Genomic DNA, 143,671 nt, shown 5'->3' on the forward strand with positions numbered 1-143,671 from the left:
TGCCTGAAGAAGAGCAGTTGTGGGATGCCCAAAGCTCTGGGAGTTGGCCTCTGCTTGCCCCAGGAGTCTGAAAGGCTGCCAGTTCAGCCGGGGGCTTCGCAGGGCTCTCCGTGGTGGGGAGTCCACATCACAGGGCATTTTTCCACTGCCAGGGAAAGCACTTTAATGAGCTGACTGGCCTTTCTGAGGCACCAGCTGCAGCTTCTCCCACTGCCAAGAGTGCCCCCCCCCCACTTTCTCACTGCCCTCACCATGTAGACCTCCAATGCTCCAGTGGCAGCTGCCACAGGGCGGCTGGCCCCCTTCACTACCCTTTTTCAGAAGGCTACTGAATGGACGGATTTGGCTAAAATTGAGGGTGGGGGGGGAGTTAGGGAGTGGGGCCTGTGGATTTCATTCCGGCCCACGACCTTCCCCTCCTCCCCATAATTTGGGTTTCAGTTTAGAAAAACCCGTGCACAGAGATTCTTCTTCTTCTTCTTCTTCTTCTTCTTCTTCTTCTTCTTCTTCTTCTTCTTCTTCTTCTTCTTCTTCTTCTTCTTCTTCTTCTTCTTCTTCTTCTTAAGACAAAGCAGGAGGATTCTCTCCAACGGTTGCGAGACGTCTGCCTCAACAGCCTTGAGTGTTTATGCAAGAAGTAGCAAGCCAAGTTAAGATTGTTAGACTTCCTGTTGGTGTATGTAACTCTAGAAGCATGACTTAGTCTATGTTGTTAGTAGGGATGGGCCCGGACTGGTCTGGAGGCCATTGAAAGAGCCTCCGGACCGGTCCGGACCGGTCTGGACCTGGGCGGTCCGGTTCGGGTGGGGGGGCACCTTTAAGAGTGGCAGGAGGGTTTACTTACCCCTCCCGCTGCTTTCCTGCTCTTTTGCCGTAATTCCAAGAGTAATTGGGGCGGCAGGATACCTCCCTGCCGCCCCTTCCCCGACGTTGCTGGAAAACTTCCAGCAGTCCTTTGCGCGGCGTGCGCGTCATAGAAACATGCGCGCCTCTGTGACGTGCCCGTGCGCCGCGCAAAGGACTGCTGGGAGTTTTCCAGCAACGTCGGGGAAGGGGCGGCAGGGAGGTATCCTGCCGCCCCAATTACTCTTGGAATTACGGCGAAAGAGCGGGAAAGCGGCGGGAGGGGTAAGTAAACCCTCCCGCCGCTCTTAATGGTGCCCCCCCCCACCCCAGTGCCGGACCGCAGCTGGCGGTTCCGTGCACACCCCTAGTGGTTAGATGCCCAGCGTCATCCCACACTCAGCCTGTTTCTTTGTATAAACAGACCAAATCTTGCAAAGGCACCACAAGTCTGCGGTGATGCTTCTTCCCAGGGAGACCAGAATCCAGGCCCTGAAACGTCCCACTCCTTGGAGCAGCAGCAGGGGGCATGAGGCGGGGGTGGGGTGGGCGGTGCAAGGGTGATGGGGGCCCCTCCTCCGTCTCTGAGTCTGGGGGGGGGGCATGAGGCCCTGCTCTCCCTCCCCACTTCAGGCCAGGCCAAGCACGGGATCTGCCTTCTCGGGCATTGTGGTCTGGGCGTGCAGGGGGGGGGGGCGGGGTCTGGGAATAAAGCCAAAACTGGATGGGTTTTTGTTCTTTTTTGCTCTTTTGGTCGGTTTTCTGTTTGAGATTCTGTGGCAGTTTCCGTTCATTGTTTGGTTGATCTTATTTCTAGTGTTGGAATTTATACAGCAGCAACAACAACAACAACACCATAACAAATTGTTCTCTGGGTGGCTTACAACACAGCATTAAGATGAGTAAAAACACATAAAACACATGAAATCAGAAACATCCCCCTCCCAATGCAAAACACAGTGTGCAAAACAATTAAAAAACGTTTTAAAAGTCAGTTTTAAAAATCAAATTTAAAAGGTCTGAGTGAACCGAAATATCTTTACCTGGCATCTAAAAGGACAAAGAGCAAAGTGATGACACCAGGCGAACTTCACCGGGGAGGCCATTCCATAAATGGGGTGCCACCACCCAAAAGGCCCTCTCCCTAGTAGCCAGCGCTGCCTCGCCGCGTTTGGCAGAGGCACTTGGAGCTGGGCCTCCGAAAAAGATATTAAGGTCCAGGTAGGGCCACATGGGGCAAGGCACGCTCTCAAGTAACCCGGTCCCAAGCCGTTTACGACTGTAAAGGTTAAATCCAGAACCTGGAATTGGTTCTGGAAATGGACTGGGAGCCAAGTCCACTTAGCACATTTAGCAAAGTGCCAAGGAAGCTACGACTCCAGTTACAGAGCATGGAGTTTCGCTGAAGCTGTTTAAAGAACACGCATGGAGATCATGGTCGAGCCTAAACTAAATTGATTTAATGGTGAAGTGCGTTGCGATAGGAAAGACCTAACCCCATCTATCAGCTGCATAATGGAGAGAGGGAGAGAGGGAGAGAGAGGTGTTTCCTTCTCCTCCCTAGCAGGAAAGGAAGGAAGAGGGCTGACTCCCTACAGGAAGTACCTGAGAAGGAGTCAAGGCAGGGGTCCTGGCGCAGAGGCAGGCAGGGACAGGTCAGGAGACCCCCACTAGCTGCCTCTGCTCCCAGTGCCCCTAGTGGTTAGGTCGGTGCACTGGAACTCCATCTCCAACAGTTACCAGAGCACGAGTAACTGCGGCCAAGCGATCTCTGTCCAGGTGCAGCTGCAGTTGACCTCTCAGCTGGAGCTGACAAAGGGCGCTCTGCGACACAGAGGCCGCTTGAGCCTCCAGTGACAGTGCTGGATCAACGAGCACCCGCAGGCTGTGAACCTGGTCCTTTGGGGGGACTCGGGGGTGGCCAGAACCTCAGGGGTATACTCGTGAGTCAAATGGGCCGTAACCCAAAATTTGGCTTTAAAAAGCCAAATCTGGCAACAGAGGCCCCATCTGGAGCAGGCTGGACATCATTGGTTATAACCCATAAAGCCCTCAGCAGCTCGGGGGGCCCTGGGTCTTTGAGAGAAGGCCTTCTTTGCTAGGAACCCCACCGCCCACTGAGATCATCTGGAGAGGCTGGTCTGCAGTTGCCACTGGCTCGTCTGGGGGCTACTCGGGGACGGGCCTCCTCCACTGCTGTCCTGAGGCTTTGGAACAGACTTCCTGCTGAAAAAAGAGCCTCCCCATCTCTTTCAACTTTTAAACGGGCAGTCAAGACACATTTGTTCCACCCAGGCTTTTAATTAGATATTGTTTTAATTGTGTTTTAATAGTTTTAATTGTTTAATAGTTTTAATTGTTTAATTTTAATTGTTGAAATGTGTTAACCTTTTTATTGGTTGTTTTTATTGTCTTGTTAACTGCCCAGAGAACTTGCTTTTTGGGCGGTATAAAAATGTGTTAATTAATTAATTAATTAATTAATTAATTAAATGCACTTGGACAGAGGAAGCATTGACCAGCAGCACTTCTGTCTTGTCTGATTGAGTCTCAGCTTATTCACCCTCATCCAGTCCATTACTGCATCCGGACACTTTTATTTCACTTTTGTTATCTGCCTCGGATGTTTGGAAAAGAGAAAGGTGAGATAAAAATACATTACTTTTTCACATAATGCATCATCAACTTGTGGAATTCTCTGCCAGCCTGGGTGGCTTTAAGAGGGGCTCAGATGAATTCATGGAGGAGAGGTCTATCAGTCGCTACTTGTCTGTGGGTGTCTATGGACCACCTCCAGCCTCAGAAGCAAGATGCCTCTGAAGAAGACCAGTTGCAGGGGAGGAGCAGCAGGAGAGAGAAAGGGCATGCCCTCAGCTCTTGCCTGTGAGCTTGAGGATGCTGGACTGGATGGGCCCTGGGCCTGATCCAGTCGGGCTGTTCTTATATACAGACACAGATATCTTGTCTTTTCTTGGCTCGTCTTTTACTTGATCTTCTAGCTCCGATGTTCTGGTTGGGTCAGACACTTGATGCAAAACCATGTGGTGGGATGGGCTTTGTGTCAGACGTCTTCACTCAGGGAATTGTGGGTTCAAAGCCCTGCTCAGCTCTGGAGCTCGGCAGGTGGCTTTCTTGGGTGACTTCTATAGCTCAGTCAAACCTACCTCACAGGGGAGTAACAGGTGAACTCCCTTTCTACAAGCCTGAGCCCTTTGAAGGCCAGAAACACAGAGAAGCAATAGGACCAGAATGTGATGTGTGGCTTGACCAGACTAGTTTCTTGTGACACTGGGGTCTGAGGGGGGGGGGGGCTCTGCTCTTTGGGTGGCCCCTGCCCAATGGACCACTGTGGAGAATGGCCAATAACAGGAGCAGCCCAGACCAATCCTTCATTCCTGAGATGGCTTCTTAGGGAATCATTATTGTCTGACAAAACTTGCTGACATCTGAAAAGGCATCAGTGGTTTTTTTGGTTTTTTTTTTTAATGGATCCTGTGTCTCACTTTGGGCCCCAAACTGGGAGACCTCAGAGATCTCATCCAGCTCAAGTCACCACGCAGAGCACTTGGAGGAGAGGATGTCTGGCTCTCGCCGAATGCTGCCCCCTTTCCCGACAGGAGACGGAGAGACAGGCATTGTTGGCCCTTTCCTAGATGCCTTCTTTGTCCAAAGGCAGTGTTCAGTCTGGTAAGTGACTGTCAGGCCTGGATGAAAGCCAGCCAGCCAGTCAGAGCGTTCTCCATTTCCTCTCCTGTCTGCAGATGTTCCGGACTGGGAGGTACTCCATTCTAACGGGACTTGTCTCTCTTTGGGTGGGGAAGCATCTCCTTGTTTCTTAGTCTCTAGTACTGATCCACCGCTTGGAAGGTGAGGGGGGAATAATAAGCAGACGTGCAGCAGCAGCAGCAGCAGCCGCCGATTTGGAAAACAACACAAAGAAAATAGCCTGCAAGGCAAACTGAGGCTTCCCCTTTTCAGAGGGCTTGAGCTGAGTGGGGCAGCCGGCATCTCCCTCTTTCGAGACCTCGCGTTCCACAGGCCTCTACTCCCTGGCGATCTTGAAACGTCCTCCTGGGTTTGTGGCAACCTTCCTGGTGAGCCGGGCAGGACTGCGGGCGTTCCAGTGAGCCCTCCCATGTCTGGAAGGCTGCCACAGTTTCTTGAAGGCATGCCTGGACCCAAACACCCCCCAGCGGGCTCTGTGGCTGGGTGCAGAGGCAGCGGACTACCCAGTGCTCTGATCTGTCCTGGGGCCACTCACCGCACCACTTCCTGGCCCATCCCAGAAGCCACGGTCTCCCAAGCCCCTGCCTCCCACCCAAAGGCCTCTGCGCTGAAGTGGCGGGCTGGGCCCTCCTTATCTGCTGCTCTGAGCCAGCAGCGGCTGTTCCCAGGCTGAGTTCCTGGGCAGATGCCAGCTTGGCCCAGCTCTCCAGGCTCGATTTGCAGCTCGCAGTGCCGAATTATTGCTTTTAACACTGTCGGGGTAATGGGGAGAAATGGCAGGCGCAGGGCAGAGATCCGAGATTAGAGCTGCCAGTCCCTGAGGTGGGGTGGGATGAAGGAGTGGTGTCTGGAAGGCACGTGTCCCCGAGGAATGCTGGACACTTCCAGATGTGCAAATCTGACACCTCAAGAGTGAGGAGCTTTGGGTTGGAAAGAGAAAAAAAGTTGCATTGTGACTGAGTTTAACTCAAGCTCTTTGGGGTGTAGACTGCATTGGTCGGCCTGACGGATGATCTCCAACTGGGAATTGGCAGAGGAAGTGTGACTCTGTTGGTGCTTTTGGACCTCTCGGTGGTTTTCGATACGACCAACCATAGTATCCTTCTGGAGTGTCTGAGGGGTTTGGGAGTGGGAGGCACTGCTTTGCGGTGGTTCCACTCCTACCTCTTGGGCAGGTTCCAGATGGTGTCAAATGGAGACTGTTGTCCTTCAGAATTTGAACTTTTGTATGGTGGCCCTCAGGTGTTTTGTATGGTATCGCTCAGTATGCTGATGACACCCAAATCTTTTCCTCCATGTCAACATCATCAGGAGAAGGCATAACCTCCCTAAATGCCTGCCTGGAGACAATAATGGGCTAGATGAGGGATAACAAACTGAGGCTGAATCTAGATAAGAGGGAAGTAATTATAGGGTGAGGTTGGAACTCAGGAGATGATTTTGATCTGCCTGTTCTGGATGGGGGTCACACGTCCCCAGAAGGAACAGGTATGCAGTCTGGGGGTGCTTCTGGACACAAACCTCTCCCTGATGTCCCAGGTTGAGGCAGAGGCGCCTTTTATCAGCTTCGGCTGATATGCCAGCCGCATCCATGTCTTGAGATAAATGACCTCAAAACAGTGGTGCATATGCTGGTAACCTCTAGACTTGACTACGCCAAAGCACTCTATGTGGGGCTGCCTTTGTACATAGTCCGGAAACCGCAGTTGGTCCAGAATTCAGCAGCCAGGTTGGTCTCTGATCATCTCGGATAGACCATATTAACTTTATATTGAAAAAGCTACACTGGCTGCCGATTGCTTTCTGGGCAAAATACAAGGTTTATGGAGGATATGGAGGTTGCAGAGAAGCTAAATGAGTTCTTTGTGTCTGCCTTCATGGCAGAGGATACTGAGAATATACCTGTTCCTGAAACAGGCTTTTCGGGGATGGAGGCTAAAGAACTGAGTCAGATAGAAGTGACAAGAGATGATGTTCTAAACTGTCTGGAAAAACTGAAAACTAGCAAATTGCCAGGGCCGGATGGCATCCATCCAAGAGTCCTCAAAGAACTCAAATGTGAAATTGCTGACCTCCTTGCTAAAATATATAACTTATCCCTGCAATCAGTTTCTGTACCGGAGGACTGGAAAGTACCAAATGTAACACCGATTTTCAAAAAGGGATCCAGGGACGATCTGGGAAATTACAGGCTGGTTAGCTTAACATCCATTCCAGGCAAATGGATGGAAACAAATTCATATGGAAATTGAACAAATCTTAGAAGTTAATATTCCCTTTCTTCCAGAAATTTTTCTTTAAAGTATGATAAAACCTTATATTCCTGCCAAATCAAACAAATTGTGTTTATATATGATTGCAGCAGCTAGGATTATATATGCTTCTAATTGGCGTATTTTGGAAATCCCTTCCTTAAACGATTGGTTTTTGAAAGTGTGGGACTATGCTTCAATTTCGAAAGTCTTGGCTTATGTACATGGTATGTCTACTGAATCATTCATGTCTGTTTGGGAACCCTTTATAAATTATAATATCTGTTATGGTCAAACTTTGTTCCCATTTTCTGGATTTGACTTATAGTGTTCTCGATATGTAACTTACAAGAAGCTGATCAGATCAGATTTTACAACTTTAATAGTCTGAATTTCTTTTGCTTTGTTTTGTTCTAGATATTTTTTCTTTACTGATGTAATTAATTAGAAAAATGAGGTTTTTCATTATGAAAAATGATTGGTTTTATATTGTCTTTATGGTGATTTGTTTCTGTCTCCTTTGGTTTACTTCTTAATAATAATTCTTATTAAAACAAAATTGATGGAAAGCATCCTCAAGGATAAAATTGTAAAGCACCTTGAAGAACAGGCCCTGCTGGGAGTGAGCCAGCATGGCTTCTGCAAAGGTAAATCTTGCCTCACCAACCTTTTGGACTTTTTTGAGAGTGTCAACAAGTGTATGGATCAAGGTGATCCAGTTGACATAGTCTACCTGGACTTCCAAAAAGCTTTTGACAAAGTTCCTCATCAAAGACTCCCGAGGAAACTTAGCAGTCATGGGATAAGGAGACAAGTACATGTGTGGATTGCTAACTGGTTGAAAGACAGGAAGGTATCAATGGAGACTTTTCACAATGGAGGGAAGTAAGAAGTGGGGTCCCCCAGGGATCTGTACTGCGGCCGGTGCTTTTTAATTTATTCATAAATGATCTAGAAGTAGGGGTAAGCAGTGAGGTGGCCAAATTTGCAACAATACTAGGGATGTGAGTTTCGTTTTGGATACGAGACATTTTGTGCACAAAACAGGCTGTTTCGGCTGTTTTGTAGCCACAACAAAACACCCAATGCTCAAAACAGAAAATTTTGTAGCCAAAACAAAACATCCCTGTTTCGGATACAAAATGTTTTGTTGTTTCGGCTGTTTTGGAACTCCATTTTGCAATCGCAAAAAGTCTTTCTCCTTCAGTCTCCATTTTGAGTTTTGACATCTGTTTGAATTTCCAGCCCTTCCAGCCTGCAGATTGGCCAGCGAAAGCATGGGCTGATCTGCTGGAAATTGCCTCCTTATTCCTTTTAAGCAAATGTAAGGGTAAATTTTACCCTTATTGTCTAGTGGGGCAGTGTACATTTCATTGTTGTTGTTTCACACTGTTGTGTATAGTGTACACTGTTGTGTATAGTGTACGTATAGATACACTGTTGTGTATCAATTGCATTTTGAGTGGGAGGGATGTGGATGTGCATGACCTTTGGAAATCTGCCTGATTTTATTCCAAAGCTCTGCTGTTGTTAATGTGTGATGTTGATGTTATTTGGGGTGGATTCGGGGCAGAAAGGGGGCTTTGGGGGCAGAAGAGTGGTTCAGGTGGTAGTGCCCCAATGGGTGCCTGCTGCCACCCAGATTCCAAAGGAATTGGGAAAAGGGCTGATTTTTAAAGAATTTCTGAAGTTGATATGTCTTTGGAGCAGAAAGGGGCAGAAAGGGGGCCTGAGGGGCAAAACAGTGGGTTGGGTGGCAGTGCCCCAAGGGGTGCCTGCCACTTGGCCTATTTCAAAGGAATAGGGCAAAGGGCTGATTTCTTAGGAATTGTTGAAGTTTATGCTTCTTTAAGGTCCCCCCCCCCAGGGAATAAAGGAGGTTTCAGAAGACGCATAACTCCACCTTGGGGGCACTGGGGTAGCCAGGAGCGAGTGGTTGTATAGTGCACACAGGGTGCCAACCACCCCCTTGGGTTGCTGACCCATGGGGTGCTGGGTTCTGTTGTTTCTGTTGTAGCACTGGAAACCCGACAGAGGCCAACTCCATCAGCCAACCATGAAATCTAGGCCCCAGAGACAGAGCGCCCTGATGACATAAGAACATAAGAACAGCCCTGCTGGACCAGGCCCAGGGAAGCCCATCTACAGGTGAAACTCAGAAATTGGAATATCGTGCAAAAGTCCATTAATTTCAGTAATGCAAATTAAAAGGTGAAACTGATATATGAGACAGACGCATTACATGCAAAGCGAGATAAGTCAAGCCTTAATTTGTTATAATTGTGATGATCATGGCGTACAGCTCATGAAAACCCCAAATCCACAATCTCAGAAAATTAGAATATTACATGGAACCAAGAAGACAAGGATTGTAGAATAGAACAATATCGGACCTCTGAAAAGTATAAGCATGCATATGTATTCAGTACTTGGTTTGGGCCCCTTTTGCAGCAATTACTGCCTCAATGCGGCATGGCATGGATGCTATCAGCCTGTGGCACTGCTGAGGTGTTATGGAAGACCAGGATGCTTCATTAGCGGCCTTCAGCTCTTCTGCATTGTTTGGTCTCATGTCTCTCATCCTTCTCTTGGCAATGCCCCATAGATTCTCTGTGGGGTCAGGTCAGGCGAGTTTGCTGGCCAATCAAGCACAGTACACTGTATACTTTTCAGAGGTCCGATATTGTTCTATTCTACAATCCTTGTCTTCTTGGTTCCATGTAATATTCTAATTTTCTGGGATTGTGGATTTGGGGTTTTCATGAGCTGTACGCCATGATCATCACAATTATAACAAATTAAGGCTTGACTTATCTTGCTTTAGCAATAGCACTTAGCAATAGCAATAGCACTTACATTTATATACCGCTCTATAGCTGAAGCTCTCTAAGCGGTTTACAATGATTTAGCATATTGCCCCCAACATTCTGGGTACTCATGTACCCAGAATGCTTTGCATGTAATGCGTCTGTCTCATATATCGGTTTCACCTTTTAATTTGCATTACTGAAATTAATGGACTTTTGCACGATATTCTAATTTTCCGAGTTTCACTTGTACAGGCAGGAGTGGAGGGTTTGTCTTACACAGAGACAACCCTTTGCTGTGGGCTTGTGCGAGAGAGAAGTCTCACCCAGACAGCACGGCCTCTTCCCTCCTCCTCCTCCTCCTCCTCCTCCATTCCCACCATTCTCTGAGGTCGATGGGCTTTTACATTCTTTGAAAAACAGACGCCAGACCTGGGAATGTCAGGATGACACAATGCAGCATTGTAGCTAAAAAACTAAACAGAAGAAAAGGTCCCCACACAAACGTTAAACAAGCCCAAACAACCAGGGGAGACAGTCTTATACCAAAGGTTCATCCCAGTAAGCCTTTCCAAAAGAACAGATGTGGTGCTGCTGGACAAGACATATTTTTGAGGCTGGGAACGAGGGATAGATTGGGGATTCTGTTGGTGTATCGTCCACCCAGCTGCCCAACGGACTCCCTAACTGAGCTGACGGAGCTGGTCGCGGAGGTGGTGTTGGCGTCTCCTAGACTTTTGGTGCTGGAGGACTTCAATGTCCACTTTGGGGCTGGCTTGTCTGGTGCGGCTCAGGAGTTCATGGCGGCCATGACAACTATGGGCCTATCCCAATTAGTTTCTGAACCAACTCATGTTGCTGGCCACTCACTCGATTTGGTCTTTTGTTCGGATCAGGGGGGTGTTCCGTGGGTGGGGGATCCTGTGGTTCCCCATTGTCATGGATGGACCAGTACCTGGTTAAGGTTGGTATCACGGTCACAACCCACCCTTGCAGGGGTGATGGACCTATTAGGATGGTCTGCCCAGAAAGGCTGCTGGACCCAGTAGGATTTCAAAAGGCCTTGGAGGATTTTGATGTTGGTGCAGCTGGTGATTCTGTCGATGCCCTGGTGGGAACCTAGAATAGGGAACTCAACAGGGCAGTAGACATGATTACTCCTAAGCGTCCCTTCCGACCTGCTGCAAAAAGGGCCCCTTGTCTTGGTATACTGAGGAGCTGCGGGGGCTGAAGCGGTTGGGTAGGGGACTAGAGTGCAAGTGGAGGAGAACTCGGTCCGAATCTGACAGGATTCAGCATGTGACCCATTTGAAGGCTTATGCAGTGGCAGTGCATGCAGCGAAAAAGAGATTGCGCATTGCAGCTGCAGGTTCACGATCGGTGGAGCTGTCCCGGGTTGTGAGGAGTTTGGTTTCTACTCCTTCTACTTCCAATCAGTCACTGGAGTTGCTCTGCTGTGATGCCTTTAATGGGTTCTTTGCAAATAAGATCTCCTGTATTTGGGCCGACTTGGACTCCACTGTTTCTGCAAGGTCTATGGAGGAGGTGTCCTCTTGCAGTATTAGACTGGATCAGTTTCAATCTGTGACTCCTGAGGATGTGGACAAGCTGCTTGGGGCAGTGCAGCCTATCACCTGTTCTCTGGATCCTTGCCTGCCTTGGCTGCTTCTATCTAGCAGGGAGATTGTTGGAGATGGCCTAATTAATATCGTAAATGCATCGCTGAGGGAGGGTAGGGTGCCCCCTTGTTTGAAGTAGACATTGGTTAGACCACTTCTAAAGAAGCCTTCCCTGGATCCCTTAGCGATGGACAGTTACAGGCCAATCTCCAATCTCCCATGCTTGGGCAAGGTGATTGAGAGGGTGGTGACTGACCAGCTCCAGGCAGTCTTGGAGGAAACTGATTATCTAGACTCATTCAAACTGGCTTTAGAGCTGGCTATGGGGTGCAGACTGCCTTGGTCGGCCTGATAGATGACTTTTACCGGGTAATCGACAGAGGGAGTGTGACTCTACTGTTTCTTCTGGATCTCTTGGTGGCGTTTGATGCCATCAACCATGGTATCCTTCTGGATCGCCTGGGGGAGTTGGGGATAGGGGGCACAGTGGTTCCGTTCCTATCTCTCAGGTAGATTCCAGATGGTGGAGCTTGGTTACAGTTGCTCCTCAAAACAGGAGCTGTTATATGGAGTCCCTCAGGGCTCCATTCTGTCACCAATGCTTTTTAACATCTACATGAAACCGCTGGGTGAGGTCATCAGGAGGTTTGGTGCTGGGTGTTATCAGTATGCTGATGACACCCAAATCTACTTCTCCTTTTCATCTTCAGGAAATGGCACTCATTCTCTAAATGCCTGCCTACAGGCAGTAATGGGCTGGATGAGGGAGAACAAATTGAAGTTGAATCCAAGCAAGACAGAGGTGCTCATTGTGGGGGATCTGAAAGGTGAGTTAGATCTTCCTGTGCTGGATGGGGTTACACTCCCCCAGAAGGAGCAGGTGCGCAGCTTGGGAGTACTCCTGGACCCAGGACTGACCCTGGTATCTCAGGTGGAGGCCATGGCCAGGAGTGCTTTCTATCAGCTTTGGCTGATTCCACAGCTACGCCCATTCCTTGAAGAGGATGACCTCAAAACAGTGGCGCATCAGCTGGTAACCTCCCGGCTTGACTATTGCAATGCGCTCTATGTGGGGCTGCCTTTGTACGTAGTCCAGAAACTTCAGTTAGTTCATAATGCAGCAGCCAGACTGGTCTCTGGGGCAACCCAGAGAGACCATATGATGCCTGTCTTGAAACAATTACACTGGCTGCCGATATGTTTCCGGGCAAAATACAAAGTGCTGGTTATTACCTTTAAAGCCCTGAATGGTTTGGGTCCGAGATATCTTAGAGAGCGCCTTTTTTTTACATGATCCCCACCGCACGTTAAGGTCATCTGAGGAGTTCCGTCTCCAGTTACCACCGGTCCTTTTGGTGGCGACTCAGAGGCGGGCCTTCTCTGTAGCTGCTCCCGGGGTGTGGAATGCACTCCCAGCAGAAATTCGTAATTTTAATTCCTTACTGACCTTCAAGAGAGCCCTTAAAACCCATCTGTTTGGCCTGGCCTTTCAGGGTTTTTAATTAGTTTTAATCGTTTTAATGCTAACCTAGTTTTCAGAGTTTTAATTGTTCTGATAGTTTAATTGTTTTTAAGATGTTTTTTAATTGGTGTTAATATTTATATCTCTGTTTTAATTGTTATTGGTTTTAATGGTTTCTGTTTTTAATTGTAAACTGCCCTGAGCCATTTCGGAAGGGGGGTATAAAAATCGAATAAATAAATAAATAAATAAATAAGAAGTTTTTGGGGTTGATGAAAGTACAGAGTGGATGCCATGTCGAAGAAGCATTTTCTGGCTTGGCTAATCCCGTGGAGAGATGAACCTGATGTGTCCGTTCTTCAGATAACACCATGCAGCAAACACTTGCAGCTCCTGAATTGGTAAAGCCAAGGTAGATTTGTAGCTTCACATGTTGGCAGTCCTTCAAGTCTTCCCATCCGCAGAGTGTGTGGGTCTCTTCCCTTCTGGCCTTGTAGGAGAGTCTCTGGGGTGGAACCCCTTTGTTGGGTCTTTGTGAGCGTCTCAATTCTGGCTCAACTTCTGCCTCCCCTTCTAGTTCTGGCTCACTGGTCAGCTCCAGGCTTATGTGCCTGGAACACTTTTGTTTTTGTTTGTTCAGCTTTCTGACGGCAAGCATTAGGCCTGTTCACATGACCATTTGGGGGAGGGCTGGAGAGGTCAGGTACAGCGTCGAGGGCCAGGAAGGCAGAGAGAAGCAGCAGCCACACTGCACCAGGACCAAAGAGACCTTGGGACTAAGGGGAGACCTGCTCCAGCTAGGAAGGTTCTTAGATACTTCCTGTTGTAAGGAGAGGCAACACCTGGAGAGGCGAGTCACAGCCTTGGACCTGGTGATTCAAAACCTGCCACACTGAACTGCAGACGTGAAGGAGGAACATTCTCTGGATATGTACTAGGAGGAAACGGATACAGAATCCTTGAGGTGGCCACTGGGACCGCGAGAAGACACAATGTCGTGCACTTTGATGAATGCCAAAAGCCAGCCACAGGCGAAGTGCCAGAAATTGGACCAGAGATCCAGATGGGGAAAGAACCAAGAGAAGGAGATATCCCTATAAGCCTGTTCTTCAGTCAACAAAACATGTTCCCTCACACGTTATGCTCATGTCCAGCTGGGTCTTTCAGTCACAATCCTCAACTTCTGTAAACATGGAGCAGCACACAAATGTGCTGCAACATGTCAGATGCATGTCACACCCACAAACACATGTGATCTGCAAAAACACATTGTGCACCATAAACAAACTCATGCAGCAACACACCATGCACCAAAGCAGATGTTGTGGGCAGACCACATATCAGCATCCAACACAGACAGAGGCAGCAACTCCGCTGACTCTGCCACTGCCAGCCATTTTTGTTTGCGGAAGCTGATTCCACCAGGAGTACTTCACTCTGCCAAACAGACAGGATTGGTGAGATTTTTTAATTCATTATTTATGAATAGCCAGCGTGGTGTAGTGGTTAGAGTGCTGGACTACGACAGGAGAGACCCAAGTTCAAATCCCCATTCAGCCATGAGACTTGCTGGGTGACTCTGGGCCAGTCACTTCTCTCTCAGCCTAACCTACTTTGCAGGGTTGTTGTGAGGAGAAATCTAAGTATGTAGTACACCGCTCTGGGCTCCTTGGAGGAAGAGCGGGATATAAAACGTAAAATAATAACGGAAAATGTATTTATTTATTTACTTGATTTATATACCGCCCCTGCAAAAATGGCTCAGGGTGGATTACAACAAATACAAACAATTAAAATCAATTAACACTTAAAATCAAAACTAAATCAACCAAACAATTAAAATCATTTAAACATTAAAAACTTTAACATTAAAATCATTTAAAACCAGCATTGCAAATTTAAACCATGAATCTAATTAAAAACCCAGAGATGGGGAGGCTCTTATTTCAACATTCCAAAGTCCAGGGGCAGCAATGGAGAAGGCCCGTTTCTGAGTAGCCGCCAGACAAGTTGGCTGCAGCCGCAGGAGAACCTCTCCAGATGATCTTAACAGGCGGTGGGGCTCATGATGAAGATGACGTTCTCTTAAATTCGCAGGGCCTAAGCTGTTTAGGGTTTTATAGGTAATAACCAGCACCTTTGTATTTTGCCCGGAAACGTATCGGCAACCAGTGTAGTTCTATCAACACAGGAGTAATATAGTCTCTCCTAGATGAGCCAGAGACCAACCTGGCCGCCGCATTCTGGACCAACTGCAGTTTCTGGACTACATATAGAGGCAGACCCACATAGAGTGCATTGCAGTAATCCAGCCTAGAGGTTACCAGCATATGTACCACCATTTTGAGGTCATTCATCAGCTGAAGCTGATAAAAAGCACCTCTGGCCACTGCCTCAACCTGGGACACCAGGGAGAGGTTTGGATCCAGAAGCACCCCCCGACTGCGTACCTGTTCCTTCTGTGGGATTGTGACTCCATCCAGAACTGGCAGATCAATATCGTCTCCTGGGATCCGACCCTGCACACTAAGTACCTCCGTCTTCCCTGGATTCAGCCTCAGTTTGTTATCTCTCATCCAGCCCATTACTGCCTCCAGACAGGCATTTAGGGAGGTTATGCCTTCTCCCAATGATGTTGACATGGAGAAATAGATTTGGGTGTCATCAGCATACTGATAACACCCTGCACCAAATCTCCTGATGATCTTTCCCAGCAGTTTCATGTAGATGTTAAACAACATATGGAGCCCAGATGGACACTATAAGAAAGTTCATATTTTGGGAACAACAGTCTCCAAGGGACACCATCTGGAATCTGCTTGTGAGGTAGGAGCGGAACCACTGCAAAGCGGTGCCTCCCACTCCAAACCCCCTCAGATGCCCCAGAAGGATACTATGGTTGGTCGTATTGAAAACCACTGAGAGGTCATAAAGGACCAACAGAGTCACACTTCCTCTCTGTCTGTTCCCAATTGGAGATCATCCATCAGGCCGACCAAGGCAGTCTGCACCCCATAGCCAGTCCGGAAGCTGGTCTGAAATGGGTCTAGACGATCAGTTTCATCCAAGACTGCCTGGAGCTGGGAGGCCACCACCCTCTCAACCACCTTGCCCAGCCATGGGAGGTTGTGCCCTTAGTTAAACAAGTGGCTGAGGATGAAACACCTGGGCTCTCCTAGTTTCAGGACTACTTAACATTATCCAGGAATACAACTGTTAACCACCCAGAGATTTGTATGTGGGGCGGTATATAAATCCAGAAAATCAAATCAAACAAACAAATATAACAGATTTTCACCAAATCTTCACTAAACTAGCTATCTAAGCCACATCCTTGTAATAGTCCTGAATTTTGGACATTTTTTGGATACTTAAAATCGGGGTTGGGGGTGGGGTAGGCAAAATATGGTTGCAAAGAGCATGAGGGTATCTGGTTCAAAGTGAACTTTTAAAACTGCTACCATCCAGCCATGCTTCATCAGAATTCTTCTGAAATTTGGTCAGATTGTACCAATTACAAGGTCCATTTGTCTTGTCAAAATTTCTGTGATTAGGATAAATTGTGATGATTTTATGATGAACAGAGTTTTCATGCTTTATGATGACAGTATCCTGAGAAAGTCACTCCCCTTAACCCTAACCCTACAGACTCTCCCTGGCTTGCATCAGATTTAAACTGAACACCAGCAGGGGCTGGCTGTAGGCGGGAGGAGGTTTGTGAGAATAGCAGGGGTGATCTGTCTCCAGCGAGATGCCAAAGGTTAGTGGGTCACGCTAAGGCACTTTCAGTCTCAGTCTTGAGGAAACTCCGCCAGGAGGCTTTATGAACAGGAGTTCTACTTGGATATCCTGGGATTTCCTGTACATCTGTAACTCCAGTTCATAGGAGTTCTGAGCATTAATCCTTCTGTAACCAGGAGGAGGAAAAATCCGATTAAGGGCTGTGAAGGAGTGCTGTTAACAGAAAGGTGGCAGAAGAAAGGAGATGATGAATTAAAGGCTTGTTCAAACTCCACTGAGCACGAACCTTAATTAACGGAGTCCAGAGACGCCTCTGCCACCGACTGGGGGAATGGCGTGTTTCTCCCTGCTTCCCTCGGGCATCACCATTTCTTTTTCGGCTGTTGAATCCAAGGCCATTCTCCATCCTCCCCAAATGGGTGAGCTTCTGGGGTCTTGATAATTTGTGAGTGGGTTTGTTTTGTTGGCTGGCTTGAGAGCAGAGGAAACTAGGAAGCTGCTATCTCATGAGAGAGAGGGGGAGAGAGAGAGAGGACCTTGGTCCATCTAGCTCAGTCTTGCTCTGACCGGCAGCAGCTTCAGGTAGGATCCCCCCCCCCGCACAATCCCTACCTAGAGACGCCACCAGGGATTCAACCCGAGCCCTTCTGCCTGCCAAGCAGATGCTCTGCCACTGCTTATGGCCGCCGTCCCGCCATGCCGTGAAGGAGGCTGGTTGTGAGGGCTCTCCCGGCCCAGCTGGGCTCGATGGTGGCAAGACCCAGCCTGGCTCTCCTGATACCCAAGAGAGCAGGCGACGGGCGGGTGGGTGGGAGCGAAGCCTAACACGGGAGGGGGCAGGGGGAGCTGAGCCAATCGGACGAGGCGGCCCCACCTCCGCAGGAGCGGCTTTTGGCCCCCTGCCCAGTGCCCCAGGAACCCCTTGTACGGCTTGGCCCTGCGTTCAGCTGGACTGCCTCGGCCTCCGCAGGGCCCCCAAGGGAATCACGGGAGGAGCGCGCACTTGCGCTGCAGCCAAGGCAGGACTTGCGCTTCTACTGCGGAGCAGCGGGAGTCCCTTCTTGGGCCTTTGCCGTGGACATTGTCTCACTTCTTGGCGTGGGGCTTGCTTGCATCTCTTTGACTATGTCTGTGTATTGGCCTGGGGGTGGAGTTGTTTCTCCCCTCCTCACTTGCAGTCCTGAATCCCCATGGAGAGGTTCTCCCTCCCTCTCTCTACAGGGCACTTTCCAGATGGCACAGGTGGCCACCGTGTCACAACGGATCCCTTCCGTGTGCTTCTGCGCTGCTGGTACTGTTCCTGAGCTGTAAGCAAGATGCTGCTCACATTTCGGATTTTGTTGCTGCGTTGTTGCTCTATAACGCTGCATAAGCTTCACAGAAAAGTAGCTGTATTCCCCGGTTGTAGCTGACAACGGATTTGGCACATAAAACCCGTTGCAGTTTACACCACATTTTGCACTGTAAGGCTCGCTATCTGGAAACCACCCATAAGAGCTTGTTAGTTAATTTATTCTTTTCTTAGTCCGTGTTTAATTGGCAATAAATAGCAAATGCCTCTTTCTTAGATAAAGCAAGCTTCCTGTACACTTACTTACAGGGGATCCGTAATTTCTCTGCACCATTGGGCCCAGCTGGGAAGCAGTCAGTTCGGAGAGAACCAAGAGGCTGTTCTCACATGCAGCCTGATCCTGGCGGGAGAGGGCCTCCTTGCCCTACTTCCTAGCCTAACTTTAGCTGAGGTTAAGGGAGCGAGGGCTCCCTTCTTCCGGGTCGTGTCTGACTGTGGGCTGCTTCCAGCCGGGCTGCACACAGAGACGGGTACCTATGATCGGAGGAGGCCAGACAAACTCCATGTTGTGTGCAAACAAGTTGCTCACCCCCCCCCCCCCGCTTGATTCCTTGCAGTTTAAAAGTTGACCGCTAAGGGCTCCGGTCAGAAAGGCGAACAGAAGGTTATACGCATAGCTGTGACGGGCATGCGGGGTGATGCAGTGTCCGGGAAAAAGAGGAAGCAGGCAGTGAGACCCTGCTACACGGCCCCATGCCAGTGAACTATGACTGCATTACCATGCTCTTTTGAACTTGCTGATATCAACACAAATATTTAGGGAGCATTAAGTAATGGTTGGGAGGGGGGAAAGGAGGCGGGGAAAGCTTGTCAAGCGTAAAATGCTGCCATCATTCAAGGAATGTATAAAAAACCCCTCTGAGGAAGGAGGGGGGCGCTTTGGCTTTGTGAAGTTATCCCCAAAGTGCCACCTTTGCTATTCTGCAGAATAAACTGGTTTTTGGTTTGGACCTCCACTCTCTTGGTGTGTTAATTGGACTTGCCCGTCAGGCAAGAGCCCGGCTTTCCGGCATAACACCTAGAGCAGCCGTCTCTTGGGGGAGTCCACCAATGCATCATGCATGTTGTATGTGGGGTCTCTGGAGAGGGATCTCCCCCATTGTGGGATCTCCAGAGGCGATTATCCTAGCTTCCTAGTTACACAGGGAGCTGCCATATACTGAGTCAGCCCCTTGGTCCACCTAGCTCAGTATTGTCTTCACAGACGGGCAGCAGCTTCTCCCAGGTTGCAGGCAGGAGTCTCTCTCAGCCCTAACTGGGAGATGTTGCCAGGGAGGGGACTTGAAAACTTCTGCTCTTCCCGGAGAGGCTCCATCCCCTGAGGGGAAGATCTTCCAGGGCTCACACTTCTGGTCTCCCTTTCATATGCAACCAGGGCAGACCCTGCTTAGCTAAGGGGACAAGTAACACTTGCGACCACAAGACCAGCTCTCCTCCCATAGGTTGTAGGCAGGAGTCTCAGCCCCATCTTGGAGATGCTGCCAGGGAGGGAACTTGGCCTTCTGCTCTTCCCAGAGTGGCTCCCTCCCCAAGAGGAATATCTTGCAGTGCTCACACATCAAGTCTCCCATTCAGATGCAACCAGGGCAGACCCTGCTTAGCTATGGGGACAAGTCAGCCTTGCTCCCACGAGACCAGCTCTCCTCTTCCAGAGCTCCACACTGTGCCCACACAGCGCAGATCATCCGGGAGCATGGTCCACACTCCCAGCAAGGTCTAGTCTGGTGGGGGGGGGGGGAAGAGAGTTAAACAAACCTTCTCCCCCGCCCACCACCCCATCCGCCTGGTTGTGTGAATGACTTCAATGAGTCTGTAGGCAAGAAAGCTAGACAAGAGGACAACTTTTGCATCTGTGGGAAGGCATCCCACTGTTAAACTGCTCAGTGAAACACACTTGCAGAAAATGGTCCCTCGGAGCAAAGATGCTGCTGAATACACTTGGACTATCTGATGTTCTGGAGGAACAAAGACCAACAGAGAATGAAAAGGAACAGTGAGAATGGGATTCTGCAAACGAGCAAGCCATGGGACACCGATCACTGACTGTAAGTGATCCGTTAATCTATCATATAAAAGACAAAAATATAGCAAAAGAGATATGGGAAAGATTAAAGGAAGTCTTTCAAAAAGGAACCATGAATACTCAAGTTTCTCTTATGCTGCAGTTGCATAACAAAATATTCAAAAAGGAGGAGAATCTACAGGAGCACATTTGCCCATTTTGGGGAACATTGAGAGAATTGAAACTGCAAGAGATAAATATGTCTAAACCAGCAAAAATTGGACTTTCACTTAATACCTTGCCTAAAAAATATGAAAATATTGTCAATTTTCTGCAAATTAAAGAAAATGTGACTTTGAGTTTTGTACAGAAATGTTTGCAAGAATTTAATTTGAAAAAGCAAACAGAAAGGGTTTGAAGGTGTTCACATATACCAGCATAGGCAATGAAGGTGTTCACATATACAAGCAAAATCGGGCTAAGGAAACCCCGCCCAGTTTTGCCTGTGTGTGTGTACCACCGGGATCAGGCCCAATCCTGGTGGCACCTTGGAGGCAAACCCATCTCTGGAGCCACGTTCTAAAACAAAGTTAGGAGAGTGAGTGCTTTCCTAGCCCTGTTTTGTACAGTGCATTATGGGCACTCCAGAGGGTGGGGCGATGCATCCCAGTGCCGGATCCCCCAAGCTACCGGCAGCAGCCGGTAATAGTCTGGGCAGGCACACCACCCACTGAAGAGGGTGCTGGAAGTGAAGGACTTTGCGCTGTCTCTTGTCTTAAAGACAGTGGAGGACAGACGAGTGAGTCAGAGGGCTAGAGGGTCAAGACATTGGTCATCCCTTCTCTACTGCTCTGACACTATCCTTTTGGAATGTAGATTGCTACTCTTAGGGACTAACTTCCTTCCTTCCTGCTTTGCACTTCCTCTTCCTCTCTTCCTGTTCCTTCTACCTTGCAACATGCAAGCTCCTCTCCCCTGCACCATGTGTGCAGAGAGGATGCAGAATCCATCTGCATCCAGCTAGCTAGCTAGATTAGAGATCCTAACTCCTTACCTTCCTATCCAGAATGGAGTTCTCTAACAAATACCACTTATATTGATTTAAAACTATGAACTGGCTCCAAGTTACTCTCAGCATCCACGCATGCCTAACTAAATGCCGGTGTTGTGCCTCTGTGCACTCTGCTATAATGAAAAGGGGTTTCACTTACCAGAGAGAATTCCCAACAGAGGGAGCCCTCAGTTGGAGGTATGCTTTTTAAGGCTTCCTCCCTGCTAACCCTCTTGCCCTTTCTCACTGCTCGTGAGAAAGGGCTCAATGTTTTATATGTGGAGGCACCTTGCATTTGAGGAATGCTTGTCCAACAAAGAGCAAGGGAATTATTCTCAACAGAAAAAAGGAAATAATTCCAGAAAAAAATGATTTACAAATCAACTTGTGATCTGGCCAATTGCTGTGTGTGAGTTTATCTCTTGATTGGGTTGTGCTTCCTTTGAGAGAGACGGTTCGTGATCCAAAGGCATGAGTTACTGTTGAGTTACAGGCCCAGCTGGTCGAGAAAAGGCTGTAACTGGCGAACCATCCGAAGCTGGCCAAAGGCACCCCTGGCCACGGCCTCCACCTGCTGTTCAAGCAGGAGTCGCGAGTCCAAAAGGACCCCTAGATTACTCCACCTAATGGCACAGCGGGGAAACAATTTGCCTAGGGAACAAGAGGTTGCTAGTTCGAATTCCCACTGGTATGTTTCCCAGACTATGGGAAACACCTATATTGGGTAGCAGCAATATAGGAAGATGCTGAAAGGCATCATCTCATATTGCACAGGAGATGGCAATGGCAACCCCCTCCTGTATTCTCCCAAAGACAACCATAGGGCTCTGTGGATGCCAGGAATCAACACCAACTCGACGGCACTTTACTTTACTTTGTTACAACAGCCCCTACATTTTTGCAAAAATTCCTCCAAACCAAAACTCAGAAGAATGGAAATGCTTATAGGCATGGGTTGGAGATAATTAAAGAAGCTTCTAAGGTGTATAGAATAAGGAAGTTTCCGTTGGGGAAAAAAGTTCAATTAAAACATTAACTTTTTAGTTCCTTTACACAGCAAAATTTGGAACACAAAACAAGTACCAAAAGAGTATACAGGAGGAAAGAAATGGTTGGAAAAATGCATAACCTAAACGACCTAATCTGGTCCTTACACAGAGTCCTCTGCAGTTACCTTCTTCTCCGCCACTGGCTTGCTGTGCCGTGTCTTGCCCTGGCCACAGTTCAGGCCTGGGGTTCAACCCAGCCTGGTTCTTCTTGGGACTATCGTTCACTAGGAAAGGAGGCCAGTGGTGAACCGTGTCCAGACGCCGTGGCCCCCCTCACCCCACCCCCTACGTCTGACGTCAGACATGGGCGGTAAGCCATGCCCCCCACATCTGACGTTAGACGCGGGGGCGTGCTCTAGCTCCCGAATGGAGCCTTTAAGGAAGAGCCGCTCCTGGTCGTGCTGGCCATTTAACTCCCGAACAGGGCCACACAGCCCCATTCGGAAGCTAAGCCATGGCCCCTCGTGGCTGACATCAGACATGGGGCGGGGGGTGTTGGGGCTGTGAGGCTTGGCCCCGAGGGGCGGTGGCGGCCCGGGTTCTTCGAACCCTATCACCCAATGATGGCAACGCCCCTGCCATCGCTCTTGCCCCACAGCCCTGGTTCTCTCGGCCTGGGCTGGTAATTCCTCAGTGCTGGTTCTCCAACTGCCTCTGCAGAGAGACTCTCCTCCTCCCTCTTTTCCCAACTGCACACTGGCTTCCTCCAGAGCGCGGACTTCTTCCAGGCCTCTCCTGTGGAACGAACTCTTCCAGAACGGAACTCTTGCTGCTGACTTCAGACTTTGACTAACTCTGTCTCCTGTCTATAGCCAATTTTGCTGAAACTGTTCTCCAAACTATCCAATCATCATAACACAGAGTTCCCCCCATTTTTCAAAATTTCTCTTCCCTCCAAAACCAAACTCTTAAACTGACATTCTAAATGTGAAACAAAACAAAACAGCGGGCATGAACTTTTGGCCCTGCTGGTCTTTTTTCATGCATAGGGAACTGCAAACACAGAAATCCTATTTGCAATAATTCAGAGGCTTTAGGAATATTAATGCAATTTATAATTATATTTCATTTATAATACAAGGGCTAATTACAAAAAGAAGAGGTTTGGGAATATCAATGCAAGTTACTCACAATACAGAGGCTTATTTATTTACAGAAAACCAAGAGGGCTAGGCCTCGTTCCGCCTCCACACGAGCCTTTTGGGGACAGGGAGCCATTTTGTTTGTTTGTTTATACCTATGTAAACTTCTTGGGGAACTTCTGTTGAGCTGTGGCATATACATATTCATTGTATTTGTCTTCGCATTAATGCTCTCTCAGCCAGGGACCTGCCTACTGCTAGACTAACTTAAAACTGAGTGCTAGTCAGTTAGTTAGTTACTCAGTGAATGTTTTGAATTCCCGTGTGCCTTGCTTTAGCTCCATATTATTTCCCCCAGTTCATCATTCTGCGTGCAACCCTTGTTTCTTAATCAATCTCTTATGCTTGAGAATGGCTTCAGTCTGGGTTTAGAAGGTGCTGGAGGGTTGCTTGCAAAACTCCCCCCCTTAGAGCTGGGCCGTGTGGGGGACCCGGGCGCTGCCCAGTGCCGGTGAGTCCCTGGCCAGACCATTCCCGGGTGCTGATGAAGCCACGTCTGAGCCCGGACAGTGGCTTGAGGTCAGCCTTCCCCGGGTGGCAGCCCACCTCGAAGGAGCGGCGCACGCCCAGACTGGGATCAGAGCAGCCGCCGTCTCACTCCGGAGGGTCGATCGCCAAGAAAGCAACGAGGCAGCCAGAACCCGCCTGGGTGCCCTGCCCACGAGCTCCAGCTCCCGGCGAATGGACGGGGCCTCTTGCTGCTGCAGCCAGAGCCTGCCTGTGGAGCGGCCCCGGGTCACGGCGCCATCCTGATGGGCTTCCCTGCCGCCAGCCCGCGCCCGCTGGGACCGCGCTCTCCGGCACCCACGGGCAGGCGCTTTCCAGGACCGGCTCCCTGGCACACGCAGGGGCGGAGCGAGGGGAGGTGGGGGGGCCCGGGGCCCCCTGTGTTTGCCCCTCTCCCCGGCAGAGTGAGGGAGGGAGGGGAGGAAGGGCGTAGGGAAGGGTGGCGCCGGGCGGCCCGGTGGGTTCTCGGGCGCCTCCCACTCGGCCAGAGCTCCAGCCCGCTCCCGAGCACCGGCTCCTTCGCGGCTGGGAGGCCGGAGCGGGCTGAAGCACAAGCGGCAGCTGAAGACAGGGGCGTTGGGGAGGGAGGGAGCCGCCCTGCAGCTGGCTGGCTGCAGCCGTGGCGGGGGCGACAGGCTGGCTGTGCCCGGCCCGCGGGGCATGCCTGGAAGGTCGCCTCTTCATCGTGGGGAAGCCCCATCGCCCGGGAAGCCCACGGCCAAGCCGCTGCTCCCCACCTCCCTGCCTTGCCTCGAAGGGCGCAGGCCTGCCTGCTCTTCCGTGGGGCGAGCCCCCCCTACCCCCCGTGCCCTGCAGCGGCCACGTGGCCTCCTGGGGCGTCTCATCGTGGAACGCGCCGTGGACTCCAGGGAAGCCGCCGCCGCTTCAGCCGCCACACGCTCCAGAGCAGGGTCTCCCGGCTGTGCGCTGCTCTCCGGCAACCCCGCGGTTGGACGGCGGCCAGGTGTGCTCTCTGCGGGGCTGCCTTTCGGATGGGGCGTCCCTCCGGGGCTGCGGCATGTGCTCCCTCTAGGCGGCTGAGGCTTATCGCCCTGCAGACACGGGTTACAGCCTGGCGTGTCGTGGCTGCCCAGTGGTGTTGAATGGCTTTAATTTCTAATGGGTTTTTTTTTAATGGCCGGCGTATCTTGCTTTTATTCACGTGAACCACCTAGAGACGGTCTTTATTTAATAAACAAACACAATCGTTATGGATTACATATTACTATATATTGCTTAAGTAAAAGATCAAAACAATGCGCATTGTAAAACACTACAAAATCCATGATGTGATGTCTTTGTACGCAAAAGAAATGCATGCACAAACCTTGAAGTCATGTGAGCAATCGATAAGCGATTGAAGGGGCAGCAAATACAACTGGAAGCCGTTTGCGAAACCGGCAACGGACTGAAGGCAGGACCAGGAAAATGGAGCTGGAGCGCTTTGCTTTTGCAGCTCTTGCGCAGGGCTGGCACTTCCCGCAGCAGGCCCCTCTCGCTCCACTCCCTGCCCTCCCCCAAATGGCTCCCAGGCATGGCCGCCACAGTCTGCTGTGGGTTCCCTTCCCAAAGGAAAGCCTGGCCGCCACGGCCTGAGCCCTTCGGGGCTTTTCCTCTGCAGCCCCCGCCGGCACGCAGAGCTCGCCCTGCTCCCGGTCCGCTGCGGAGAGGCCTGCTCGGTGTGGAAACGGCTGCTGCCGCCGCCACGGCCTGGCCCCCCAAGCCAGGCTCCTCTTCCCCCGTCCTGGGTGCAGAATCCCCTTCTCTTTCTCTCCTTGCCAGCCAACTGGTGTGAGCTTCCGCTGAAACTCCCGGGGAAGTGCCACGCACACTTGGCTGCGGCACACCAGGTTTGGGGAGGATCCGCTCCCTGCAGCTCGTTGCAAACTCGAGAGATGCTGGAACGGTTTTAGTGACCTAGTTGGTCTTCAAGCCTCTGCCGATTTGGAATCTCCTTCTGGCTACTCAGCATCTGGGTTGCTAAAGCGCAGAGGTGACAATGGAGATGCCTCACTCTGAGCGGGTTGCGTGGGAGACGCCGCCGAGCAGACATGTTGAGTCAGCTTCGTGCTCACACTCTTCTCGTCTTGCTCTGCTGACAGGCGAAAAGGAAAGGCAGCCTTTGTGTCCCCGCACGCTTCTCCTCGGGCAGAGCTTTCGGAGGGGCCTTTCCCCAGCAGGGAGCTCTACACACAGGGCTTGGGGTTCCAATCGACTCCGGAATGAGAGGGCCAGTCCACATATGGGCTGCATTAATTTACCCCCAAGTCGCTGCAGGCTATCAGGAACCAGGACAGAGAGGACTCTGCCCAGCCCCCCCGCCCGCCGAATCAAGGCTAGGCATTCTGACTTAGCCCGAATTATGTCCGGCTTTAAAAAAATCCTCTGTTTTCAGTGACTTTCAAAAAACCAACCCAGCCGAGGCTTCTGTTATGCCCCAGAGTTTCTCTGTGATGTGTGGAGGTGCTTCTGTCCCCTTCCTTCCTTCCTTTTTTGTTCCCTGGATGGATTTCCATAAATCCACCCAGGTGTCAGCAAAGGAGATTTGCAATTGCAAGCGCTGGGAGAGGGGTTGTGGCCAATTGATGCAATTCTGCGGAGGGGGTCTTTTCAGTTCATGCTTCTGTCAGGTTACATTGGAGCCAGACAGCTGACCCGATATAACCATGGCTGTCCCCTCGGGTGGACATCCTCACAATTCCTCCCAAACCCCTCTCAGCAGAGAAAGCCCTCTCCAGCCCCTGCAGGGGTGCTGTGCTGAGGTCACAAATGGGCAGCGAGTGAGACACTGGCCACGGTTGCGGGTCCCCACAGGAGAGGCTTCTAAGCACAGAAGGCACCCTCAGCTCTGCTGAATCCCAGAAACCCCGCTGTGGTGCATGTCGCGTCCCTGTCTGTAGAACTCTGCCAGGAAGGCTTGCTAGAAAGATGAGCAGCATTTCACACCATCCATGGGGGAAAGAAGCAGAATGGCTGGCTGAGGAAGGCAGAGGGCCTGCGGGGGGAATGAGAGAGTCCAGAAGGGGAGCGGGAGGGAGACATTCCTGAGTTAAATGCAAGATGTCACCTGAGCCCTTCGTGTCTGAGCTGATTCCATCGGCTGCATTTTTCTTCATGACAGAGAGAAAGCAATGATTTCTGCTTCAACTTCCCTGCCTCGCAAATGGTCTGGGTGAAGACAGTCACAAAGGCAAGTTCATTTTAAAAATCAGCCAAGATCTGGGTCAGATTCGGCAGGCTCGGGTTAAGCGTTCTGCTGTTTGATCCGGCTGCTGAGCAACTTTTCCTGCTCTTCTTCTGTAACCAGCTGTCAAACGAACAACAACAATGACAAAAAGCTTTCTTGCCGCCTCCTCTGAGATCTGATTGGCTGCAGGAAAAACCCAGAGCAAGCTGTGGGAACACACAGGAAAAAGATCTGCCAGGGATTGTGGAGAGGAGCCGACCCTATGTGAACTGTCCATTTAATCCCCCAAATTAAACACCTCCGAATCTGCTACAAAGCAGATTCGGTCTTCCGATGCCCCTCGGCATGAAGCCATGTGTGAATAACTCCCAGGCTAGACTTGACTTGCTCTCAGCCAGAGGCAGCCCCCTCCTAAGAGCTCAGAGTGTGCAACAACGCACCCCTCCCAAACACACATATCCTGGATAGGGTTGCCGTATTTGGGCTTTTGAAATCCAGGTGCCTAATTTGCGTATTATGTAAATTGACTTGAAAATAATGTTGCAGATGCAAATAGCTGCAATGCTGTACACACTTATTTGAGAGAAGATCTGATTGAAACAAAAGGTACTTGCTTCTAAGTAGGCATGCATTGAAAGTAAAGCCAAGGAAGTCCTTAAACATTACAATGCACTGCTTGGTAGGCAGGCAGTGAGTGATTCACATCAAAAGCAAACTGTCCTCTCAACTGCTTGATAGAGATCTCCTGCTGATAAAAACCTCAAGCAACATTCCTCAGGGGATTACTGTACCTGTGAAAGGGAAACCCTCCCAGCTGGGGCTTCCCTTTCAACCTAGCGTGCTCTTCCTGTCTTAATCCAAGTCCAACAGTTGAGCAGAATAGCCGGCTCCCCCAGGCCAGGGCAAAGACTGGAACTGCGCCCCCCCCCGCTCCAAGGTTCTCCCCTCCACCTCTTAACAGCAGCTCTGTGGGATGGCTTCAGCCCGGGGATCACCCCCCACCCACCCTGGGGGCGAAGTGCGAGGCCGCCCCTCCTCTCCGGAGGCGGCTCCAAGCCAGCAGGGACAGCTGTGGGCCTCTTTCCACCGGGCAGAGCCCCAGGAGGGCCAGGCGTGCAGCCCCCTCCCTCTGCTCACCTTGGATTGAGCGGCTGCTTGGAACAACCCTGCCCACAGCTAAGGCGATGCCCCACAACTGCTTGGAGGACTGGGAGCCCCCCACCCCCACCCCGGGGACTCGTCTTGATCAGCTGTCCACCAAAGGGCTCTGCTAGCCACGGGGGCCGGCTCCATCCTCAGCTGAAAGAGGGGAGGATTATTCCACACCTTCGGACTCCGCCGCGGGCTTCTTCTGCGCCCACCACTCTCCACCGCCGCCTCCCACAAGGAAGCGATGCGACGCTGGAGATGGACTATCCAGCCAAGAGCCAACCCAACCACCCGTCCCAACTCAGTCTCAGGGAAAGCAAAAGGGAGGGCTGGGCTGGCCCCACCCCTGGGACCAACTGCAGTGCCAGAGGAGACTGGCTGGATTTCATGGTGCGCGTTGCCTGCAGGCGCTTGGGGAACGAGCTGCGCCCCCATCTCAGCCTCTGGGCTCGAGCCTCTTTCCTCTGGTCCCCGCTGCGCTTTCTCGGTCCAGGTCCCTCCTCTGGAACTCCACCTGGAACTTCCAATATTCCGGATTCCGGGCAATCGCCTCTGTGCTCCCATCTGGCCCTCGGCCAGTGCCTGGGTCTCTGAGAGTCTGTGGAGGAAGCCCTTCCCCCTGCCCTCCGGAAGCGAGCATTTCGGCTTCCATGCCCTCCTCTGCAGGGCTGGCGCTCTTTACACCCCTAAGGATCATACCCGCCGCTGACCCTTATTCCTAGAGCTACCCTGCCTGCCCGTCGTTTCTTGAGAGCGAGATATAAAACAAACCTAGACTCGCTTTGATCTAGTTGTGTGTGTGTGCGGGGGGGGCACTTCTCTTTCTCCTCCCCCCCCCTATATATGAGGAAAGAGGATTTTCCTGGCTTCTGGGCTCCACAGGGATGCCAGCAGGGGGGCGCTTCTCCTTCTCACTTCCCAAAGATCCTCCCCCCCCCGTTTGTGTTGCCTCCAGACCGAAATAACCCAACGTCAAGCTAGCACCTATTAAATGAGATTTCAGTTCCGTGTGTCGTGGAAACTGTGCAGCGAAAGGACTCCTCTGGGCCCCTGAGCACAGCCTGGCGGAGGGCGGCACACAAGCACAAGGAGGCCTCAGGGGCGTAACTCCAGTAGGGCCAGGGGAGACAGTTGTCTGGGGCCCACTGCCTTGGGGGCCCCCCAGAGGCAAGTCACATGACTGACTCCCCCAGCCGCGCACCCGCCCGGGCTTCCTTCAGTCGTATCCATCCTCCGAAACTGATGGGAGTGTTAAGACCGGGAGCTACCAGAACAGCAGGTCTTTCTCTAGTCCCACAATTTACAAAACCTTTTAAAAAATAATTCAGGATGATGTTCTATTGTGGCACATAGGGGAGATCTCTCTATATATGCTTTGGTTACCACTCTTCAGCCTCCTTTAAGATTTCTTTACTTCATGAGCTGAGCTTCAGTGCGGGGAGGGGGCCCATTTCAAAGTCTTGTCTCTGGGCCCGCTCCAACCTCGCTACGCCCCTGGAGGCCTCCCTCCCTCCCTGCCCCCCCGCCCTCTCGCTGCCCCTGCAAGCTGCTCCCCTCCTTTGTGGGGAACGCGGGGGGGGGGGGGGGCTGCTGCTGCTGCTGCTGCTGCCTGATGCAGGTGTACCAGCGGGGATTCAAACCGGCCACCTTCTGCTTGTTAGTCAAGCCTTTCCCCACTGGGCCACACAACATGAAAACCACAAGCAGGGACCGGAGAGAGCGGGCAGCCCCTGTCGAGCAGAAGCCTGGACGAATACAAAGGTCTTTAGTGCTTTTTTAAAAGCAGCCACAGAGGTCACAGAGCAGGGATCCCCTGGAAGAGCACTCCACCAGAGCCCGGGGGCAACCCCAGAGAAGGCCCCTCCCTCAAGGTCGGCCCAGGTCTTCCTTCTCCAGGGGCAGGAAGGGAGGATAGGCAGAAATCGGGCGGTCTCCTGCTCCCTCCACACCGACTGCCCTTCCTCCCGCTGCCTCTTTGCTTGGAACGGCCTCCTCCGGAGCATCTGCAGGGCGGCCATGCCTCCTCTCCCCCTAACCCTTCCAGTCCCTCCTCCTCAAAATCCAACACCTTGTCTGGGGAGGCTTTGCCACAACAACGAGTTCCAAAAGTCTCTTAGCTAAAGGTGTGGAACTGAAATATTGGCCTCTTCTTTTACCGCCCCCGTCCCCCGCCTCCATTTCCTTCCCCTTTCTTTCTTGTGTCCATATCTAGATTTTAAGCTCTTTGGGGCAGGGACCTGTCGTCGTCATATGCTTTGTGCAGCACCGTGTACATCAGGCCTGCTCAAGTTTGGGCCCCTAGCTGTTTGTGGACTACAACTCCCATAATCCCCAGCCACAGTGGCCAATAGCCAGGGATTCTGGGAGTTGTAGGCCACCATCTGCAGGAGGGCCGAAGTTAAGCAGCTGTGAGGGACATGGACAGTGCTATACAGAGAGCATATCTCTTTCTGAAAGGGCTGGGCATGTCAGGATCCTTATGGATGAAAAACTCAAGCACCTGAGGGTGAGAGGGAGGCTCCGGGAAAGTCAGAGTCAGCTGCAGACAGGCCAGCCTCACAAGCATCTGCAGGAAAAGATCCCAAGGGGCCCCCAGATACCCCCCAACGGCGCCAACGTACCTCAGTGGGACGGAATGTTCATGGGCAAGCTGGTGGGCCGAGCTAAGGGACCTCGGTGGCAAAGAGGGAGGGCAGGAAGGCTTCAAGGACGACGGCAAGGACACAAAGCGCGGGGAATCCCTCGGCTCGGAGAACAGGCCCTCCAGAAGCTCTGCTTCGTTCTGGGCGGGGCGAGCTCTGCTCTCTGAAACGCGTTTGTTTTCTCTCCAGTCATTTCTGAGGGAGGCGGTAGGGGTGGACACATCTACGCCCCCGGCCTGCATTTCTTCTTCTTCTTCTTCCCATGGTGGTCACTGAGGGGGCAAATGTGTGGCAAGGCCTCCGGCCCCATTGCAAGTGGAACACCTGGGACGAAAGTTTGCGCCTGGCCCGGAATCTCATGTGTTTTATTGGGGGGGGGGCGGCGACACCAAAGCCGAGGAGTCTCCAGCAGCCGCCCCCCCCGTTAGACATGCGCATCATCCAGGGGTTAGCCACCCCTCGACCCCACACGTATAGCAAGAAAACCCTTCCGAGCCGACCCTCCCTCCCAGTTGAAGGCATGGGATTCCAGGTCTGGCCCAACCTTCTGTCCCTCCTGTTGGAAATTCTCTGTGGTGAGAGAATCCCTTTCTCATGATAGCAGAGTCCACAGAGGCACAACACAGCAGAATTTGGTTTGGCATGCATGTGTGCTGAGAGTAAAGTGACTTGGAGCCAGTTCATAGTTTCAGATCAATATATATGGGATTTATTAGAGAACTCCATTCTGGATAGGAAAGTGAGGAGTTAGGGTCTCTAATGTATCTATCTAGCTGGATGCAGATGGATTCTGCATCTTCTCTGCACACATGGTGCAGGGAGAGAGGCTTGCCATGTTGCAAGGCAGAAGGGCAGGTAGGGAAGAGAGAGAGGAAGGAAGTTAATCCCTGAGATTAGCAATCTACATATCCAAAGGGATAGTGTCAGAGCAGTGGAGAAGGGATGACAAATATCTTGACCCTCTAGCCCTCTGACTTACTAGTCTGGCCTCCACTGTCTGAGGCAAGAGACAGCGCAAAGTCCCTTAACTTCCAACACCCCCTCTAGATGTCTCGTGACTCAGTTCACAAGATTCATTTTCTCTCTTAGCTTTTCAAAGCAGGGTCTTGGTAGTGGCTTAGTGAGTATGTGAGTGAGTATGTCTGCAAGCATTTCATTTGTCGGGCAGTAGATCAGCTTGGTTAGTCCATCCTTCTGCAGACTTCTCACTACATGCTACGTTACATCTTCTTGTTTGGAGAGTTGAATGCAGCTTTGGTTGTCTTCATACACTGGTATGGGCTGTGGTACATCTATACCTAGGTCCTTCAGTAGTTGACACAGCCATTGTATCTCGTGACAGCCCTGTGCAGCTGATACATATTCCGCTTCAGTGGTTGATGATGCAACTATGTGTTGCTTTCTGCTTGACCAGCTTATCGCTCCATCTCCATATGTAACCACTGGTGGATTTCCTTTCTGTTAGATCTCCACCCCAGTCTGCATCTACATATGCTTCTAGTTTTGGTTGGCAGCTTGAGCTTAAAGTGCTTTTTAATTTATTCATAAATGATCTAGAAGTGGGGGTAAGCAGCGATGTGGCCAAATTTGCAGATGATACCAAACTCTTCCGGGTAGTGAAATCCAAAACAGATTGTGAGCAGCTCCAAAAGGATCTCTCCAAACTGGGGGAGTGGGCGACAAAATGGCAAATGCGGTTCAATGTTAGCAAGTGTAAAGTGATGCACATTGGGACGAAAACCCCCAACTTCAAGTATATGCTGATGGGATCTGAGCTGTCGGTGACGGACCAGGAAAGGGATCTTGGGGTTGTGGTGGACAGCTCGTTGAAAGTGTCTATTCAATGTGCAGCAGCTGTGAAAAAGGCAAATTCCATGCTAGGGATCATTAGGAAGGGGATTGAAAATAAAACGGCTAACATTATAATGCCCTTATACAAAACGATGGTGCGACCACACTTGGAGTACTGCATACAATTCTGGTCACCACATATTAAAAAGGACATTGTTGAACTGGAGAAGGTACAGAAGAGGACAACCAAGATGATCAGGGGCCTAGAGCACCTTTCTTATGAGGCAAGACTACAACACCTGGGGCTTTTTAGTTTAGAAAAAAAGACGACTGCGGGGAGACATGATAGAGGTCTATAAAATTATGCATGGAGTGGAGAAAGTGGAGAGAGAGATATTCTTTTCCCTCTCACACAACACTAGAACCAGGGGTCACTCCATGAAATTGATTGCCAGGAGGTCTAGGACCAACAAACGGAAGTACTTTTTCACACAACGCGTGATCTACTTGTGGAACTCTCTGCCACAGGATGTGGTGACGGCCAACAAACTGGATGGCTTTAAGAGGGGTTTGGATGACTTCATGGAGGAGAGGTCTATCAATGGCTACTAGTCAGAGGGCTGTGGGACACCTCCAGCCTCAAGGGCAGGGTGCCTCTGAGTACCAGTTGCAGGGGAGTAACAACAGGAGAGAGGGCATACCCTCAACACCTGCCTGTGGCTTCCAGCGGCATCTGGTGGGCCACTGTGCGAAACAGGATGCTGGACTAGATGGGCCTTGAGCCTGATCAAGCAGGGCTGTTCTTATGTTCTTAGTACCCTTTAGGTACCTGACAAGTCTTTTCATTGCATTCCAGTCCTTGACTGTTGGTGATGCAGTCTTTCTACAAAGTAAGCCAACTGCTGTACTAATATCTGGCCTAGTGAGTGTACTAATGTATAAAAGCTTACCCAATGCTTCACGATATCTATGGTTGTCAGATAGTGGCTCAGTTTGATCTTCTTGCTTTATGTAGTTCACTTCCATTGGAGTTGGTGTAGGATTTGCATTTTCCAGTCTGAGCAAGTTTATCAAGTCTTTAATTTTCTGTTCTTGGTTGATTAAGAAACTTCCATCTTTCTCTCTTTGTACTTGAATGCCCAAGTAGTGTGCAATGTTGCCAAGTTGCTTGACTTCCACTTCTTTGTTCAGATGATGCATTATTTCCTTGCTGTCATCTGGATTTTCATAGGCAAGAATCAAATGATCAACATATGCCAAAATATAAGTCCACTTGCCATGTATGCATCTTGTGTATAGACAGGGATCAGCGTTGCTTCTTTTGAAGTTTGCTTGAAGCAACATATCATTCAGTTTTATGTTCCATGCTCTGGCAGCATGCAAGAATGCAGTTTTCACGTCTAGGTGTTCAACATACATTTCTTTGCTAGCAGCAATACTTAACAGAGTCTTTACTGTGGTATGCTTAAACACTGGTGCAAAGGTTTCATCATAATCTTCTGGTTGTGGTAGCTGTGATATTTCCTCCCATGATGAAGGTTCTGGTTGTTCCGCTGTTCTTGCGAGGTAGGACAGCCTTGGAGCTGGAACACCTCTGTTTGAGCGCGTTGATCGCCTCACCTCACCCTCTGTGGTCTCTTCCATTACCTCGGGTGCGTCTGGTGGATCGCTGGGGGTCTCTGTGTCGAGTGTGGTTGGTTCTGGATCTGGATCTTTAAGAAAAAATGGCTTAACAGATCCATCCAGCTATTTGCAATACAAAATTCCTTCGCCTTTCTTCTTGGCTTTAATTGTAGTATTATTGCCCAAATAAACAGTCTCTTCAGGAATATCAAACAGTTCAGTATAGGAACTTAGATTTTTAGATATATGCACAGATGACCCAGAATCTAAATAAATGAACTTTTCATTACCTTCCATTAGATTAACATTATAGTTTCTGTTTCTGTTGGAATATCTTTCTGTATTAAACTTGAAATCATGATTTCCATTCTCCTTAGTAAAGTCCTTTGTCTGATTCACATCCTTTGTCTGATTCTTGGGACAGTTCGCCACCCTGTGGCCAAATTTGTTACACAGAAAACATCTAAATGCTTTATTCCCAGTTCCTCTGTTGACGGTCATGTGACCTCTCTCTCTGGGCTGAGCTTCTCTGGCGGCAACGTAATCAGATCTCTTTGTATGTAAATGTGGGGGCCCCATGCGGTTTCCTCTTGCAGCATTCCCTCCCCATCTCGGGTTACGTCTGGAATGACCAACTGTAGCTTTAAAAGCAAAGTTACTTGGCAATTCACTCTCATAGCGTCAGTTCAAAAGGTTTCTCCGGTTTTCTTCTGAGGATAATGTCTCCACAGCCTTTTCAAAGCTTAGATTGGTGTGGGTTTCCAATTGGCCGATTATACTGCTATAGCTGGGAGGCATGCTTAAGAACAGAGCTTCTAGCTTCTTACTCTCTGAAAACTCCTCTCCTGCCGCTTTCAATTGAAAAAAGAAATCTTCCAAAATTCCCACAAAAGTAGAAAAGCAGTCCCCTTCTTTATATTGGAGATCTTGCATTTTCTTACGTAAATTAAAGGTGTATGCCCATCCCCTTTTCATATGCAAGGAATCTAGCTTGTTTAGCATTTCCTTTTAGGTTCCAAGGTTACAAATAGCAGAGGTAATCTTTACTTACAGAAGCTGAGATCAAAGCTCCAGCTTTCGCATCTTGGTGCAACCATTTCTCTTTCAGGGCTTTCTCAGCATTTGTGGATCCATCTGCGTGTGTGTGTGTGTGTGTGTGTGTGTGTGTGTCTTCCTCAGTAACTTGGTGGAGTCCCTCTGCTTTCAGTGCAATCCTCAGTCGAGTCTTCCATTCCAAGTAGTTGTCCGCATCCAGGATAGTAAGCTTGAGTTTCCCTTCTAGGTATGCAGCCATCCTCACCTGCTCCAAAAGGCAGTTGCTGTAGATTAGCAGTTCAAAGTGTCCACGCTAGATCTCAATGGATCTCCTGGAACAAACCTAACTCTCTAGTTGCAGCACATGCAGCTCAAAATACTGGGCTCCCATAACCTGTTGGAAATTCTCTGTGGTGAGAGAATCCCTTTCTCATTATAGCAGAGTGCACAGAGGCATAACACAGCGGATTTAGTTAGGCATGTGTGTATGCTGGGAGTAAAGTAACTTGGAGCCAGTTCATAGTTTCAAATCAATATATAAGGCATTTATTAAGGAACTCCATTCTAGATAGGAAAGTGAGGAGTTAGGATCTCTAATCTATCTATCTATCTGGATGCAGATGGATTCTGCATCCTCTCTGCACATTTGGTGCAGGGAGAGGAACTTGCCATGTTGCAAGGTAGGTGGGCTGGTAGCGAGAGAGAGAAGGAGGAAGGAAGTTTGAATCCCTGAGATTAGCAACCTACATTTCAAAGGGATAGCATCAGAGCAGTGGAGAAGGGGTGACCAATGTCTTGACCCTCTAGCCCTCTGACTTACTAGTCTGTCCTCCACTGTCTGAGGCAAAGAGACAGCGTAAAGTCCTTTAAGTTTCCAACACCTCCCAGGGCAGGCCAGGGAGTGGGCAGCTGGGCAGAGGCTGCTCTCAACATCCGAGGCTCTGGGGAGAGTAGGGGCCTCCCCCCTCGGTGTCCTCCAGCTCCCTGCTCTGCCTGGCGAGGGTCCTGGCTGAGACCACCTCTGCCCGCCCTCAGGGATGCTGAGCTGCTGCTGCTGCTGCTACTGCTGCGGTGAGGGGCGTATTCGTGGTGCCAGCTTGAAGGCTGGTTTTTCCAGCTTCTCCTGAGTCGAGGATGACCTGCAAGACGCGTCTTCTGCTTTCCGTCCCCCTACCCTGCCCGCACCCAGGCTGACTATGTCATTCATTCATTCATTCCGTTTATATACCGCCCTTTCTAAACTGGTCCAGGGCGGTTTATACTAAAATCAAAAATACATAACAATTATAATCAAAAACCATTTAAAAACAGATTCACATTAAAATTAAAACTAGGTGTCATTAAAAGACAGGCTAAAAAGATGGGTCTTCATGGCTCTCCTGGAGGCCTCCAAGGAAGGAGACCACATCTTAAAAAGGACATTGTTGAACTGGAGAAGGTACAGAAGAGGGCAACCAAGATGATCAGGGGCCTAGAGCACCTTTCTGATGAGGCAAGACTACAACACCTGGGGCTTTTTAGTTTAGAAAAAAGACGACTGCGGGGAGACATGATAGAGGTCTATAAAATCATGCATGGAGTGGAGAAAGTGGAGAGAGAGATATTCTTTTCCTTCTCACACAACACTAGAACCAGGGGTCACTCCATGAAATTGATTGCCAGGAGGTCTAGGACCAACAAACGGAAGTACTTTTTCACACAACGCGTGATCCACTTGTGGAACTCTCTGCCACAGGATGTGGTGATGGCCAACAACCTGGATGGCTTTAAGAGGGGTTTGGATAACTTCATGGAAGAGAGGTCTATCAATGGCTACCAGTCAGAGGGCTGTGGGCCACCTCCAGCCTCAAAGGCAGGATGCCTCTGAGTACCAGTTGCAGGGGAGTAACGGCAGGAGAGAGGGCATGCCCTCAACTCCTGATGTAGGCTTCCAGTGGCATCTGGTGGGCCACTGTGAGAAACAGGATGCTGGACTAGATGGGCCTCCTTGGGCCTGATCCAGCAGGGCTGTTCTTATGTTCTTAAAATAATCCTCTAATCTCCACAGGGAGCGCATACCACAACCTAGGGGTGACGACCAAGAAGGCCCTATCCTAGGTCGCCACCAGATGAACCAGTGGCACATGAAGATGGACTCCGCCTGATGATCTCAAGGAACTGTGAGGATCTTATAGAGAAAGGTGTTCCCTCAGGCAACCCAGACTTAAGCAATTCAGGGCTTTAAAGGTAATGAAGGACTGTTTAAGGACAAGCCTAGTTTGGCCTTTCCAGGATACCTCAGAAACCAATCTGGCTGCCACATTTTGGACTAACAGATGTTTCCGAACTATGTACAAAGGTTACATAGCCCTACATAGAGCTCCTTGCAGTAGTCCAACCTGGAGGTTACCAGCTGGTGTACCACTATTTTCAGGTCATTCTCCTCAAAACACGGGCAGAGTTGTCAAATCATTCGCAATTGGTAAAAGATGTTCCTGGCCACAGCCTCAACCTGAGGCACCAGGGTGAGACCCGGGTCCAAGAGCATTCTCAAGCTATGAACCTGTTCTTTCTGGGGAAGTGTAACCTCGTCCAGAACAGGAAGTCATATCCTCTATTGCAGATTACAACCCACAACAATGAGCACCTCCATCTTGCTTGGATTCAGCTTCAGTTTATTATCCCTCATCCAGCCCATTACTGTCTGTAGGCAGGCATTTAGGGGACTAATGCCATTTTCAGATATTGATGACAAGGAGAAATAGATTTGAGTGTCATCAGCATATAGATAACAACCAGCACTAAATCCCCTGATGATCTCACCCAGCAGTTTCATGTAGATGTTAGAAAGCATCGGTGACAGAATAGAGCCCGGAGGGGCTCCATAGAGCAGCTTCCATTTAGAACAGCAACTGTCACCAAGCACCACCATCTGGAATCTGCCTGAGTGGTAGGAGCAGAACCACTGTAAGACAGTGCCTCCTATCCCCAAATTCCTCAGTTGATCCAGAAAGATTCCATGATTGATGATATTGAAAGCTGCTGAGAGATCCCAAAGAACCAGCAGTGTCACACTCCCTCTGTCAGTTCCCTGGAGAAAGTCATCTATCAAGTTGTCTCAGCCCCATAGCCCACCCTAAAGCCAGTTTGAAATGGACCTAGATAATCAGCCACCACCCTCTCAATCATCTTACTCAACCATGGGAGGTTGGAGACTGGCTATAATTATCCATCACCAGAGGATCCAGAGTGGGCTTCTTGAGAAGGGGTCTAACCACCACCCCCTTTAAACAAGATGGCATCTTGCTCTCCCTCAGAGAGGGATTAATGACATCTACTAGGCCATCTACTATTAATGACATCTACTACGCCCTGCAAGATGAAATCTGCCATGTTGGGCAAGGATCCAAAGAACAGGAGGTAGGCTGTACTGCTCCAAGCAGCTTGTCCACATCCTCAGGAGTCATGAACTGAAACTGTCAATCTAATCTCACAAAGGATTGCTGGACACCACCCTAAATGGTCCTGCAGAAATACTGGAGTCAAGATCAGCCCAAATGCGAGAGATTTTATCTGCAAAGAACTGATCGAATGTGTCGCAGTGAAACATTGTTTCCGGAAACAGATTTGAAACAGAAGAGGTTTGAGGTACGAGGGGGGTATCCAAAAGTTTTAATTATCACCATGAAATAAAAAACATACAATAGTCACTTGCAGTGGTCAAAGTTAGTTCTTCTCCACGTAGTCTCCCTGCAGAGTCACACATTTTTGCCAGCGTTTCTTCACCTGTTTCAAGCCCTCTTTGTAGAAGTCCCCTGCTTTGCTCGAAAACCACTGTTCCACTTCGAAAATGACATCCTCTCTGTCGTCAAATCGCCGACCACGAAGTGGTTTCTTCATCTCGAGAAAGAGGAAAAAGTTGCTTGGCGCAAGATCAGGCGAATAAGGTGGATGCTGCAAAAGTTCATAGCCTAACCGATGGGCGGCGACAACGGATGCTTGGGCCGTATGGACGGGTGCATTGTCGGACAGGAGACGGACGCCTTTGTTGATCATGCCACGACGTTTTTGTTTCAATGCATCACGCAGTTTCTTCAGAAGGTTGCAGTAGTAATCGCTGTTGAGGGTCTCGCCCTTCGGAAGGTAATCGGTTAAGATTACCCCGCGGCTATCCCAAAAAACGGACAGCATCACCTTCCTGGCAGATTTCTGGACCTTCGCCTTCTTGGGGGGGGGGAGGATGGATGTTTCCACTCCTTGCTCATTTCTTTGGTCTCCGGATCGTAGAGGTATACCCAGCACTCGTCCATAGTGACGAGACGAGCAAAAAAATTGTCTTCATTCCGCTCCAACAGAGTCAAATTCTGCTGGGAAAAGTCATGGCGAGTTTGCTTTTGAAGAGGTGTCAACAAGCGAGGTACCCAGCGTGCAGACATCTTATTCATGTGCAGTTCCTCATGAATAATCCTCCACGCAGTTCCGTAACTTAGTCCAGTCTCCGCCATCACTCTTTCTATGGTCGATCTTCTGTCGTCGAGGATAACGGCCTCCACTTTCTTCACCATGGCAAGATCATCCTTGATTTAGGGTCTACCCGCTTGTGGCTCGTCTGTCAGGGACATGTGACCACTTTGAAAGTTCCTCTTCCACTTCACAACCGTGTCATATGATGGGCTTTCATCCCCATAGACAGCTTTCATTTCGTCGTGGATTTGGCGTGCGTTGTTGCCCTTCAAATGGAGGAACTTTATGACACTTCGAGCTTCAATTTTGTTCATCATGCAGGTTGATGTCTTCTACAGCCTGTGGAAAGAAAACTACATTGGACAAAGATTTGATATTTGCACAAGTATGCATGGCAATGACACTGATTATGCACAAAAAGTTTCATGTAAATATCTCTATAACTTCTTTATTATAATTAAAACTTTTAGATACCCCCTTATTCTGCATGAAGAGGATGCCGACCAGGGAGTGGACAAAAGCGACACTCTGGGTGGGAACGATGAGGAGCCATTTCACATGACTGGATTCATTAGACTATTCAGACTCCAAGTGGGGTCAGGGCCAGTGGACATGCCAGCACCACCCCTGCCCCATCTCTGAGCTATGCCAGTCGCTTGTGTTGGGAGTGGAAGGTTGCCTCCTGCCCTTTGGGGCCACACGACACGGGTTCTGTCCTGCCAGAGTTCTGGAGGAGAGCATCTGGCTGGGTAGGGCCAGTTGCTCTCCCCTGCTCACTGAGCCAAGAGGCATCTCTTAAGAGTGGTCATTCTCTTGACTGAGCAGGGGGAGAGCAACTGGCCCTATCCATCCCCAGCACAGCGTCCCTCCAGTGGCTGTGGCTGGGGTCTGTCTTCTGTTTCTTTAAAATTATAGAGACTTTGTGGGAGGGGGGAGTTGGGGAGACTATCTATCTATCTATCTATCTATCTGAACTGCTTTGGGAACTTTTGTTAAAAGGTGGTATATAAATATTTGTCATTCATTCATCTGCTGCCAGTCATGGCCATGCCACTTCTGCCTGGATTCCCCCTGACCCCCCTGGGATGGCCGGAGGAAAACAGATCTCCTCCTCCTCCAGCCGGATGTCTTGTGGGAGGAAGATGGCTTTCCATGCGGACCTGGGCTTTCTGCCCAAGGTCAGAGCGCTGCCATTCAGGCCATAAAAGGCCCGGGGCTAGACTGGCAGCAGCAGCAGCTTCTGGGGTCTTCTTGGGTCGGCTTTCTCTTGCCGGGTTCCATGTGTCCAGCTCCAGCTACCACCTCCCCCCCCCCCGGCTGCTGGTGCTTCCTCCCCCCCCGCCCCCACCCCACAGGGAAAGGAGGACTCTGCTGTGGCCCAGGCCCTGTGGTGCTCAGCACCAGTTCTGTCTCCCTGGAGTGATTCAGAGGGTGGGACACTGTCGGCGGCAGCAGCAAACCGGCCAGCAGGAGTGGAGCAACGGCACCATCCAGAGCAGCTCCTCCCCCTCCTTTTCTTTTCACTCTTAATCTGTGTTCTTAATTACAGGCATTATTAATTGCATTTGCCTGCAGAACGATGACTCACCCCATGCAGGGGGATTGTTTGCAGCATTCAGCAAGAGTGCGGGCCGCTGATGACGGCTCTTGGCTTGCAGTCTGGATCCACCTGGTGGGCCTGGAGCAGGAGCCTGGGCAGGAGCAGAGACCTCCTCCCGAGGAGACGACCGGCCAGCCAGCCAGCCTCCCTTCTTCATGCAGCAGCAGCAGCAGCAGCGACACTCCAGTGAAGAGGGGTGGGGGTGGGTGGGTTCCAGAGGCTTAGCCCTTTCTGGCTGCAAGGAAAGTCACAAGAAGAAATCCAGGGAAGAACAATGAGCCCCTCTTCCTGAGCAACCATCATGTGGTTATAGCTGCGCAGTTCAGTTGCGTAATCTTTGCAAAGGGTAAAGGGTATTCAGCGTTTCAAATAAACGGAAATTGGTACAAGGGAGTATTTCTGTTTGTTCATTTCCCAAAGAAAAAACACACTTGTAATCCTCGGATGTAGCATTTATCTAGAAACCTTGTTGACATCAGCACAGCCAGGGTTATTTACCTGGTTTGTGTTGGAAGTGAAGGACTTTGCGCTGTCTCTTGTCTCAAAGACAGTGGGGGACAGACTAGTGAGTCAGAGGGCTAGAGGGTCAAGACATTGGCCATCCCTTCTCTACTGCTCTGACACTATCCCTTTGGAATGTAGATTGCTACTCTCAGGGACTAACTAACTTACTTACTTCCTGCTTTGCACTTCCTCTCTCCCTTCTCTTCCTGTTCCTTCTCCCTTGCAACATGGCAAGCCCCTCTCCCTGCACCATATGTGCAGAGAAGATGCAGAATCCATCTGCATCCTGCTAGCTAGCTAGATTAGAGATCCTAACTCCTCACTTTCCTATCCAGAATGGAGTTCCTTAATAAACGCCTTATATATTGATTTGAAACTATGAACTGGCTCTAAGTTACTTTACTCTCAGCATACACGCATGCCTAACTAAATCCGCTGTTTTGTGCCTCTGTGCACTCTGCTATAATGAGAAAGGGTTTCTCCTACCAGAGAGAATTCCCAACAGTTTGGTGGGTATCAGCTGGAAGGTAGCCCGTTGGCCACTTGGGAGAGAAGAGCACTGGGGGGTGGGGTGGGGCTCCTTGGCTGGCCTCCTACTCCCTATGATTGATTGATTTAGACCCATTTGGATTTGAGTGGGAGAAGTAATGGGAAGCAATGCTGAGAAAGGTTCTTCCCGTCTTATGTGTATCTCTCCTCCTGGAAGGACAAGAAAAGTGTCAAAGAAAGAGACCGTGCTGCTGCTGCTGCTGCTGAGCTTTGCCTTCTGGTCCGCCCTGCCACCTCCTGGCTGATGGGAAGAGCTTCTCCTCGCTGGGCCTGGCTGTAGGCAGGCAGGAGGGGCTGGCAGCCACGGAAGCGGCAGGAGCTGCTGGGGCTGGCCAGGCTGCCTTTGGGGGCTCAGCCTTCCGGGATGGGGCAGCATCTGTTGCCAGTGCCCTGGTCCCGAGCTGGACGGATGCACTTTCTACTAGGGCAGTAGATGCGATGAGCAGCCCTTCTGACTCACCTCTGAATAGGGACTGAAGTGGCAAGTTAGACGGCTAGAGTGCAACAAGTGTAGGAGGAGTTGACTTAAACCCAGTAGATTACAACAGAGAGCTACTGGAAGACCTCTGCTCTAGCAATACATGCGGCACAGAAGCCGTTCTTTTCTGCCTGCATTGCATCGGCAAGCTCGTGGTCAGTGGAGTTCCCTCCGGTTGTGAAAGGGCTAGTACATGACCCTACTCCCTTCCCTCTGGATTTGGAACCCTCAGTTACCCACTGCAGCACTTTTAACGCGTTTTTCCACGGATAAAACCTCTTGTATTCCAGCCGGTCTGGATACTACGGTGACTGTAGAGTCTATAGTGGATGTGTCCAGCAACTCTTCTTGGGTGGCTAGTAGATGGGATCACTTTCACTTTGGGACTCCCAACGATGTGGACAAGCTGCTTGGGAAGAAGGTTCACCCACACGCCTGTCCTCCTGGCCCTGGCCCAGTGTGGCCTATTCGGTCTAGCAGGGAGTAGGGGTGTGCACAGAATCAGCTGGCCTGGTTCAGTTTGAGTCCCAGTCATACCAGACCGGGTCAGTTCAGTCTGGCACCCCCTCAACCCGCCCCCCGGTTTGGTTTGGTCTGGGGGCAGTTCGCGGTTTATTACTTACTTATTTTTTAATCACTTACCCCCTCTGGGGGACTTCCTCTAGGTGGTGGTGGTGGTGGGTCCCTGGGGGTTCCCCTGCCCTCACTGGCCTCCTTGCCACCCTCACCGGCCCTTTGGCCATCTCTTCGGCCCATTCGGGCCTCCCCCCTCTGGTGCCATCTCAGGCCATGCCGAGGCCCATTGCACAGGCATGGCAGCCTCCAAAATGGCTGCCGCACCACCATCCCGCCACCTAGAGGAGGAAGTCTCTTGGAGGGGGTACGTGATGATGAGGATTGTTTAAAATTACGAACCCCCAGCGGGGTTCAGTCCAAAGTCAGACTGAACAAGGGGAGGTTCAGTTCTACCCCAAACAGTTTAACCGAACCAGTTCGACGTCGAACACATTCAATGTTGAACCTGTTTGCACACCACTAGCAGGGAGTTTGTTGTTCATTTTTATACCACCTTTCGTAAGGCATCCCAAGGCAATTTACAAAAATTAAAATACCATAAAACTCCATAAAAATCACATTTAAAACCAGTTGAACAGTAACAATAATAAAACATGCCTCTCCAGCTCCCCACCCACCCACCAACCTCCTCCCCCGTTAAAAAACCAGACAGAAGCAGGAGAGCTTAGAGATCTTGAAGACCCTAAGGGCTAAAAGCCTGAACAAAGAGAAAGGTCTTTAGTTGTTGTTTTTTAAAAAGCCCCCACTGATGTCAAAGAGCGGACATGATTCCCTGGGAGAGCATCCCAGACCCTGCCCTGTCCCATGTGCACAACAATTTAGCCTCTCCCAACATTGGCACCTGGAGCAAAGGCTCCCCTGATGACCTTGTTGGCTGGGCAGAAACTCTTGGGAGCAGGTCCTTCAGGTCTCTAGAACCCAAACCGTTGAGGGCTTTCAGGGTAATCACCAGCACTTTGAATTGGATCCGGACACAAATTGGCAGGCAGTGCAGCTCTTTCCCAATAGGTGTAAGATGCTCAGAGTGAGTGAGCAGTTCCAGAGAGAACCCTGGCAGCTGCATTCTGCACCAACGGGAGTTTCCAAATATTCTTCAAGGGTGGCCCCACATAAAGTGCATTGCAGTAATCTAGCCACAACATTTCTAAGGCATTGGGTAACTGTGGCCAGATCTGCCATCTTGAGAAAGGGCTGCAAGCAGCACACTAGCCGAAGCTGTGCAAAGGCGCCCCTGGCCTCCCCCTCCACCTGAGCATCCAAAAGCAGAGCTGGGTCCAGCAACACCCCTAAGTTGCACACTTGGTCTTTCAAGGGGAGTACAACCCTATCCAGAGCTGGTTGAATCACCCTCTCCCCATTGGCTTCTCTACTGACCAACAGCACCTCTGTTTTGTCTGGATTCGGCCTCAAGTTCCTAGCCCACATCCACATCCAGGCTTCCATCCCCCTGTTCAGTACATCCACGGCTTCCCTTGGATCCGATGTCCGAGAAAGGGAGAGCTGAGTGTCATTTGCATATTGATGACACTTCAGTCCGGTCACTGATGACCTTTCGCAGCAGTTTCATGTAGATGTTAAACAGCACTGGGGACAGTACTGAACCCTGCGGGACCTCATAGGCCAGAGGTCAAAGGGTTGAGGAGAAATCCCCCAGCACTACCTTCCAGAAACCGCCCCCCCCAAGAAAGGACCGGAACCACTCCAATGCACCATCCCTGATCCCTCTACCTGAGAGGCAGTCCAGAAGGATTCCATGGCCGATGGTATCGAATGCCGCTGAGAGGTCCAGCCGAACCAACAGGGACACACTCCCCCTGCCTAGTTCCCAGTGTAGGTCATCCACCAGACCTATATTTATTGGAGAGGGTCTTGTTAATCTCATTAGTGCCTTTCTGAGGGAGAGCAGGATGCCTCCTTGTCCTAGGGAGACAATTATTAGGCCGCTTTTGAAGAAACCAGCATTAGATCCCTCAGAGTTAGACAATTATGCCTAAAAGATCAAAGTGGCACCACTGTAAAACAAAAGGCTGTTGTTCTCACACGCAGCCTAACCAAGGCTAGGGACGACCAGCCTGATTTAGGCTGCGCATGAGAACTACCAGGATCGGGCCCCAACCCGGTGGGCCTGCACCACCTAGCCCAGCTTTTAGCCCAGCTGCTAGACAAAGTTAAGGGGGCTAGCGCTCCCTTAGACCGGATTACTTGCTTGCGTATGAGCCAGGCCATTTCCAGCCCGGCCGGACACAGAGATGGGTGCCTAGAGCGCACATCTCTTGGGGGAATCCTTCAACGCATCGCATGTTTTGCACGGTGCATTGTGGGATCTCTGGAGGGTGGGACAATGAGTCCTGCCAGGAGCAGTGCAGAGATTCATCTGCGCTGCTGCTCCCAGAAACACTGGACATGTGGGTGTGTGGCTTGCGTGCCTTCAGGGCTGCGAGTGGCCAACTGGGGGAAGGGTGGTCAAACCCTGCCTCACCCCATCCCGCCCACCCAACCAACCACACATGAATGGGGTGGGGGGGTGGATGTCATGTGAACAGCTCCAGTGCCTAACCCTTCCAGTCTCTTCAGGTGGTTCAGACAGATACTATGGTCAACGGTATCAAAAGTCTCCAAGAGATCCCAAAGGACCAACAGAGTATCACTCGCTCCATCTATTCCTAACCAAGCTCATCCATCAGGTCGACACCAGCAGTCACAAACCCATAGCCCACTCGAAAGCCAGTTTGAATAGGGCCCAGATAATCTGTTCCCCCCAGGTTTGCCTGGAGTCCTTAGGATTAGGATGAATTTTCATTGAACACCCACACACTGCTTCTAAGATTTTTCCTGCACATGAATACAAAATTCCTGGCTGAAGGTAGAGCACGCATCCCTCTCCCTCATCCGAGTTTTGGTATTTCTGCCCCTCCAAAGCCTCTGAGTGTGCATCGTCGGAATAAATTCCCCAAAGGGAGAGATGAATGGTCCCTCGCAAACACAACCAAGGATGGAGAGCAAGTGGAATTTATCGCAGGGATTTTACCACCAGAACGATTACACAGAGACATTGCAGAGCATTCCTGTTTATAAATATATATGGCAGTAGTTAAACGCTTCAATTCAATTATTCTATGCATATTAGCCATTCCAAGCAATAAAGAAAAGAAGAATCAGTCCAAACAAAGTGATTTACAATGCAGCGCTAGCTGAGGCCAAAATGCTCACCATATTCCCGGGCCAAAATGCAGCATAAATCTCCCTTTGCAAGACTTTGCTCCAAGCTTTTCATGAGTATTTATTATTTCATCTACATATAAAGTGCAGAGCTCACAACAATATCTGGGGCATAGTAGTTTCCATAAATAAAATGAACTAAAATGAAAACACAGAGCACCCAAAGGAACCGGGGGAGGGGGAGGGCTCAGGATCCTGGAGTAAGGCGGTCTGTGTCTCGCCACCACAATCTTCTTCTGGTAGTGCCCAGCTCTGTGGACAAGGGAGGGGGCAAGCCACCCAGCCTCTGGCTTCTCCCGCCCCTCTGACATTTCCGCTGCCTCCTCTGAGGGGAAGCTTCTCTTCCCTGGCTGTCTCCAACACAGAGGGCAGGGGAAAAAACTCAACACAAGAAATCTGAACAAAGGTATGTCTTCACGTAGAAAGAAAAACAAAACACTCTTAATATATATTCCTTTATTATTGCATAACACAATGTAGTCAACTCATCATGGGCACGTCTTGAGGCTTTGTGACCAGAGGAAGAGGGCCTAGAGGATCTGTGCCAAAGTCTCCATGGAAAAGTGAGTTTTAGGGAGGCTAGGGAGGGAGGTTGAGAGGCGGCATCGTGCCGTGTCCAGAAAGGAGGTGCCAAGCATACAGGGAAGGGAAGGAGCAATGGTGGAGACGTCTGAGGATGCTGGTGAGCTTCAGATTGCGGAGAGTGCTGGAACCTGACCAGTTGCGGGCAGGAGGAGCATCATGTGAGATGTGAACAGAGGAGGAAGGAGATGAGTGAATGCTGTATGGAGGGGAGAGGGCTGAGAGGAGAGACCACGGAAGACCAGAGGAGAGAAGATGGGAGTCACTAAGGCAAGAGAAACCCAGAGCATGAACTGGAGGCAGAGAGGAAGGGCCTTATCTTACAATATTGCAGAGGTCACCCAGGACAGAGTGAGGAGAGAAAGAATAACAGCGGCCTAGGAACAGATGCCCGGGAGACCCTAACAAAGAGAGAGAAATAGGAAGGAGAGCTTCCCCTGTGGAAACCTGAAAGAAGCACAAGACAGGTAGGAAGAGAACCACCTGAGGCCAGAATCACAGAGACCCAAGACTTGAATGTATGGAGAAGGTCAAACAGAGAGGTCACGGAATGAGGACCTATGCTGCTGCAACAGAATCACAACGGGTTTAGTATGCATGCAAGTAGCAAACCAGATCAATCTTGTTAGACTTACTGTTGGTGTATGTAACTCTAGAAGAATGACTTAGTCTATGTTATTAGATGAACCAGAAGCCATGCTGACCATGTAAGCAGAGAACAGCTAGTACAGCCTATTTACAATCAGTGTATTGGGAATCGCTTCATAGGGCCGCCCGAGAGCCTATAAAGCAGGTGATCCTCCTTTGCTTGGGCCTTTCACCTTTCCCTGCCAGCTCTACCAGCAGCAGGAAACAGCCCTCTCTGGGAAGGAGGGGAAGAGACCTTCGATCCTCACCTGCTCCCGGCTGAAGACCATCGATGGTCTTTTTGCCTGGGGGGTTGAATATCCAAGCATCCCCAGTCTGAAGGAACTCACCAACAAACGCTGAGGAAACAGCGTCTGTGATGTGTGAATTAACCTTTTGCCTGTTAGACAATAAAAGTCATTTCGTCTTCTTGGATTTTGGCCAAGCGAGCAAGGGTGAAACCCACTGCTGTTCAGAGCGGGGGCAGCAGTTCTCTTTCGCCCCAAGGCTAGAAGACACCCCCCCTCCTTAGCTCCTCCCACCCGGCTTGTTGGGGGCCTGAAAGAGTTTCTGGCAGGGGCCAGGCTGTGCTGGTGCATGCGGGTCCCAAGAACCGGTGCGCAGCTGCTGTCATGGCCGCTGCTGGGTGAGGAGGATGCTGGGACCTTGTAACTGAAGTGGAGTTCAGAACTTTATGGAAGTTGTGATGCTGGTGACCTACATTGGACTGAACCGAGCTGTGAGCATTGTCTTCTTCGACAAAAGGCTGTGTTTGTTTGTGCAAGATGCTTAACAGATCAACATTAATGGTTCCTTACAGTTAATTCCCTAATCCTAATTCAGGGGATGTAACAATAATTTCAGCTGATGGCACGTTAGGAGATAAAAGCCAGCCCCATTTTGCACAGATGGGCAGTTGCTGCTAAGTAGTTAAAAAAAATTAATTTGCTAATTACTTGATATTTTGCATTTGCAGATAACATCCCCGTTTCTCATGCCCACAAAAGGATTTTGGAAGATTAATTAGCCCCTTGTTAATAAATAATTAAAATTTTAGCTGCTTGTTGCCCAAAAGCAAATGTAAATGGGATATTACTAATTTGATGTCCTGCAAACAGTCTTGCTTGAAGGAGTCTTTGTGGAGAGCCTGATCTATTTGCAGCATTTGCTTTCTCTTGTTGCCTCTTAATTGTTGCTAACTATAAGCCTGTTTTATGAATGATTACATGCACTGTCAGGCAGAGCCGTGAGCTCTGCGTGGGCAGCCCAAGGCACCCGTCTGCCTGCGTAGGGAGTTCGGGGCTGCCCCCAACACAGAGCCGGGAAATGGGACCAGCCCTCCCAAGGACAGAGACGACGCTGTGACCCCCACAGGTGCTGTTCTTGCTCTGAGCTGCTGCGTCTGGAAGGAGCCCAGATCTAGGAGAGCCCTTCATCTTAAGGGAAAGCCAAGAAGCAGAGGCTGCAAGCTGCAGGCAGGCTCATGCCATTTCAAATGACTTTTGGTTTCTGAATTTCATAGTGCAAGCAGCGTTTTATGCAGAAACAGCTGGGGGGATTTCTATGGACTTGCAGCCCAGGCCAGGAGGTGGCGGGGATGGGTGGGATGTTGCTGAGCTCCCCCCTCAAATTCTGGAACTCCGGGCCAGACTCCGAGCAGGGTGCTCCCTGTCTATGAAGCCCATGAATATCTTTCTCCATTAAGAGCAGCATTTCCTTGCAATTTACTTATTTATTGTTAAATTTATATACCACCTTTAATTAACAAGAATCCCAAGGCGGTTTACAAAACTTTTTTAAAAAAACATGCAATAAAAATAACAGTTAAAAGTATTAAGCTAAAAATATGAAACAAACCTGATTTAAAATATATAAAATACAAAGATAAAAACTACACATGGGTAAAACACACAGAAGCAGCAATAGAAAAAATCATGTAAAGGCTTAGATAAAAAGCCAAGATTTAACAAACTTTCTAAAAGCTGTGATGGAGTCCGAGAAACGAATGACCACTGGGAGAGCATTCCAGCGTCTGGGGGCAGCCACAGAGAAGGCCCTGTCCCACGTGCACGACAACCAAGCCTCCTCATAATCGGAACTCGGAGCAGGGCCCCCTCAGATGATCTCGTCAAGCGGGCAGCAACCTTTGGGAGCAGGCGGCCCCTCAGATATCCTGGGCCCAAACCATGAAGGGCTTTAAAGGTCAAAACTGGCAACTTGAATTGGACCCGGAAACAAACTGGTAGCCAGTGCAGCACTTTCAAAATGGGTGTGATGTGCTCCCATTGGGCAGCTCCAGATAAAAACCTAGCTGCTGCATTTTGCACTAGCTGCAGTTTCTGGATATTCTTCAAGGGCAGCCCCATGTAGAGCGCATTACAGTAATCCAGCCGTGACGTGACTAAGGCATGGGTTACTGTGGCCAGATCTGCCTTCTCGAGAAAGGGGCGCAGCTGGCGCACCAGCCGAAGCCATGCAAAGGCACCCCTGGCCACCGCCTCCACCTGAGCCTCCAAAAGCAGAGCCGGGTCCAGTAGTACCCCCAAGCTGCGTACTTGCTCCTTCAAGGGGAGTACAACCCCATCCAGAACCAATAAAAACTCTTCATCCCGATTGGCTCTCCTACTGACCAACAGTACCTCCATCTTGTCCAGATTCAATTTCAGTTTATTCGCCCACATCCAACCCATCGTGGCCTCCAGCTCCCGATTCAGGACATCCACCGCCTCCCTAGGATCAGATGACAAGGAGAGATAGAGCTGAGTGTCATCCGCATATTGCTGACAACGCAGTCCAAGTCCCTGGATGACCTCTCCCAGCGGTTTCATGTAGATGTTAAACAGCATGGGGGACAAGACCGAACCCTGCGGGACCCCACAGGCCAGTGGCCACAGAGTCGAGCGGTAGTCCCCCAGCACCACCTTCTGGACCCTCTCCCCAAGAAAGGATCGGAGCCACTTCAACACAGTACCTCCAATTCCCATACGCAAGAGGCAGTCCAGAAGGATACCATGGACGATAGTACACTGGAAACTCCCCGAGGGCCGTTTTATGGATCCACACTGAGCCATAAGCCTCCGGGGGCAGACCATTCTAATCAGTCTACCAACCCTGCAGAGGGCAGACGAAGCAGTCAGACTAAACCCCACCAGATGATGATCTGTCCATGACAAGGGAGTTATCTCAAACTCCCCCACCTCCAGATCATTTATTCCCCGGTCAGCAAAAACCAGACCCAGAGTGTGTCCTGCCATGTAGGTAGGGCCCAATACCAGCCGAGACAGGCCCATGTTTGCCATGGAAGCCATGAAATCCTGAGCTGCACCCACTAGGGGGGCCTCAGCGTGGACATTGAAACCCCCCAAAACAATAAGCCTGGGGGAACCCAAAGCCACCTCCGAGACCACCCCCGCCAGCTCAGGTAGGGAGACTGAAGTGCAGCGGGGTGGTCGGTACACCAGAAGAATCCCCAGCCTATCTCGGAGGCCCACCCTCAAGGACAAACATTCGAAATTCTGAGATTGCCTGACTGGGCACCTGGAAACGGGAAGAGTCTCACGAAAGATGACTGCAACACCCCCTCCCCGACCCTCCAGGTTTCCATGATCAGGGAACCTGGAGGACAGAGCTGAGAGAGACCAACCCCGCCCAGCTCATCCAGCCATGTCTCTGTCTCACATAACAGGTCAGCATGCTCATCCACACTCAGATTGTGAATGAGAGATGTTTTGGTGTTGACTGACCTGGCATTCAACCGCAACACCCTAATCCTCGAGGGAGTGTTCTCAGAGCTCCCAGGGGTCTCCGGGTTGGGAGAAGAGCTGGGAAAAGGAACAGGCCTCAATTGCCTGGACCGTTTCCCCTGTAACGGCCAGCCCAACTCCCACCGCCATATCTGATTCTCCCATCTGTTGGAGGGATGATGACTGACCTCCTTCCTAGCAAATTCATGCTGATGAATGTACATTCCAAGCTGGGCTCAGGGCCCTAAGACTGAGATCTTAGGCCGGGAGGTCAGCTGAATCAGGCAGCCAGCTGGTCTCCCCTGCAAAGCTCCCTTTGCCGTAAGGTGAGAGCACAGAAGCCCTTTGGATGCTTGCCATGGTCGTCCCCTCCACGTTGGCTCCCCAAAGGTGGTAAGAGTTCTCCTTACGTCCTGGGGACAAAAGGCGGAAAAGGCTTCCAGAGATGAGCTGATGATCACAACCCCCCCGCCCCCCCCCCCCCCACACAAAGGACCATCTAGGAGCACAGCCAGGAGGTGGAGCCCCAGTGATGGGGCATCACCAGACTCCTCCCTCCTGTGTTTGACAGCACAGGACCCGGCAGGCTCCTTAGAGGGATGAGGCCCTCAGACACTCAGCAGTGGCTCCCAATGGGGCAGGGTTATTTGTATGGAAAACTAGTCAGGTGAGTAGAAGGTGACACCGAGGTGCTGGGGGCCATTCCTGGAGAGTTTCTTTGGTCCTATCCAGGAACGTCTCATCCAGTTCGATAGGTTTCAATATGTCCCTTGAGTCCCTCTACCTTCTCCTCAGGCTAGTCTAGTAGCTTGCACTTGAAGCAGGCGTAGCTCATCTTCAACAAATATGGCTTCATTCCCAACAGGTCACCACAACACTTCCCTTTCTGGCCATATTGTTGAAGGGATTGAGGCCGCCCTGCTTCTCATTACCCTGACCACCCACCCGGCTGAAAGCCCAGACAGTGGATTAGTCTTACAGTTTCCCAAGCCTGAGAATCTTTGAGCTGAAATCTCTATTCATGGCCCCCTCAGTTCCTCGCGAGTCGCTAACCCAGGCTGCCTAGAGTTCCCCTCGCCGCATGGATCTCCAACCTCCTCGTTCCAGCCCAGGCCCAGCTCGAAGGCAGAGAGATGCAGACGCTTCTGGCAAGCGCCCACTTGAGAACAGGGATCCCGATCTTTAACCCTTCTCCATTTCCTTTCTAGCATTTACTCGGAAAGCCGCAGCCCCCAGCGACCCCTTCAGGGGAGGAGACATTGAGGCATATCAGCCGCTGTCCCTAGGGGTCAAAAACCTAGGCAGGCCGTCTCCTTCTTTAATACACAAAAGCATAGTGGAAACCCATATGAGCAAATCAGTTGCTCCAACTATGCCCCCAGTTTGTCTAAATTCTCCAGAAATCCCCGTCTTGACCTCCTAACCTGGCCATTAACAGCCTAAAGTATCAGTGGGGGCGAGAGGGGGATGGGGGCCCAGGCTGACCCCGATCCCTGGCGGTTCATGCACCCCAGTGACCTGCCTTGCGCATGATGCCACAGGCAGGGGGCAGGGCCAGAGCTCGGGAGCTCCTTCCCAGCGGGTGGTTGCTGGCTGGGTGCATGGACACTCCTTGCTCTCCTTTGCTTGAGGGATGTCATAAGAACCTCAGAACAGCCCTGTGCTGGATCAGGCCCCAAGAAGCCTGTCTTGTCCAGCACCCTGTTTCCCTCAGTGGCCCACCAGATGCGGCCTCTGAGAAGCCCGCAGGCAGGGAGGGAGGGCTTGGCCTCTCTCCTGCTGCTGTGGCTCCCCCTGCAACGGGCATTCCGGGGCATTGTGCCTCTCAGGCTGGAGGTGGCCCATAGAGACCCGGCTAGTAGCCAGGGTCGGGCCTGTCCTCCATGGCTTTGTCTAAGCCCTTCCGTGTGCGAGGGGGCATGGCCAGTGCCCCGGAACAGCCAGACAAGCCCTCCGTAGCTCATTCCCAGCGGGCACTGGCTGGCTGGCTGAACATTTGCTTCATTTTCTCCCTCCTGGAGAGAACAAACGAAATACGCACTCAGCCAGCCGGCGATGGCTGGGAAGGGAGCTCCAGAGGGCCCTCCAGGGCTCTGGCCGTGTGTCTCTCAGAAGCCTGCTCTTCTGTCTTCTGCGCCTCGCCCCTTCCTTTCCCAGCAGCGGGGAGTTGCTGCCGGTTAAGTCACCTGGTTGCTATTCAATACATGGAGTATCTGGCTGCATCGCTCCCCATCTACACCCAGATAAGCTCTCACTGTAAAGACCCCGCAGCGTCGAAGTGTCTTGCCCGAGGCGTCGTAATGCAGCCAGCTGCAAACCCTTCTGGGGGCTGTCAGAGGTATAATCAAATTGGATGGGGGGGGCGGCCTGAGGGGGAGGGGCCCTGCCTGCAGACCTCCAGCTTGCTCTTTGCTCTCCCAGGAGGAAGGAGCCGGAGGGTGCAGGGGCCCAGCTTGACGTTGCCCCAGGGCCCAGGCCACCCTTGCTGCTCCCCGCTCCCTTCCCAATTCAAACCCAAGCCTCTGGGAGGACATGACGCTGGAGGGGAGGAGGTGGATGGATGCCTGGGCGGCGGCTGCTGCAGGTGGGTGGTCCTCTCTCTGGGCTCAGAAGGTGCAGGCCCCCTTTGCTCGGGCCTTCCACGGTGCAGGTGTGTGCAGCACAGAGCAATGGGAAGTGGAGTTGCCATGCCCCCAGGGATTCTGGGTTTCACTCAGATTTTAAGCATTTCACCCAGATTGCTTCGCCAACCCAGATTTCAGCTTTTATTATTATTATTATTTCTTGTTTACACAGTCAGACAGGTGTTATTGACTGGTTTGTTTTATCCAGACATCGAGTCCTTCCCAAGGACCTGGGATGGCTGTATTTTATTGTCAGTTGTTATAGATATCGTCGCAGAATATAGGCTGTTCCCAGTAAAGCTGCTTTTTGTAATTGGCTGATGGTGATTTCTGTGGCCCCGATGGTGTTGAGGTGCTCTTCAAGGTCTTTTGGAACTGCACCCAGGGCGCCAATGACCACTGGGATTATTTGGGTCTTTTTCTGCCACAGCCTTTCAATTTCCATTTGTAGATCTTTGTATTTGGTGATGTTTTCTATTTCTTTTTCTTCTATTGTGCTATCCCATGGTATTGCTATGTCAATTATTTTCACTTGTTTTTCTTTCTTCTCGACTATATTTATATCTGGTGTATTGTGTGGCAGATGTTTGTCTGTTAGTAGTCGGAAGTCCCATAATATTTTTACATCTTCATTTTCTTCAAGTTTTTCAATTTTATGGTCCCATCATATGGTTTTTCCTTGAATCTAGGTGGTATTTTTGGATCAGATACTGTTTGGTGTTTTCATTCTTCAGCTTCTTATCTTTCATATCTTTCAATTTACTAGCATCTGATCTAAGCCTGGAGATTTTATTTTCTAATCTAATCTTCCATTTAGGTGATGTACTGCTTTCTTTTTTGACAGGTCAACTGATCTTATATCCGAGCTCTTGTGCTCTTATTGTTGCTGCACTGTACATTAGTTGGTTTGTTTCTTGCAAATTATTGGTTGTTATTTCTGCAAGTTCAGCATTGACATCTTTTAATGCCTGAGCAAGTTGTTTTTTGGCAACTGTTTTTAGAGCTGGAAGTTGAACCCTGGTAGTTGTTTGGTTTATGTTCTCAGTTATTTTTTGCTTTAGTTCTTGTTGCTTTTCTGTTAAATGGCATTCGGGTTTTTGAAGTGAAGGCAAAGGGGAGGTTGCCTGGTTTTGATTTTGAAACAGTTCAGCAACAGTGGCATCCTCTATTTCCAACACCTCCTCCACCTGCGCCTGAGCAACTTCTACAGTTGGTGGTAATTCTTCTTCCATATCTTGAGCCTGTGTTGCTCTTTGCAGTTCTTCCAGTTCAACTTCTGTGAATACTTTCTTTCTTATTATGAATCTTCTCTGGTCTGCTAGCCTTTGTTCTTTTATTTCTGTATCTGAATGCTTCTCTTTCCCAAATTTGGTACATTCTTTTAAAATAACCTCTTCTAGTTGGACTAGACTTGTAATAGCAGATCATTATTTCCTTGTTGGCATTTTTTGTATATTTTTTTTGGTTAAGCGACGTTTCTTCCAGTAACTTTGCTGTCTTCAGCCCTGGTTGCTCAACTGAAGATCCTGAGTCCTGTTGCCCCACTTGCCACCAAATGTTCAGGGACTCCAGCACCTGGTGCGGTCCTTGTTGACCCGGGCGACGACCGATCCGGTATAGATTTCTTAAAGTTACGTCTCACCATATTGTTGATGGGAGAGGCACTCTTTGTCTGGCTCCTCTGGTGAGACCTGTCCAGTATGGTTGGACCTCTGGCATAGCTCTCACCTTCATCAGAGCACACAAGCCCCACAACCACGCCAAGGTAGTGCCTCACTGGGGGTTGTTGTTGTTGTTGTTATTATTATTATTATTATTATATTTATTTATTTGATTTCTATACTGCCCTTCCAAAAATGGCTCAGGGCAGTACACAGAGAAATAACAAATAAATAAGATGGCTCCCAGTCCCCAAAGGGCTCGCAATCTTAAAAGAAACACAAGATAGACACCTGCAAGAGTCACTGGAGGTCCTGTGCTGGGGGTGGATAGGGCCAGTTACTCTCCCCCCGCTAAATAAAAGAGAACCACCATGTTTAAAGGTGCCTCTTGCCAAGTTAGCAGGAGAGTCGGGACGCGAGCACTCCTCTAGTGAGGGCTGTGGGGTTTTATTTATTCATTTAAAATATTTATACCCCACCCCTCCAGTACACTACTGCTTGGGGCAGCTCACGACAGTAAGATACAATATACATTAAAAGTAATAAAAAAATTAACCAAATTGAGTAAACAAGTAAAAAGTCAGGTTAAAAACCACAATCAGTATTAAGTTCAAATTAAAAGTTATTTTAAAAGCTAAAAACTAAGAATTATAAAAACTAAAAACTAAAGAACCTACCAGATATAACCAAAGATGGAGCATTAAAAAGCCTCCTTAAAAGGTGTGTTTAAAAAACACTGAGGGAGGGAGCATGGCGAAGCTCTTCAGGGAGGGTGTTCCAAAGCCGAGGAGCCACAACCGAAAAGGCCCTGTCCCTAGTCCCTGCCAGCCGGATCTCTGTTAGTGGCAGGGCCCTGGCAGATTCAGATGGGTGAATGCAGTCCAATAGGTGCTCCGGCCCCAAGTCTTGTAGAGCTTTGAAGGTCAAGACCAGCACCTTGAATCTAGCCCAGAAGCGGAGCGGTCACCAACGAAGCTGCCGCAGGATGGGTGGGATACTCATGCAATGGCTTGCAGCTACTTTCCCGCAGCGCATTTACAACATTGTAGGGCAAAAGCGCATCATTGAAATTCAAAGCAAGGCATGGGAAATGTGAGTGGCACCCTGCTGACGACGCAGCAACACCAAGATGGAAACACAGGCAAGACGGAGCGGCACTTAGTGGACACGTTGCGAGTATGTTGCGGCGTGTTATCTAGAAAACGCCCACGTTTGTATATAAAACGACTATCCAGCGTGCCTCCCTTGCACATCCTTTCTCATCCAGAGAGTGTGAAAGCAGAGCTACGGCAACCTGCATATGCTCAGAGGCCGCATCCTTTGCATCTACAGCCATCTTGCCGAATCCTGCTGAGCTGTCATTCTGCTTCCCCCAAGAGAGCCAGGACCTGTGACTCTGGGCTGCAGAACTGCAGCTGCCGCCCCACTCCCCCCCCGCCCCCGCCTGCATTTCCCCCCTTCAGCGGCTTCCCCACTTCAGCGGGACTCCGTCACTGTCTGACTGCTGTGGGTCTGTGGACTCTTCCTCCATGCGTGGCTTCTTCTGTGGATCTGTTGAGCTTCATGTCTTTTATCCGTTTATGGAGCCTCATTGAGACTTTTGACATTGTGTCTTGTCATCAAGATATATCTGTGTGCAAGTAGATCTTCTTCACTTTACCATTTATTTTGCATGATGCTGGTTTATCTACAGAAAGAGGCTTGTGCACACAACCGGAAACCCTACGTATGGGAGCTGTGTGTGCTCCCAGTTTCCGGCCGTGTGGGAGCAAACAGCTAGGCAGGAGGAGGGAGACGTGACTGTGCGGGAGGCAGGTGCTTTCCCTCTCCCTCGGCCCAATGCTGGGCAGGACGGTGCTGCTCTCCTCCCCAGCGCCTGCCGCCCCCACAGTCACCTCTCCCTCCTCCTACCGAGCTGTTTGCTCCCACACGGCCGGAAACTGGGAGCACACACAGATCCCCAATCTAGGCCTGGAATACGTGTGAACAGCCTCAGCAGTTGGGTCTATTCCTAGATGAGGCATGAAGTGTATTAGCATTTGTTCTCTAGTGGATATTGGGGGTTTTTCTTTTCCATTTGGATCCCTGCTGAGACCCCTCTGAACATGCCCTGGTGTCTGGAGGGAAGGCTGCCTCCCCTGGATGGAAACAGAACTGCTGCTGCTAGACCTTCTTCTTTGGAGCCTGGCCCGGCCACCCTTCCAAAGCACCTCCTGCCTGTGCTACTGACAGAAGAAAACAGGTTGCCGAGTCCCCGGATAATCATTCCGCTCTGACCAGGCCGCACAACTTTGGCCCTCCTGCACATGCTGGCCTACAGCTCTCCTAATCCCTGGCTATTGGCCACCGAGTCGGTGGATGATGGGAGATGTAGTCCAAAACCAGCAGGAGGCCCCCCCACCCACCCAAGTGGTGCAGCCCTGCCATGGGGAAGTGACCCTGCCAAGTGACCCTCCCTCCCTCTCCAGCGGAACTGGCCGGCCAAGGCCGGGAGCAAGAACCACCATGCTAGGTCCTGGCCCTGGCCGGGCAGTTCTGCTGGAGAGGGAGGGAGACGGCCACCTGCAGCAAGTGCCCAGGGCCCCCGAGAGCCTCGGCCACAGACACTCCATGGCCTGGCTGTCTTCCCATCTTCCTGAGGACAGGAGAAGAACATTTGTCCATTGGGGGAGAGGGGGAGATGCTGTTAGCTAGGCCCAGGTGAGGGAGCAAGGTGGCCGGCATCTTCAGGGGGAAAAACGCTGCTCCAGCCAAACACTGGAAGCCAGCTCATCTAAAAATGACCACCAAGCACCAGAGAACTTCTACGAAGATTCTTCCACCAAGGCTGCACCAATGCAAGACTCTTCCATGGCTGTGCAGCAGCCCTAGGCATGGTTCTCTCTGCGTGTGGGTGCAAGAGACAAACACCAGGACCACCACGCCCCTTGCCTTTCCTTTGGGAGGGCCAAGCTCACTCAGTCTTTCTATGAGGGAGAGGCATAGCCCCCCCCCACCCACCGGTGCCAGTTGCCAGTTCTAGGACAGCAACCGCTTGCTCCATGGAGTGGCCCAGTCGTAGGCTTCAAGCCCATGGCCACGGACCCAGCCTAACCTCCCCAGGCTGCTCTTTCCCTCCTAGCCATGGGCTGCACCCTCCCCTCCCCCCGTCCAGTGTTCTGCCTCTGTGAAGCAGCAGTCGTCACTGTATTGCTCCAAGTATTTACAGAAGTTCTGTTCTTAAATGTGGTTTTATTTTGCTTTGTAAATGACTTTGATACAACATGGAAGACATTTATATTTGCATGCTGTTTTTTCTTGGCTCCACCCCTCCCTCCATCACCACAGACACAGACAGGCAGACAGAGAGATACCATTTGCACATGCCCTAGTGCTGACTCACTGAACATGCAACGCAACCCGTGAGTCCCCATCACAGGTTGAGGAGACGGAGAGATGTCCATGTGGAGCATTCCTCCTTTTCCTGCCTTTGGGCCATTTGACAGTGAGCAAGAGATTAACGTCTTCAGACAGGAACCTGTTTTGTCTTGTTCCTATTAAGAACTCCGTCCTGTCGCTGATCAAAGTTTTCAGAATTGCTCTTGGAGATGTTTAGACTGCAGTGCCTTGAAAATTGATGACAGTTTCCTTCACTTTGTTTGGTTATTACAAAAAGTACTGATAGCAGGTTATCACTGCCGAGAGGCCTGCAATTGGTGGCTAATGCGCTGCTGCGCTCTGTGTTTATGCTCAGATTCATCATGTGTGGATGCATCAGAACCACCACCAAGCAAGCAAGCAGATTATTTCCGATGCTGTAATGAGGGCAAAATGACCAACCTCTGGATTTCTCTCCAGGAAAATGAGAGAGGTGTGAGCCGTAATGAGAGCCTTTCTCTTCAGAGAGTTTATCAATGTCATTTTCCATTCTATTGGCAGTTGTCCTTGTCTTCTTGGGAAGTTGCTTTCCATTTTCCTTGAAAATTTCATGTGCCAAATCCATTGTTTCCAGATGAGAATCCCAGACAATTAAACCTGATTTGAGGTGCCCTCAGACTATCTGCTTCTTCCCAGGACTTCTTTGGTCTCTGGTACAGTTGGAACTAAACTCTGGACATGTGGCGGGGGTGGGGGTGGGGGTGGGGGCGGTATCCAGACCACATGCCCCTGAAAGGTCTAGTTGCACCCTCAACCTCTTTCACCTCAGAGTCTCCACATTTTGATGGATGGACCTGGCATCTGCCTGCTGGCCTCTTGCCTCTGCCCTACTGGATGGGCTGCTGTGATGTCATGGATTCTTGTGGTAGCTGGTCTTGTGGTCGCAAGCATGACTTGTCCCCTTAGTTAAGCAGGGTCCGCCCTGGTTTGCATTTGAATGGGAGACCTGATGTGTGAGCACTGGAAGAGATTCCCCTTAGTGGGATGGAGCTGCTCTGGGAAGAGCAGAAGGTTCCCAGTTCCCTCCCTGGCAGCATCTCCAAGATAGGGCTGAGAGAGACTCCTGCCTGCAACCTTGGAGAAGCTGCTGCCAGTCTGTGAAGACAATACTGAGCTAGATAGACCAAGGGTCTGACTCAGTAGATGGCAGCTTCCTATCTTCCTATGTTCCTGTGTTCCAGGATCTCTGGTTTCCATGGCGACTGCTGCTAGATTGCAGGCTGCTGCTTTTTGCCCAGCTTCTCGCTTTAGCTGGCCGACGTCCTTCAGCAAGGACAAACACCCTGTTTGTTCAAGGCAGCACCAGCAGCCTGCAGGCACAATGCCAAGAGGTTCAGCTCTCCAAGGAAAGGGGTCCAAAGGGTGGAGGTTTTGAATTCAGGTGAGAGAGGAATGGTCTTAGCAAAAATAACACTAAGAATTTGTGTAGTGCTTCCAGCCAAAGCGTCTCACAGGTATTGTCTTGTAAACTGCACACCACATAGGAACACAGGAAGGAAGCCACACCTTGTGCAGAGTCAGACCCTGGGGCCATTGAGCTCAGGGCTGTCTGCCTGGCCTGGCAGAGCCTCTCCCAGATTTCAGGCAAGAGGCTTTCCCAGCCCTACCTGGAGATGCCAAGGAGCGAACCCGAGACTTCCTGTGTGTGCCAAACTGATGGCCACAGAGCTATGGCCCCAACGCAGGAGGGAGGGAAATACTGTCTCACACACACACCCACACCCACCCACCACCACCATTGCAGCTGGGGAAACTGAGAGGGTGTGGCCTGCCGAAGCCGCCCTGGGTAGTCCCGGGTCACAGCTCAATGGCTTATTTATTTATTTATTTATTTATTTATTTAACATATTTCTATACCGCCCAAAACTTGTGTCTCTGGGCAGTTTGCAAATTATAACTATAAATCTAATTAAAAGCCTGGCTGAATAAATGTGTCTTCAGTGCCTTTTTAAAAGTTACCAGAGATGGAGAGGCAAGGCGGCGGGCCCGGCGGTGGTGGGCCAGGCGGCGGCGGCGGGCCAGCTAGAGGCACAGATGCTCTGTGCCCGGGCCCACTAGTATAACTTATAATACTAAAACCAGGGGTCATCCGATGAAACTTATTGCCAAGAAATTTAGGACTGAAAAAAGGAAGTACTTTTTCACACAACACATAATCAACTTGTGGGATTCTCTGCCACAAGATCGGGTGACAGCCAACAATCTGGACGGCTTTAAGACAGATTTAGTTAAACTCATGGAGGAGAGGTCTATCAACAGCTACTAGTCTGAGGGCTATAAGCCACCTCCAGCCTCAGAGGGAACCCCTGGCAACTGGTCAAAGACACACCTTTTTAAAGTGGTTATTCCCTTTATTGACCATGGGAAGAGCAACGGGCCCTCTCCAACCCCAGCACAGCATCCCTCCAGTGGCTGTTGCTGGTGTCTATCTTATGTTTCTTTTTAGACTGTGAGCCCTTTGGGGACAGGGAGTCCTTCCTTCCTTCCTTCCTTCCTTCCTTCCTTCCTTCCTTCCTTCCTTCCTTCCTTCCTTCCTTCCTCTATGTAAATCACTTTGGGAACTTTTGTTGAACAGCGGTATATAATTATTTTTAGTAGTAGTAAGATGCCTCTCAATCCCAGTTGCAGGGGAGCGACCGCAGGAGGGAGGGCATGCACAGACCTCTTGCCTGTGGGCTCCCCAGAGGGCTGTTCTTGTGTTCTTAAGGGTGGGATAAAAATATAGTAAATTCATCTCCAGAATTGTATAAATATAGAAGAATAAATGGTGAAGGGGAAGAAACGGGGGGGGGGGGCTTCCCAGCGAATTTTCTTCTTTCCCCCAGAAAGCTGCAATAGTGGATCAGCTAAATTGGAAAATTAAGCTGAATTGTGCACTTCCCTTTGGCGGTCTCTGGCACAGCTGAACAATTCGCATCCCCTCCTTGCTAAGCCCTCCACAAAGCAAACCTCTCCAGTTCTCTCCATGGTGGCTGGTCCTGGCAGACTGAACTGTGCAGGTCTTTCTGGCCGCTGCCAGACTTTCCATGTGCATCACACAAACCATTTAGAGATTTAAGCCCTTTGCTAATTAGTGAACAGTCATGGAGGCAAAAGGGAAGGCAGGGGGAGAACTGCAGGCTTGGTCATACTGGATGGTCAAAATTATATTCTGCCAGGCTAAAAAATCACTAGCCAAATATCTTCCCAAGTACTTGGGCATTCCAAAGACGGGGGTCACTGCTAAGATGGCCCTATCCCCAGTCCCCACCAACCAAATTTGTGTTGATGGAGGGCTCGATCAGACAAGGGCCCTGGAGGGCTCATATGGGCGAATGTGGTCCAACGGGTACTCTGGTTCCCAGCTGTGCCCGGCTTGAAAAGTCAAAACCAGCACTTTGGATCTGGCCCAGAAGCCAACTGACAACGAATGCTACTGCCACAGGATAAGTAGGGTGCTTATCAAGTCACTTATCCCCTCCTGGGTAGTGACTGGCAGCACCCACCCCACGGATCCTGGCAGCAGCATTTCTGGACCAGCTGAAGCTTCTGACCTGCCTTCAAAGGCAGCCCCACGTAGAGTGCATTGCAGTAGTCCAATCTGGATGTCACCCAGGCGTGAGTGGCAGTAGTCAGTTCTGGTTTCTCCAAGTAGGGCCACAGCTGGTGGAAGGCTTGTATCTTCCCTGCTGAGGGTTAAAGCACATTGGTGGTGGTGGTGGTGGTGGTGGTGGTGGGGGTATCATGTTCAGCAAAAGCATTTGGGGGAAGGGTTAAGAGACCCTTTCCCCAGCCATTGCATGCCTCTCGCAGCCCCCCCAACATTTTTCTCTCCGCTAAGGATGCTCAGCAGAGAAGGAAAAATGCCTGGGGCACAGATGGCAGGGAGGCAAGTCAAGGTTGGGAGAGAGAGCTGCATTTCTTGCCCTGCCTTTTGCTATTCAAAAGGTTCATAGCACACGCTGTTTAAACACGGTTCATAGCACAATTAGCATGAAACCTTTGATTAATGTGATTGGAGCAAATCCAGTCTATGCTTTTAGATGTGGATTTGCTCCATCACATCTAGCCAGGATATGTGGATCATTTATTTAACAGCCAAAGGGGTGAGGAGTGAAGAGCTCTCCCCCATTCACTGCCGATTTCCTGGCTGCAACCCCATCTCTTTGGTTTTGATAAGTGCCCATGAGGTGCTTCTCACTGGCACCTCATGGGCACCTGGGCGCTTTCCAGACTAGACCCTGCAACAGGGTCATAACCCATCTCTGAAGTGTGCTTCCACATTTCCTGTGTCATATGTCGGATGCCTTGTTTTGAATTTCATCACTGCAATTTAGTGCTATGATGTCCTTTATCCGGCATAAAAAAGGTGTTTTTTTCGGGTTGTTCATTTTGCGAGACTGCTCCTCCTTCAGGTTTTACATTTTGGAAGTGATTTGCCTGCATGAAGCATTTTACCCCACTTGTAGGGGGTGATCTGGAAAGCACCCTGGTGAGAAGCACCTAAACCAGACAAGAAGCACTTTCAAATAAAAATGGAGGACGGGTGAGCAGCTGTTGGCTTAAAGAGCCATGTGATTCTTTCAGGCAATATTGTTAAGGGGGAGGGATTCTTTAAACAAGCACCATTTAGACATTTTATATTTCTAGTTTAGAATTTGGAAAGGTAAGGCAAATTAAACTGAATTTGCTTTACCTTTTGAAAATGTGTGCCTCTGTTTGCTGCACCTCTGCTAATGGTGCTGCACAGCAGCCTTCCTGGGGATGGCTGAGAGGGCAAAAGCTGAGCCTGGAGAAGGAACCTCCCCGTGCCCAGCCAGATGAGACTGTTCCCCCTCAAATGATGAGGAAGACAAAGTCAAACCTTTGCTCCAAAGCCTGGAATAGGTCATCACCGGGCAACTGGCCAAGGTGAAAGGATGGCTGGAGATGGAGTTCCAGGGCCTCCACCTTTCGCACTGACTATCCTAATGACCACTAGGGGCATCATTGGGAGCAGAGTTGGCTAGTGAGGGTCTCTTTACCTGTCCCTGCTCTGTGCTCCCTGCCTTGACTCCTCCTCAGGTACTTCCTGTGCTGAGTCAGACCTCTTCCTTTCCTCCTAGAGAGAAGATGGAAAGATCTCTCTCTCCCCCTACCTATTCCTTATGTAGCTGATAGATAGGATAGGACTTTTCTACCTCTATCTTTTCTATCTGGTTTAGTGGATCTCCATGTGTGTTACTTAAATGGTTGCAACAACTAAACTCTGCAGTCCGTAAGTGAAGTGGTTGCTTCCTTGGTGCTTTGCATTATTTGTTAGCCACCCCATAACAAATTGTTTTCCGGCGGCAGAGAACAACAGAGGATTAAAACACACAATAAAAACACATAACACATTAAATCATAACAGACAAAAAAGAAAAAACGAAAAAAGAAAAGCAGCTTAAAAACTCATTTTAAAATTCGTTAATAAACAAAGAGGTGCATAATAAAGCAGTCTTGGAGGAAGAGCCAGTGGAAGAATTGTTTAGAGTTACTGTGCGCATAGCATCACCAACGTAGCATCTTCAGGCTTATGCACACTTATCGACTTCTGCCCGAACTCCTCCTCAATTGCAGGGCTTCCTGCCATCCTAGCCACCCCCCCCCCCATCCAGGAAGCCTCCAGGCCTGCTTCAAGAGTCGCCTGGAGATGGATGCCCCTCCTTGGGGACGCCGGGCTGCTCCGAGCGGGCTGGCCGCCCGAATGGCGCCCCGTCACTCATGGGGCCTGTAGAACCCCCTGGGGCTTCACCGTGGGTTTCCTGGGAGGCTTTATGGTGGAGTTGCATTTGTCCCCCCAAACTGACACAAATGGTGGGTTTTGTAAACCCAGAGATAAAACGGGCTACCCTCTAACACGCTGTGAAAAACCTGAATGGTGTGTGAACTGCTCCCCAATAACTCGCAGGGACTTCAGAGTAAACCTGGCCGATATGTGAATGAGCAGCTCCATTCCAGAGGAGATGCGAGTTAAAGGGCTTTGAAAGCCCCGTGTGAAAAACTTCCTGCTCAGCAAAGCGGCACCTTTTAAAAGTGGCGATTCTCTTGATTGAGCAGGAGGAGAGCAACTGGCCCTCTCCATCCCCAGCAGCACAGCGCATCCCTCCAGTGGCTGTTGCTGGGGTCTGCCTTAGGTTTCTTTTTTAAGACTGTGAGCCCTTCTGGGACAGGGAGCCATTTTATTCATATAAATAAACCACTTTGGTACTTTTGTGGAAAAGCGCTATCTGGTGAGCCACTGTGTGAAACAGGATGTTGGACTCACTAGATGGGCCTTGGGCCTGATCCAGCAGGGCTGTTCTTATCAATATTCTTTGTCTTCGAATTGCAGGCAGGCCCACCCCTGCTTCGCTTCAGCAGGGTTCCCCTGGAGATGGTTCCAGCCCCTTCTCTGGGGCCCTGTTGTCAGCTCCCCTGGGAGGTGGATGCCACACTGCATCTCCCCATTCAGAAATGGACCTCCCTACCCCAGTGAAGGAAATATCATGTTGATGAGAGCACTCAAGGCAGTTCAGAACTTCAAAGACTTGCATGCAATTGGATAGACATGATGCCGAAAGCCAAAGGGACAGGGAAGCAAGAGGAAGCTAAACACCGATCACATCTGTCCTAAGAGTTGCAATGAGCAGGTGGCATGGCCAGACGCAGTGGGAAGCCCATGGCTGAAGGCATGGAGGAGGGGCCCGGCTTCTCACCTCTCTCTCATCTCCCTCCCTCCCTCCCTGAACAGAACCGCACACTTGCACACTCACCCTCGAGATGTGCCCCCCCACAGCTGTACAGAGGAAACATATTCCCACACCAACCTGAATAATGTGAAGGCAAGTGTGTGTATTTTGTTGGGGCCGGGCGGGCACTGCGGGAATGGCAGCGATAATTTTGCCGTCATGTTATACCTGGTTTATGAACTCGTCTGTAGCAGGCTGTTCATGCAGCTTGTTGTGAACACCCAACAGGCCGCACAAGGAGAGCTTAGAATGCCCGTCTCGGTGGCCATATATGGCTTGCATGCACATAGATACGACTGGAGGCTGGAGGTTTGGCACACTTGTTGAGTCTTATGGAAAACATGCCATTGTGCTGATTTGCCCGTGTCCTAATTAATGCTTGGTGCAAGTTTCCTTGACACAGAATCTGGAGAGATGGCGGACAGAGACGTGGCTGCTGTTTTGATGACACAAGGTTGTCCATGAGTGACAGCCTCCTGAGTCAGTCTCCCTTGAGGAGATGGGCTAGTTACAGGCTCAGGCACTTGGTCCTGGTCTTGAGCCAGTTTGGCTAGCATTTCATGCAGAATAATATACGGCAGCCATGCATGGTCTCAGCCTGCAAGAAAATAACTGGTGTTCATGTTGCTGTTGTCAATGCCCCTCCCCCATCCTCAAGGCCAGCATTAGGATGTGGCACCCTTGGGAGAATGCTGAGGTGCTCGGAGGGTCAGGTTGCCCCTGCTGCTGACCCCCGCAAAGCCTTCCTCGCCGTCCTGTGTTGCAGGCCAGGGCATTCTAGGGGAATTCAAATGGCACCTCTGGGTCCAGCCACACGGACATGGAGAGGAACACACCACTAGTCCCAGGTAACTGAGGCCACCTGCAGAGTCCCCTCTCTGTATGTGTGTGTGGGGGACCCTGTGGGACTTACTGGGCAGTGGTGGCAGCAGCAGAGATCACGCCCAGTGCGGCTCTGGTCAGCTGGAGTTGCTCTTCCAGTTTCTCCACAGTGGCCCAATCCCTCACTCGCATCCCTCCCGAGTGAAGCTACATTGTGCTCTGGGAAATTGCAGGCCAATTAAATAGACACCCCTAGCTGGGCCAGAGCACTGCTGCCATCATAAGATCGTTTGTTTATTTATTACATTTCTATACTGCTCCATACATAAAAGTCCCTGGGCGGTGCACAATCTAAAAAACCATTAAGACACGGACACAATTAAAACAATTTAAAAATACAGACAAGAATGCTAAAACCCGAAGCTGTCAGACTATGAACTAAAAGCCTGACTAAACCGGTATGTTTTTAGGTCCTTCTTTAAAATATTCAGAGAAGGGGGAACTGTAATTTCATTAGGAAACGTGTTCCAGAGACCTGGGGCAACGCTAGAAAAGGCCTCGTTTCAAGTCGCCACCAACAGAGCCAGGGGCAACTGCAACCAGACCTCCCCCGGTGATCTTAACAGGCAGTGGGTTAAGGAAGAAGAAGAAGAAGAAGAAGACACTCTCTTAAATAGCTCCGACTCAAGCCATTTAGGGCGTCATAGGTAATGACCAGCCCTTTGTATTTGGCCCGTGAACTTATTGGCCATCAGAGCTCTTCTTCTGTTCCTCATATGAACAGAAGAAGAACTCTGCCAAATTAGGCCCAAGGAGCCCATCTAGTCCAGCAGCCTGTTCCCCACAGTGACCCACCAGATGCCTCTGGGGAGCCCACGGCCATGAGATGAAGGACTCCCCCCCACCGTCATGGCTCCTCTGCAACTGGTCTTCAGAGGCTTTGAAGGGAAGCAGCCGCCCCTTGGGTGGGGCCCAGAAACCCACCGGGAGCCAGTGTGGCCAACAAACCACCGGCCCCATTTGGCCATGCCGTGGGTCTCAGCGCCCCAGTGACTTGGCAGAGGCAGCCCCACCCAGAGTGAGCTACAGGAGCCTCAGCAGCAGCAGCAGCCCCTCCTCTCTGGCAAAGCAGACTTACATAAGAACAGCCCTGCTGGATCAGGCCCCCCAAGGAGGCCCATCTAGTCCAGCATCCTGTTTCGCACAGTGGCCCACAGGGAGGGGTTGAGGGTGTGCCCTCCCTCCTGCTGTTGCTCCCCTGCAACTGGTACTCAGAGGCTTCCCAGGCTGGTGGGAAACGGGGAGTCTTCCCAGGGTGGCCAAGTGGTCCTGCCGGGCTCACCAGAGAGCCACTGTTTGGGGGAGAATCAGGTTAACACAGAAATATCGTGGTGGATTTTTATTGACACTGTTATCACCTCTAGCTTTCGGTTGTCGTAGCAACCTTTCTCTTTTTATTCTTAGATCATTTGATCATGGCATTTCTTACCAAGTAGATCTGCATTTCACTTCCTCTTGCTGTCACAAAGTGTGGGCAGAAACCTTTTCCTTAAGTGCTGCTGGCTGCCATACTGTGCAAATGTTGCATGCGCCTGGAAGTGTAGCATTTGGACAGTTGCGCAGCAGTGCTAAATGCAAGAACTGCACCATGGAGGCCATGATTTCCAAGGGCAGTCAAGAGCACAACCACATTTGCACAATTCTGGCCTTTCGTGCAACAGCCCTCTTTTGCCACTGCACAGAGGTCAGGCTGTAAGGTGCAGGTAGCGCTGTGCAGTACTCGGGCAGCCGTTGTGGGACCTTTTCCATTTCTTCCTTGTAGCAAAGAGATACAAGTGGGGGCTTCCTTATTCTGACTAGCTGTGGAAAGATGACCCAGTGGCAAAAGTGCACACATGGCTAGGAGGGCAGGGAACAAATGTGGGTGTCCAGGAGGAGGCTGTGGTGTTTTTGGTCAACCCATTCCTTGATCCAGGCCAGCTTTTGAAAGGGCTTCGAGTTACTTGTCTTCCAGTCCTGGAGTAGAGGCCTGGTCCCATGTGCATGGCCAGTTAGCCTCTCTCAACATCGGCATGTGGGGCAAAGGTGTTGGGAATTCTCTCCGGTAAGAGAATCCCTTTTTCATTATAGCAGAGTGCACAGAGGCACAACACAGCGGAATTGGGTTAGGCATGCGTGGATGCTGAGAGTCCCTGCTAACTGGGCAAAGAGGCACTTTTTACTGTGGTGATTCTCTTTATTTAGCAGGGGGAGAGTAACTGGCCCTATCCACCCCCAGCACAGTACTTCCAGTGACTGTTGCTGGTGTCTATCTTGTGTGTTTTTTAGAATGTGAGCCCTTTGGGGACAGGAGCCATCTTATTTATTTATTATTTCTCTGTGTAGTCATTTTTGGAAGGGCGGTATAGAAATCGAATTAATAATAATAATGATAATAATAATAATAATCCCCCAGTGAGGCACTACCCTGGCGTGGTTGTGGGGCTTGCGTGCTCTGAGGAAGGTGAGAGCTATGCCAGAGGTCCAACCATACTGGACAGGTCTCACCAGAGGAGCCAGACAAAGAGTCTGGCCTCTCCCATCAACAACATGGTGAGACGTAACTTTAATAAATCTATACCGGATCGGTCGTCGCCCGGGTCAACAAGGACCGTACCAGGTGCTGGAGTCCCTGAACATCTGGTGGCAAGTGGGGCAACAGGACTCAGGATCTTCAGTTGAGCAACCAGGGCTGAAGACAGCAAAGTTACTGGAAGAAACATCGCTTAACCGAAAAAAAATATACAAAAAATGCCAACAAGGAAATAATGATCTGCTATTACAAGTCTTGTCCAACTAGAAGAGGTTATTTTAAAAGAATGTACCAAATTTGGAAAGAGAAGCATCCAGATACAGAAATAACAGAACAAAGGCTAGCAGACCAGAGAAGATTCATAATAAGAAATAAAGTATTCACAGAAGTTCAGTTGGAAGAACTGCAAAGAGCAACACAGGCTCAAGATATGGAAGAAGAATTACCACCAACTGAAGCAGTTGCTCAGGCGCAGGTGGAGGAGGTGTTGGAAATAGAGGATGCCGCTGTTGCTGAACTGTTTCAAAATCAAAACCAGGCAACCTCCCCATTGCCTTCACCTGAAAAACCCGAATGCCTTTTAACAGAAAAGCAACAAGAACTAAAGCAAAAAACAACTGAGCACATGAACCAAACAACCACCAGGGTTCGACTTCCAGCTCTAAAAACAGTTGCCAAAAAACAACTTGCGCAGGCATTAAAAGATGTCAATGCTGCACTTGCAGAAATGACAACCAATAATTTGCAAGAATCAAACCAGCTAATGTACAGTGCAGCAACAATAACAACACAAGAGCTCGGATAGAAGATCAGTGGATCTGTTAAAAAAGAAAGCAGTACATCACCTAAATGGAAGATTAGATTAGAAAATAAAATCTCCAGGCTTAGATCAGATGCTAGTAAATTGAAAGATATGAAAGACAAGAAGCTGAAGAATGAAAACACCAAACAATATCTGATCCAAAGATACCACCTAGATTCAAGGAAAATTAGAGAAGTCCTAGAAATAATAAAGCAGCAAATAACACCAGTGTCAAAGAAGATTAGCAGATACAAAGCCAGAATTACACAACACAGGCAGAATCTCCAATTCCAGTCGAATCAGAGAAGTTTCTACCAAAGCATGGAAGGAGAAACTGCAAAAAAACATAGAAATACCAAATAAAGAAGAAACAGTGCAATTCTGGGGAAAATTATGGGACAATCCAATAGATTATAATAAAAAAGCAGGCTGGATGAAAGAGGTCAAAAAATGTAACCAACAAATGCAAGATCTAATAATAACACCAGAATTAATAAGTGAAAGAGCAAAGAAAATTAAAAATTGGATTGCTCTAGGTGACTATGAACTGCATGGCTTTTGGCTTAAACACCTAACAAGCCTTCATAAACAACTATCAAAACAGTTCAATCACATTTTGCAAGGAGGTGATATTGAACAATGGCTAACAACTGGGAAAACTCATCTCATCATGAAAGACCCAGCAAAAGGTGCAGTTCCAAGTAATTATAGACCGATAACCTGCCTGCCAACCATGTTCAAATTATTACCTGGAATAATAGCAGATGAAATGATGCAACACTTATTAATTAACAAACAGCTTCCAGTTGAAAAGAAAGGAAATTGCCCGAACACCAGAGGCACAAAAGACCAGCTGCTGATTGACAAAATGATTTTAGAAAACTGCAAGAGAAGAAAAACCAATCTAAGTGTTGCATGGATTGACTACAAGAAAGCCTTCGATTCATTGCCTCACACATGGATACTAAAATGTTTAGAAACAACTGGTGTCAGCAAAAACATTCAGATATTTATAAAAAAAGCAATGAGCATGTGGAGTACACAGTTAACAATCAATGGCGAGGCACTTGGACAGGTTAGCATTAGAAGAGGTATTCTCCAAGGGGACTCACTATCCCTCTGTTGTTTGTAATCACCATGACCCCACTTTCACAAATACTAAACAAAACAGGCCTCGGATACCAAACATCTAAAACTTCAAGTAAAATCAACCATCTGCTGTACATGGATGATCTGAAGTTGTATGGAAAGTCCCAGTCAGAAATCGAATCACTGCTAAACACTGTCCGTATATTCAGTAGCGATATAGCAATGGAGTTTGGACTGGACAAGTGTGCTGCATTAATAATGAACAGAGGAAAAATAAGAAAAACAGAAGGAATAGAACTGCCCAATGGAAGCAAGATCAAGAACCTGGAAGAGAAAGAACATTACAAATACTTGGGCATTCTCCAGGCTGATAACACCGCACACACTGAAGTTAAAAGAAAAACTGGAAGTGAATACATCAGGAGAGTTAGAAAAATCCTCAAGTCCAAACTCAATGGCGAGAACACCATACAAGCCATAAACACCTGGGCTATATCTGTTATCAGATACACTGCAGGAATAATAGACTGGACCCAGGCAGAGCTAGAGACGCTAGATTGTAAGACCAGGAAAATCATGACCATCAATCATGCTCTGCACCCCCGCAGTGATGTCGATAGGCTCTACCTCCCTCGCAGCTCAGGTGGAATAGGAATGCTGCAAGTCCATCAAACAGTAGAGGAGGAGAAAAGAGGCCTTGAAGAATATATCAAGGACAGTGAAGAAGATGCACTTCAGATGGTCAATAACATGAAACTATTCAACACCAATGAAAGAAAGCAGGCCTACAAGAAAGAACAAGTCAAGAACCGAGCAGAAAAATGGGAAAATAAGCCACTATATGGTCAATATTTGCACAATATAAGTGGAAAATCAGACATCACCAAGACCTGGCAATGGCTTAAGAATGGCAACTTGAAGAGTTGTCAAATCAATATATATGGTATATATTAGAGAATGCCATTATAGATAGGAAAGTGAGGAGTTAGGATCTCTAATCTATCTAGCTAGCTGCATGCAGATGGATTCTGCATCTCTGCACACATGGTGCAAGGGAGAGGAGCTTCAGTGTTGCAAGGTAGAAGGAAGGAAGAGAAGGGAAGAGAGGAAGTGACAAGGCAGAAAGGAAGGAACTGTCCCTGAGAGTAGCAATCTACATTCCAAAGGGATAGTGTCAGAGCAGTAGAGAAGGGATTTATTTATTTATTTATTTATTTTTACATTTCTATACCGCCTTTCGTTAAAAGAAAACCCCAAGGCGGTTTACAAAAATTAAAACATACAATAAAAGCAGTAAAAATATCAAGCAATAAAAACATCAAGCTAAAAACATATAAACAAGCATAAAAAACACGACAACAGATAACAGATAAAAACACAGAGAAGCCGCAGTAAAAATGATCATGTAAAAGCCTAGGTAAAAAGCCAAGTCTTTAAAAGCTTTCTAAAAGCCGTGATGGAGTCTGAGGAACGAATGGCCACCGGGAGAGCATTCCAGAGTCTAGGGGCAGCAACAGAAAAGGCCCTGTCCCGAGTGCACGAAAGCCGGGCCTCCCTCATTGTCGGCACCCAGAGCAGGGCCCCCTCAGAGGTCCTTGTCAAGTGGGCAGCAACCCTTGGGAGCAGGTGGTCCCTCAAATACCCCGGGCCCAAACCGTTAAGGGCTTTAAAGGTCAAAACCAGTACCTTGAATTGGACCCGGAAACGAACTGGCAGCCAGTGCAGCTCTTTCAAAATGGGGGTGATATGTTCCCAACAGGCAGCTCCAGATAACACCCTCACTGCCGCATTTTGCACTAGCTGCAGTTTCCAGATATTCTTCAAGGGCAGCCCCACGTAGAGCGCGTTACAGTAATCCAGCCGCGACGTGACTAAGGCGAGGGTAACCGTGGCCAGATCTGCCTTCTCGAGAAAGGGACGCAGCTGGCGCACCAGCCGAAGCCGTGCAAAGGCACCCTTGGCTGCCGCCTCCACCTGAGCCTCCAAAAGCAGAGCCGGGTCCAGTAGTACCCCCAAGCTACGTACTTGCTCCTTCAAGGGGAGTGCAACTCCATCCAGAACTGGTAAAATCTCCTCATCCCGATTGGCTCTCCTACTGACCAACAGTACCTCCGTCTTATCCGGATTCAATTTCAGTTTGTTAGCCCACATCCACCCGATCATGGCCTCCAGCCCCCAATTCAGGACATCCACCGCCTCCCTAGGATCAGATGACAAGGAGAGATAGAGCTGAGTGTCATTCGCATATTGCTGACAACTCAGTCCAAATCCCCGGATGACCTCTCCCAGCGGCTTCATGTAGATGTTAAACAGCATGGGGGACAAGACCGATCCCTGCGGGACCCCACAGGCCAACGGCCACGGGGCCGAGCAGTAGTCCCCCAGCACCACCTTCTGGACCCTCCTCCCAAAGAAAAGACCAGAACCACTTCAACACAGTACCTCCAATTCCCGTACTCGAGAGGCGGACCAGAAGGATACCATGGCCGATGGTATCGAACGCCGCCGAGAGGTCCAGTAGAACCAACAGGGATGCACTCCCCCTGTCTAGTTCCCAGCGTAGATCATCCACTAGAGCGACCAAGGCAGTCTCAGTCCCATACCCGGGGCGGAAGCCAGATTGAAAAGGGTCCAGATAATCTGTATCATCCAAGACCCTCTGCAGCTGGGATGCCACCACACGTTCCATCACCTTGCCCAGAAAGGGAAGGTTAGACACAGGTCTATAGTTGTCCAGGTTGGAGGGATCAAGGGAGGGCTTTTTTAATAGAGGTCTTACCACTGCCTCCTTGAGGCACGATGGCATCCTGCCCTCCCTTAATGAAGCATTAACGATCACCTCCAGCCATCTGCCTGTCCCCTCCCTGGCAGCTTTTATTAGCCATGAAGGGCAAGGGTCAAGAGCGCACGAAGTCGCCCGCACACTGCCCAGGATCTTGTCCACATCCTCAGGCCGCACCAACCGAAAAGAATCCAACACAACGGGACCAGATGGTACCAAAGACACGTCTGCTGGAACTGCCAAAACTCTGGAGTCCAGGTCAGCATGGATGCAAGCGACTTTATCTGCAAAGCGACAGGCAAACCGATCACAAAGAGCCGTAGATTACTCCTCCCCCATTGTCCAGGGGGGATGTGTGGAGCAAGGTTTTCACCACACGAAACAGCTCTGTTTGCCTGCACTGAGCAGACACAATGGAGGCGGAGAAAAAATGTTTCTTCGCCACACCCACCGCCACAGCGTAGTCCCTAAAATGGGTTCTAGCCCGTGACGACTCTTCCTCCAGTGTCACTCCAGCCGTCGTCCGAGTTGCTTCATCGCCCTAAGCTCCGAGGAAAACCAAGGAGCAGAACCAATGTCTTGACCCTCTAGCCCTCTGACTCACTAGTCTGTCCTCCACTGTCATTGAGACAAGAGACAGCGCATAGTCCTTCACTTCCAACAAAAGGCCCCCCATATTAGAACATAAAAATAGCCCTGCTGGATCCAGCCCAACACCTCTCAGGTCCAGCATCCTGTTTCACACAGTGGCCCACCAGATGCCCCTGGGAAGCCTACAAGCAAAAGGTGAGGGCATGTCTGCTCTCTTGCTTTTGCTCGCCTGCAACTAGTATTGAGAGGCATTGAGAGGCATTGGGCTTCTGCGGATAGAGGTGGCCTGTAGCAATGTAGCTATTGAGAGACCTGTCTTCTGTGAATCTGTCTAAGCCCCTTTTAAAGCCATCCAAGCTGGTGGCCATCCCATGGCAGAGAATACCATAGATTACATATGCGGCATGTGAACAAGTACTTCCTCTTGTCGGTCCTAAATTTCCTGGCTTTCAGTTTTATGGGGTGACCCCTGGTTCTACTGTTTTGCGTGAGAGAGGAAGTTTTCTCTCGGTCCACTCTCTCTACTCCATGAACCATTGTATACACGACCTCGATCACGTCTCCCCCTCAGCCGCCTCTTTTCCAAACTAAAAAGCCCCAGATGCAGTGGCCTTGCATCATGAGGAAGGTGCTCCAGGCCCCTGATAATCCGCCTGCCGGGTGCAAAGGTTGCAGGCATCACGCCCTGTCTTGATAGACTTTTAGGCAGTGCTGGGGAGGAGACAGCTGTCGTGGGGCACGTCGGCACCAACCATGTGGGGAAATGTAGTAAGGAGATCCTAGAAACCAAGTTTAGGCTGATAGGTAGTGCACTGAAATCCAGGACGCCCAAGGTAGCATTCTCTTTTTGCATTTTAAATTGTATTGGCTTTTACAATAGCTTTACTTTCTAATTACATTCATTTATTTAATTAAGTAAATATTGACTTCCCGCTTACCTATCTGCGCAGTTCGCATTAACTATACATATAAACCATTGCTATAATAATTCAAGACATACATACTCCTCATTACTACTCAATTTTACCCAACCCAACCTGCTGTTATTACTGTATTTCAAACCCTGCTGAAAAGTCCATATTAGAAAAATATTTCTTTAAGTAAAGCAAAAATGGTTCCCAATCTTCTTTGAAACATTCCAAATTTTCGTCCCTTATAAGTGCTGTAAGCTTTGCCATCTCAGCATTATCCAAAATTTTTATCAACCAGTCTTCTTTTGCGGGCATTTTAGTGTCTTTCCATTTCTGTGCATATACTATCCTAGCCACCGTGGTTGCATACATAAAAAATGTTACATTTCTTCTGGAGAACTCTCCTTGAGTTATTTCCAGCAGGAAGGATTCTGGCCTCTTAGGGAATGCCATTTTAAAATTTTTCTTCAACTCATTATATATCATATCCCCAAAAGCCTTTGCCTTCCCACATGACCACCACATATGGAAAAAGGTTCCTTCACATTGTCCACATTTCCAACATTTGTTTGAAACATTTTTATACATTAATGCTAATTTTTTCAGTGTCAGATACCACCTATACATCATCTTATAATAATTTTCTTTTAAAGTATAACATGCAATAAACTTTGAATCAATTTTCCATCATTTTTCCCAAGCTGCCATATCTATATTATGACCCACATCTTGAGCCCATTTTATCATAGTCGTTTTAACCACTTCATATCTTGTCTCCTCCAAAAGCAAAAACTTATACATCTTAGAGACGAATCTTACATCATTTTCACACAGCCCAAGGTGGCATTCGCAGAAATTCTACCTGTTCCACGCGCAGGTACAGTGAGACAGGCAGAGCTGAGGGGTTTCAATGCGTTGATGAGACATTGGTGCCAGGAAATCCAAAATGGATTGTGAGGATTGTGAGGATAAATGGAGAGTTTTCACAATGGAGGGAAAGAAGAAGTGGTGTCCCCCAGGGATCTGTACTGGGACTGGTGCTTTTTAATTTATTCATAAATGATCTAGAAGTAGGGGTAAGCAGTGAGGTGGCCAAATTTGCAGATGATACCAAACTCTTTCAGGTAGTGAAATCCACAAGAGATTGTGAGGAGCTCCAAAAGTATCTCTCCAAACTGGGTAAGTAGGCAACAAAAAGGCAAATGTGGTTCAATGTTGGCAAGTGTAAAGTAGTGCACATTGGGACAAAAAACTCCAAGTATACACTGATGGGAACTGAGCTGTCAGTGACTGACCAGGAGAGGGATCTTGGGGTCGTGATGGACAGCTCATTGAAAGTGTTGACTCAAAGTGCGGCAGCCGTGAAAAAGGCCAGTTCCATGCTAGGGGTCATTAGGAAGGGGGTTGAAAATAAAACGGCTAATATTATAATGTCCTTATACAAAACGATGGTGCGGCCACACCTGGAGTACTGCGTACAATTCTGGTCACCACATCTAAAAAAGGACATTGTACTACTAGAAAAGGTGCAGAAGAGGGCAACCAAGATGATCAGGGGCCTAGAGCACCTTTCTAATGAGGCAAGACTACAACACCTGGGGTTTTTAGTTTAGAAAAAAAGACTACTGCGGGGAGACATGATAGAGGTCTATGAAATCATGCATGGTGTGGAGAAAGTGGAGAGAGAGAGATTCTTTTCCCTCTCACATCACACTAGAACCAGGGGTCATCACATGAAATTGATCGCTGGGAAATTTAGGACCAACAATTGGAGGAACTTTTTCACGCAACACATAATCAACTTGTGGAATTTTCTGCCACAAGATGTGGTGATAGCCAACAACCTGGATGGCTTTAAGGGGGGGTTGGATAACTTCATGGAGGAGAGGTCTATCAATGGCTGCTAGTTGGAGGGCTGTGGGCCACTTCCAGCCTCAAAGGCAGGATGTCTCTGAGTACCAGTTGCAGGGGAGTAACAGCAGGAGAGAGGGCAGGCCCTCAAACTGCTGCCTGTAGGCTTCCAGTGGCATCTGGTGGGCCACTGTGTGAAACAGGATGCTGGACTAGATGGGCCTTCTTTGGCCTGATCCAGCTGGGCTGTTCTTATGTTCTTATGCTGGTTACCCTCTTCTTTACCTTTCCCAGTTCTACAATATGCTTCTTAAGATATGGTGGCCAGAACTGTACACAGTAGTCCAAATGTGGCTGCACCATAGATTTGTATAAGGGCATTAGGATATTAGCATTCTTATTTTCAATCCCATTCCCAGTTATCCCTAGCATGGAATTTGTCTTCTTCACAGCTGTTGTGCACTGAGTTGACACTTTCAATGTCCACCACAACCTCAAGATTTCTCTCCTGGTAGGTCACTGACAGCTCAGATCCCATTAGTGTATATTTGAAGCTGGAGTTTCTCCCCCAAATATGCATCATTTTAAACTTGCTTACATTGAACCACATTTGCCATTTTGTCACCCACTCCCCCAGTTTGGAGAGATCCTTTTGGAGCTTCTCACAGTCTGTTTTGGATTTCATTACCTGAAAGAGTTTGGCCACTTCGCTGCTTATCTCAACTTCTAGATAATTTATGAACAAGTTAAAGAGCTACGGTCCCAATACAGATCCCTGGGGGACCCTACTTCCTACTTCCCTCCATTGTGAAAGCTGTCCATTTATTCCTACCTTCTGTTTCCTGTCTTTCAACCAGTTAGCAATCCACACAGGAACCCGTACCCTTATTCCATGATTGCTAACTTTGTCAAAAGCTCTTTGGAAGTCCAAGTATACTATAACAACTGGATCACCTTTGTCCACATGCCTGTTGACACTCTCAGAGAACTCCAAAAGATTAGTGAGGCAAGACCTGCCCTTACAGAAGCCATGCTGGTTCTCCTTCAGCAAGGCCCGTTCTTCTATGTAACAAATTTGTCCTTAAATATGCTTTCCATCAATTTACCTGGCACTGAAATTACATTAACAGTCCTGTAATTTCCCGGATCCCCCCTGGATCTCTTCCTGAAAATTGGAGTCACATTGACTGCTTTCCAGTCCTCTGGTGCAGGGCCTTATTGTAGGGACAATTTACATAGTTTTGCTAGGAGATCAGCAATTTCACGTTTTTGAAACTGAAGAGTTCTCAAGAGTTCCTTCAGAACTCTTGGGTAGATGCCACCTGGCCCTGACCATTTGTTAACTTTTAGCTTCTCAAGACAGCTTAGAACATCTTCCCTCATCACCTCAAATTGGCCCAGTTCTTCAGCCTTCAAACCTGAGAAGCTGAGTTGTGGAGAGGGTATATGGTCAGTATCCTCTGCCATGAAGACAGATGTAAAGAACTCATTCAGCGTCTCTGCAATGTCCTTCTCCTCCTTAATAATCCCTTTCACGCCTGCATCATCTAAGGGGCCAACTGCCTTCCTGGCAGGTTTTCTGATATATTTAAATAAGTTTTTGTTATTCTCCTTGATACTTGTTATATGCTCCTCAAATTCTCTTTCTGCATCCCTTATTGACTACTTGCATTTCTTTTGCCAGAGTTTATGTTCCTTCCTGTTCTCTTCATTTGGGCAGGACCTCCATTTTCTGAAGGAAGTCTTCTTCCCTTTTATAGCTTCCCTGACTCTACTTGTTAGCCATGCTGGCATCCTCCCAGACTTGGTGGTACCTTTCCTCCTTCTTGGGATATGTTCCAACTGTGCTTCTAGTACTGTGGTTTTAAATAAGTCCCAAACTTTCTGGAGTGATTTGACCCTCCTGCCTTTCCCTTTCAGCTTCCTTTTTACCAGTCCCCTCATTTTTGAGAAGTTTCCTCTTCTGAAATCCAGCAAATCAGTGTTGGACTTCCTTGGCAATGCTCTACTTGCATATAAGGTGAATTGGATCACACTATGTATTTTACCAAAGAAAATGAAATTGCTCTTGATCTCCAGGAGACAATACCGACTCGGTGGCACAACTTTACCTTTATGGTCACTCTTCCCCAATGGTTCTATAAATCTGACATATCACACCAGGGCCTGGGCACCACTCAGGATTAAGTCCAAGGTCGCCATCTCTCTGGTTGGTTCCATGATGAACTGTTCTATGTCACAGTCATTTAGCATGTCTAGAAGTCTGGCCTCTCTTTCACTACCTGAATGTGAATTTACCAAGTCTAGGTGTGGGTTATTGAAATCACCCATTATTACCACTCTGTTTCTCTCTGACGCCTCTCCTATTTGCTTCTCCAACTCCAGGTCACCCCCAGTGTTTTGATCTGGAGGGTGATGACACATCTCTAGTAACACATTTCCTTTCAGTCCTCTTATTGTCACTCATAATGATTCTGTGGAGGACTCCAGTCATCCTAGGTTTTCTAGTTTATTGGCTTCTATCCCTTCTCTAATATACGGTGCTACTCCACCCCCAATCCTCCCCTCCCTGTCCCTTCTGTAGAGTTTGTTTCCAGGAATAACAGTGTCCTACTGGTTCTCATCATTTCACCAAGCTTCTGTTACACCCACTATATCTATGTTTTCATTAGTAACCAGGCACACCAGCTCACCCATCTTGGCTTGGAGGCTTATGGCATTGGCATATAAGTACCTATATGCTGAATCTCTCACCTGATGTGTGCTATCTTTCTTTTGACTCTCTGACCAGCTGCACAGGCTCCCGTCTGCTCTTTATGCAGTTCTGCTCTGTGCATTTCTGTTTTATCTGAATCCTTTGCACCCTCACACTTTAAAGGATGGCTTTTGCCAAACAGGATACTGCCCAGCTCCCATCGGCTGTTCCCCAGGCGTCATTTTAAAAGCTGCTCTGCAACCTCTTACCTGGTTTTGGTGTGTGCTATCTTTCTTGCCTCCCTGCTGAAATAAGAGCATCTCCTTCTCTGTTTGTTTTTAACTGAAACAAATTTTTAATTTTTAAAAATGTGTTTATTATTTTTATCTTTTTATGAATTTTAGATGTTTTATATTTTATATTATGTTTTAATTCTGTACACTGCCTAGAGATTTTGATGTTAGGCAGTATATAAATTCAATAAATAAACAAACAAGCAAATAAACAAGCAAGCAAGCAAGCAAGCAAATAAATAAATAAATAAATAAATTTGGCCTTTTTGACCAGCTGTCATGATTCTATTCTCTCCCCTTTTGGTTTATCCAAAATGTCTGCACCCTTGCTGAATTCCTCACTTTGGAAGGAATTATTGTGTAGTCAAGAACCACACCAGGGAGCTTTGCTCCCAGGAGCTTTGTTCCCAGGAGCTTTGCAAACAGATTTCGAAGATGTTGTGCAGGAGTTTAGCAGGAGTTCAGCTGGGAACTCCGTATGGAGGCATACAGAGTTGTCTGGATTTAACCTCAGTTTGCTAGCTCACATCCAGCCCATCACTGCCTCTGGCCCATGGTTCACTACATCCACTGCTTCCCTCAGATTGGATGGCAGAGAAAGGTAGAGCTGAGTGTCATCTGCCTATTGATGATATCTGTGCCCCAGTGTCTGTTCTCCCTGGGATCGGCTTGTGCTGGGGCATTGACGTCGTTGGGTTGTATTGCTGGCATTGCCAGCTGCAGTGAGTGAGCAGCAGAACTGGAGTCATGGAGGCGGCCAGGCAGCTGCAGAGGTGAGTGGCAGCCAGGTGAGCGGCAGCAGGGCCACGGGTCAGTACTCATTGGGTAGGGTGATTCAACCAGCTGAGAACCCACTGGATGGTCCCATCAACTAACCCACATCTAGCCAACTCAACCCATGCAACAACTGACACACATTTAGCTACATTTATGATTGAATAGTTGGGCACGAGGCGTGTGTGGAAGGGAAGCCAAGTGCCTCTTGGGGCCATACCCTTGTACAAGAGTAGATGAACCTAAGAACAGTCCTGCTGGATCAGGCCCAAGAAGGCCTGTCTCGTCCAGCATCCTGTTTCACAAATGTGGCTGCACCATTGATTTGTCTAAGGGCATGATAATATTAGCAGTTTTATTTTCAATCCCCTTCTCAGTGATCCCCAGCATGGAACTGGCCTTTTCAATCATGGCCGCATGCTGTGTGTGTTGCTCTCTTTCTCCACCTCAGACAGTTAACTTCAAGAGCTGGAACTTGAAGTGCACACTAAGAATAATGTCCAAACGCCCGTCAAAGGAAACCCGTGGCAGCGGGGGGGACGACTGCAGCTCGCTCACCAGGGGAAACAGCTGGGGCCATTCCTAGTCAGTCTGAATACGAAGATGGCGGATATCTATTGGTTGCCAGGAGGGACAGTGGAAGCACAGACTGCCTGTCCTCCCACCCTGCCCTGGCCAGCCTTGCAATCTTCTGGGCCAGAAGGAGCCACAAGCAGAGAGCACACGTGTGGCAGAAGGGGACAGAGGAGTCCTTCCTTGCAGTGTGGGAAACTCAATAGGAATAACAATGGAAGGGACAATCCCCCAGGAGAAGACCATGTCTGTGTGTCTGTGAGTGCGGTCCATCCTCCCTCAGTCTGGCACAGGTTTGCCAAGAACCTCTGAAAAGCTCTCCTTTCTCCAGGAGCTCAGTGATCGGTTTGAGGTGAAATCACCTCGCTGCTCAGCAGACACTCTAATTATGGCAATTAATGCACTTCCTAATTAAAGATATGTTGAGGCTACAATTAGTGTGCTTTTCTCTAGAGAGAATGACATTGATGTTTGCAGCAAGCTGTAAGCTGGCCAAAAGGTAATTGCTATTTCGAGAGGGTTCTCTGGAGCTCAGTGCAACTGTTTCCCATGGGCAGCCGACTCCGACTTCTTCTGAGGAGATGTGGCTGGCTGCACTTGGTGGTGACTCCCCAGAGAGGCTGTCTGTTCTGCCATGAGGGCATCGTGGGTTCATAATGCATGCGGACTAGAGAGTGATATTGTTACATGTTGGCCTTTTAGGAATTCTGTGTATTAAACTACTGTGGGTTTTAGCCACAAGCCTGTGTTGCTGTCTGGAGCTCTCGTCTCTAGACCACTGAATTGCCCAGGAACATCTGGTTGGGTAATGAGGAATCTACCTGGAGAGCTTCCAACCTCTCAGCCAATCCAAAGTAAGCCACTCTGCCTTTGGGTCTTAGTTAGGATCCCAGACTTACTGAGAGCAAGATGAGGGTTCCCTCTGAATGGATTCATAGTTAGCAAAGCCACTGATTCTTTCACTGAGCAACCCTCTTCCCACAATTCATAACTTTCAAGAGTTCATCTCCTGGACTCTGATCTTTGAATTGCAATCCCCTCCAGGAGTGAGTCCCCATTGCATGTCTTGGATAAAAAAATTAAGTTGTTAAGACTGGTGGGAAGTGTGACGGTTGCCATCCCAGGACTGGCAGGAGACCATCACGGAATCTTCTGCCCCCACAGCCATGGTGTGATGATGGGCTCAACTCCCTGCTCAGTCAAGCAGCACAAGTAGACTCTGCCAAAACGCCCAGCAGTGGGGCTTTCTCCAGGCATGAATGGGGGCAGAAGGAGTCGGCGTGCCTCTGCTCCAGAAGAGGCACCACACATTCTGCAGCCTTTGTTCTGTGCAGCCTGCAGAGATGGGCAGTATCTAAAATACAAGTATTTAAAATACATATTTTCAATACTTTTGTATTTTGTATCTAAAATACTTTTCAGAAAGGTATTTTGTATCTACAATACATTTGCTCAGGTATTTTGTATTTTATAAATACATTGCCGAAACCAAAATACATCTCAGCCAATCATTGATTTGCTTTCTTGCTTCAGGAGCTGCCATTTTATTGCAAGCAGGCAGCCCATTGGCTTCCAAGCATCCTTGTGTGTGTGCTCTGTTCCTCCCTCTCTGTCCCCTGAAGTTTGAATAGGGTTACTATTCAGTTTCCTATTTACTGTTTACTAACCCCATCTCTGTACGCGGCCTGAGGAGACACATGGCAGCTGGATTAAGGGTGTGCTCACACTCTTAACCTCAGCTAACAGCTAGGTTTAGTAAGGGGGTCAGGATGCGCTGGGCTCCGTGAGGACCCCGACACGTCACACGGCCCTCCTCACCCACGCTGGAGTTCTCTAGCCTGGGTTAGGCTGGTCATGAGAACAGTCACTCTATCACTGTGGGGCACACAGAACAATACGGGAAATCAAGCAGCCATGCTTGCTTGGACTGGATTAAAAACGTCTAAAGTCTTAAAAGCCACCTTTTCCCTCACAACAGCCTGTAAAGTTGGTCACACTGAGAAAGAGGGGTGGGGGGGGGAGAGGGAGAGAGAGAGAGAGAGAGAGAGAGAGAGAGAGAGATGCTGCCTCACAGGAGCTGATGACTCCATGTGCAGTATCCTAAGTCCCCCCTCCCCATTTTATCCTCACAACAATCTTTGGAGGTAGGCTAGGCTGAGAAATAGTGACTGGCCAAGATCACCCAGAGATCTGAGTGAGTGAGGGCTTCAAACTTGGTCTTCCAGTCCTCATCTAAGCAGGATTAACACTGGATGCATCCTGTTCTATCTTATTTATTTATAAAATATTTAAAATAAATAATCTTGATATTTATTTATTTATTATCATATATTTATACTGCCTGATATGTACATCTTTAGGTGGTATACAAATTTTACTATTAAAAATAACAGATTAAAATACATAAAACGCAATAAAAACAATATAAAATTATTAAAATTATTAAAATTAATTCTAATTAAAAGCTTGCAATAACAGGAGACTCTTGAGGGTCTTCCTGAAAACAAGCAGAGAAGGAGATGCTCTTATTTCAGTAGGAAGCATATTCCAAAGCCCTGGGGCAGCCACAGAGAAAGCCCGGTCCTGAGTTGCCACCAGACAAGCTGGTGGCAACTGCTGGAAATTCTCTGTGGTGAGAGAATCCCTTTCTCAATATAGCAGAGTGCACAGAGGCACAACACAGCGGAATGTAGTTAGGCATGCATGTATGCTGAGAGTAAAGTAACTTGGAGCCAATTCATAGTTTCAAATCAATATAAAAGGCATTTATTAAGGAACTCCATTCTGGATAGGAAAGTGAGGATTCAGGATCTCTAATCTATCTATCTAGCTGGATGCAGATGGATTCTGCATCTTCTCTGCACATATGGTGCAGGGCAAGAGACTTGCCATGTTGCAAGGTAAACGGCCAGGTAGCAAGAGAGAGAAGGAGGAAGGAAGTTGAATCCCCTGAGATTAGCAATCTACATATCAAAAGGGATAGCATCAGAGCAGTGGAGAAGGGATGACAAATATCTTGACCCTCTAGCCCTCTGACTTACTAATCTGTCCTCCACTGTCTGAGGCAAGAGATAGCGCAAAGTCCTTTAACTTTCCAACAGCAACTGTAACTGAACCTCTCCAGAAGATTGTAACAGGAGGCAGGGTTCACGACAAAGGAGTTGCTCTCTTAAATAGGCTGGACCTCTTTCAGAGAGGAGAGCTGGTCTTTTTATTTTATTTATTTATTTATTTATTTATTTATTTATTTATTTATTTATTTATTTTATATACCAGCCTTCCAAAATGACTCAGGGTGGTTTACAAGATAAAAACAATGAATACAAGTCAACAGTTAAAATAAAAACTATAAAAACAGAATAAAACCAATTAAACAATTCAAACAGCTAAAAAACCCTGGAAAACCAGGGCAACCATTTAAAACAATTTAAAACAGTTTTTCATTCATTTAAAAACCCTGGAAGGCCAGGCCAGGCCAGGCCAGGCCAGGTCTTGTGGTAGCAAGCATGATTTGTCCCCTTTGCTAAGCAGAGTCCACCCTGGTTGCATTTTAAAGAGAGACTAGAAGTGTGAGCACTGTAAGCTATTCCCTTTAGGGGATGGAGCCGCTCTGGGAAGAGCAGGAAGTTTCATGTTCCTTCCTTGGCTTCTCCAAGGTAGGGCTGAGAGATTCCTGCCTGCAAGCTTGGAGAAGCCACTGCCAGTCTGTGAAGACAATAGGAACAGGATATTATGTTGTTTTGGAATTATTGATCTGACTGAGTGTTTAACAAGTTGTCCTAGTATGATCAAATCTGCCTACTTTCCTTTCACTAGCCCTACAACTGGACTAAATTTGGTCCAGATTGGTTAGGCAGTTCACAAGTTGGCCCACTTGCACTGCAAACATTTATGCGCCCACCATCTTGAATTGGGATGGATGACATTATCATAAACTATGTGCTTAAGGTCTCTGTATGTCTCCCTACCACTATACCAAATTTGGTCTACATTGGTTCCCTTTTGCATCTCAAATATTCCTTTGTCCATCATCTTGAATCAGGGTGGATGACATCATTACAAACTACACCCTTGAGCTGTCCTTCTTTGTCCAAACACCTGTATCAAATTTGGTTCAAATTGGTTATGCAGTTCACAAGTCAGCCCAATTGCACCTCAAATGTTCATGTGTCCACCATCTTGAACTGAAGTGGATGACATCCTCACAAACCATGCCGTTGAGGTGTCCCTGTGAATCACTCACTACAACTATACCAAATTTGGTTCAAATTGGTTAGGTGGCCCACAACTTAGTCCTCTTGCATCTGAAACATTCACGTATCTGCCATTTTGGATCGGGATGACTGACATCATTGACTGACATCACTGACTGACGCCACTGAGGCATCCCTGTGTATCACTCACTCTAACTTTAGCAAATTTGGTTCAAATCAGTTAGGTGATTCACAAGTTAGCCCACTTGAGTCCCAAAGGTTTACATGGCTGCCATTTTGAATTGGGGTCGATGACATCATCACAAACTACACTGTTGAGGTGCCCTTACAACAGTACCCAATTTGGTTCATATTGGTCCAGGCTAGGGGTGTGCAAACAGATTCGAATTCAAACTGGTTTGATATTGAACTGGTTCCGTTTGAAGGTTTGGGGTCGGGCTGAACCAACCCCGGTTCACCTTGACCCCGGACTGAACACCAACCCCAATTTGGGGGTTCGTCGAGCCTTAATTTTTTTCCTTACCCCCCCTCCGGGGGCTTCTCCAAAGTGGCAGGGGGGTCTGTGACCCTGGCCACACAGGGTCCCACTGCGCAAGCACAGTGGCCTCCAAAATGGCCACCATGCTGGGGAATAGGCTAGGAAAGGGCTGAAGATGCCTAAACTGGGCAATTATTACAGAATGGAAGGCTGGCGGGGGGAGGAGAAACCTCCGCAGGACCTCCCCCCCTCCACTTTGGAGAAGCCCCCCCGAGGGGGTAAGTTTAATTTTTAAAAAATGTTCGACGAACTGCCCCCCCCAACTGAACCAAACAGAGGGGGGTTGATGGGGGTGGTGGTGGAAACCAAACTGGCCCAGTCCAGTTGGGGTCTTATGCGAACTCAAACCAAACCGGACCAGGTGGTTTTGTGCACACCCCTAGCCCAGGCATTGAGAAGTTGATAGTGGGACACACACACACAGACACAAAATTCTGGGTGATCTCATAAGTCTACTGCAAAGTAGGCTAAAAAGCTGGAAGTGCTCCAGTTTTTGCAGGACAAATCCAAACACATTAGTATGTTGGATGAGTATTCCCATTTCTGGCTATTTTTAAAAGGTATAATATAAGTCTAACTTCAAGGGTCCTGTTGAACAGTGGTTTTCCTTTGCTGGGATGATTCACAGCCCCAGAAGGCACCACTTGAGTGATTTAATCTTTGAAAAACTTGTGTTGCTTAAAGGAAATGGAAACAAGTTTGGATAACTAACGAACATCTCAAAATGGTCTTACTTTTTTCAGGCATCGCATTTTGTATTTGAAAATACTGCTCTGTATTTTGTCTTTGTATTGGTTGTTTACCAAGAATTTTGTCCTTTGTATCTAAAAGACTTTCCAGAAGTGTTTTGTCCCTCTCTAGCAGCAGGACTCAGAGGGACTCACTTTGCCCAGGACTGTGACTCTGCTGCTTAGTGGCCCACCCAGAGATGGTTCAGGGAAGGGCCGGGTTTGTTGCTGGGCCAAGTCGCTGGCCACGAAGCAGCCGACACGGAACCCAAGCGATGGCCAGCTCCGTGTCCACCCAGCACTCCCTGCCTGCCTGCCTGTCTGCTGCTGCTGCTACTTTCTCCCTTTAAAAAACCACGTTGCTATTTTTAAAAGGGAAAAAGAAAGGAGCATCCTGGAGGGAATCTATCTTTGGGGTCGACACCAAACTGGGGGGGGGGGGGGTGTTCAGTCCAGGGTCGAGCTGAACCGGGTTTGGTTCGGTTTGACCCCAAACCTTCCAACTGAACCAGTTCGCTATCAAAACGGTTTGACAGCACTTAATCAATCAGTCACACCATACAGTATACATGGGTCAATCCCATCATGGAGAAAATGGAACAGTCCTCTCATCATATAAGACAACCCCTCCCTTCTTTCCAACTCCCCTTCAACACATCCGTGCATCACCATCTCAGTCCACCGGACGCCAATGCCGGGCAGTGAACTGCGCATCCAAGAGCGATGCGGCTCGCTGCTTCCCTGGCTCTCAGCCGCCCCTGTGGCTCCGTGTGGATGCTGCTGCCGCCGCAGCGGACTCCCATTGCTCCCACGGGTGCTCAGGGCCATCAGCATGGAGCCTCTCCTGCCTCCCCCAGGGGCACGACCAGCAGGGGCTGCGGGGCGCTGCGCAAACAGCGAGCCAGCCCGCGGCCCTTGGGGGTGCGCGATCCCCTGCACAGTCCCACTGCAGAAGTATGTGAGCTGCTGTCCTTGATTCAGCTCCTCTTACTGGGCCAACGCGGGGGGCGGGGGAGGCGGAAATCGCCCTTTTATCCTACCTTCCTCAGATCACACCAAATAGGTCAACTGAAGGCAACTGTGATGGAAACCTGCATGTCTTCCCCCACTTTCTACATAATGGTCCACTGTTTGTTTTCCATTGCCAGGCAATTTTGCTGCTTTTGGCAGGTGAGAAATTAATCAAATGACCTGTTTTGTACAACGTATACCTTGGAATGGCTTGTTTGGGGTTTAATAGTGATGAAAGTTTGGGCGGTATATAAATGTGATGAATGAATAAATAAATAAAAATAACAGGACAGTCCCATTTATTTCCTTACAGTTGCTCGTGACCTCCTAATGTATCTAAAACCACCGAGCCTGGGGAGAGCTTACTGGGCCCCTCCTTGGCCAGGCCTAATGCCCACCCACTCAGCACGTACAACCCCCTTCGCTGCTACGATGCACATCCTCCATGCAAAATCTGGGCAAAGCAAGGAATAGGCTGCAGGAAGCCACCTCCCAGGATCTGGGCTTGGCGGGGGGCAGGTCTGCTGCCCATGCAGGCGCAAGCCAAGTAGGGTCAAGGCAGGGCGTCATCCTGGCCACACTTACAACAGGGAGATGTAAACCGAGCTGAAACACCAAGACAACGGCACTGCCAGGGTGTGGCTCTGGAGCGCCCTCCCTCCCTCCTGAGGTGTGTGGGTCGGCCCTGTTGCTGGCCTCCCAGAAGGCCATAGAAATGCTCCTTGTTGAGCAGGCTGTGGCTAGCGCTAGCCCATCACTTTTGTTTCAGTTGTTATAATGCTTTTTTGTTGTTTGTTTTTAATTGCGGATTTTAAGATTGTGGAGAACAGATCATTGGTTTAGCCAGAATTAGAATGTTATGGATACAGACCAATAAATAAGAGTCTCTCCTGGGTGCTTTCCAGATTACACGCTGCAACACTTTCGCAACGTGTCTGCTAAGTGCGCTTCCATATTGCCCGTGTTTCGACATCGCAGTCGCTGCGCTGTCAGCAAGGTGCTGTTCATATTTCCGGTGTCTTGTTTGTGGTTTTATTGCTGCATTGTAGTCCTATAATGTTGTCTATGCGTTGCAGGAAAGTAGCTGTACTTTTCCATTGTAGGAGGCTTGCCCTTTCGTTTATGCACTGCAGTGTGGTGTGTTATGGATGGTTCAAACTGCAGTGCAACATTTTGTTGATTTTTACAGCCCCTTTCCATCCCATTCATGAATTTTTTTTTTTTAAAAAATTCCACTCGGGTTCTTGCTTGCAACCTGATTTTCATCTGCTTTTGGCATTTGATTGCGATCTCATTTGCTTTCATTTTTCATCAGACTTATTTATCGGACACATTTATGTTTCCCCATTCTAGTGAGCTGTGGATTGGATGGCTCATGCGGCAGATCAAGGATCTGTTGATACGTGAAGCCACATTTTATACACACACACACACACACACACACACACACACACACACATATTCGAGGGAGCTCTCTGTTCATGTTTCCCACCAGCGGGAAGCAAGCCTTAGGGCATGCCTGAAACATAGTTAGGAGGATGGGAAGCAGCCTTAGACAGAGTCAGGCCATTGGCCCATCTGGCCCTGTCATCATGCCCCACGTGTTCCTGGTGCTCTTGCTTGCACAAAGCAGAGAAGAGAGAGCTGTGCTTACCCTAACCCTAACCCCTGCGGGCAGGCTTTGTGCAAAGACACCAAGACATTTTTTTAAAAAGAGTTAGTCGTGTCAGCAGTTCACCGCCCCCTCCACGACCTCATTGGCCTGAAATGGAGGAGGAGGGGGGGGCAGTGAATGCAATTCAGGTAGAATGTGAACACCCCCTGCCTGGGAAACCCGCTGCAGTGGTGGGCAATATGAACGGGCACAACCCTGTCATGGTGCATTGAAAAACACATTGAAAAACCCTGGGCTGCTGCCTCATACCGCCGCACTTTGCAACACTTTTACTTGTGCAAAGCCTGTAATCCAGAAAACACCCTGGAAAGAGGCATTGATTGGTCTTCAGTGCAAAGGGATGCATTATTGTTAACAAGTAGGTGAAGTGATTCTCTCTCCCAGTGCCTGAGCTGACGGGAAGGCCTCCTAGCTCCCCCAAGAACCCTGGGCCTACTTTCCTCTCCGCGAAAAAGGACATGCTCTCTTGGCTATCCCAACCTCTGGTTCATTGGTGGGCTGGTTCCCCCAGGCTCAAATGCTGTGGCCACAGCCATGGTCTAGCCAGCAGTGAAGCCCCAGCGGTTCTCCTCATGGCCCAAGCAGCTGCAAGGGGCTCTCGTGTGGCTTCTACGAGTCCTCCTCGGCCAGCCTGCAAGTCTAGAAAGCAGCAAAACAGTGAGGGGAGGAGGGGGCGGGGGAAGGGATCAAGTGGGAGCTGCTGTTTGGGGCTCAGATAACTCCATCAGACGCATTTAAGCTCCATGGCTAGACAAAGTGATCTCGCCTCCCGAGAGCTGAAGGCAATTGCAGAGCAAATCATATTTGGATGTAGATTAAATTGTGTTTGCTTAATGAGATGATAAAGGGAGATGTTCATTCGCTTTGTGGGAAGACGCGCAGGACTGGCTGGCGCTGGAAACCAGCCTCATTGGAGCGCCTCAGGGAGGAGGCAGGCCGTGCCCACAACAGTGCTGGGCAATGCCTCTCCGTTGGCGTGGTGGTGACTCCGGGTGAGGCAGCCAAGGCTGCAGACGGGCTTGAGGTCCAGCCTTCGGAAGCAGAGGGGCCGAAATTGCTGGTGGAAATCCAGCCGGCAGATTGCCAAGAGCACTGGAAGCCTGCAACTGAAGGAGAAGCCAGGAGGCCTTTCAGCTGGTGAACACAACCTCTTCCATGGAGCTTGTCATCGTCCCTCAGTGTCTGGAAGAGCGTCTCAGTGAAGGACAAAGCGGTGCCTGATCATAGCAAGTGTCCTCCTCTGGGTGCTCAGCTCAGTCGCCTAGGGTGCCCTGGGCATGTCTGGGTGCCCCCAAGGCCCCTCCGTCCCAGAGACCTCACCTCTGCAAGTGGGACTTGGGCTCTGGTGCGCTGACCCTCCAAAACGTGGGCCTCGAGGAGTCACCTTCCCCAGTGCCAAGCAATGCTTGCCGCAAGGGTTTGTCTGTGACAGAAGAACATCGTGCAGGCAGCTCCCACACAGCCAGCCAGGGTGTCCTTGGCCGTTGCTGACAATGGTGACCTTCAGGCTGAGAGCAGGAAGCCAGCTGCTGGTCCTCTGTGTGCGGGCTCCCTAGACCCCGCTCTCTAGACCAAGGCCCCGTTGGCAGCAAAGGGCCCGCCATGCCCTCAGCTGCCTTGCCTTCCAGCTTCAGTTGCACGGGGTTGTTGCAAGAAGCCTGCACAGGTCTGCCCGGAGACGCAGGCGAGGGCAGGGCTGCAGAGGCGCCACTGCCGGGCCCACAGCCCTCGTCTTGTCTTACGAGCAATGGTGCTGGGGAGTCGTCAGCCGGGAAGAGGCCGCGGGACTGGCCTTTTGCAGTCTCCCAGCCGCTCCTCCAACAGGAGCCCAGCACCTCCCATCCCTTCCTGGCTCTCTTTGCAGGCACTGGAGCCACTGCGGAAGTCCACAGTGGTCTTGGAAGGACGCAAGAGTAGAGCCTCCAGCTTCTGCCTGGGCTGCCCCATTCCCGGCCATGCCAGGCGGGCAGGCCCACGAGATGCAGGTCTCTTCACAGCAACCGACCCTGCCCAGCATGTTCGGAAGGAAGGGCCTCCGCTCCCCCTGTCCCTGCCATGCAAGTGTCAGTGTCTGACTGATGTCCAGCCTGTTGGGAATTTGCTGTGGTGAGAGAATCCCTTTCTCATGATAGCAGAGTGCACAGAGGCACAACACAGCAGAATTTGGTTAGGCATGCGTGTATGCTGAGAGTAAAGTGACTTGGAGCCAGTTCATAGTTTCAAGTCAATATAAAAGGCATTTATTAAGGAACTCCATTCTGGATAGGAAAGTGAGGAGTTAGGATCTCTAATCTAGCTATCTAACTGGATCCAGATGGATTCTGCATCTTCTCTACACACATGGTGCAGGGAGAGGAGCTTGCCATGTTGCAAGGCAGAAGGGCAGGTAGGGAAGAGAGGAGAGGAAGTGAGTCCCTGAGATTAGCAATCTACATATCCAAAGGGATAGTGTCAGAGCAGTAGAGAAGGGATGGCCAATGTCTTGACCCTCTAGCCTCTGACTGACTAGTCTGTCCTCCACTGTCATTGAGGCAAGAGACAGCGCAAAGTCCTTCACTTCCAACACAGCCTAGCCCAGTGCCAGTGCCAGGATGTGACACCAGCCGTGGAGGGCGCTGTCAGTCCTGGCGACCGTGGCGCTGCTGCAACAGGCTGGGCTGGTGCCCCCTGCGGCCTGCCTCCCACTGCGACCCCTCTCCCTCCGTCCAGCTATGTTGCTGGAAACGCTGCCAAGCTCTCTCTGAGCGGTCGAGCCTCTCGGAGCTTCTGCTCAGCTGCGTGGCCCCTGCTTGCATGGGGCCTCTTTGCTCCTTTTGGCCGGGGTGTCAGCCCCCATGTGGGGAGAAACTCTCCACTGCATGAGCTGCAACCCAGAGAAGGTGCAGCTCAGGCAGCGGAGGAGCGCGAGGCCGGAGCGGCAGCCCAGCTGTCCCTTCCTGGCCTCTTTCTGTGGGCCTGCTGCTGTGGCCAGGCCCCGGTCCAGCATGGCACCCGGCGGCTGCCCTCCCCAGTCCGGAAGCCCGGCTCCCCCCCCACCCCCCAGGTGCTTCCCCGGGAGCCAGGCTGGGGCCTCCAGCAATGTGGCCACCGGCGCCAGGCAAGGGAGGAGGGGGAGCCCTCTGGGCCGCACTGCGTGGTCCTAGGAAGGGCTGGCCGAGGCGCCCTGCTTGCCCCGGCCTCTTGCTCCGGACGGGCCGAGGCCGCTTCCCCTCACGGCCGCAGAGGCCCTTGCTCCGGGCCGCTGTCCTTCCACTGTTGCCCAAACGTGGCACCGGGAGGGCAATGCTCCCCCCCCGGCAGCGAGCGAGCCCTTGTCCCCTCCGCTCACCTCCAACCTCCTGGGCGCCAAGTGGACAGCTGGCCCAAGCAGCCCCCCGTGGACGCCGTGGCAGTGGCCTGTGAGGGAGGGGGGCGGGCCATCCTGGGCAGGCAGTCTGCACGCTCGGGGGGGGGGTGGGCGAGGAGGCAGCAGCCGCTCCCTGAGCCTTGTGCTGGCTGGCGAGGCAGGCAAGGGAATGACGGAGGGCAACGCCAGGCTCCGTCCGGCTGTGGGGCTCCCGTGGAACTGCTGGCTGGCCCCACGGGCAGGTGTGAGCAGCACTGAGCCCATGCTGGGCCGAATGCCCGTCCGGGGCGCTATTCATTCAGGGTGGGCAAGGTGGCCCCCCAAGACCTCTCGGGCACTGTGGGGGCTCCTCTGTGCAGCCGCTCCCCTCGAGTCCTGCCCTGTGGGGGCTGCTCTCGGCTCAGCTCCTGCAACAGTCCCTGAAGGCTCCCAGGAGAAGGCCAGGCCAGGCCGTGCCTGCTGCTGAGCCGGATTTCCAGCCCCCCCCCCCCCCCGAAGGACCCCTAGCACGGAACGGGCCTTTGTCCAAGAAGCCACCCAGGGAGTGGACCCTTCCAAGGAGCTGCCCCCCCGTCACCCCCAGGCCTCTCTGATGAGGGGGCGGCGGCCGCTGGGGAGGGGGCGGGCTGCAGCAGACAGGCGGTTTCTTCCTCACGCCTCGGAGCCGAGCTTGTGCAGGCTGAGCAGAAATGAGAGGAGGAGGAGGAGGAGGAAGCCGCGAGGGGAGTATCTTATGCCCGGCTGGGATGCATTATTCATGAGGAGCCTCTTCAGAGAGGCAAAGAGAAGCAGAAGCAGCCCTGAGCGCTTCCCATGAAGCCTTGGCTGCTGCTCCCCCCCCCCCCGCCGCGCTTGGAGTTACATAAAGCAGGAGGGAGACGCAAAGTGGATCTGACAGAGGATTTGTTCGCAGGTTGCAGGCAGGGAGGCAGTTCGGGCTTCAGAGCGGGGCTCAGCAATCCCCGCCCAGCCCAGCCCTTGGAGAGAGCAGAGTGGCTCCCTTCAGCTGCATTCCGAGCTCTCCTTCCTCCCCCACCCCCAACAAAGCCCTCTGGGGTGGCCTCTCTTCCGGCTTTAACCCCGCCCGGAAGACTCACACCCTGTTCTCTTACATCCTTACAGAAATGCTTGGGGGAAACCAGCCGCCGGCCGACCTCCCCAAGGCACGTGAGGCTGCTCTGCCTGGCTCAGATCCGGGCCTGGGAAGCTCCCCGGCTTTGAGAGCCCACAAGCAGCCCACAACACCCCTACAAATGTGGCCGCGGCGGGCCGGCTGGCTGGGAAACTGCAAGCATGATACCACCCTGAAAGCCAAAGGTTCTGCATCGAGGTCGCCTCTTTCCCCCTCTGGGGTGCAGAGAGGTCGAGCATCGCCATGAGCATCCTTTGTCCCAGGTGATACCGACCTGTCCAGCTGCCTCAGGGACGAGGGAATCTCTGAGAATTTCCAAAGGAACCTCAATGGGTTTCTCTAAGGAGAGCAACATTTCTCTGGGGGTTTCTGCACATCCCTAATTCCTCGGGGGTGCACAGATGATCTGTGCTTAGCTGACATCTGGATTAGATTTCTGTCACACATCTTATGAGGGGGGATCCTTGAAGATGCTCCAATGATTTCAAAGGATTCTGAATTTGGCAGCTGTTGCTGGGTATGAGCCTTCATGAGCTAACTGAGCAACGAGGCACCTTGTTAAAGAGGCAGTTCTCTTGATTTGGCCCTATCCAGAAGCTCTCGGACATCCAGGGCCTCCACACCCCCTGCCCCCCCCAATCCTCATTAGTCTGTCCTGGGTGGTGTGGTTTGTGCCCTCGAGAACCCACATGCTTAACTTGCAGTGTGGGGGGGGGCGGGGTGGGGGGCTCCACAGCAAAGCCTTTAGGTCCAGGCTCTAAAACTACCTAGGTGCACCTCTGGCCCTCTCCACCCCCAGCACAGCGTCCCTCCAGTGGCTCTTGCAAGTGTCTATCGTAGGTTGCTTTTTCAAGATTGTGAGCCCTTTGGGGACAAGAGCTCACAATCTCTCCCTTTAGGGGAGGAGAGCTGGTCTTGTGGTAGCCAGCATGACTTGTCCCCTTAGCTAAGCAGGGTCTGCCCTGGTTGCATCTGAATGGGAAACTAGAAGTGTGAGCCCTGCAAGAGATTCCCCACAGGGGTTGGAGCCACCACTCTGGGAAGAGCATCTAGGTTCCAGGTTCCCTCCCTGGCAGCATCTCCAAGAGAGGGCTGAGAGAGATTCCTGCCTGCAACCTTGGAGAAGCCGCTGCCAGTCTGTGCAGACAATACTGAGCTAGATAGACCAATGGTCTGACTCAATATATGGCAGCTTCCTATGTTCCTTTGACAGGGAGCCATTTTATGTATTTAAATCTCTGTAAACTGCTTTGGGAACTTATGTTGAAGTCACTGAAGTTCCCATACAGTATACAGCGGTCTACTGTATAAATATTTGTTGTATTTGTATGAGCACCCAGCACCTTCTTGGAAGCCTCTTCATTATCTGTGGAACTCTCTGCCCAGGCACAGCCCCAACACTCCGTTTGGATGGGGTGGGTGAAGATGCCTCTTTCCTCTCCCACCTCAGTGCCTGTAAGGCACACCTGCCTTCCCCTCAAGATTCCAGGCAGGTGCTTTGCCACAACTGGAGGTCTCTGGCATGCTGCAACCACCCACCGGCCAGAGAGCCCATTTCTTCTGGAGATGTGACTCTGGATTCCAGACACTGGCTTCTGCCCGCCCCGCCCCCCCAGCCCCCCAAGGGTGTCCATCTGGAATGGGTCTGCTGCAGCCCCATCCTGGAAGTTGCTCCCTCCCACCCAACCTTTATGGCCTTAAGAGTGTGTCCAGAGGGCTTTCAGATGTCTGCTGAGGGTGGGATTATTTCCCCTAGGGAGGGCTCTAGGCCACCTCCAGCCTCAGAGACAGGATGCCTCTGGGTACCAGTTGCAGGGGAGTCACTGCAGGAGGGAGGGCAGGCCCCTTTCAACTCTTCCCTGTGGACTTCCCAGAGGCATCTGGTGGGCCACTGTGCAAAACAGGATGCTGGACTAGATGGGCCTCCTTGCAGGGCCTGATCCAGCAGGGCTGTTCTGATGTTCTTTTGAGATCGGTACCAAGGATACGTCAAGAGAGATGCCACCTCTCTTTAATCTTGCCTATAGAACATGATCAAAGTTTTAAAAAATGAGCTGTTTTAGATGGCCGGGTGGCGATTGTGTTGCCATGGCAACCAAACACTTGCTGCATATTTGGGGAGCCAACTACAAAGGGGCTTTTCTAAAGGCACCAGCTGGCAAGCCAAGCTTCCGCTCTGCAAACGGCGAGGGGGTCACTCTCAGCGCTCTGCAACCCAACGGGAGGCCGTGAAGCAGTCAGGGCAGCTGTGCTCAGAATGATCCCAGGATTTGCAGGGCCCCATCCATGTCTCTATGCATTTTTGAAGATATCCTACTGGATGGGCTAGTCTCTGTGCATGTACAAATGGAAAATAACATGACTTGGAATTCATGAGCCACTCACATTTAAAATGCATGGCTTCAGTGATGCATATGACCCTTACGTGTCCACATTCCCCAAAGGGAAAGCTTCCAGGGGTCTCTGGAAGAAGATCTTTGGGTTCATCTCAGGAGCAAGACTTCTCCCCAAGCTGGAGAAACAACGAGTCAGAAAGCCATTCTGCAACCTGCTTCTGGAGAATGCCACCTTTGGACATCCACGGACCTTTCTTTTCATTTATTTCTCCATGGGGGCTGGGTGGATCCCATCATAAGTACAAATTGTACACTCAGGATGGCCAACAAAGAAGCCGATAAAAAATGTGTTTGGAAAACCAAAGCAACTCCATTTTACTTAGAAACCCCATTTCTAACCCCAACCCAGCCCAGGGACATAATTTACATCACTGCCTTTACTGTAGCAAAATTGTATCTATGAAACTTGTTAACATAGTCAAGGTTCTCAATGTTTTTTGCTGACACAGTTAGGAAAACAGGATCTAACCAAATAAGGAGTAATCACCCAATGAACAATGAATCTTTCACATGCGTACTAGATACTTGGATCACCATACTGTGTCTAGGGTATCAGTACCATTTAGATTGTTTGTATAAATGTAAGGTGCACCTGTAACCAAACTGTAATCGGTTTGAGAGCATGAGCCTATTGATTACCTATTGCTATCTGCAGAGCAATAAAACCTCAATTAATAATTCCCAGTCCTTGTGTCTGACTGATTGGTTAAGAGGACCCAGGAATGAGCCCCACCACATCAGGGGGGGCTCCAAAGATCTTTAGGTCCAGGTTCCAAAATTACCCTGGTGCACCTCTGAGTAGAAGGCAGCTTCCTCTGTTCACAACTTGTTAGAGGCTGTCCAATGTTGACAGCTCCAGAGCAATTATTGGCTGACATCCAGCACAGCATCAGGGTTGTGCACAGCAGGTGGTTGAGCAAGCAGCACTTTTTATTTATTTATTTATTTGATTTATATTCCGCCCTTCCAAAATGGCTCAGGGCGGTTTACAATTAAAACAAACCACTAAAACAATAAAGAGCTAAAACAAATTAAAAACAATATAACAACAATTAACAATTTAAAAACATTTTAAAACAACAATTAAACAGTCACAGTAATTAAAAACCCTGAAACTGGGTTAAACTATTAAAACAAATTTTAAACCCCTGGAAAGCCAGGCCAAATAGATATGTTTTAAGGGCTCTCCTGAAGGCTAATAGAGAATTCAAATTGCAGATTTCCGCAGGGAGCGCATTCCACAGCCCCGGAGCAGCTATAGAAAAGGCCTGCCTCCGAGTCGCCACCAGACGAGCTGGTGGTAACTGGAGACGAACCTCCTCAGATGACCTTAATGTGCGGTGGGGATCACGCAGAAGAAGGCGCTCTCTAAGGTAACTTGGGCCTAAGCCGTTCAGGGCTTTAAAGGTAATAACCAGCACTTTGTATTTCCCAGGAAACATATCGGCAGCCAGTGCAATTGTTTCAGAATAGGCATAATATGGTCTCTCTGGGTTGCCCCAGAGACCAAGCTGGCTGCCGCATTCTGAACTAATTGAAGTTTCCAAACTACATACAAAGGCAGCCCCACGTAGAGCGCATTGCAATAGTCAAGCTGGGAGGTTACCAGCTGGTGTACCACTGTTTTGAGGTCATCCTCCTCAAGGAATGAGCGCAGCTGTGGAATCAGCCGAAGCTGATAGAAAGCACTCCTGGCCATGGCCTCCACCTGAGAAACCAGGGTGAGGCCTGGGTCCAGGAGTACTCCCAAGCTGTGCACCTGCTCCTTCTGGGGGAGTGTAACCCCATCCAGCACAGGAAGATCTAACTCACTCCTCAGATTCTGAGCCCCCACAATGAGCATCTCTGTCTTACTTGGATTCAGCTTCAATTTGTTATCCCTCATCCAGCCCATTACTGTAGGCAGGCATTTAGAGAATGAATGCCATTTCCTGAAGATGAAAATGAGAAGTAGATTTGGGTGTCATCAGCATACTGATAACACCCAGTACCAAATCTCCTGATGACCTCACCCAGAGGTTTCATGTAGATATTGAAAAGCATTGGTGACAGAATGGAGCCCTGAGGGACTCCTTCTGCAGGTTCCCCCACTCAGGACAGAAGGGGCCTGTAGCAGATTATAGTCTTTGTCTCAGAGCAAGCTCACGTGAGGGAAAGAAATGCTGAATCATCCCTGCTGAGCTTTCTGGCAAAGGCTACTCCTAAAACTCTGTTGTATTTCTGGTAGGTTCAAAAATGGCTGCCACCCCCTCACCCCCCACTCCCATTACAGAGCTTGAACCTCCTTGGGCTTGGGGTAGAATTCCCAGGGAAAACTCTCTTTCTTTTGCTTCCAGAAAAGTACAAACCTCTTCCATGTGCAAGGCTACACGTGGTGAGAAAATTAATAGCTGCTGAGCTCCTTAGATGTGTTTGTACCAGGGAGAAAAAAGCCTCCACCCTAACCCTAACCCTAACCCTAACCCTAACCCTAACCCTTTCAGCACCCCCCTTTTCTTGTGAGTTAAAAATCCACTCTGAGAGGCTTGTATAAGAACAGAACAAAAAGAAAGCAGTTATATTCAAATGCTACAGACTGCTTCCATCTGTGGTTTTCTCAGCTTTTAGTTACAGGTAAAAATACCCAGTAATTACAAGAATACTCCAAAAAGCACTCCAGATGGAGTTATGGTGGTACACTTTAAAAATTGTGGTTACCCAGTTGCAAGGAACAGGTATGTAGGAAAATGCAAAGGCACTATTAAATCTTACAGAGTCTTTTGCAACACCCTGGCTGGATAGGCATAGGTTTTCTTAGCTTAATTACATTGCAGATAAACAATAATAGACCAGTATCAGGGATATATAAAGCGCACACAAAAGAAACAGAAAGTCTAATGCAAAATCTGACTAAACAAACTTTCCCTAGTCTAAACCTCCCAAAGTCAAATCCTGGCTTCCTTTGTCTTGAACTCACCAAATCCTGGATGAGAACTCAAGCTGCCTGCCCTCCTGGCTTCCCAGGACCTGCAGAAGAGGCCTTCTCCTGCAGCCAGTTCTCATGGCCATATGCCCACCTCTCTGCGCTCCCAGCCTGCTTCTTCTAACAAAAAAACTCACCTTCCTCCCAATGGCTTTCTAGGTCCCACTCTGCTGATGTGCTGATTGGCTGAACCCTGGAATTCACCAGCCTGCCAGTCAGGACAGGGTTCACTTCTGGTTCACTTTTTAGGGAGGGGTGGCTAATTACTTCGGGGCCTCTGCAGAAACACTGCTGGCTCAACCACCCACTTTCCTGCCTTCGTGGAGAGGGGGCTCTGCGCTGGTTGTTGGTCATACGATGTCGAAAGCTATGGCTGCATTTGTTTCATCTCTGATGGAGGGTTTTACAAGTCAAGTATATTTTTTAGCTTGATGTTTTTATTGCCTTTTTATTGTATGTTTTAACTTTTGTAAACCGCCTTGGGGTTATCTTTTAGCGAAAGGCGGTATATAAATGCAACAATAAAAATAAAAGTGCTAGGACTGGGGCGGGGGGAAGGATGGTGAGCCTTTGAAAAGCAAGACTGGGACCTGGGCAGAAAGTACCACCTGGTCATGTCAGCAAAATGCACTTTCATGACTTGGTGGGGGAGCTGCCTGTAGAAAGCCTGTGGGCTGCTGTTACAGATTCAAGTTCCAGTCCTTTATACCTTTAGCTGGGAATAAGCTCCTCTGAGTTGTAAGTAATGCTGCCTTGGGCAGTAAGGAATTAAAGGGGCGTGGGAGGTAAGGCAGCCAGCCAAATAAATAAATAAATAAATAAATAAATAAATAAATAAATAAATAAATAAATAAAATGGCAGGGAGTTAAAGTGGGGAGTTAAAAAAATGGGTTTTGCCATTATAAGCCTTGAAATTCTTTTGCTAATAAATATGACATTTGCTGAGCTCACCACTTGAAGCTCAGCACGTGTGACCTACCAGATAAGGGCTACAAATGTGCCTGATTCCAAAGTGACCTGATAAAAATTGTCAAAAGTGCAGCAAATTAAACTGTGCTGACCATGGATACATTGAGCCTTTTTGTCTAGTTCTTAGCTAGGTGTCCCATAGGTTTCTTTCCAGTTTGGGGGAAATGACTCGTGTGCAGGCTTGTCTAGGAGGGGTGCCTTTTAGTGGCTCGAGGAAGCTCTGAGCAGCAGTTCAAAAGTTATTAAGGACAGGTGGGGGAAAGCCAGAGGAGTGTGTTTCTTGTAGATTGTGAGCCCTTTGAGGACAGGGATCCATCTTATTTATTTGTTATTTCTCTGTGTAAACCGCTCTGAGTCATTTTTCGAAGGGTGGTATAGAAATCGAATGAATGAATGAACGAATGAATGAGTAGTCAGAGCACTGTGGGGGAGAGCGAAGGAGTTAATTCCGGGGGCTCCAAGACGGCTCTGGAGTGGGCGTGGCAGGGGAGCAGGCTGAGAGGAGCCCCCCGGGTGGGCCGCTAGGCTCACGGGGTCGAGGCTGGCAGAGTGCTGAGAGGGAGCCCCCCCCGCAATGGGCTGCCTGGGCGGATGTTGGCACCAGGTCGGAGGACATCAGGGCCCAGGGGACCTGCCAGGCTGTGGCCCCGATCCAGCCCATTCGCACGGGCCGATGAGCAGAGACCAGAAGGCCACTGGCGAAAGCAGCTGAGGCGGACTGTGTTTCCTCTCCGGTGGAGGGTTTCATAGCTCAGAAGTCAGAAGTGTTGGGCCAGAGAGAGAGGGGGGGGGGGCAGCTGGCCAACCCCTTTGGATAAGATTGAGATCCCCCCAAGTGGCAAGGTGAAGTAACGGCCCAGGCCACGAGCGCACCGTGGGCGGTGAGTTCCGGGACCCCGCTGCCGGCCACGGGCATCACCCTGCCTGCCTCCGTCCCCTGCTGCCCCAGCCTGCCTGGGTGCTTCCCCTTCCCTGGCCCTGGCCTCTGCTGGCCCCGCCCCCTGATTCCAACCCCCCCTCCCTGGCCTCACCTGCTTGATGTGCCCCAGTCACGGCTGGGGGGCCAGTGAGGCAGCAGCAGCAGCAGCAACCGGGCCCCGGCAGCTTCACCACCACCACCAACAGCAGCAGCAGCAGCAAGGGGTGTGTGTGTGTGTGTGTGTGTGTGCGCGCGCGCCCAGAACTGGTTGGGCTGCTGCAGCTCAAATCCAGTCCACATTTGAACCAACCCTGCCTGGTCCGGCTCTGGGTCTGGCGGAACGGAGTCCGGTCCAGTTCAAGCACCAAGCTGGGGTGCACCGGTTCGCGGGATGGTTGGGGGATATTCTTGTAAAGGGGCATTCCCAATACCAAGGTGCGGGAGGGGTGAGAGGAAGGGTGCTTAGTGCCTTCTCTTGGCAGGCGGCAGAGACGTCAGTGGAGGGGGTTGGGGCTCCTCCGATGCCGCCCCCCCCCCCGCTCCGGCCTCCTGAGCCAGATGCCGTTCTCATGAGCTCTCTGCACGCGATTGGCATGGTGAGGCAAATGGCCTCCGTGCACGTGTGGCGGACGGCATCAGGCTGCAGCTGGCCCGGGCTGCTCTTCAGGCTTGGAGGAGCTGCCACCCCTGCTGCCTCCCTCGCTGCCGCCACCTTCCCCACCACCTGCCCAGAGAAGGTGCGAAGTACCCTTTCTTTCCCCCCCGCCCCCTTTATAGGAGATGCCCCTTTCCTTGTACTGGGGATTCCTTGCCTGATGCCCCTTCACAACTGTATCCCCTGAACCAGTCTGGATGGGTTCTTTTAGAACCAGCTTCAAACTCGGACCAGTTCCCCGCTGTTGGGGGCCAGGCTGGTTTGCATTTGGAATGGCCAAACCACGCCGGTTCGATTCAGACTGCGGTTGGAAACAAACCGGTCGGCACCGGTTCCTCGCAGGAGCTCTCTCCTTCTCTCTTTCTCCTCCAGCAGCAAACTTGTCCACTGGATCCTCCCAATTGACTGAATCAACTCAAGGTCACATCCAATTGCACATCCCCAGTCGTGGGGTGCTGAGGGTCGCGACGCTTCCCTCAGTCCGTGACTAGGTGGCTGAAGCCACCCGGCTGGACTGGCCGTGCTCCTGGTAGCTGCTCCTTTGAAGAGGGAGGAACAGGCTCTGTCTAGTAAGCTGTAAGTCATTCCATGCTGCCTTCAGGATCCGTAAAAGGCAGGCACCACTCAGAGGGGTCTGCTTGTATTGAGCCACTTTTGCGAATGACCGGTCAACCAGTAAAAGGAGAAGGGGAAAGAATCGTTGCAATGCGCTGCGTGCCCGACAGAAACGGCACCGTCGGCTCCCTTGTCCCGCCTGATGCCTGACCAAGCCCAGCTCCCGGCCTCCGAAGGGGCAGGTGAATTCCCTACTGCCCTGCCCACTCCGTCCCCACCTCTCATGGGGCCAGGAGGGAGGGAGGGAGGGAGGGAGGAGCCACCTGTTCAGCTCCAGTGCCTGGGACGTGGGGCGGGGGGGGGGAGCTGGCCGCAGTGGGGCCACGCTGGAGCAGGCCTGCTCAGAGTGGCAGCTCCCGGCTGGCTTAGGTCTCCATGAGGCTGAATTTTAATCAGGGAGCCAAACCTTCCCTTCCGTGAGTTTAGTTTCAAGCCAAGAAAGACTCTTGGCTAATGAGAGTTGAAGCCCAGCTGGAACTCCCTGGGAATGGGATTTCAGTTCAATTATTTTGTAAAGGAAACAAACACTCAGGTTTGATTTGCAAATGCGAAAAGCTCAATTAATTCCAGCTCTGGTAGGCAAAAACGAAAATGAACCTGGCGTTTGTTATTTAAAAGGAACTAACAGGCAGTTCTGATGTGCCACAAAACAGAGGCGAGGAATGTCCCAGGGCGGTTGGGCGGGGGGAGGGGGAGCCCATCAAGGCCTTTTCAGGATCCAGAGGAGAAAGAAAGGAAGAAAGAGAGAGAAAGGGAAACCTGCCTGTCCAGCTGTGTTAAATTACTGAGGAAGTCTCATAATAGGGATGTGCGCGAATCACGATTCATGCCCAGGTCCGAAGCTCCTTTCAAAGCGAGGTGAGCAGCTTGGTTCCTGCTCCTCAGCCACCTGTCACAGTTTCCCGCCCCCCCAGCACTGCTCACGTGGCGTCCGCGCACCGGTGGCGCACACACGGTCTCCTCCGTGCACGTGCCAGTCGGCCTGGTTGCTGATCACGCAAATGAGTGCTGTGCATTCACGGAGAAGCACGCCGCTCTCCTCACTTGGAAAGGTGGCCCGGCTGAGCTTCGACTCTGTGCACGGTGCGCAGTCCATGCCCGCCTCCATCTCCCCAAGCCTCAGCACATGATGCATCTGCTCGCCAGCAAGCCAGATGTTGCACTGCCTGGATGAATCCAGATGCCCGGCCAGGACTCACGATCCCGTCCCAAGAAGTGCAGCCCTTGCAGGCTGAAAGGGCCGGGCCGCTTGCAGGGGCTGAGGGCTACTCCAGCCTGGGCTCCTCAAAAGCAGCAGGCCAGAGCATTGCCCCTCTCAGGCACAGCAGGCCAAAGCGGAACCCCGGGAGACCCCCGAGAGGCTGCTGGTCGGGGTGGGCAGGGCTGAGACTGAAGGCGCCCAGCAAAAGAGCCCGGGCTTCTCTTGAGACTGCTCGGGGGGGGGGGCACGTCTCCCACCCGGGGCTTCTCCCTCTGCTGCTTCCATGACTTCCAGGCCTGGTGAGCAGCACATCGCCAGGCTGCCCTGGGAGACAACCTGGGAGCTTCCAGAACAGGGAAGGGGCTCACTCCGTTTCCTGCATGAGCCAGAGCTGCTGGCCCCTCAACAGCCGTGTGTGGCTTGGGGCTCTCGGCAGGGCCAGAGAGTCCCCCGAGGGGATGGGCTGCTCTGACTGGGAAGAGTCCCCCCCCCCCCCCCCGAGAGGGCTCAGAGAGAGACTCCAGCCCTGCCTGCAGCCTTGGAGAAGCTGCTGCCGGTCCGTGTAGACCATGCTGAGCAAGAGGGACCAAGGGGCTCCCGACTGGGTGCAAGGCAGCTGCCTAGTCTCTGTGCCCCCTTCTGCCTTTCGGATTGTGACGTAGCCGAGCCGGGACAGAGGGCTCACCGAGCGGGTTGCCACATGGCCCCAGGAACTGAGGGCAGCCCCGGGGTTTGGGCTCCTCCACCTGGCGGCAAAATTCCACCCACATTTACATGGATTTCAAATGTGCTGCCCGGATTGCCTGGATTTTACTCTGGATCCGATCGCATGGGAGGGCAGAGAAGGAGGGAAAGTATACAAATCTATCAGATAAACAAAGAAAGAAAGAAGAATTAGTTGCTGCATAATTTGCATAATATGCAAAATAGGCCGCCCGGATTTGGGAAGCTTGCAAATGGCAACCAGTCGTCGACCCGGCCCGGCTCTGGCTCCCGGGTTGCTCCAGGGGTGCAGGAGTTTGCCTCGGTCTGGACCCGCGCCAGGGCCACCCCTCTGGCGGAGGCCGCCACTGCCTCCACAGCCCCTGGGCTGAGCCAGCACGCCACGACTGGGCAGCAGAGGCTCTCCTGGCCGCCAGCAGCAGCTTGGCCTTCGGAGCCCCCCTCCCCCCTCCCCCCAGCAGCTCCCCCGTCTGGCGCAGGGCCCGGCTGCAGCTCTCCCCAGATCTCAGGGGGCGCCTCGTCTTGCTTGCTGCCCAGGAGCGTGCGGAGGGGGGGGGCTGCGGGCTGCAGTGTAGTAGGCTCTCCCTCCATGGGGTCACCCAGAGACAAAAGGAGTGGCGGATCGAGCCCAAGAAGACGAGTGGGGGGTGGGGGGCAAGGAGAAAAGCCCCCCCCAGCTGCAGCCCTGATGCTCTCGCTCCTCCCTGCCCCGCCTGCCTCTCCCGCTCTCTTCTAGAGGAGAGCCGGTCTTGTGGGAGCCAGCATGTCTTGTCCCCTAGGCTAAGCAGGGTCCTCCCTGGTTTGACTTTAAATGGGAGACTACATGTGAGCACTGTCGGGGATGGGGCCGCTCTGGGAAGAGCAGAAGGTTCCCAGAGCCCTCCCTGGCAGCATCTCCAAGATAGGGCTGAGAAGAGACTCCTGACGGCAACCTTGGAGAAGCCGCTGCCAGTCTGTGAAGACAATGCTGAGCTAGATGGACCAATGGGCTGACTCAGTCTATGGCAGCTTCCTGTGTCAGCCTCACACCCAAGCCCAGTTTGGGGAACTGAACTCCCCAGCAGGACAGTTGGTGAGTTCAGTCCTCCCCAAACAGAGGAATTACCAGCCCGCTGGGCCTGGGGGGACGGGCAGGGCAGTTGATGCAGAGAGAGAGTCGGTTAGGGTTAGGGTTTCCTCCCCTCCAACTCTTAAGGACATGCCCTGCTGGATCAGGCCCAAGGAGGCCTCTCTCGTCCAGCCTCCTGTTCCACACAGTGGCCCACCAGATGCCGCCTCTGGGGAGGAGCCCACAGGCAAGTGGTCTGGGCCTGCCCTCCCTCCTGCTGCTGTGGCTCTCTGCGGGCCTCTGAGGCTGGGGGTGGCCCACAGCCACCAGACTAGTAGCCATGGATAGGCCTGTCCGCCACGAATCTGTCCAAGCCCCTTTCTAAACCATCCAAGCTAGTAGTGACCACCATCCTCACCACATCCTGTGGCAAAGAATTCCATAGATTAATTATGAGCGGTGTGAAAAAAATTATGAGCTTGTGTTGGTCCTACATTTCCTGGCCTTCAGCTTCATGCAGCAACTCCTGGCTCTAGTGTGATGTGAGAGGGAGAAGGATGTCTCTCTGCTGCATGCGTAACTTGATAGACCTCAATCATGACTCCCCACCGTCTCCTCTTTTCCACACTCAAGCGCCCCAGATGCCGGAGCCTCGCCGGGTAACTTCTTTGTACCACCTGCCACAGCTGCCTCGGATGCACAGCCAGGCACTGGGGAAAGAGCCAGGACCTGGTACCTCTGAGACGCAGCAGGACAAATTAATTGGGGGTCGGGTGAGGGGGCAGGCAACGAAGGCATGAGCTGGCCAAACGGTTAAGGCCCCAAAACTGGGCTGGGGGAGAACCTTGTTTGCTAAGAAACAATTTGGGGGGGGGAGAGAGAGAGAGACCCCTCCACACACACACACACACACACACACTGCTTCAGCTTTGCCTTTTGGTTTACTATGTGGTAAGGGTTGGTAAAATGCAGAAAGGCTAGTTTGTTGGTTGGTTTTAATCTGGTCTGTGGTGGTTGTTAAAAATATATATTTATATCTTCTTGCTTCACTTGAAGAAGCTCTCGAAATGGCATACCTAGCAAAGCATTTTAAAAATGGTTCCTTGCTCTCAGGATGGCTCAGAATACTGGTGGGGGTGGGGGGAAGCGTGGACCATCCTTGTCTAACTCTACCCCACCCCACCCGGCCAGCTTTTCTTTCTTAATAGAATATCCTATATACCATTTTAAAACAAAAACGTCTCCAAAGCAGTCTACATAGCAAATAGGATCAGAAAATGGTTCTCTGCTCCAGTGCTCTCCTCACAACAGTTAGTGGCTTTTTTATTTTTGCTCAGTGCTTATAAAAGCTCACACATAAATCATATACATATTGTCTGTTTATAAGCTTGCAGTGGAAGAAAATAGCCTCAAATTTTTGAAAGCGATTTCACGCTTTGCAAAGCGGTATGAACTGCAAAACTGAGAATTAAACTTTTCTCTCCCCCCACCAACCTTGTCTAATGCACCAAAAATACATGATTTTGGTAGTCTCTCTCTCTTTCTAAAATGCCTGCATCAAAATCAGCATTGGTTACCCTCCAAGGCACTTGAAAAAGCAGCCAGGACACAAGGGTCTGAGGGCCTGGACACATGAGTGAGTGCAGCACCCTCCCATCTGCCTGCAGCAGAGCACTGGACCGAAAGCCCTACACATGTACACAAACACACGCCTCTCCTACGCCAGACTCGACTCCTCAGCTACTTTCTCCAAGTGCAGAAAAAGTAAATGCACACCCTCCTCCTCCTCCTTCTCAGTGTGAATCAGCAGAATTATCCCCTTAACAACTTGGCTGTGAGTTCACAGCTGCAGGTGTAGCAATGTGGCCACTTAACATAACAACATAAAAACATAAGAACAGCCCTGCTGGATCAGGCCCAAAGAGGCCCATCTGTTCCGCACAGTGGCCCACCGGATGCCGCTGGAAGCTTAAAGGCAGGAGTTGAGGGCGTGTCCTACCTCCTGCTGTGACTCCCCTACAACTGGTACTCCGAGGCATCCTGCCTTTGAGGCTGGAGGTGGCCTATAGCCCTCCGACTAGTAGCCGTTGATAGACCTCTCTTCCCTGAAGTTATCCAAACCCCTCTTAAAGCCATCCAGGTTGTTGGCTGTCACCACATCTTGTGGCAGAGAATTCCACAAGTTGATTATGCGTTGTGTGAAAAAGTACTTCCGTTTGTTGGTCCTAAATTTCCTGGCAATCAATTTCATGGGATGACCCCTGGTTCTAGTGTTATGTGAGAGGGAGAAGAATTTCTTTCTCTCCACGTTCTCCACACCATGCATGATTTTATAGACCTCGATCATGTCTACCCGCAGTTGTCTTTTTTTCTAAACTAAAAAGCCCCAGGTGCTGTAGTCTTGCCTCATAAGAAAGGTGCTCTAGGCCTCTGATCATCTTGGTTGCCCTCTTCTGCACCTTTCCCAGTTCTACAATGTCCTTTTTTAGATGTGGTGACCAGAATTGTACGCAGTACTCCAAGTGTGGCTGCACCATTGTTTTGTATAAGGACATTATAATATTAGCCATTTTATTTTCAATCCCCTTCCGAATGATCCCTCGCATGGAACTGGCCTTTTTCACGGCTGCCACACTTTGAGTCAACACTTTCAACGAGCTGTCTACCATGACCCCAAGATCCCGCTCCTGGTCAGTCACTGACAGCTCAGATCCCATCAGCATATATTTGAAGCTGGGATTTTTCGTCCCAATGTGCATCACTTTACACTTGCCAACATTGCATTTGCCACTTTATCGCCCACTCCCCCAGTTTGGAGAGATCCTTTTGGAGCTCCTCACAATCTGTTTTGGGTTTCACAACCTGAAAGAGTTTGGTATCATCAGCAAATTTGGCCGCCTCGCTGCTCACCCCTGCTTCTAGATCATTTAGGAATAAATTAAAAAGCACCGGTCCCAGTACAGATCCCTGGAGGACCCCACTTCCTACTTCCCTCCATTGTCAAAACTCTCAATTTATCCCTACCCTCTGTTTCCTGTCTTTCAACCATTTAGCAATCCACACATGTACTTTCCCCCTTATCCCATGATCACTAAGTTTCCTAAGGAGTCTTTGATGAGGAACTTTGTCAAAAGCTTCTTGAAAGTCCAGATATACTATGTTATCTGGTGTGCCACTGTGCGAAACAGGATGCTGGACTAGATGGGCCTTGGGCCTGATCCAGCAGGGCTGTTCTTATGTTCTTATGTTCTATGTCAACTGGATCACCTTGATGCACACACTTGTTGACGCTCTCAAAAACTCCAAAAGGTTGGTGACGCAAGATTTACCTTTGCGGAAGCCATGCTGGTTCACTCCCAGCAGGGCCTGTTCTTCTAGGTGCTTTACAATTTTATCCTTGAGGATGCTTTCCATCAATTTGCCTGGAACAGACGTTAAGCTAACCGGCCTGTAATTTCCTGGATTGCTCCTAGATCCCTTTTTGAAAATTGGTGTTACATTTGGTACTTTCCAGTCCTCCGATACAGAGCCCAATTGCAGGGATAAGTTATATATTTTAGCAAGGAGGTTGGTAATTTGACATTTGAGTTTTTTGAGGACTCTTGGATGGATGCCATCTGGTCCTGGTCATTTGTTAGTTTCCAGTTTTTTCAGACAGTTTAGACATCATCTCTTGTCACTTCTATCTGACTCAGTTCTTTAGCCTCCATCCCTGAAAAGCCTGTTGCAGGAACAGGTATATGCTCAGTATCCTCTGCCATGAGGACGGACGCAAAGAACTCATTTAGCTTCTCTGCAACCTCCATATCCTCCTCAATGAATCCCTCTCACTCCCTCATTGTCTAAGGGTCCAATCACCTCCCTGGCAGGTTTCCTGCTTCTCATGTATTTAAAGAAGTTTTTGTTATTCCCTTTGATACTTTTGGCTAAATGTTCCCCAAACTTTCTTTTCGCTTCCATTATTGTCACCTTGCATTTCTTTTGCCAGAGCTTGTGTTCCTTTCTGTTCTCTTCATTTGGACAGGCCTTCCAATTTCGGAAGGAAGTCTTCTTCCCGTTTATGGCTTCCTTGAGGGTACCTGTTAGCCATGCTGGCATCCTCCTGGACTTAGTGGTACCTTTCCTCCTTTTGGGTATAACTGGGCTTCTAATATTGTGGTTTCAAGTAAACTGCATGCACTCTGGAGCAAATGGACTCTCCTGATTTTCCCTTTCAGCTTTCTTTTCACCATGCTCCTCATTTTGGAGAAGTTTCCTCTTCTGAATTTCAAAATGTCTGTGTTAGGCTTCCTTAGTGATTCTCTCCCCACTTGTATGCTGAATTTGATGGCACTATGGTCACTGTTCCCTAAAGGGTCGATGACACTGACATCCCGCATGAGATCCTGGGTGCCGCTCAGAATTTAAGTCCAAAGTCACCTTCTCTCTGGTTGGTTCAATGACCAACTGTTCTAGGGCACAGTCATTCAGCATATCTAGAAATCTGACCTCTTTGTCATGACCTGACTGTGAATTTACCCAGTCTATGTGTGGGTGATTGAAGTCACCCATGATTACAGCCCTGCCTCTCCTTGACGCCTCCCTGATTTCCTCCTGCAACTCCCAGTCACTGTCGGCGTATTGATCCAGAGGGCGATAGCACGTCCCCAGTAGCACGTTCCCTTTCCGGCCTTGTATAGTCACCCACAGGGTTTCTCTGGAGGACTCTGGTCCTGCTAGGTTTTCTAGCTTGTTAGATTCTATGCCTTCTTTAACATACAGTGCTACTCCACCTCCAAGGTGCCCCTCCCTGTCCTTTCTCTAGAGTTTATATCCAGGGATAACAGTGTCCAACTGGTTCTCACTGTTCCACCATGCTTCTGTTATGCCCACTATATCTATTTCTTTGTAAGCAACCAAGCACTCCAGCTCACCCATTTTGGCTCGGAGGCTCCTGGCATTGGCATACGAGCACCTATACGCTGAATCTTTCACCTGATGTACGCTTTCTTTTGACTCTTTGACCTGCTGGCACCGGCTCCCGTCTGCTCTTTATGCGGTTCTGCTCTGTCCACTTCTGTTTTATCTGAATCCTTTGCACCCTCACACTTTAAAGGATGGCTTTTGCCAAACGGGATACTGCCCAGCTCCCATCGGATGTTCCCCAGGCATCATTTTAAAAGCTGCTCTGCAACCTTTTTGATTTTAAGCGCCAGCAGTCTGGTTCCATCTTGGTTCAAGTGCAGGCTGTCCCTTTTGTACAGGCCTTGCTTGCCCCAAAATGAATCCCAGTGCCTAACAAATCTAAACCCCTCCTCCTGGCACCAACGTCTCACCCACGCATTGAAACCCCTCAGCTCTGCCTGTCTCACTGTACTTGCGCGTGGAACAGGTAGCATTTCTGAGAATGCTACCTTGGGGGTCCTGGACTTCAAATTGCTACCTATCAGCCTTAATTTGGCTTCAGGACCTCCCGACTGCATTTCCCCACATCGTTGGTGCCGACGTGCACCACGACAGCTGTCTCCTCCCCAGCACTGCCTAGGAGCCTGTCTAGATGCTGCATGATGTCCGCAACCTTCGCACCAGGCAGGCAAGTCATTGTGCGGTCAGCATGCGGGTCACAAACCCATCTCTCTAAACTCCTAATGATTAAATAGGAGACAGAACTTGCTTAAATAGTTATTTAAAAGATTGCAGACATTCAGAGAGGAAGAGGGAGCTGTCAAACGGTGACTAGGCACAGCCACTGATAGCCAAAGGGAGCCTCCCTATCCAGAGGCAAGTCTAGCACCGTGCTGCAGGTGCTGGGAGAGCGAAAGAGGCTTGCTGCGGGTTCCCACTGGGGCATCTCTGTCCATGGATGTAAAGAGGTGCAGGATGAGGCTGATAGTTTTACTCTGATCCACCCAGACTGTTCTCATGTTCTAGGGATGTTCTAGACCTAAGACTAAGGATGTATTATTATTATTTCTTGTTTACACAGTCAGACAGGTGTTACTGACTGGTTTGTTTTATCCAGACATTGAGTCCTTCCCAAGGACCTGGGATGGCTGAATTTTATTGGCAGTGGTTATAGATATCGTTGCAGAATATAGGCTGTTCCCAGTAAGGCTGCTTTTTGTAATTGGCTGATGGTGATTTCTGTGGCCCCGATGGTGTTGAGGTGCTCTTCAAGGTCTTTTGGAACTGCACCCAGGGCACCAATGACCACTGGGATTATTTGGGTCTTTTTCTGCCACAGCCTTTCAATTTCAATTTGTAGATCTTTGTATTTGGTGATTTTTTCTATTTCTTTTTCTTCTATTCTGCTATCCCCTGGTATTGCTATGTCGATTATTTTCACTTGTTTTTCTTTCTTCTCAACTACAGTTATATCTGATGTATTGTGTGGCAGATGTTTGTCTCTTTGTAGTTGGAAGTCCCTTACTATTTTTGCATCTTCATTTTCTACAACTTTTTCCATTTTATGGTCCCACCAATTTTTGGCTACAGGTAGCCTGTATTTTTTGCAGATGTTCCAGTGTATCATCCCTGCTACTTTGTCATGCCTTTGTTTGTAGTCAGTCTGTGCGATCTTCTTACAACAGCTGATTAGGTGGTCCACGGTTTCATCTGCTTTACAAAGGCGGCACTTGCTGTTTGTGGTTGATTTTTCGACTTTTGCTCTTATTGCATTTGTTCTTAGTGCCTGTTCTTGTGCAGCCAGTATTAAACCCTCTGTTTCTTTCTTCAAGTTGCCATTCTTAAGCCATTGCCAAGTCTTGGTGATGTCTGATTTTCCACTTATATTGTGCAAATATTGACCATGCAGTGGCTTCTTTTTCCATTTTTCTGCTCGGTTCTTGACTTGTTCTTTCTTGTAGGGCTGTTTTGTTTCATTGGTGTTGAATAGTTTCACATTATTGACCATTTGAAGTGCATCTTCTTCACTGTCCTTAATATATTCTTCAATATATTCTCTTTTCTCCTCCTCTACTGTTTGATGGACTTGCAGCATTCCTCTTCCACCTGAGCTGCGAGGGAGGTAGAGCCTATCTACATCACTGCGGGGGTGCAGAGCATGATTCATGGTCATGATTTTCCTGGTCTTACGATGTAGCGTCTCTAGCTCTGCCTGAGTCCAGTCTATTGTTCCTGCAGTGTATCTAATAACAGGTATAGCCCAGGTGTTTATGGCTTGTATGGTGTTCCCGCCATTGAGTTTGGACTTGAGGATTTTTCTAACTCTCCTGATGTATTCACTTCCAATTTTTCTTTTAACTTCAGTGTGTGCAATGTTATCAGCCTGGAGAATGCCCAAGTATTTGTAACGTTCTTTCTCTTCCAGGTTCTTGAATTTGCTTCCACCATTGGGCAGTTCTATTCCTTCTGTTTTTGTTATTTTCCCTGTGTTCATTATTAATGCAGCACACTTGTCTAGTCCAAACTCCATTGCTATATCGCTACTGAATATACGGACAGTGTTTAGCAGTGATTCCATTTCTGACTGGGACTTTCCATACAACTTCAGATTGTCCATGTACAGCAGATGGTTGATTTTACTGGATGTTTTAGATGTTTGGTATCCGAAGCCTGTTTTGTTTAGTATTTGTGAAAGTGGGGTCATGGCGATGACAAACAACAGAGGGGATAGTGAGTCCCCTTGGAAAATGCCTCTTCTAATGCTAACCTTTCTAAGTGTCTCGCCATTGATTGTTAACTGTGTACTCCACATGCTCATTGCTTTTTTTATAAATATCTGAATGTTTTTGCTGACACCAGTTGTTTCTAAACATTTTAGTATCCATGTGTGAGGCAATGAATCAAAGGCTTTCTTGTAGTCAATTGGTGTTTTCATTCTTCAGCTTCTTGTCTTTCATATCTTTCAATTTACTAGCATCTGATCTAAGCTTGGAGATTTTATTTTCTAATCTAATCTTCCATTTAGGTGATGTACTACTTTCTTTTTTGACAGGTCCACTGATCTTATACCTGAGCTCTTGTGTTGTTATTGTTGCTGCACTTTACATTAGTTGGTTTGTTTCTTGCAAATTATTGGTTGTTATTTCTGCAAGTGCAGCATTGACATCTTTTAATGCCTGCGCAAGTTGTTTTTTGGCAACTGTTTTTAGAGCTGGAAGTCGAACCCTGGTGGTTGTTTGGTTCATGTGCTCAGTTGTTTTTTGCTTTAGTTCTTGTTGCTTTTCTGTTAAAAGGCATTTGGGTTTTTGAGGTGAAGGCAAAGGGGAGGTTGCCTGGTTTTGATTTTGAAACAGTTCAGCAACAGTGGCATCCTCGATTTCCAACACCTCCTCCACCTGCGCCTGAGCAACTGCTTCAGTTGGTGGTAATTCTTCTTCCATATCTTGAGCCTGTATTGCTCTTTGCAGTTCTTCCAGCTCAACTCCTGTGAATACTTTATTTCTTATTATGAATCGTCTCTGGTCTGCTAGCCTTTGTTCTGTTATTTCTGTGTCTGGATGCTTCTCTTTCCAAATTTGGTACATTCTTTTTAAATAACCTCTTCTAGTTGGACTAGACTTGTAATAGCAGATCATTATTTCCTTGTTGGCATTTTTCGTATATTTCTTTCTGTTAAGCGATGTTTCTTCCAGTAACTTTGCTTTCTTCAGCCCTGGTTGCTCAACTGAAGATCCTGAGTCCTGTTGCCCACTTGCCACCAGATGTCCAGGGACTCCAGCACCTGGCGCGGTCCTTGTTGACCCGGGCGACGACCGATCCGGTATAGACTTATTAAAGTTACGTCTCACCATATTGTTGATGGGAGAGGCACTCTTTGTCTGGCTCCTCTGGTGAGACCTGTCCAGTATGGTTGGACCTCTGGCATAGCTCTCACCTTCCTCAGAGCACGGAAGCCCCACAACCACGCCAAGGTAGTGCCTCACTGGGGGTATTATTATTATTATTATTATTATTATTATTATTATTATTATTCACAGACAGGTGTTATTGACTCATTTGTTTTATCCAGACATCGAGTCCTTCCCAAGGACCTGGGATGGCTGAGTTTTATTATCAATGTTGTTGCTGTTATTATAGATATCGTCGCAGAATATAGGCTGTTCCCAGTAAAGTTGCTTTTTGTAATTGGCTGATGGTGATTTCTGTGGCACAGAAAACATCTAAAGGCATTAGTCTCAGTTGGCCTCATTCCAGGAGCAGTGTCCCTGCTGTCAGTCATGTGACCTCTCTCTCTCTGGACTGAGTTTCCTTGGCAACAAAGCCAGACCTCTTTGTATGCAAATGTGAGGGGCCCATGTGGTTTCCTCTTGCAGCATTCCCTCCCCACCTTGGGTTTCCTCTGGAATGGCCAATTGTTGCCTTAAGAGCAAAGTTATTTGCCAATTCACCTTCATAGCAAGAATTCAAAACTTTCCTTCTGTTTGCCTCAGAAGATATCATTTCCACTGCTCTCTCAAAGCTTAGAGTGGTGTGGACTTCCAATTGGCCAATTATATTGCTATAGCTGGGCAGCATGCTTAGGAACAGAGCTTCCAGCTGCTGCTGCTGCTGCTGCTGCTGCTGCTGCTTCTTCTTCTTCTTCTTCTTCTTCTTCTTCTTCTTCTTCTTCTTATTATTATTATTATTATTATTATTATTATTATTATTATTTTGATTTCTATACCGCCCTTTCAAAAAAGCTCAGGGCGGTTTACACAGAAAAATAATAAATAAATAAGATGGCTCCCTGTCCCCAAAGGGCTCACATTCTAAAACGAAACATAAGATAGACACCAGCAACAGTCACTGGAAGTACTGTGCTGGGGGTGGATAGGACCAGTTACTCTCCCCCTGCTAAATAAAGAGAACCACCATGGTAAAAGGTGCCTCTTTGCCCAGTTAGCAGGGGTTGTAAAGAGTTTGGGCACACATTGATTTGTACCTGAATCTAGCTGATTCGGTCGATTTGCAGACAGAACGAATTGCTCCTGTGGTGCATTGGCTAGATTTGGGTCCAAATCAAATCACGCCAGATTTGATTTGAATCGATTCAAGATTTGGATTCCTCCTATTAATTTCCCCGGATTCCCAGCTTTCATTGGGGGGGGGAGGCTAAGCTCTACCCCTTGTAGGAGTGGAGTTATGGAGCAAAATGTGTTGTCACTATTTTTCAAGTATTTGGATTCATTGGTGTATAATAACTTTTCCTCACTGAATCCCTATGAGGATTCATTACACACCTTCATTTCTTCTGTTCATTTTGACTATCTTTTCGACAGTGCCAGCTGTCAACTGCCATGTGCCACTGCCAACTACACCTCCCTCCCACCCACAAGGCAGTGGGTTACTACTCAGTTTATGTTCTAGGATTTCCCCCCCAAGTGTTTAGGCTCTTTGGTGTCTAATAACCTTTCCTCATCATGAATCCCTATGAGGATTCATTACACACCAAAGAGTCTAAACACCTCCTAAATTCCTAAAATATAAACTGAGTACCCAGTGGCTTGCAGGTTGGGGAGTAGTTGGCACATGGGATGCCACTAATTCCCCACCTGCAAAGCAGTGGAGTTAAAATGAACAGAAGAAATGAAGATGTGTAATGAAGACACCAAAGAATCTAAACACTTCAAAAAAATCCTAGAAATTAAACTGAGTACCCCAGTGTGTGTCTGTGTGTGTGTGTGTGTGTGTGTGTGTGTGTGTGTGTGTGTGTGTAGTTGACACATGGCAGTTGAAACACGACAGTTGGCACTGTCCAGTGACAGTCAAAATGAACAGAACAAATGAAGGCATATAATGAATCCTCATTAGGGATTCATTATGAGGAAAAGTTATTAGACACCAAAGAATCTAAACATTTCAATATTCCTAAAAAATAAACTAAGTACCCCACTGCCTTGCAGGTGTGTGTGTGTGTGTATGTGTGGGTGGGTGTAGTTGGCACATAGTGGATGAAAAATGAACAGAAAAAATGAGGGTGTGCAATGAATCTTCATAGAGATTCATTATGAGGAAAAGTTATTATACACCAAAGAATCCAAACACTTGAAAAATAGCTCCATAACTCCACTTCTACAAGGGCTAGAGCTTAGATTTTTTTTTTTAAATGACAGCTGAGATTCCGGGGGAGTTAATAGGAGGAATCTTAGTCGCTAATTGATTTGAATCAAATCTGGCACGATTCAACTTGGACCCATATCTAGCCAATGGACCACAGGAGTGATTTCTCCTGTCTCCAAATTGCCTGAATCAGCTAGATTTGGGTACAAATCAATGGCAGAAATATACAAAATAAGTAAAATCTTAAAAAATCATAAAAATCAACCAAGTGCCCCAGTGCCTTGAAATTTGGGTGGCAGGTGACACCCATGGGGACCTGCCCACCAACCAAGTTTGGTGACCCTAGGACCTTTATAAGTGATTCAAATCAGTCCAAATCCAAATCAAATTGAATCAAATCCAAATCGAATCTGGGGCGATTTGTGGGGACAGATTTTGGCACAAAACAAATCAGGGGTGATCTGATTCGGGCACAAATCAAATCAAATCCCTACCTAAGACCAGTAAATGAGCTGGTTAGGGTTAGGGTTAGAAGCAGGTGGGAAAGGGGGCTTTGCCACAGTGTCTGTTTCTGTTTATGCTGTGCTGCTAGTCTTTGGGGTCCAGTATCCCCTCAGCCTGTGCCTGAGCTCTCCAGGGACAGAGTCAAGCAGACAAAACCCAAACTTCAGACATTGCATCTAAAGTGCATGTAGGAAAATGGAGAGAACCATTGCTGGGAAAATCAAAACCAGGCTGGGTGATGAATAAAGGTGGTTCCTCAGCAACTGGCACACAGCGGGTGTGTGTGTGGTGGAGCGGGGGAGTTGTTTGAGTTTGCCAAGGTGTGGTTGTTTTGGACAAGCCCTTCTCTCAGGAAAGAGGCCACTTCAAAAGCAGCCAGAGCCCAGAACACCTCCCAGATCAAACTACCAGTTGAGGTGGAGCAGAAGAGCGGACTTGCCTGTCAGCTGAACTCTTGGATTACTTTATTTGGCTGTTTGCTTATGATAAATATCCTCCTGCAAAGGAAGCCAATGCAATGCCAGGCAGCATCTAAGTATTAAGGATGTTGGCATCGCCAGCATATCGACTTATACTATGCATTAATGCCAACGAGGCAGAGAAATGTACTGGTTGCTCAATCTCTCTCTCTGTGGATTCTGCAATTGGATTCTGCATGGCCATTTATTTGGGGGAAATTGGATGAAGATGTTTGTATTCTCCACCCCATCTCCCCTCCTGTGTTTCTGCATGCAGTTCATCTTTGCTGAGATCTTCCTTTTGTTAACTAGAACTCTGTAATCCTGTAAACTCAGAGAAACATTAAACAAAGAGCAGCAACAAATAAACTGTCTCCTGCTCCATTACAAAGCTGGAAGTCTAACTGTACTTGAAGAGGAACATTTTGGCACTCTCTGAATTAAGCTCATCTTTAAAGCTGCCGTTTGAGCTGCGTCTCTAATGGGCTTCATCTCCTTTCCCTTCCTCCAGTTTGATAGAGCCCCATCTCAGATCCCCCTGGCCATGCAGAAGCCCCCCCCCCGTGCTTAAGCAGCCCAAGAGTGGGATGTGCTGGGAAGGAGCTCTGCTCACCCCACTGGACTGAAGGGGGCCAGGCTGCCCCTCCCTCACGGCTGGCACCAAAGCAAAGCTCAAAGGGACACTCAGGAGCCTCATCCGTGCTGAGCTTTGGACATCTCCAGAAAGTCAAGTCAAGGCAATTCCACTGGTCTTGTCTGGAATTCATCACATGTTGAATGGACAGGTTTACTCTAGGCCATTTACTGGGGGTGTTGGCCATATTTAGATTAGGAGAGTCTTGGGGGCTCTGCTTGTGTGGGTTTGGTGCTCAGAGGTGGGGTTGGAGAGTCCTTTTGGTCAGGGGCTTCCATCGCTGGGGTTGTTCCACTGTTTCCACAGGGGCTGTGGCAGGGCCAGTTGGGGTGAATGTGGTGACTGCAGGAAGGCTGGGATGGTCCAAGACAGACTTGTGGGGCAGGGGGAATCCATAGGGGCTGGCGTGAGGCAAGATCTCCAAATCTCTCTCTTGCCGGCTGATGTCCCCCCCTTCCCTCAGCAGGCCTTTATGTCTGACGGTGCGGCACCACCCCAAACCTTCCCTAGCCTGGGCTGAGCTGGGAGCAGCCTCATGGTCAAGAGCTTCTGCTGCTGCTGCTGCTGCTGACTTACCCATTCTGATCCTGGACGGAGAGCCAGAAGCATCCAGATGAAGTCTGGGAGAGGAGTCAGATTGGGGAGCACCAACAACCCTGGCACCAGGTGACCCTATGCCACTGGGAATTCACACACTGGACTGGATGAATCCAAAGTACCCAGTCAGTACCACTGCCTAAACTGTACTGCCCACATCCTCCGTCAGAGGAACCTTCTGAGGACATCCCAGTGCAGTCAGGTGCTTGCAAAACTGGGCAAGGACCCTTTGATGAGACTAAAGCTTGCTCCTGAAAGGGTGTGGCCAAGTGATGCTGTCTGAGAAGTAGACCGTAATACCCCTCCGCTTTGCTCACAGACATTGCTGGAGCAACTGAACAGTCAGTGGCTGTAAATCACCTCTGACTCCCCCTGATGAGCTCTGGCCGTGGTTCTGGCCTACTGCCCTGTGAGCTCTCCAAGGTCCTGGTCCCAGAAAAGATGGTAGCAGGCATGGGGTTTACTCTCTGAGGTGGTTCCCATGATCAGTGGGAACCACCTCAGGGGAGGGTTTGTGGGGAGACCGCCTGGGGAGGGTTTGTGGGGAGACCGGGCTTAGCCCTCTCTCCGTGCAGAGGAGCAGACAGTCTGCTCTCGCTGGACGCAGCGGCCAGGCACTCAAGTACCGGCTCTGTCACAGAGACGGTGGGGGCTGGGGAGTTAGGGGGTCTCCTCATGAGCCTCCGGATCAGGGGTCTCCTCATGAGTAGCTGCGGTGAGGAGACATGCCATTGCTGGCTCCCAGCCTCCCCCCTCACGGGACCACCCTCCCTTCTGCCCAGAGTCTGCCTCCCAGAGGCAGGGATGCAACCGGATGTCCTGGTCGTGGTGTGCATCTTGGCACCTGAGACATCCCCCCCCCAATGGTCAAACTGGGCCAGGACAGGAGCACCCTAGTCCTGCAGTGGCCCGAAGGAAGGGCTACCTGCCTGCAGGAGCAGAACCTGAGAAGACCAACCCACATATCAGTGCAGACTGGTTTCCCCAGCCCAGGGGAGCTGCTGCTGCAGGGAATGAAAACTCAGCGGGGAGCCATGCCAAGAGCACTGGCAGCCGCTTGGAGCTGCTCGTGATCATGGCCCAGGAAGCCAGGCTGGAGAATCCCTGCCCACTGGCAAGAAGCCCCCCAGCCAGCAAGGGCTGCCAAGTGCCTGGCTTCTTGTTCTCCAGAGAGGGCAGGAAGAAGCCTTATGACTGCTATTTAGATGCCACTTTCCGACCAAAAGGCTACGGAGGAGATGCTTTCCTGTCCCCACAGGGCTCCCAGTCTAAGAGGAGACACCAGCAGCAGCAGCCACTGTGCTGGGGCAGAAGAGGGCCAGCTGCCCCCCCCCAAGTGCGTACTATAAAGAGCATCCTCAGTGGGAAAGGTGCCGCTTGGCCCCCTTGGCAGGGTCGGGAAGGCTCCCCTTCCCGTGGCCAGCCGTGTCTCCCGAAGAAGCTCCTGCCTGCTCCAGTCTCCTCTGGGTGCATGAGGGCTGCGTGCCCAGTTGAGGCGCCTCCCAGCTCCCCTCAAACGCCACGGTGTGCCTCAAATTTAGCGGCTTAATACGGGGGGGGGTGCTGGTAGCCTCTCTCCACGCTGCCCTTCTACTGCCCAGACGCTGCACTAGCTTGGCCCCTCCCCCGCAGCCTCCATGGCTAAGGTCTGCTTGAGGTGGGCCAGTGTGGGTTTCGCCCCCACGGTTCTAGGCTGCCCAGACCCCACAGGCAGCTCCATAACCCCCAGGAACAAGCTGTCTCCTGCCTCCTGCTCCCCCCCCCCATGTGCTCCTCAGTCCACAGAGCACACAGGCAGGTCGACTGATTGTGGCTCTCTCTGTCACCCTCATCTCTCCGCCCCGGCCTTTGCTGCTAGGATCCTTTCTAGCTGGTGTCAGTCAAGGGACTGGATGCGCTTCTGAAGAGCCAGCATCACCGTCGGCCCCTTCTGAGGCTGCCAACTTCCGCTTTGCTCTGCCTGTAATGAATGTAGCCTTGGTTTCTGTCTAGAGAACCTGCTTCTTCAAAGACCTCGCCAGTCCTCCCCTGGAGCCTCCTGGTTCCCCCAGGGGCACGGGGGGGGGGACCAGTCCAGTATTTCCTGGTGGTGGGCCTCACCCCCCCTGCCCGCCGCAACTCATACGGGATGGTTGCTCTTTGTGCAGATAACCCCACCTCTGTGCAACTGGATCAGACTGAGGGAGGAAGCCCCTTTGCTCTGGAGAGAAAGGCTGGAGATGCTTTGCTCGGAGAAATGCAGGCCCCCATCCTGCTCAACACGCACCCTTTCTTCAGGCCTCAGCACCATCCCAAAAGCTGCTGTTTTGCCAGAAGGGAACGGAAGGGAAGAAGAGTGGATGCACTGAGATTGTTAATCCCAACTGCTTTGTTTCTTCCTTGGTGTATTCCAGCTTGCTGCTGAGAATTACTTGGCATTTTCCATGGATGCTAATAGGATTTAGAAGCCTAGATTCCCCGGAAGGGAACAGGAATGTAATCCAAAGGGCTTCAGATATTTGGCACCCTGGATGAAACCCTGCTCCAGTTATGTTAGCACTGGGAGTTATTAGCACCGATTTCGCTTTATTTCTCTAGAGTAATCCCATTACTTGAAAACATGTCAACGACTATAAGTGAGTTACAGCAATGGCCACTAGAGGGGTGGCTTGATAAGAGATGCTCCAGTTGGACTCCAGGCAGCTGCGGGCCGCCCCCTCCCCCTGCTGCTTGTGGAAGTGTCTCTTGGGCAATTTGCGACAGAAGGCAGGAAGCAGTTGCTTCAGATCCAGAATCCCCCTGTTGTTGTTGATGAGGTCTGTCTGGTCTCCTTTGCGGTGTAGCATTGTCTTGTGGGACGGAGCAGTGCTGGTCCCCCAGCCAGGACTCAATGAGGGCACGAGGCACCTGCACAGGAGCCAGGTAAAGTGGGTCAGGTCAGAAGCCAGGAGGGCAGGTCTGCGTGGGAGCAAGACAAGCGGCTCAAGTAACAAACCAACGTCGGAAGCCAGGAAGTAAGTGAAAGCCGGTCAAGCCACCAGCCAAGATCAGAAACCAGGCAGTCAGGTCTACACAGGAGCAAGGTCCAGACGCAGAGCTTGGCAGAGATGCCGCTTCAGCCGGGTCCTGCAGCAGAGCAAGGCCTTTGGGAGGGGAAGCCGGTCTGTGGGAAGCCTGATCACACTCCCTGTTCTGGAGCGCTGGGAGGCTGCAGGTGCCCACAGCTGGCTATGCAGTCGCTGAAAAAGGGTGGCGGAGCTGGTGAGGCTTTAGCCTCCTGGAGGAGGAGGATGAGGAGGTAGAGGGCCAGCGGGGGGTCGGGTCCTCAGGTTGAAGAGGGGATTTGGAGGCTCCAGGGCCCCATGAGTCTTGGAGCAGGGGAACCTTGCACACTGCTTCTCCCTTGGAATCCTTGGGGTCTGTCTTGGACAAGGGGGGTCAGATTCAAGGGTCATGATGTGATGGTGAGCCAACAGCAGGAGTGTCCCAAGCTCAGGACTCCACTCCTCAGCCCTGGCAGACACAGAACTCTTCTGATGAAAACAGCTTCTCTTCCAGTCCTGGTCCTTGGAGAGCCAGCCAACCATCAGCAGAGAAGGCTGCCCGTTGATAGCCCTGTGGAATCTCTTGACATGAGTGAGTGGTTACATTTGGATGCAAAACTGTGCCGCCAAACTCCCAAATGTGGGCTTCAAGACGTGGTGGGATTTGCCATATCATTGTCTCAGTTCTTTGTGTGGGGGGCATGCTTGCCTATGTTTGAGTGGCCCAGTTCATATATAACAGGAAACCTGAGGCTGGCGAACCCGCGGTTTCAATTTGGAACTGTAACTTGTGCTGCAGACGTCCACTCAGTTCCAGAAGAGGGAGCCCCGGCCCCCGCTCTGCTGCTCAGCCGCCAAGGCCTAACCCAGCAAGTTCCACAGCCAGACTGGGGGCAAAGCGTCCGCATGTCAGCAGAGCGGCTGTGATTGGCCCTGATCTCAAAGGAGGCGTGCCGAGTGCAGTTGTGCATGTCCAGAGCACTCCACCCGTCCTCAGCTGGGAAAGGGCATTTGTATCCCTTGAAATGGCCTCCCATGCCCTGCCATGCCAGGGCTTCTTCTGGCAGTGATGGCACCGGCGTTCCCCAAAGAACCCTGCACCCCGATAGTCCCACACAAGCATGCATTTGGGGGAGGGGTCTGGGGTGGATATTCTGGGAGGGGAGGGGAATATGGAGACTTCCTAGGAGGGGATATGGAGATTGGGGAGGGCAAAGGAGAGAAGTCTGGTGGTAGCAAGCATGACGTTTCCTCTTAGCTAAGCAGGGTCTGCCCTGGTTACATATGAAAGGGAGACTGGAAGTGTGAGCAGCACTGGAAGAGATTCCCCTCAGCAGGGGATGGAGCTGCTCTGGGAAGAGCAGAAGAAGGTTTCAGGTTCCCTCCCTGGCAGCATCTCCAAGATAGGGTTGGGAGAAATTCCTGCCTGCAACTTTGGAGAAGCCGCTGCCAGTCTGTGTAGTAGACAATACTGAGCTAGACAGAGCAATGGTCTGACTCAGTATATGGCAGCTTCCTATGTTCCAAAGGAACCCTAGTCTAGGATGATGTTGCGAGGGGTCACCCCAGCAAAGCAATCCATACAGACCCAACAAACACTCTGCTCAACCAGCAGCTTGCTGATGGCAAGCTCGCCCTCTCATGCGAGGGCCAGTCTTCTGGGGAGATGAATGTGGCTGTGAAGGTGCCGGCCAACCCATGGACTGAGAGCTCACATGTTGAGCCACCCCACCCAAGGGGGACCCGCTTGTGTAGGGCTCCCAACTCTCCAGGGTCAAAGACAGAACAGAATCTCCGCAACCTCCCACCCCCGTTCCCCGTGAAGATTCTCAGGCACCCAAAGGAGATGTAGATGCTCCACATGCCATAGCCTGGCCACGTGTGTGGACGAGGGAGACACTGGGGGGACAGGACCTTTGAACCCATGCAAAATTCAGAATTGCGCTGGGTGCGCATGTCCACATGGGTGGAGGCACTGGCAGGGGTCACGCCTAGACAGTCGCCAAGACAAGGGGAGCAGTCTCCGGGGTACCCCCTCTCCCCATGGCTTTCCTCCACACAGCAACCTGGCTCAATGCAGGGCCCCCATGGCCTGGCACTCCCAGGAGGGAGCGGTCCATGGGAGAAGGGGATGGTTTGCCATCAAGCACCGTGACCGAGTCTGCTTGGCATTTCTTCCCCCTCCCTTTCGAGGCTCCTTCTCATGAGTCGTAAGGGGATGTCCCCATGGCCTGGCACTCTAGTGGGAGAGTGGTCTGTGGGAGAAAGGGTGCCAAGTGCTCCAGTGCCACCTGGTACGTTTGATATTGCTGCTCAAAGATGGGGAGGGTGGCAGAATTCCACAAGAGCACCTCAGAGCCCCCTCATGCTCCTCATAGATGGCTCTTCGGAGTAAGCCTGGGGACCGATAACCCCCAAGGGGGAGGGTTCTCCCCAAGCTTCCAGTGAAGAAACTTGCCCACTCCAGGATTCCTGCTTGGGGCTGCCTTTTAAACCCGACCTTGGGAACACCCCTTGTGACGGGATGTCCTGCTTGGGTCGGCACCTGGAGCGTTTGTGCTTCTGGCCAGACCTCGCAGCCACTTCCTGCTCGGGGAGAAAAGGGTTCGGTGCCTGGGTGGCCATCCCATCCCGTTTCCTTCCTGCTTGCTTGCTTGGTGGGGGAAGCAAGGGATCGAGTGGGGAGAGGGGAGGCCCACTGAGAGGACGGCAAGGCTGCCATGGGGTGTCCCTGTTGCCAGGAAGCTCCCTGGCTTCCAGATGCCAGGAGGCTGGTTCTCTCAGAGGCGGCCCACGGCAAGTGGCACTGGCACAGAGCAGACCAGCCATTCCCTGGGCAGGTCTGTGACTGAGGCTTGGAAACCTGTGCAGAACCGTGGGTATGGCAGCGCCCAGAGTCAGCCGCAATGCTTTGGCATTAGGAGACCTCCAAACCAGAGGGCTCGATGGCGAACCTTGGTGCAAACTGACAGTTCACTTTGGAGTTTGGCAAGGCAAACCAGAGGTTGCTTGCACTGCGAAGCCGCGGTTCCACACATTCGGAAGTACCAGGGTTCCAAGCTCTTCCCCGTTTAACTCTGGCTTGGCGTGATGTGTGGACTGGGCCAATGTGTCTCTGCACAGGCTTGTGGGTGGAGTCACAGCTTGTTTGTCTGCTCCTCACTTGCTGTCCTGAATTCAAACTGAGAGGTTCTCCCTCTCCCCACGTAAGAGACTGTTCGTCTCTCTCTTGTCTCCTTAGCTCCGTATGTTTTAGTTAGTAATAAATATGCCACATTTCTCTGCAACAAGGCACGGAATCACTCCCCACAGGCCCTGGCCTTGCTGTGCTCAGAGAAGAGCAGGAAGGCGTCCCACAGCTTGACCATGTCAGTCCCTCAACTTCTCGTCCTTCCTTCGTTCTGCTTAACACATAACCAGTGAAATCAGCAAGTGAGAGACCGCAGACCTTCCTGCAACGTCATCTTGAAATGCTGATGTCGCTATACAGTAAGACTGCATTGCCTGGTTCATGGCATGACGTCTCCCCCCCTGCCCCCACCAACCCGACTTCCATGGCCTTGTATTGCCTGACTGAGAAAACAGAGGAGAGCTGTCGGATAAATCCAGCACAAAAGGAACGCCTGCTTGGGGGGCGGGGGGGGGGCAGGGTTGGCCTTTGCCCTTAGAAGACAAAGTGGGGCTGATCTAGGTGGGTGGCTCCCAACAGGGAACTTGTGTGACATTGTGGAGTGTGTGGTGGTCGGGGGGGGGGGCTCATTGCTGTGCTCCAGCCATTCAGGATCTTGGAGTCTGGGTGACTCAGTGGTTTGCTGCTCCTTTGGCATGCAGGACAAATCCTGTCAAAAAGCTCCCAGAAGTCTTTTCACAAAGTCCCTCATCAAAGAGCCAGCGTGGTGTAGTGGTTAGAGAGCTGGACTAGGACCGGGAAGACCCGAGTTCAAATCCCCCTCCAGCCATGAGACTAGCTGGGTGACTCTGGGCCAGTCACTTCTCTCTCAGCCTAGCCTACTTCACAGGGTTGTTGTGAGGAGAAACTCAAGTATGTAGGACACCACTCTGGGCTCCTTGGAGGAAGAGCGGGAGATAACATGTAAAAATAAATAAATAAATAAAACCAAAAAAAGACTCTTAAATAAACTTAGCAGTCATGGGATAAGGGGGCAGGCTCAGGTATGGATTGGTAACTGGTTGAAGGACAGTGTAGGTATAAATGGACAATTCTCTAAATGGAGGGAAGTAAGAAGTGGGGCTCCCCAAGGATCTGTACTGGGAATGGTGCTCTTTAACCTTTTCACACAGGATCTGGAAGTAGGGGTAAGCAGCAATGTGGCCAAATTTGCAGATGATACTAAACTCTTCCGGGTAGTGAAATCCAAAACAGATTGTGAGGAGCTCCAAAAGGATCTCTCCAAACTGGGGGAGTGGGCGACAAAATGGCAAATGCAGTTCCATGTCGGCAAGTGTAAAGTGATGCGCATTGGGGCGAAAAACCCCAACTTCAAGTATACGTAGATGGGATCTGAGCTGTCGGTGACTGACCAGGAGAGGGATCTTGGAGTCGTGGTGGACAGCTCGTTGAAAGTGTCGACTCAATGTGCGGCAGCTGTGAAAAAGGCCAACTCCATGCTTGGGATCATTAGGAAGGGGATTGAAAATAAAACGGCTAATATTATAATATTAGGTGGCTGAAGGCACGTTGTGAGGGTAAGCAATCTGTTTCATCTGGCCTCCTGCCCACCTCCTTTCTTGGATGGTCAAGAGGGATTTTTGGCAACAGTTCCTGCACGCTTCTCCCTTTTGCAGGCTGCTATCAGCTCTCTGGTGCGTCCGCTCACTCTAATGGTGCTGCGAGGTCTTGCACCTGGGAGGGCTGGCCTGCTTGGTAGCAGCGGGGAGCGACACGGGTCCGGCTGTTGAACTCCTGGCCCTTAGCAGGCTGAGCAGCACCGAGGCGCAGCGGCTGGTGTGTCGGCCTTTGGTGCTGCGGGGCCTTTGGTGTGGGACTGAGGGCTGGGGCATACTGCATTCCCTTTGGCTGTTTCAGGAGCTGCAACAGCTGGTTTGCCAGCTTGGTTACTGAGACCTGGTTGAAGTTAGTTGTAATGTGTTTGGGTTTGTCTAGAGATGGGGAGACGGAGGAGCCTTCGTTGACTGTGGGGCAGCTATCCAGGTGGTGGTGGTGGGGGTGGTGGGGAACAGAAGAAGTTATACTGGCAGGTCAACAGGCCGTTCCAGGGGAAGGGGAGTCGGAAAGTGAATAACTATCTTCCCCTCCAGCTGTCCGGCCATCTCTTTGACCTCGGGGAGTGCTGCCACCAACCACCCACACAGCCTTACCTTGCTCCTTCGTCATGCCAGGTCGGTCCAGAACAAACCTGAATTCATCCCTGATTTCATGGTGGATGAAGGGGCCGACCTGGTGTGCTTCACCGAGAGGTGGTTGCGGGAGGCCAGTGGCCCAGCCCCCCCCCCCGGAGGTCATCTGGGGAGGTCCGTCTCGGCTGGTGGCCACGCGGGGACGGGCTTTCTCAGTTGCTGCCCCGAGACTGTGGAATGCACTCCCTACTGAAATACGATCCTCCCCGTCTCTGACCATTTTTTAAAAGCCTTTAAAAACCCACCTCTTCACCCAGGCTTTTTCAACTTTGTAAATGTTTAAGTTTTAATCTTTTTTTATTTTTAGATTGTCTAAATTGTTTAAAGGTTTTTGTGTATGTTTTAAACTTGTTTTATGTTATTGTTAACCACCAAGAGATAAAAGTTTGGTGCGGTGTACACATTTGACAAATACATAAATAAATAAATAAATAATGCCCTTATACAAATCTATGGTGCGGCCACATCTGGAGTACCGGATGCAGTTCTGGTCACCCTATCTTAAGAAGGATCTTGTAGAACTGGGAAAAGGGCAGAAGAGGGCAGCCCAGAGGATCAGGGGCCTGGAGCAGCTACCTTATGGGGCAAGGCTACAGCATCTGGGGCTCTTTACCTTGGAAAAGAGGCAACTAAGGGGAGACATGACTGAGGTATATAAAATCATGCATGGAGTGGAGAGGGTGGACAGAGAGAAATGTTTCTCCCTCTCTCACATCACTAGATCCAGGGGTCTCCCCATAAAACTGAAGGTCGGGAAATTTAGGACTGACAAGAGGAAGGACTTTTTCACACAGCGCATAATTAATCTATGGGATTCCTTGCCATGGGATGTGGTGATGACCACCAGCTTGGATGGCTTTCAAAGGGCTTAGACAAATTCATGAAGGTCTGTCAATGGCTACTAGTCTGAGAGCTATAGGCTACCTCCAGCCTAAGAGGCCTCTCAATAGCAGTTGTTGGGGAGGAACAGCAGGAGAGAGGGCCTGCCCTCAACTCCTCCCTATGGCTTCCGGCGGCATCTGGTGGGCCACTTTGTGAAACAGGATGCCGGACTAGGAGGGCTTCCTTGGGCCTGATCCAGCAGGGCTGCTCTGATGTTCTTATGCCTGTCCAGCTGCACTCCAGGGTTATAAGAAGAGCCCAGCTTCTGCAAACTGGCAAGCGAAGGGGGGGGGGAGGAGGAGGAGGAGAGAAACTGATTAATTCAAGAAAATCTAATTGAAGTGGTTTTTTCAAATGCTTGTTTCCCTCTAGAAGAGAAATTAAAAAATCCCAAATCCCATATTTCATCATTTCTATTCCACTGCAATGTGTATGTGTGTTGGTGTGAAGCTATTGTTTTAAGTGGATTACTGGCTATGGAAATGTTTCTTGTTGCTCAGAGGCAAAACAGACGAAGTTTTATTCCTTTGGGCTGAAGATTATGAAAATAGGTTTTCTTGGTGCAGAAGGGTGGGGGCGAGGCTGAGGCGGACTGAGGAACATTCCTCCCCCCTCCGCCTCCTCTCCTCACCCCGGGGAGCCTGACGGGTCCTTCCTTCCTCCGGCGCCCCTCGCCTGGCCCTAAGCCTGGGCCCTCCCCAGCCCAGGGAACGGCCTTTGTGAAGAGAGGCTGCTTCCGCTGGCCTGCTCGCAAAGCAGGGCCCTGGCTCCCTCCCCCCTCTGGTCTCAATCGCTCTAGCAGGGGGCGCATATGGCCCTCATTCCAGGTAGCCAACGGCTCACAGCAAAGAGCAGAGTCTCAAGTGCTGCGCAAGTGCTTGCTTTGGATATGGCAACTGGGGTGGGGGGTGGGGTGGGGGGCTACCCAGGGCAGCTCCCATCTCTATCTCCAGCAGCAGCAGCAGCAGGAGGAGGAGGAGGCGCCCTGTCCAGCCCTCCAAGACTGCATAGTCTTCCCAAACTGTCACCTGCCCGTCACCTGGGATTCAGTGGTCGGTTTCCCCCTCACTTTGCTAACAGCCATTCATAAACCTTCCCCAACTTTGCCTGTCCCCAGCAGCAAAAGACTAAGCTGAGCTCGGCTGCTGGACGAGATGGAAGGCCCTTCTGAGCCAGCGTCCGGCTCCTGCTGCTGTGGCCAACCAGATGCCCCCATGAGATGAAGCCCACAAAGGGAGAGGAAGGGCTGGCCCGCCCTTGCTCCCCAGCAGCTCATCGTCCAGGGGCCACGGTGGCTGCGCAGGGCCGTCCTCCTTGACTCTTCCGCACCTGACTTGTCCACGGCTGCAAGAGGGACAGTCAGCAGTGGCGGGTTGTGCACATGCCTCACCGAAATGGCCAATATCCGGCACTCACAGCCGTGGTAGAGGACAAAGCGTTTCTGCCATTCAGCCCAAGTGTTTGGGATGGGGTGAGCGAGCCGTTTCTATGAAACAAGCTCCCCCAATTAATGTCTGCCATGGCTAACCTCTTCCCAGAAGGTCCAGGAGTTCATTCAGTTCCTCCTCAGCATCCACCAGCTCCTTCCCACTCAGAATAATGTGGCCATCTCAAACTGGAAGAAACAATTGCATGCAATGTGTATTACACACACACACACACACACACACACACACACACACACACACACATCTGGCTACCTGCTGTACATCACCCAAAAATAATCCAGAGAGGGAGAAGCAAAAGCACAGGGCACAAACTAGGCTGCCAAAGAGGAGAGCTGGTCTGGTGGTAGCAAGCATGACTTGTTTCTATAGCTAAGCAGGGTCCAACCTGGTTGCATATGAAAGGGAGACTCGAAGTGTGAGCACTGGAAGAGATTCCCCTCAGGGGATGGAGCCGCTCTGGGAAGAGCATCTAGGCCCCAAGTTCCCTCCCTGGCAGCATCTCCAAGATCGGTCTGAGAGAGACTCCTGCCTGCTGCAACCTTGGAGAAGCTGCTGCCAGTCTGAAGGCAATACTGAGCTGGCCAGGCACTGCGGAGGCGTCTCAGAATCCCAGAATTCTAGGCTTGGAGGTCTTCATGCCACCTCCCTGCTCCGTGCAGAAAACTGCCACAACATCTCTGAAGAGGAGCTGCAATGAAACATCACACTAGCTCAAAATCCAGGGGAAGGTTGGATCTCCTGGCTCCTTTGTGTGGCATTCTGGCTTGTTCCAGCATGCCTAAAATGAACACACACACACACACACACACACACACACACACACACACACACACACACACCCTGTGCCTGTGCCCCATAGCTCTGGTTGGGGGCACCAGGATGGGTCATTGCCAGCTCTGGGCAGCCCTCTTTTGCAGCCACAACCTGCTCCTGGATGAAGCAGCCCTCACGGTGCTCGTGCCTGTGGGAGCACGGACCATTTCTGATGTCTGGAGTTGATGGCGCTTCTGCAGAGCAAGTGATGGGAGGTTGCTCTCATCTTTTGTCACGAGGCCCTCGAGCCACAGTGACTGGGATCTCCTGAGAGTGAAGCTGAGTGAGAAAGAGCAGCCTCCATGCCCAGGGGGCTCCTGACGTGGTGGGGGGCCATCAGTGGAGCCAGCCAGGGGGCCACTCCAGGCCATGCTTCCCTCAAGGTGCTCCAGGGCATCTCCTGCTCCTCCATGTCTCCGCTGGAGGCAGCTGCTGGGGTTCCCGGCTTGGCATCCGGTTCCAGAGATGGCTCATCCCCCCAAGCGGAGCCAGCAACAACCTCCCAAGCCCAGGATCCAAGGAAGCTTCCCATGAAGGCTGCTGGTGCCATTCGGCAAAGCAGAGGCAGGGGACGCCTTCAGTGCCACGGAGGGGGGTCCAGGGGCCCTGCATTGCCCTCCCACACCACACAGGCAGGCAGCTGAAGCCGGAGCAGTTGGACTCTGGGCCCTGACTGGCTGCTGCACTCTGGGGCTTTGGGCAGAGGCATCCCTGGCCTGCTGCCTGAGCTCTTTTTGCGAGAAGTGCCTGGGGGTGCAGTCTTGGGCTGGGCTCCCCATCACAGCCCCCCCCACCCCACTGGTGTCAGGTGGGCGGGCCCTTCCTCCCGGCTGATCTGATGGCAGTTGCAGAGGGAAAGCACTGGACACATCGAGGAAGGGCAGCATTGTGTCTCCCGCAAATGTCAGCCATTTCCGATGGCAGCTGGGATTTGCTTTCGTATTAGGCATTGCCTGACTTCTGCTGTGAGTTTCGATGGGACTCCTCTGAGTGACTTTCCTCACCCTGACTACCACTGCACTTCTGTTTCCCCCACCCGCCCCAATGCAAAAAGCTTGATCAGATTCAGTGGTCTCTGGCCTTCTGTCTTCAAGCTCTCTTCCTGCCTGCCCTTCCTCAGATAGCACCTTTGTGCTTCGGAAATGTGTGAACTGCGCCTCCTTGGACTGGTGCTGACCCCGACATATCACTGGAGGAACCCTTTGGCTGAGACTCCTCCTCACAGCTCAGCAGCAGCCTTTCCAAAGCGTCTTGCGGGAAGGAGCCCCACACAGGCTAGGCACTAGCAGCCACAGCCCCTGGAGGGACGCTGTGCTGGGGCTGGAGGGGGCCGGTTGCTCTCCCCCTGCTCAGTCCAGAGAATGGCCACTTGAGAAAGGTGCCCCTTGGCTCAGTTAGCGCAGGGCCATGGCCCACGTGCATCACTCGAAAGACCAGTCCATTGGGAAGAGAAAACAATGAGCAACAAACAAACCGCACTTGGGTTGGATATTGCAGTGCTGTCGTTGTAAAACCCAGATCCAAGAAATCTGGGTTTCAGTCTGGACGTAAATGGCCTGGAGGAGGCCATTTCTTAGCAAAGGAAGAGATGGGAGAGGCCTCCCAGCAGCACTGCCCTCTCTCCTCATCAGTCCGGGACTCTAAGGCTTTCCTGCTTCAGTGGACGTGGGAGAGCTTTGCAATAATACATCTTTTTAAGATATTGCCCCTGTTGCAAGGCGAGCCGAGAGCTGCTCTCTAATGGAATTACTACTGAGCCTCAACTGGGAGAGGAGACAAAACAAAGTGTCAGTGTTCAGTGCCTCTCTGAACATCTGAGCGGCATTTCTGGAGGAGTGGCTGAGGCCAATGTGGGAGGGAAGCTTGCCTTTCGCTTTCACCGGGAGAGGGCTGCTTCCGGGGTGGGGGCCGAGGCCCGGGCTGGGGGCCGAGGCCCGGGCTGCCGCTCTTCACACACCCATCGCTGCCAGACTTCCTGGATCTAGGTTGAAAATGACAGACCTGTGATATCCAACCCAAGTGCTGTGTTGTTGCTGTTTAAATTAAAAATGTTTTCTCTTCCAAACGGACTCACGTTTTGAGTGACGCAAGCTGGTCTGCCTGAATGAATGCTTTCTCTGAAATGGCCTGAGCTTGGTCTTAGACCACAGAGATCCAGCAGGAAGGCTTCTCAGAAAGCAGGTATCCATTTCTCCGGGAGAGCCAGCTGGCTGTGCCACGGGTTAGATCCCCGCATTCTGGCAGCACAGATCAGTGCAGTGGCAAGCACATGGAATCTGGCGTCTCCGCAGCAGAACATGTTATGAACATCTCATCCACTTTTATCCCCTCGCCAATCCTTTATTTGTTTGTTTGTTTGTTTGTTTATTTGATTTATATACCACCCTTCCAAAAATGGCTCAGGGCAGTTTACATCAAAATAAAACAATTAGAATCAATTAGCAATTAAAAACAAAATGATAAAAACAGCATAAAACTAATTAACAATTAAAACATTTAAACAGTTAAAAACCCCAGAGAACCAGGCTGAACATTTACAGCAGTTAAAAGCAATTCACAATATTAAAAGCCCCTGAAGGCCAGGCCAAACAGAGAGGTCTTAAGGGCTCTCCTGAAGGCCAGCAATGAATTCAGATTACAGAATTCTGCTGGGAGTGCATCCCACCGCCCAGGAGCAGCCACAGAGAAGGCCCACCTCTGAGTCACCACCAGCCAAACCGGCAGTCACAGGAAGCGAGCCTCCTCAGATGACCTTAACATGCGGAGGGGATCATGCAGAAGAAGGCGCTCTCTAAGATAACTCGGACTTAAGCCATTCAGGGCTCTAAAGATAATAATAAGAAGTAATGTTGGCAGGTCAGCAGGCCGTTACAGGGGAAGGGGACTTGGAAACCTAATAGCTGTTTCCCCTTCCGGCTGTCCTGCCAGCTCTTTGACCTTGGGGAGCAGTGCCGATCACCCTTGGATCCTCACCTTGCTTCTCTGTAATGCCAGGTCGGTCCAGAACAAATCAGAAACCATCCATGATTTGATTCTGGATGAAGGCGCCGATCTGGTATGTATTACAGAGACCTGGCTGGGGCCCCAGTGTGGTCCCAGCTTCTTCCTCCAGGCTACTCTGTTGAGGAGTGGGTCAGGGTCCGTGGGCGGGGAGGTGGAGTCGCTGTGTTCTATAAGAATAACCTTTCCCTCACCAGGGTCCCTGTTTTAGTGTCGGACCATATCGAATGTGTGTACTGAAGTCTAGGGACCAGGGATAGACTGGGACTTCTGTTGTTGTACCAATCGCCCCGCTACTTAATGGAGTCCCTAACCAAGCTGACGGACTTGGTCTCGGACTTGGTGTTGGAGTCCCCCAGGCTTCTGGTGCTGGGGGACTTCAATGTTCACTTTGGGACCGATTTGTCCGGGGAATCTCAGGAGTTCATAGTGGCCATGACAACTATGGGCCTATCCCAAGTGGTCTCGGGGCTGACACACATTTCTGGTCACATGCTTGATTTGGTCTTTCACTCTGATCAAGGTGGTGTTCCGTGAGTGGGGAATCCTGTGATTTCCCCATTGTCATGGGCAGACCACCATCTGGTTAAGGTTGGACTCACAATCACTTCCTACCTTCGCAGGGGCAAAGGACCTATTAGGATGATCCGCCCGAGAAGGTTATTGGATCCAATAGGATTTCAAGAAGCCTTGGAGGGATTTAGTGTCAGCTCTGCTGTTGATCCTGTTGATGCCCTGGTGGAGAATTGGAACAGCAAACTTACTGGGGCAGTAGACATGATTGCTCCTAAGCGTCCTCTCTGACATGCTTCAAAATTGGCCCCTTGGTATACGGAAGAACTACAGGGGCTGAAGCGGTGAGGTAGACGACTGGAGCGCAAGTGGAGAAAGACTCGGCTTGAATCCGACAGATTGCAACATAGAGCTCATTTGAAGACCTATGCTCAGGCAATACGTGCAGCAAAGAAGCGATTCTCTTCTGCCCGTATTGCATCTGCAAGTTCACGTCCGGCGGAGTTGTTCAGGGTTGTGAAAGGGCTAGTATTTGCCCCTCCTCCCTTTAATCAGAATCTGGAACCATCGATTACCTGCTGTGATGTGTTTAATGAATTCTTAGTGGGGAAAATCTCTCGTATTCGGAACGACTTAGACTCCGTTTCCACAATTACTTCAGTGTCTGATGTGGAGATGTCCAGCGACTCCTCTTGTGTGATTAGGTTGGATCAGTTCCAGTTGGTGACTCCTGAGGATGTGGGAAAGCTGATTGGAATGGTGCGGCCTACCACCTGTTCTCTTGATCCTTGCCCGACATGGCTTATACTATCTGGCAGGGCGGTTGTTGTAGAGGGCCTGGTAGAGATTATAAATGCGTCTCTGAGGGAGGGCAGGATGCCTCCTTGTCTTAAGGAGGCAATTATTAGACTGCTTCTGAAGAAGCCTACCTTGGATCCCTCGGACTTGAGCAACTACAGGCCTGTCTCCAACCCTCCGTGGCTGGCCAAGGTAACTGAGAGGGTGGTGGCCTCTCAGCTCCAGACAGTCTTGGAGGAAACTGATTATCTTGACCTATTTCAAACTGGCTTTCGGGCTGGCTATGGGGTGGAGACAGCCTTGATCGGCCTGATGGATGATCTCCAATTGGGAATTGATGGAGGAAGTGTGACTCTGTTGGTCCTTCTGGACCTCTCGGCGGCTTTCGATACTATCGACCATAGTTTCCTTCTGGAGCATCTGAGGGGGTGGGAAGTGAGAGGCACTGCTTTGTGGTAGTTCCGCTCCTACCTCTCAGGCAGGTTCCAGATGGTGTCCCTTGGAGACTGTTGTTCTTCAGATCTGAACTTTTGTATGGTGTGCTTCAGGGCTCCATATTGTCTCCAATGTTGTTTAACATCTACATGAAACCTCTGTGAGAGATCATCAGGAGATTTGGTGTAGGGTGCTATCAGTATGCTGATGACACCCAAATCTATTTCTCCATGTCAGCATCATTGGGAGAGGGCATAACCTCCCTAAATGCCTGCCTGGAGTCGATGATGGGCTGGATGAGGGATAACAAACTGAGACTGAATCCGGCTAAGATGGAGGTACTCATTATGCAAGGTCGGAATTCGAGAGATGATTTTGATCTGCCTGTTCTGAATGGGGTCACACTTCCCTGGAAGGAACTGGTATGCAGTCTAGGGGTGCTTCTGGATCCAAGCCTCTCCCTGGTCTCTCAGGTTGAGGTGGTGGCCAGAAGTGCCTTCTATCAGCTTCGGCTGATACGCCAGCTGCGTCCATTTCCTGAGATAGATGACTTCAAAACAGTGATACATCTGCTGGTCACCTCCAGACTGGATTACTGTAATGCACTCTATGTGGAGTTGCCCTTGTACGTAGTGTGGGAACTACAGCTGGTCCAGAATGCGGCAGCCAGGCTGGTCTCTGGGTCATCTCAGAGAGACCATATTACTCCTGTATTGAAGGAGCTACACTGGCTGCCGATATGTTTCCGGGCAAAATACAAGGTGCTGGTTATAACCTATAAAGCCCTAAACAGTTTGGGCCCTGGGTATTTAAGGGAACGCCTTCTTCGGCATGAACCCCGCCGCCCACTGAGATCTGCTGGAGAGGTCCGTCTGCAGCTGCCACCGGCTCGTCTGGTGGCCACACAGGGAGGGGCCTTCTCCGCTGCTGCCCCGAGGCTTTGGAATACGCTCCCTAGTGAAAGAAGAGCCTCCCCATCTCTGACAGCTTTTAAAAAGTCTTTAAAGATGCATCTGTTCACCCAGGCTTTTAATTAATATTGTTTTAATGGTTTTAATGCTGTTTTAAAATATTCTTTTACAAATTTTAAATTGTTGTGTTAAATTTTTCATTTTTGTCTTAACTAATGTTTTACTTTGTTTTTATTCTGTTGTAAATTGCCCAGAGACATAAATTTTGGGCGGTGTAAAAATGTTTTAATAAATAAATAAATAATAAACCAGCACTTTGTATTTTGCCTGGAAACGTATTGGCAGCCAGTGTTGGCCAGAATTGGGAGGCACAATTTTGACAGCATTGCAAGCCAAGACTCCATGGACCAGCATGCTTGACCCTCTCCCAGATGCCACTTCCCCAGAGCGTTGCGAGCTCCCTCGCATGGGGCTCACCTGACCAGGTATGCAGGCGGCCTGCTGTGCCCATTGGGCTGTCTGCCGTAACTGCTGAAGACCCAGCATTTCCTCTCTAGCATCCTCTCCCTCTTTTCCGAACCCACAGCGTAAGAATAATCCTTTGCATGCTAAACTTGCCAGAAAAGAGAAGAAGTCCCAGAAATCCCCGAGAAACCATACCCACTCTGTATGTCAATGTTCTTTGCTTTCTGATTTTTGCTTCCTTCCCCGGCTCAAGGCACTGACTGGTCCACATTGCAGACTAAGAGTCTACAGAGTTTTATCTTCCCAGTGGAAGCATGTTTGGAGCAATGCCTGCGTAAAGCACACACTGGGCAGCAGGCGAGCAGGAGCCCATCATGGCCCCACAGGCAGCCCCAGAGGTGCGATGCTGTTCCCGGCCGGTGGAGGCTCCTGCCACTGGCAGCAGCGTGTCGCCTTCCACCCTGGTAGCACAGCCTTCTGCCTGCCTCAGCCATCTCCGTCTGGCCTGGAAGGCCGCCTGCAAGGGAGGGGCCCTGCACAACGGCACACGCGCGCGGATGCTCCAGTCCAGGCAAGAGCAGCATCTGGTGGAGCCTGTTGCTCACACACACACACACACACGCCGCTGGAGCTGTCTATCTGCCAGGTGCTGAAGCCACAGCTGACTGCTCAGGAGGAAGGGAGCTGCCTTCTCCGGCTGAATGCCGCAGTCCATTCTAATGAGCAGGGAATTTCTCCACCTGTTCCCTTCCTTTGCATTTGCTGGTTTCGCCTTTTTCCAAAGCGGGGGCTAATATCGCCTCATTAAAGTGCAGACGATAGATAGCACTGCATGAGTTATGAAGACGTTGGTGTGGCTTTTACCCTCCCTGGCCATGTGCAGGTCTTTGGATATCAGTCAGTCCAGCCCATCCGAGCTCCTTCCAACCGTGGTTTCTCTAGCATCCTCTAGCGTTGGAAACAAAATTGCTCCAAAGTGAAATGCCAAGGTTCCTCCTAAGGAGAAACCGTAGAACATCTTCTCGGATGGGATTATTATTATTTCTTGATTACACAGTCAGACAGGTGTGATTGACTGGTTTGTTTTATCCAGACATCGAGTCCTTCCCAAGGACCTGGGATGGCTGGATTCTATCATCAATACTGTTGCTGTTGTTATTATAGATATCGTCGCAGAATATAGGCTGTTCCCAGTAAAGTTGCTTTTTGTAATTGGCTGGTGGTGATTTCTGTGGTGTTGAGGTGCTCTTCAAGGCGTTTTGGAATTGCACCTAGGGCGCCAATGACTACTGGGATTATTTTGGTCTTTTTCTGCCACAGCCTTTCAATTTCAATTTGTATTATTTATATATTTATTTATTTAACATTTTATATGCTGCTCTTCCTCCAAGGAGCCCAGAGCGGTGTACTACATACTTGAGTTTCTCTTTCACAACAACCCTGTGAAGTAGGTTGGGCTGAGAGAGAAGTGACTGGCCCAGAGTCACCCAGCAAGTGAATGGGGATTTGAACTCGGGTCTCCCCGGTCCTAGTCCAGCACTCTAACCACTACACCACGCTGGCTCTCATGCGGTAGTTCCAACCGGCCTTTTCCACGCTATCTGCCCTCTGGCTCTCAGACACGTTCATCCTTCTGGGAATTCCGCAGCACTTTCTTCCAGTTGCAGCACAATCGTACTATCGTTTGACTGCACCCAAGAGGGGGTCTGAATTCTTCACCTCTGCAGTGAGGGCAGCATTGTCTTAAGGCGGGGATTCCCAACAGGGGGTACTCCCAAGGGGTGCTCCGAGCCCTCAGCCAGCTGCATGCTGAAGCTCACAGTACCCCACCCCTCCGTGTGACTGACGGGCTTCAGAAAACTAGCGCTGACTGAACTTGTCCCATTCATTGCCAATGGAGGTGCTCATTGTGGGGGCTCAGAATCTGAGGGGTGAGTTAGATCTCCCTGTGCTGGACGGGGTCACACTCCCCCAGAAGGAGCAGGTGCACAGCTTGGGAGTACTCCTGGATCCAGGCCTCACCCTGGTATCTCAGGTGGAGGCTATGGCCAGGAGTGCTTTCTATCAGCTTTGGCTGATTCCACAGCTACGCCCATTCCTTGAAGAGGATGACCTCAAAACCGTGGTGCATCAGCTGGTAACCTCCCGGCTTGACTATTGCAATGCGCTCTACATGGGGCTGCCTTTGTACGTAGTCCGGAAACATCAGTTCAGAATGCGGCAACCAGATTGGTCTCTGGGGCAACCCGGAGAGACCATAGTATGCCTGTTTTGAAACAGCTGCACTGGCTGCTGATATGTTTCCAGGCAAAATACAAAGTGCTGGTGATTCCCTTTAAAGCCCTGAACGGCTTAGGCCCGAGTTACCTTAGAGAGCGCCTTCTTCTGCGCGATCCCCACTGCACACTAAGGTCATCTGAGGAGGTTCGTCTCCAGTTGCCACCGGCTCGTCTGGTGGCAACGCAGAGGCGGGCCTTCTCTGTAGCTGCTCCGGGGCTGTGGAAAGCGCTCCCTGCGGAAATTCATAATTTGAGATGTTTACTGTCCTTCAGGAGAGCCCTTAAAACCTATCTGTTTGGCCTGGCTTTCCAGGGTTTTTTAATTCTAACCCGATTTTGGGGCTTTTAATTACTGTAACTGTTTAATTGCTGTTTTAAAATGTTTTTAAATTGTTAATGTTATATTGTTTTTAATTTGTTTTAGCTTTTTATTGTTTTAGTGGCTTGTTTTAATTGTAAACTGCCCTGAGCCATTTTGGAAGGGCGGAATATAAATCAATCAAATAAATAAATAAAACTTTCTCCCCAACTGTAGCACCTAAGCTTGTGGTTTTATGTATAGATGTGTACACACACTTACACATTACAGTTATGAGATGGGGCTACTCCAGTCACTGGCTTACGTCCAGATTAAGTTACTCATAAGGCCACCTATGAGCCCCTGGTGGCGCAGTGGTAAAACTGCCGCCCTGTAACCCGAAGGTTACAAGTTCGATCCTGACCAGGGCCTCAAGGTTGACTCAGCCTTCCATCCTTCCGAGGTCGGTCAAATGAGTACCCAGAATGTTGGGGGCAATATGCTAAATCATTGTAAACCGCTTAGAGAGCTCCGGCTATAGAGCGGTATATAAATGTAAGTGCTATTGCTATTGCTAATGGCACAGCAGGGAAATGGCTTGACTACCAAGCCCGAGGGTGCTGGTTCGGATCCCCGCTGGTGTGTTTCCCAGACTAGGGAAAACTCCTCTATTGGGCAGCTGCGATAGAGGAAAGTGCTGAAAGGCACCATCTTGAACTGCGCAGGAGGAGGCCGTGGACAACCCCTCCTGGATTCTACCCAAGACAAGCACAGGGCTCTGGGTGTGGTCGCCAGGAGTTGACACCGACTTGATGGCACACTTTACCTTTACCTAAGCAGTCTTACGGAAAGTAATGGCCTATTTGTATCATTGGAAGTATTATTAATTAATTTATTGATTTATCCTTTACTCAAGTACTCTTGAGTACGTTAGTCTGGATGTGAGCCAGTGACTGGAGTAGCCCGTCTCCTAACTGTAACTTGTAAATTTGGATGTGCATGTACACACAATCTCGAATGGGTGCCTGAGTTGAAGGTTTGTGACAGAAGGAGGACACTGACTTTAAAAGGTTGGGCACCCCCACCTTAGGGACACAGTACGCAGCATTTATGGGGTCCTTCAGGAAGTGAGGGAGTCCAGCATGGGCACTGACACATCAAAAGCCGCACTGCAGAATGGTGTAATAGCGCTGTACAAAGAGGTGTACACTAGTTCTGTGGTCTGCCAGTAGGGCCATGAGAAGGCAAGCACAGGACGAGGCTGGGACATGCCTGTGGAGACTGTGGAGTGATGCCTCCCAGCCCTTCAACAAATACTGGGCTCCAGAGTTCCTTGGGTGCAGCCCCTGAGTGTGACGGGTACAAGCCCAGGATGCCCCAGTCGCGACAACCCGTCTGCAAGAGTCCTGTGGACCCACATCTCTGCAAGGCAGGCCTGGCCCTGGCCCTCCTGCTCCTCCGACGTGCACACCAAGGGCGAGAGAGTCCTGCCTGCTCCCTCCTCGGCAGGGTTCCCAGCAGCAGAGCATAATCCTCTAATAACGCTGGAAGGACGGAGTATTAAACCCAGCTGAGACTGCACTGCACAGAGCGACAGGCTCCCAGGGCAGCTAATCTTGACTGAGACCCAGAGCCCTTGTACAGAATTGGAAAATCTTTAATTAAAACCCACATTTTTTAATTTTAGGCTTTTTCTTCAGGAAGTCATTAATTCAGCAGACTTGAACGACTGCTGGAGAAGGCTTGTGTCCCCCCATCCCCCCCCCCTGCCGACTGTGTGCAGCTGCTTCTGGTCTCCTGTCTCTGGTGTCCCTCCTCCCCGTGGATGGATGGGTGGCCTGTGCCCTCTTCTTGCGGGCCAGAAGGACAACTGCTTGAGCAAGAGGCCAAGGATTCCCGGAGATCATCACCGCTCAGTGGCTGCAGCCCTGGGAAGTACGGTCGTATTTATTATTTATTACGATGATTACTCCACTATGTAGGTACTGTTGTTGTTCTACAAAAGAAGTCCTCCTCAGGGGCACCGACACAACAAAGGAGAGGACAAGCAAGGTGTCCCTGCCCCCAAGAGCGGGCAGCCTAAAGAGGCACGGAAGAAGACTCCAGCCGCAGCAGCCGCTGAAGGGACGCTGGGCTGGGCTGTTTCTCTCCCTCCCCCCCCCCCCGCCCCAGCTCAACAGAAGAGAGGCAGGGGGACCCGTTGCAGGGGAGCCACAGCAGGAGGGAGGGCAGGCCCCTTTCAACTCCTGCCTGCCTTCAAGTCCTGCTTTCAACTCCTGCCTGCGGGCTTCCAGCGGCATCTGGGGGGCCACTGTGCGAAACAGGAGGAGGCTGGACTCGAGGGGCCTCCTTGGGCCTGATCCAGCAGGGCTGGTCTTATGTGCTTCAGCACCCCTCGAGGAGGTGCCTCTTGGCTGCCCAGTTAGGAGGGAGCCTGAGAGGGGAATGCTTGGGCAGCCGAGAGAGGCCTTTCGGGCGGAGGCATCCCCTCCTCACCTCCTTGTCTGCCTCTGCAAGGGACTCCTCCTCTCGGCCCCAGGATTGCCAGCAGGAGAAGAGGGCAGCGAGAGCCCAGCCAGCTCAGCCAGGCGGGTGAGCCACTTCCAGGCAGAAGGGAGCCCCCCATGAGAGGGCAGGGCGACTGGCGTGCCTCAGGCAAGCTTCATGCAGGCACCTCCGGGCAGAAATCTTGGAAAGCAAGGAAAGGAAACGGGGCTTGCCAGAAGCCTCCTGGATCTGGGATGCCATGACGCTCCTCCAGGGGCCTCACCTGTGCCAAAGATGCTCAGCGCAGAGGATGCAGCAAGCCAAGCAGTGACACACCGAGCTGCTCCCCGGCAGGTCTGGCTCTCTCGGGGCATCTCCTCCTCCTCCTCCTCCTCCTCCTCCTCCTCACAACGGGGGCCGGGGGGCCGGGTGGTGCTTCCTCTGTGTTGCCAGCACAAGCGGCTTGCTCTGCACTCTCCCAGGGCAAGCCCCCAGACATCCACATGCCATGTGAGTTCCCTCTTCTCAGGCACTGCAGGCTTCTCAACTTAAGTAAATGTTTTTGTTTTTTAAAATGAAACTCTAAGCTATATATCCACACACACACCCCAAAGTGTTATAAAATATGTTTGGTCCCTAAAGCAGTATAGAAATTTTAAAACGGTAACATCAGAAATAAAAGCTCCAACAAATTGAACAGCATAAAGCAATTAGCAGCCAGCACCAAAGAACAAGAATTTCCCCAGGGAAGCAGCTGGCAGCCAAGGAAGAGAGACCCGTCGAGGAAGCCCCGAGACAAGTCGTTTTCTGAACGTGGCCGGACAAAGGCACAAGATGGGCATCCGGTGGGCCCCTCCCTCCGGGTGAAGCCCCACCCAGTGTGAGACGGGCCTCCAGCCACCCCCTTTTTCTTGATGGCCCCCCACGACGTCCCAATATGGGCATGTGAAGAGCAGCGAGATCTGGCATTTTGAAGGCACAAAGAAATGGCCCTGGCAGTCACCAGGCAAATGGCTCTCTGGGAAATCAAGCAGAGCCTCCTGGGCTGGGGCGCTTCCCAGACTAGCTGCTCGTCAGCAGCAAAAGGCCTCCATTCAGGCAAGTTGCATTCAAAACGTCAATAGTAGGGGCAGCCGTCTCGCCGAAACGAACACCCCCCCGAAGAAAACACCAGCTTTTCCACACCGGATATACGATGTCCTAGCTCTGTTTCGCAGTGATTCAGTTTGCAACAAGGCATTGGCAATGTGAAGGGCACCCTGCTGTCGGTGTAGCGACTGTGGTGTCAGGATGCAGGGAGTGTGGAAGCCCCCTTCCGAGAATCATCCTGACCCCATTGTAGGGTCTAGTCTGGAAAGCCCCGGGAGTGTTTTCTGCCCCCGGCAGCATCACCCCAGCTTTGAAGTGGCAGCAAAATCTAGAGACAAAAGGAAGCGTTTCTGCCCTGAGAGTGTCCGAGGCCCAATGGAAGCCTCTTCCCCATTCAGATATACGAAACCACGTTCTCATCGTGTGATCACCTGAAAAGGGGCAGCTCATCAGGAATGCCAGATGGGAGGAAGGCCTCTGCTCCTGCCTGCCCTGCGACCTGAGTAGGCACACCAGAATCTCCCTCCTCCGCCCTGCTTCAGCAACTCTTGGTTGAAGCCATTGGCCTCAGCTTGCAACCTCATTACCCTGCCTGGCTACATCCTCAGGCACCAAAGGACTCGCTACAGCCCCACCCCATCCATGTGTGTGTGTGTGTGTGTGTGTGTGCCCACTTGTGTACTGGACCATGTGTACGTTTGTGTTGCAGAAAGCGCCACCACACCACCTGAGTGCCTCTGGCCAGCCGTTCTCTGGGACCCTGCTTGGATCTGCTTCTGCTGGGGGCCTGAAGGTGCCTCCCAGACTGCCAGAGCGTGGCCAGCTCGGTCCTTCCCCAGGAGCTGAATGTCACTCGAGGATGCCCCAGGATGTTGTCAGGATGTCCATCCACTCCTTGAGTCACGTGCGAGGGAGCAACATGTGATTACAGGGAGACACGTCAGGACCCCCTTTAGTGACCTGCTCAGGGCAGGTGTGCTTTCAGTCTGTCTCTGTCCTGACGGCCCCAAGTTATCTCCGATGGGTCTCTCCAAGGGCTGTTGAGAAGGACCCA

This window comes from Hemicordylus capensis, chromosome 1 (assembly GCF_027244095.1).
Source record: "Hemicordylus capensis ecotype Gifberg chromosome 1, rHemCap1.1.pri, whole genome shotgun sequence".
Classification (NCBI taxonomy): domain Eukaryota; kingdom Metazoa; phylum Chordata; class Lepidosauria; order Squamata; family Cordylidae; genus Hemicordylus; species Hemicordylus capensis.